We start from the raw sequence: 102041 nt of genomic DNA on the forward strand, positions 1-102041 counted from the left end.
AAAGAAAATGAAAACGAAGGAAAAAAATTGTTCGTTTTTTTTTTTGCATTTGCGAAAATAGTGCAATTTGTATACCCTCATAAATGGGGGATGTGAGCAAAGGGGTCTACGGATTCTATGGATACTCGGCTCTCACTCGATATAAGATTAGCAATAATTATAATAAAATACCTTAGAAATGTGTGTTATATCCAAAAGACTCTTCGTTCTATCATCATTTATACTCCCATTTATCGGTCTATAAATGCATCTTTGTAACCATTTTAAACATCAGGAGATAAAGTGTTCTATTGTGCCCATTTCGTAGAGCATTTCCCAGCTCGGGTTATCCTTCCTTCAGTTTTGCATATTCCTTAAATTTGTTGCTTTTTTTTTTTGCTCTCTATCACACACAGAAATGGACATTTTTTAATTCTTCTTTCTTCATCTGCTTCGGCTTCGGCTTCTGGTCCTTATTCGTCGTCTTCCACGTATCTTTTTTTTGTTGCTAATCAAAAAGCATAACAGGAAGAAGGCAGAAAAGCCACCCGACCCTGCCCCATCCCATTGGGGCGGCCAAAACTATATACATATCTCTGGCCCCATCTCGTGGGGAGGCGACACCCTGCAGCAGCACTCTCCACATCCACATCCTGGTTATGTTTGCAGTCGAATAAACAGCATCAATTCATCACACATGCAACAACAGCAACAAAATGGCGCCACCAGGCCCAGGACGAGGACAGAGCCCAAGCCAGAGCCAGAGCCAGAGCCGTGGATATATAGCGCACACCCAAATCCCTATATCCCACCCCCCCCCCCCCCAAACAAGACAACAAAAAGTGCAACCCAATGCCGATGCTGCTCCTGCTGGATGGGTGGGTGTCCTGCCCCATTTGGTGGCTAGCAGGCAGCCGCCCCGAAGCCCTCGCAGCACTAAATCAACATTTCACTTTGATGAATGATGACCAATGTCCAGGCGCGGGTGTCCACGCCGATAGAGTCCTGTGCGCGGCCCAGTCCTGGTTCGGCCTGAACCCCCACATCCACGTCGAGGCGCCGCAGCGCAGCGCAGCGCAGCATGCAACATCCACAGCACACAACAGCAACAGAAAAGAAAGGACTACAACAACAAACAACAACAACAACAACAACAACAAAAATGAATGGCTAAAGAAAAAGGAATGGAAAATATAGCCGGGGAAAAATTGCAAAACAAGCAGAAAACTGGAAAAACTGTTGGGCGCAGCAACACACACACAAGGATAGTGGGGGAATGGGGGAATGGGGGGATGGGGAAAAAAATTGTGCAGAAGAGGAGGCTGAAAATAGACACAAGCACTAATCGAATTATTGCCACTGCAGAGGAGCTGCAGCCCATCTGCCCCTGCCCCTGCCCCTGACGCAGCCCCAGCCACCCACTAGCCATTACCCCCAACCGTCCACACCCACATGCCACATGCCATATGCCACATGCTACCCTCTTCTAACCCACTTCAGTTGTCCTGCTCTCTCCACACACACACACACACACATGGAGAGCAATAAAGAGAGAGAGAGAGAGAGAGAGAAATAGTGCCTCCTCGTTTCTTGCTTTGTAATTAAAAAGAAAAATACCAAAAAAAAAAAAAAAAAATGGAAGAGTAAAGGAAAAGCAATGGAAAATGAAGGAGGCAGAAGAGTCCAGGAGGTGGAAAGAATGGGGCGTTTACTGCTGGTGGGGGTGGGGGTCCAATGCATATGCATATGGATATGGATATAGATGCGTGGCACTGTGCTTCCCTGTGTGCGAGTCGCCTATCGATGCTGACCAACCAAAATCGAACAGAGTCGAGAGTCGAGCGTGGCGAGCTCTCTGGACATATAACCCCAAAAAAATGTAGCGCCCCAGAAAGGACGAGGAAAGAGCGGCGCAATAGTCTTCCTTATGTGTACCGCAATAAACAAAAAATCCGAACATAAATTAAATGTCCGTGACAGAACCGAAAAACCGAACCGAACCAAAAGCCAAAGCGAACACCACTCCTCCTCTCCTCCTCTCCTCCACACAAACCAGCATATCCCTATGGGAACCAGCCCGCCCACTGGCACCACCCCATAGCCCCACCCCGAGGAGAGTTCTCTTTCTCATCGCCGCTAATCAATGCTGTACAAGTTTTTACCATTTCGAACTCTGTAAGCCTTCCCTGATCCGCCGATTTGTCGTTGCTTGTTTCTTAAGCCCCAAGATCCCCCTCTTAATGGCCATTTTCGTTTCAAATTGCCACACGCCAATCAGTTATTAAATCGTTCCGATTGAAGGGTAAGCTTCCCAAGAATTAAAGGTACAATTTTCCCATTTTTATATTTATGTCAAAAAAAATACACACGTACAAAAATCAATCAAGTAACCTTTTGGAGCCTGCTGTCAACACAGCACCACGGCACCACACAAATCTCAGTTTAGTTCAGAACACTCTCGGCTTCATTATAAACCTCACAAAAAAAAAACAACAAAAAAAAACACAAAATTTCGAAAAAATTACTTTTAGTGCTTCAAAATTAGAGTTTGGTTTTAGTTTAGTTTTGGAAGACATCCATACAGCCACAATGCCTTTCTTTCGTGAATTGAACTACGAGCAACGCCAGACACTAGAGCAATGGTTAAAGAAATATGAGGTGGAGCTGAATTTTCGCACGCGCAACGAATTCAGCGACGCCTTCGCGGTGGCAAAACTCTTCGACAAGGTGCACCCCGGACTCGTGGACTTCAGGTGCTATTTGGCCCGCAGCAGCGTGGCGCTGAAGAAACAAAACTGGCATATATTCAACATAAGGACTTTGAAGCGAATGAATATGGGCCTGAGCCAACGGGACCTCTACAGACTGGCCCGCGGCGGCGGATGGGCCCTCGAGACGCTGCTCTACAAGCTGATGATGACCGATGTGCCGCCGAGGGCCGAGGGCGGGGAGGAGGGGACACTCCAAGAGAGCAGAGATTAACCAAACAGAGAGGTAACACACATTCACATATATATATATTTTTTTAAATTTTAAAATTAATACTTTTGTTGTATTTTTGACTACAGAATGGTACTGGCGTACGGCTAAGGAAGACATTTTCGGAATCTTTTGAATAAATATTTAAATCGATAAACAAAACTGATACAAATGCATTTGTTGCCTAAGATCTCAATTGAAAGTGAGATGGAAAGTACATTTCATTGGCAATTGTATTTTGGCCAGCTCAATTCGAAGCACAGGCAGAACGAAGTTCCTGTCCCCCAGCAAAGACCATCCGAGAGAACTGAGGAGAACATGTGCACATGAATGGATGTTGTTGCTGCAAAATGTCATCAGAGCGCGTGTTGTTGCTGTTGTTGCAGTCAATTGCATTGCAACATTTCATTTTCTGATATGAAAGATTTAAAGTTTGCAACATAAAAATGTCACGTTTTTCATGGTCGCCACAAGACCGACAACCGACAACCGACTCCAAGAGCCATGTTGAACTTTTCTTGCCGGTTGCTATGTTGCTGTTGCTGTTGCTGTTGCTGTTGCTGCTGTTGCTGGTTGTTACTGCGCATGTGCAGCAGCATTTGGAGGAGACCTCCAGGTACCCCCCGCATCCTCGTGGCTCTGCTCCTCCTCCTCCTCCTCCTAGGCTCTCCTCTGCTGCATCCATCTCTTCTCTAACTAACTTTTGTCAGTCTATTTATGTTACAATTTGGTGGCTGCCAAGCGAAAAAATGTTGCCAACTTTGCGTTTGCATTGCTTTTGCTGTTCCCCCCTCGTTTTGTGGATACCCTTTGCAGAGGATATCGGCCTTTATAGAATTTGTACAGCCATGTGGCAACTTGTTCTGTCATCTATCAATCCTCAATCGAATCAGCGTATACACACGTATAGTCGTAGATTCTATAAATCCCAAATAGAATGATGGATTTTTTCGAAGGGTATCAAATGTTTCGGCTGTGGAAGTCTGGCTTCCTTTTTTTTTTGATTTTTTTTCGGGCTTGTTTGACAATGCGCGTCGTGACATCTGCCAAGGCTCAGGCTCTGGCGAATGGGAATGGGGCTGGCGATGCGGTGCGGAGCGGTGCGGTGCGGAGCGGTGGGCGGTGGGGCAGGGGCCTTGTGGGTGCATAGTTGAGAAACGAGTTCCCCATGCCCCATGGCCCATGCATGTGCCCGATTCTTATTAATTTGGCAGAACAGTTGACGCAGTCGTCGTCCGCTGTGTGTACGCACATCTCGAGAGGATCTCCTGTTGCCCCAAAGTGGCAAGCGGTGGCTTGAACCCTGTCCTCTCTCTCTCTCTCTCTCTCTCCCTCTCTCTCTCTCTCCCGACTGGCTTCATAAATTTTTATTGCCTCACTGAGACTGAGGCTTCGACTGAGACTCGGGCTGCACCTCCAGCTTTGCCAGACTGAGACTCAGCTTGAGGCACAGGCCCAGTCTCAGACTCAGACTGAGGTTGAGGCTCAGGCCGAGATTCCACTGATATGAGGCATGGTAGGCAGCAGCAGCAGCAGCAGCAGCAGCCAGATGAGCCATCGGACAGTAGCCCCACAGGCAGACGACGACGACGACGACGACGACAAGGACGAGAGATTTCGTTTCGTTTTGTCACAAATTAAACACGTTTTTCCGCAGAACCTAATGAATAAACAAGCCCACAAGAGCGACCAAATGAATGAGAGCGGGAGAGCGGAAGACTATCGGAACGACTAGGAGATGCTCTATGGGCAAAAACCCAGAGATGTGGATGGAGCTTAAGGTAGTCCCAATGAAGAATATGATAAGTGAATGCATACCCTGCTCCAAACAGATCTTGAACGAAGAGTTCCATTGGGGACTATTTAGGAACAGAGTTCCGCTTCACAACAGATGAAAGGCCGTTTATATGGAGATTGGAGACCAAGACGAACCTGTGGCTAACAACCCCAATTGGAGGCATTCCACTCCACTTCGTTCTACCTTAATTTGAGCAGCCACGCCCACTGCCGAGCCCCACACATAAGGCGCAAAATGAACGCAATTAACAGGCTGTAAATAATACGTAAAAATGCCAACCAATTTCATCCTGAGAGCAGGAGGCGACCGATCTACCTTCCGATGGCGATGACGATGACGATGACATACATAAGTGTTAATTGAACATGCAACTCTGTGTTGTGTTGCCAGGTGTCCAGGTGTCCAGTGAATGTTGCCTTGTTGCAATTACGCACTTCTAATGCAATTTCAATAATTGGGCATCAAATTTATGGGGCGACACTGCAACGATGTTGCTACGAAATTACGAAGTGCGAACATCCCAGTCGGGATCATCATCATCATCATCATCAGGAGGAGGAGAAGGCGGAGGTAGCCACAAAATATTGTACAAGTAATCGCAGGCAATAGCCTTTTGCGATAGATCCTCAGATCCCCAGCTCCAACTGCAATTATTTCTATTAAAAACAATTTATATATACGTAAGAGAAAAAGAGTGCACAAATATGAAAATGTGAAAAGTTTCTTTATAAAAATATTTCCTTTTCTGTGCTGCGCTTTGCCTCTCGTTGTTTTTTCTCTCCTTTATAATTGTTCTCAATTTGCATGCGAGTCGAGTCGGGTCGGAGTCGAGGCGATGCGATGCGCACATGAAATTCTATTAGGCAACAACATTTCGCAATTGCGTGCTGATTGCCGGTTGCAAGTGCCACAAGAAGTTGTAGAAGCAGCACCAGCAGCGGAAAAATACAAACTGGAAGTGGCTAAAACTGAAGCAGAAGAAGCCTAAGAGGCCTAAGGCATCCTAGAGATGCGCGAATCACGCCACTCACGGGTCCCAGTCAGAGGCATTGTCACGATAGTTCACGACACACCCTTTGATGCTAAACAGCGGTAGACATAATAGTCTTGAATATCTTGAAAAACCTGGAAACAAGTCACAAAAGATGCAAACTAGAGCCAGCTAAAAGCTACAGCTAAAACTTAACCGACAGCTCGCGATCCTCACGACTAGATCATAGACCTCTAGATATTTCAGCTCACGGTACCATCCCTGGATACCTGCCTCTTGGCCAATAGCCGAAAGGGATGAACTAGAACCCTAGAGGGTTATGCTTTGCATGCACGGGATTATTAGTTACGGCCGCCTGAACGCATTTTCTGCGCAGCGTTTTGGACCTACGAATGGAATGGCATGGTATGGAAGCCCATCTCAGATACTGGTATTAATAATTTTAATTATCTCTAGAATTATGTTTTTGCGCGTAATTATGCGAAACGCGACAACAAAAGATCCCGCGATCAAAGGCCTAAGGCCCAAAGGCCCCAATGCCGAGGTTCAGGCTCGGGCATGTGTATGCAAAGTGGCTAACAGTCCCATTCCCCACAGTAGCTGCCTCTTCGGTCGGGCCAATTAAGGTGTGCAACTCGCAGACCCTGGGCCACTGGCCAGCCCGCCCACTTTCCTTTTCAAGCTGCCGCCATCCCCAACCAGAATTTGAATCACAATCTGAATCCTGAGTATGAATCGCGGTTCTCTGGTTAGGCAAGCATAACTAATCTAATCGCTCCGCAATCCAAAGAGCCCCAGCACCTCTGCTATAATCACAACCTTGAACTGAGTTAAGGCCTCAATGTTTGACTGAGGTCTAAGGGTTAAGGAATCGAGGGAGTTCTAGAAAACAAAGAACAATAGACAAGAAGCATATCTACTAGACTGCAGCATCTCGATCAGATTGGATCATTGCAAGTTCCAGCAACATTGAGATACCAACAAATCGATCCCACCTTTTTCGGAATAACAATACCCAAAGACAGGCAGAGAGAGAGAGAGAGAGAGACCTTAGTGTTAACTTTTTTGGTCACCTTAAAGAACTTTTGAACCAACTCTTGTTATTCTGATTGAGCCCAGATTTCGGGGGACCTGAATTCATACGTGACTCCAAAATCAGTCGAATACCCACCCACACTTGAACGCCTCCACAGCTGGAATTTTCCAGAATTTTCGTAGGCTTTTTTCAATCTAATGACAACATAATTACTTTGCGAAAACGTTTGCAGCGGAATGAATTGTGGCCCAGGAACCGTTTTAATTGCAGTTCAGAGAGTGAGAGGAAAAGAAATGACAGCACAGCACTGATGGAAAATGTGGGGAGGGAAATGGAAAATAGAATGTTGGCCAACTGTGAGAGATGTTGCCGCCCACGTTGGAGGGTACCCCTTCCGAGCAGAGCATGTTCCAGTTTCAGTTGCAGTTGCAGTTGCAGCAGCCGTCCCCGAAAAGTGCGTACAGACGTTGCAGACGGGCAGGGGGGGCATGTGGCACGGGCCACGGGGCACGAGGAACGAGGCAACAATCCAGTTAACAGTAATTGCTGGCGCGTCGTGTTTTCGGACCACCAATGGATTGATTAACTACGTGTTCGATATTTCAGCTCCCCAGCTCCTCAGCTCTTCCTGCTTCCTTCAGGTTCCTCCTGGGTCCCCCTTCTTGCTTCCCCTCTCCTGCCCACCTCCAGCTGTGTCACTTTGGTATTGATGATGTGGCCCGGGCGGCAGCGGCAGCGGCTGCGGCAGAGCCGGCCAAGTGTTCCATTCCGGCTCCGATCTGCTCTTGAGCAACGCAACGCAAGTCCAAATCAAATTTACTATAATGACCACTCAAATGGACAGCGTAATGGGGCATGCAGCGCAGGAAAGAGATGGCAAGAGCCGAAGCCAGAGAGGAGCAAGAGAGGAGCTGGAGACAGCGTCAGCGACAGCGACAGGGAAAGAGAAAGGCCCCGAAACGGAGTTTGGAGCAGCGGAAAGTGGGCGAAACTTCCAAGAGGCTGAAAGAGAAGCTAATGGCATTTGGCTGGTGTTGCGTGCATTTGACATTGTGGCATGCAGCATGGGGCATAGAGTCGCTGCTGGAGTGCTGAGGAGAGGAATAGGCCTAGAAAATGGAAATACTGACGGAGCCTGTGGGCGATTGTCAAAGAAAGGTGTCTCTCCTGGTCTCTCTCCAATGATTTGCTATGGCCAGATATGGCTGGCTGATAAAATGGAGCAGAAATTATGCTGAAAGATAAGATAAGAAAGATTAGATAGATAGATGGGTAGATAGGTAGATAGAAATACTAAGCAGTAGCTTAAACATGCTACAAATGGGAATGGGAAGGAGAAACAAGAAGTGATTCAAACAGGATTCAAATCAACAATTTATTTCAATGCAAACTATTTAGAAGCAATTAGCATAATGCGGTCGAAGATTGCCATTAAGTCCGGGAGTTTCTATAGAAACATGCCGTGAAACATAGCATTTTTCAAAGAAAAGCACAGGAAAAAAGGAAATGTAAAACCATAAGGAAACATCAATGGCTCTCGGATGCTTAGCTAAAACATCAGATTAGAAACTGAATAAATACTAAGTGCTTCAAAAGAAATGTCTAAACATGAATTGTAAACAAGGAAATTGGTAGAAATAATGATTTAAAAACATTACTAAATATAATTTAATAGAAGGAAATGGAAATGGAAATAAAGAGAAAGGGGATGACAACCAAAAAGATGTAACCAAAATTATTTGGAGAATGAACGAGTGGAATGAATGCAATGAATAGGGTATCAAGTGAGACCCAAATTCGAAGAATTTTAATAGCCCCATGCTCATGATAGATTAAGCCGAATTCAAGAGATTCCAGCAAGACTCCTTGCTCTGTCCCGTTCCCCAGTGCCATATTTAACATATCCATAAACTGCCTGGCCCCGAGGCGATGCTACCACGCGACTACCTCAGTGGCAGGTGCCACAGATGGGATGGGATGGGATGGGATGGAGAGGAATAAGGGGAGCCAGGAACACGAGGGTTCAGGATTGATGGGGACGTGTGTAATGTGGTCCCCGTCGCCGTCCCCACGAGTGCACTCGGGGCCCCGCAAGTGATTGGCATTTTTCGGCTGCCGTGCGCCGAGGATTTCGCACTTCCTCGCGCGGGGTCACATCACGCACATCTCTGTGGCAGGGCAACCACAGGGAAAGCAGCACCGCAGCGCACCGGCAAGCAGGCAAGCTGCACCTGCAACCAGAGGAGCAGGGGACCGGGACCGGGATCGGATCGGTGTAACCTCCTTAGGAGATCTCTTCAACAACTTAATTGAATGTTGGCGTTTTTCGGGCCAAGGGGCAGCTGCTTATCGCAATGCAATTAATTCCAACGATTTGCTTAGCTGTAAAATTTGTAACAAGGGTCCCCCTTAACCCATATCCATGTCCATATCCAGATCAAGGGGCGCCGCAAAAGCACAATTTTGGTAGCTGCATTTTTCGTTCAGTGTAAATCAACTGGATGCGGTGTTTCGGTTCGGTTGATCGGGGGTACGGGGTTCGGGGTTCGGGGTCCGGTTTCGGGTCCCCTGTCAACCGGCAACAACAAAACGTAAATCAAGAAATTTGCTTAGCCCACGCGCGCCATCATCTCAGGGCCCCTTGCAATCCGCTAACCCTATACCGATCCCCGATCTGCGATCTGCGATCCGTGATCCGCGATCCACTCCCCTGAACAGGTGGCGCACAACGCCGCATGCGCTCTTTGCATATCAAAATGCTCCGAGAATGGGATGGAAATGTGGCAGGGGATAGGGGCATGGCTTGGATTCGGGGCGCATGCGCAGTCCGCAGTCTTGTGTCCGCTTTCCGCGATGTCCGCTGTCCACAGAGTTGCCATAAGGCACAATGGGTGGTAAATTGAAGCTTTCAGCTTGTTGCTGTCTGTTGTTGCTCTTGGTGCATGGCCCCTCCCCCTCCCCCTCCCCTCTCGTGATTTCAATTCGTTGGCGGCTGTTTTGACAATGTGCGCCGCTTTAATTGGAGCCGTGTCATTAAGTGCACGCAATGAGAAAATCTGACGAAACCCGGGGTGAGGTGAAACCAGAGACAGCTGGTTTCGAGAGCGGGAAATACGAGTACGAGTAGAGGATGGATTACAATCATTAAATAGATACGAGTATTCGGTCAAAGAAGAAATCTACTTTGTTACTTTGTTAGAGAAGAGCCAACCCCTATCTGGGGATAGAACAAAAGGCATACGAAGTACATCAAGATCAAAGATAGCCCACAAATAATCTATTAAGTGTTACAAAAATAACCTGGACTGGACCCATAACCCTGAACCATTATGAAACGTTTTTCTGGATCTTTATAAAGATCATGGATATAAGGCAGTCGTGGCCGAGCGGTTAAGGCGTCTGACTAGAAATCAGATTCCCTCTGGGAGCGTAGGTTCGAATCCTACCGACTGCGATGGGAGAAGATCTCTATATTTTTGCATACCAGCCGGTTCTAGGAGTAGAAAACTTCTCCACCAACCAGCACCACCTGTACAACTGACTGCGACGAAAGGTATTCGAATGCCGAGTAAAGACTCGTTACTCGCCAAAATTCGCACGTGCCAGCACTTACACTCGGCAGAATTCCAGCGACTCGTCAAACTATTCCAAAGGGAACCCTATTGTTAACTATTGACCCTCGAAGTTAACATGAGAGAATCTAAAGAATTATACATTCGATAATCTAATCATACTTTGAGCTCTTCCGGCTCTCTTCCCTCTTGTCATATCTAAACCGATTTATGTATCTATAAATAGTTTATGGTGGAATGATCGGATGGTAAAATTCATGATTGAAGGTGGATTGACTCCCATCAAGCAGTCGTGGCCGAGCGGTTAAGGCGTCTGACTAGAAATCAGATTCCCTCTGGGAGCGTAGGTTCGAATCCTACCGACTGCGGATCATCCATTGAATACAGTTTTTTTTTCAGTGTATAATATAGTATTTCGCCTTCCTTAAGTGCCACATTTTGTTGACAAATATCTTATGTTGGGCCGTAGCCTGATTGTTAGCGGCAGTGTCTCGCCATCTGTTGCTGTTTTCTAATCATTATTTTTATTTATAGATCATTCCATTCTATCTCCTTCTAATTCATGACGGAAATAAAGAGCTCTAATATGGCTTACCCAAACATATCCACACCACTCTGATTCTGGCTGATATGGCTCGGTGGTATGTAAGGCTTACTCTTGGCTTTCCTTCTGGTATTCCCATTTCGCAGGAGCCAGGAGCCGCTGTAAATAAATAAAATAAAATTTCCTGCCACTTGGCGATAAGCAAAAAAACTTTTCCTGCATCGACACCCCCTCAACCCAAAGGTGGACCACAAAAGTCGATGGAAAAGTTTCGACAGGTCTCAGCATTTCAGGCCGCCGCCGTCGAGGCAACAGTCAACAGTCAACATCCAACAGCCAGTGGGGGTTCGGGTGCGGGTTGCGGGTGCGGGTTGCGGGTGCGGGTGCAGAGTGAAAGTCCGAGGGGGGGGGGAGGGGGGCACAAAGAGAAATTGTCGCCACAAAAGTTCTGGAGGGTCTCCTGCAGCCTTCCACCCTTTGGAGCCTTGCAGTGGCTTTTGGCTTCTGCTCCTGCTTTGTTGTTGCAATGGCCCCCAGCGTAAATTTTAGTCGTGATAATCTATGCAATGGAGGAAAGGTTGATCTGTTTTTCCCAAGTTAAGGCTCTATCTTTGTCGAAGAAGAAACTTTCAGGAGGAATGAGCCAAGGAAAAACCTATCCATTTGGTGGTTGATACGTAATATATGAAGTATTGGGTATCCCCATAGTCGTAATATCATGCCCTATACGATTTCCACTTGTTATTGTTATTGTTACATTTTTTTTTTTGTGAGCTCGAGGCTTCTTCGTTTCGTTTCCTTTTTGGCAGGCGCCGCCGTTATGTCTCGCAAAGTTTCAAGAAACTGGTTCCGTCTCGCTCCGCCTCTCTTCCCGCCCTCTCCCTCTCCCTCTCCCTGACTGTCTCACTTGCTCGCTCGAGGGAAGAACTTTCTATGTCATATTTGCCTGTGTTTGTGTGTGTGTATCTGTGTGCTTCGTTTTGATATAATTTATTGTAAAATTATTTCCGTTTTGCTGTTACTTTGTGGCCGCCTCCCGAAAAGCCAAAAAAAAAAAAAAAAAACCGAAAAACAGAGGGAGCAGGGGCCAAAAGATGGAAAGAGGGAAAACGTGGCCCTTCATCAGAGGGCCATTTAATTGGCGTCTATTTATGTCATCGCAGATAGCACAGCAGATCGCACCGATCGGGAACAGAGATCGTGAGTGACAAACCAAAAGCTGCCACGACACAGACACACGTAGTGGGTCCATGGCGATCCACGGCCAGGGCCAGCCTCAGCCTCAGCCTCAGGCTCAGGCTCAGCCTCAACCTCATCTCGACTCGTCTCGTCTCTACTCGATTTGAAACAATGAAAATTGATATTGAGGGAAATCTTAAAGGCCGCAATCACCGCTATCAAGCGAACTCCTCTCATTACGCATATGGAATACAATTTTTAGCTCCAAGCGCCGACCAGGTCCCAGATCCCCCATCCGCAATCCCCAGTCCCAGCGGTCAGATCAAGCAACGCAGCTCCTCCGAGTCTGGGTACTCGTTGCCTTGCCCACCAAGGTCTGTCCATCATTATGTCAACGCTCTGAATGCGCATGTCAATCAAGATGAAGTGCCGCTGATATGTCCATCTCGGGGCCCCAGACTCCAAGCTCCAAACTCCGACTTCGACTCTTCGGGCTTGCTGATTGTCCTGCCCTGGGAATTGGTCTCTGGTGGGCCTTGCCCTCGGACTAGCACTCGGACTCGGGCCAGCAGCGAAAGTTTCATGAAAGTTATCGAGAAAAATTATGTCTGAAAGTGAGAAAAGAAGAAAAACTAAATAAAACAACTTACAGAATAAATAAGAGAATTTTCTAATACTTCTCCTATGGGGGATATGGAAATGAATAATCTTCGCTTTCGCCTTGCAGCTTGATGCATAATCAGGGCACAAAAAAAGCGAAACAAACAGAAATGTATTCGAATTCTTGAGTAAGGCATGTTGAAAATTAATTTTGGGTAATTATCAGCCAAGACAAAAAAAAGGCAAAACTGTTTTCGGAGGACCGCAATTCATCACGAACTATGTTCCAAAATGAATGTTTGGGTTTTCCTTCAATCAAGTAGACTCAATGTATAAAAAAAGAAAATACTAATCGCCAAAAGCGATTAATTCGTTTTTAATTATTTAATCAATAAAAGATCTATTCAGTTTTTAATGGCGTTGGTTTATAGTTATAAAATATATAGTATTGGAATAAAAAATATATAGAGCCTCGAAAATGAACAGCCAGGAAAACGAACTCATCTCTCGACAGTAACCATCGCAAGGACATCCCAGTTCTACTTGGTCTTGGAGCCGTTGGTTCGGGCCATTGCCTCGCCCTGGTGGCACACAGTGCACACTTCTCAATGGACTTCTCTATGGACATTCTACACTTGGGCACCTCGTGCCCTGTCTTTGTGGGCCCCATTTAACTTCTTCCAGATGCTGGCCGAGGATGTCCTTCAGGCCTTCAGGCAGGATGGGATAACTCCTTCGCCGCTGCAGGTTGCAGATGAATTCTGTCAATCATCCTACAAATGAAGTCGCCACATGCAATGGTGGAGATCAAGTACGTGGTCATCTCTCCCGTGTCGCTCAGTCTCGATGATCTGGAAGCGTACATACTTACGTCTTAGGGAAATCCCGCCGTCATCCCACAGGTTCAGCTGCATTCCTTTGGGACAAGTCCACCGATGAACCATCCAGGAGGACGAACCAGAGACCAGAAACCAAGGAACGAGGGATCCAAAGCCTGCTGTACGAGAAAAAAGATTGAAATTGCAGTTAAAATTTTGAAGCCAAGCTTCGATAGGCAGCACAAAACGACAGTCGAAGGGGCAGAAGCAGCGACTGGGTTATATATAATCATTGGATTATATTAGTATAGTAGAACCAGCATTCGATCTCTCATAAGCCATATCTATCTATCTATCTATCTATCTATCTATTTGATTTTATTCTAATACATTTCATTAGGTGAACGTTTCTGTGGCTTAAAACTTTGATAATCATATACAACGAGTATATGCACATCTTGTGGATTTATAGCCGCTTTGAGCATGAGCTCTGAATTGCTTACATCCTTTGATGGTGTGATGGCTCTCACTCATTTCGATTTATGAGAATCGCACCAAGAACAACATTTCCCTAGCCTCAGGCCCGGCCCTGCCTCAGCCTCTACCCCTGCCCCTTCCCCTGCCAGTCCCTCTAACTATCATCCTATCCTGGTGCTGGCCTTTCTCTTGGCTCCCTCGCTTGTACGAGTTCGAGCACGACGAGTATTTTATTATTTTGTGCAATAATTTTTTATTGTTTTGCTGGGCAAGTTGATCCTGGCGGTTGGCCCTTAACGAACAGTTCCTTCATCCGTTTTTCGTTTCATTTTTCGTCCACTTTCAATTGTTCAGCAGCTCCAGTCCTAGCCTCAGTCCCAGTCCCAGCCCCAGTCCCTGCTTGGCCCTGCATGGAACGTTCCGTTCTGTTCCGTTCTACGCTTGATATTTATTTGTTGTATGTTGGCTATAAACGTGAAATTTACTGCGGAATGTCATTTAAAGTACAAACATTCTGCTCTCTCTCCTTTCTCCTTTCTCCTATCTCCGTCTCAACCTCTCCTCTGCTCGCCGCCGTTTGTTGTCTCTCGTTGTTGTTTTGTTTGTTGTGTGTGTTGTTCTGCGGCTCTTTTTTCGGGATATATTTACTTGTATTTTCCGAGGGCCGGACTAACGGTTTCTATGCACGACAAATGACGCCGCTGTCGATGAAATAAAAGTTTTGATACCCAGTACTCCATAGACTCCCATACACCATAGAATTCTTGTTCAAGAGCAACGAGCTCTAGTTCAATTTCGATAATTTTGTGCCATTCTTTACCAATCTAACAAAAATCATATCAAATTCAACAACAATCAAAAAGGTATCCGCAGGATAAGTTGTTCTCTATCTTTCTTTTGTTTCTTCGTTGATGAAATGGTAAGTTCAATTTCAACCATTTTAAAGCAACATAAGAAATAAATTTGAATGCGTTTTTTTTGGGTTAAAAAATGAAGCAAATGTTTGACCCCTTTTAATCAAATTTTCTTGTACTTGATTTTTATGCCTTACTATACAGTATCATCTCAATCATATTTATGTCGTTATAGGTGATATTTTTGAGGCTTCTTGCAATCTAATACAAAAATTTTCCGTTGCCTTATCCGAGTAGAGGGCATCCTGTAGTCGTAACAATTTGTAATTGTTTTTTTTTTAACTTTTATTTGGTTGGCTCTGTCGTATTTTATAATCCTTTTCTTCGTTTCGGTTCGACGGGGGATGGAGGCATTTTGTCTGTTTCGCCCCCGTATCACACCGCCCGCCGACTCACCCTAACCTTCCCTCCCCTTCCGGATCTCCGGCTCCCGCTCTCGCACTGGGCGTTTGTCATTATGTGGCTGCTTCCGGATTATATTTTCGGCAGGAATTTCTGTTTATTTGCACGTCTTAGCAGCTGTCGCCGTTACACACGACCGCCCTGGGAGCCCGGAGCCCGGAGCCCGGAGCCAGGAGCAAGACCTCTGCACCCTTGAGTCCCTCGCTGGGTCTGGATACACCTTTAATTTCGTCAAGTGGCCTAATGCCGTTCCACTAAGTGCGGCTAATCAGCTACCAACAACAAAAACACAAAAAAAAAGTGGTGGTAGTACAAGTGGAGGGCAGCGCCGGGGGCAGGGTCTGAAGTAGATTCAAATCTGAAACGGATGTCCCTGGTCGTGCCTCTACAAGGCTGGCTCTCCACAGCAAAGGACACGGCGCTGAAGGCGCTCTCCAAAAATTAATTATTAAGGCCCGAAATATATTCGCCCAGATATGAAATAAACTGTCTCTGTCTCGGGGCTGGCTCTCGTTGGATTTTCACGTGGATTTTCATGTTCGGTCCTGGTCCCTGTCCTGGCTATCTATCTGTCTGTCTGTCTGCCCCTTTTGCCAGCCACGCCTGACCCCTCGCCGGGGCCACGTTTGTGTTAGTGGGTGTCTTTGATTTATCCTTTGTTCCGTTGTGGCTGTACCCGTAGCTGTAGTTGGACTTGATTTTGGCCATAGACGAGACGAGAGTACGGCTGGAGTCTAGATTTGGCAGAAAATCTTCATTGGAATTTATTTATGACGCTTTATGTATTGGCGTAAAGTGTTGAAAAAGTTAAAGACTTATAGCCCATATTATTAAAGTAAATGTAAAAAAGAATCGAAGGAAAAAAACAAACTCCAAATTAGAAATTACGCAATCGGTAGGATTCGAACCTACGCTCCCAGAGGGAATCTGATTTCTAGTCAGACGCCTTAACCGCTCGGCCACGACTGCTTGATATGAGTATGGCGCTTTCGAATATGCATATACATATGTATGTAGGTTGATATATTGAATAATTGATTGATTGATTTATTATAGACTATAGATTAGGTAAGGATTTCAACTTGGAATTCTTACATGTCCTGTCTTAAAGGGTATTATAAATAAATCCTGGAGAGCAGCCTTGCAGCAATAACAGATGGTTCGATTATATATGTACATATGCATATGGTACATACATATTGGATGATTATCTCCCCATGTCTTTCTACCTTTCTCTCTCTTTTTCATGCTTTGACATATGATGTTGGAAGATATATATTTATATTTTTACATATTCGTATGTATGTATGTTTTTAATACAAAAATTTAGAACTATTGAAAGTATATATCCTGTGATTGGATATCAGTCAGGATTCAAGCCTGGATTAAGGGAGATATGCAAATATTGGATATGTACGTGCTTATATAAATTGCACTCACATTTCATTTGGTTCCCCCTCGCATAACATTCGTTCCACTCGCTGGCTTTCTTTGCCTCACGATCCACACTTGATCAGTCGAAACGAATGTTTGCACTCCAATTAGTTTGTGGATTCTATATACATACAAATTAAACAACTGCGGTAGCGGATTGTGTTTTTAAAAAGTTTTTATTTTACTTCGAACTTCACTGATATAGATTTAAGTAGAGGGTCACAAAGGAATTCCGGGCCAAGGGATTGCGCGATCTTAATATTTAGCTAGACTTTGCGGTGTCGCTGCTGGATCAAGACTGATTTGAACTTTCTGATCTTTGCATCGTTGATCCCTTTCGGGAATCGTTTTTCTATAAACATTTCAATTGATTTCGCCATCCCGAGTATTAGATTTCGTCATCCAAAGAGAGAACTGTAAAAGGCCTAAAGTGCAGGATCTGCAGAAAGCCGGGAGTGAGATTGTTTATGAGAAGCCGGGTGTGGGCAAACATTGGTTTTCCATTTAGGCGAGTGTCAAAGAATGGGATTGCGGCGGGGGCGCTTGAGATTGTACATCTTAGAAATCAATTAGGCGGAGGCCCAAGATTGAAATTGTTTTCGTTTTGGAAAACCAAAGATTGTTTACAACTCGTATAAGAGCTCAATGGAATTGGGTACGTTAACTCCCCCCATTCTTAAATGTTTCGTCCCGATACATTTTGAAGTTCTGATAGAGCTCTAATTTCTTCTGACAGTATTTGAATGTTGCTTTCCACTATTTCTTCTGACGGTATTCTTATTGATTTAATAAGTACAAATTTGGTTAATTTATAGCAGAAGTAAAATAACATTAACAATATCAAAATGATTAAAAATAATGTTGTTAATGGTAAGGCCGTATTACCTAATGTTATAAGGGGATTTAAAATATTAACATTATCAAAAGAAAATTGCTTATCATTTGATTGTATATAATCAACTAATTCAAAATCGCTATATCTATGATGCGATATATATTTTAGAATTTTACCCTTATCATTTATGTGGCTTATATTATTTATTACAATTGTGTTGTTGAATATAAGGAGATACGATCCTAACAAAGTAGTATTGTCTACGATATTTTTGCCTGAAACTAATATGGCACCATCCTGAATGATGTCTATTTCTTTGTTTTTTTTCCCTTTTTTTAGTGCAGTTGGCTTTAAAGCCATTAAGTAAATTGGTGAAACAGGTACTCTTTAAATTTATTTGTGCGTAATTGTTAAAAGTTTCACTTTTAAAATTATTCATTAAATAGTATTTCTCCTTACATTCACAAACTTTTTCACTTATAACTAACATTCCATCATTTTGTGAGATGGCTCTTGCATGGTAAAACTTGCAAATATCTTTAATTTGAGGATATTTTATGTAAATGATTATTAAATCTGCATTTCGAATTATTTTAACCGTTGCAATGTCCAACAGATCAGACAGTTCAACATTATGTTTTTCATGCTTATAAATGTCCTCTATTTCGTTTTTATTTAAAATTTTTGTATTGAAAATGTTTACTTTTAAGAGGGTTATGGTATCAACTAAATTTAGTAGGTCAAAAGTTATTAATTTTAAACGATGCTTTCTCAGTATCGTTTCTTCATTGAAGATGACATTCTTTAATGAATTTGATAGCAATTCAATTTCTTTGAAAAATTTGGAATTTATTACAAATTGTTTATTATTATTTTCAGTTAATTCATTTACTTTATTTTGTATTTTCAAAAAGTCGTCATGATCAGGGCTGCCTGCTATCCATTTCCAAATGGTACCTAATTCATTTATTCCCCTTTCTTTCCGTTTTGGAACTAATTCTGAAATCATTAATTTTAATAGACTTAAGTCCATTGATATTTCCCACTCATCGTCTGAATTAATTGATTTGTTGACATATTTGGATTCTTTATCAATTATCTCTCTATAAAAACTCAAATTAGTAATATGGAAAAGTTCAGCGTATGTTTCATAAGTGTAAACGTCTCTGTCGTCTTTGAGCAATAGATAGTCACTATGCGTATAGTCAATTACTTCCGCAGTCGTCAATATAACAAAAGTCAGTATTAGTATATTCGCATACATTTTCTGGAAAAAATATTTAATATTTGATGTTATCTTTATGTATAATTCTGTTTCTATTGTTGATTATAATTTTATTCGGTCGATTTTCCTTAACTACCTGCTTTTTGTATCGGGATTGAAGTTTATTTCTTTCCCCGAATTTCTTTTCATAGACTACTTCTCCTATTTTATAATCTTTTTCTCTTCTATCTTTGTTATGTATCTTAAGCATTTTGGTCTGAGCTTCCTTAAGTAATATTGGATTATGTTTGTGTTCTATTTTGTTATACAATATGTCATATGGCATTTGATTGGTCGTTGAATGTATCGTCAGGTTATATTTCAGTGCCGCCCTTATTATTATTTCTGAATAATCTGTTAGATTTAGTTCATCCTTGATGCACCGCGCTATTTCTGTTAGTGTGGAATGTACCCTTTCTACCTGACCATTTGAGGTGCTGTGTCTGGGATCAGCATAATAAATAGTTAAGTTACTTCTTTGTATGAATGATCTAAATTGTGCTGAAGTAAAGCTTGGTTCGTTGTCAGTCATTAATGATGTTGCTAACGGAAAGTGTTGTAAAATTTCCATTACCTTATTTTCAATGTTTAATTTACTTTGAATTTCCTTGACCACCAAGTATTTGGAATAAGAATCTATACAAGTTATGAATGTTAGGTTTTGGGCATAGTATATGTCTAAGTGTAATTGATCTCCTTCTTTTGCTGGAATGGGAGCTTCCCCAATTGGAATTTTTACAGGGTGTCTCCGATATTTGTTTTTGTTACAGATCTCACAATTTTTTATATATTCTTTTAATTTTTTGTGCAGGTTTGGCCAATAATACAGCTTAGCTATTTGTTTGTAATTTTCGTCTAGTCCTCTATGGGCTCTGCAATGTGTTTCTTCTATAATTATAGCTTTATCTTCTGAATTTACTACATCTTGGAGGAACTTTCTTGTGAAGAGAAATTTATTTATGAAGTTTTCCTTTAGCTTATTTTGGATAAGGTATAAATCTTCTAAAGTGCAGTGTATTCCTGTGGTTAAGTGAGGCTGAATAAATTCTTTTAAAATGATTAGCAGATTGTCAACCGTATCAAATTCAATAATATGTCGGGTATTTTCATAAACTCTTACTAACTCATGAACTGTGAATCTCCCTTGCGCTAATAGTAGCTGCTGTTTAAATTGGTTTAGAGGCTTGCTAGTCTCTTGAATGACGTTTTCGAAACTACTCTCTGCTGAATGCTGAGTATTTATGTCTGATTCTGATTCTGTCTGGTCGACATCACTATCTGTCATATGATTTATTTTAATCCGAGATAACGCGTCCGCTACTACGTTAGTTGAGCCTGGCTTATAAATGATTTTTGGTGTGAAACTTTCTATGAAGTAATACCAACGTTTCATTTCAACATTTGGATTTTTTTGCGACATTGCAAAGGACAAAGGTTGGTGATCTGTATGTATTTCCATTCCACTCACTCCGTATAAATAATTTCGCAAATTTTTTAATGCCCATACAATAGCTAATAATTCTTTTTTATTAGTAGCATATAATTGCTCGGTTTTACTTAAAGTTTTAGAAATAAATGTTATGGGATTCCCATCTTGCGACAAAACTGCACCTATTGCTATGTCCGATGCATCTGTGGTTAATGTGAATTTTTTATTGTAATCTGGTTGTACTAATTCAATATGTGCTATTAAACTGTCCTTTAAATTATTAAATGCTCCAATTGCTGGTTCATCCAGCTGTATTAATGCTTTCTTGGATGCCCTTCGTGAAACTTTCCCATTTACTCCGCTCAGATATTTTGTTAAAGGTTTGGCAATTGTGGCATAATTTCGGACAAATTTTCTGTAATACCCTGTTAGTCCTAAGAAGCTACGTAGCTCTCTGATATTTTTAGGAATTGGATAGTTTTGTATTGTGGAGATTTTGTCTGGATCTGTTTTAATGATATTTTGGGAAACAATGTATCCCAGAAATTTGGTTTCCAATTGAAAGAATTTAGACTTTTCAAGTGAAATTTTCATGTTAGCGTTTTGCAATATCTGAATTATATGAATTAGATCTTTATAATGTTGTTCTATAGTTTTTGAAAATATTATTATATCGTCCATATAAACGTGACAAGTTTTCCCAACTTGTTCTCTAAGTATATCGTCCATTGCCCTTTGGAAAATTCTGGGAGCGTTCGTCAATCCCATAGGCATTCTTAGAAATTCATATTTGCCGTTATTTATGGAAAAAGATGTTTTTTCAATATCTGATTCCCTCATTAAAATCTGATAGAAACCTGACTCTAAGTCAATGGCCGAGAAATATTTCGCTTTACCTAAATTGGCAAGGATTACTGAAGGATCTTGCATAGGGTATCTATCCGGTATAGTGTTTTCATTAAGTTTCTTAAAGTCTATTACTAATCTATGCTTAGGAGTTCCGTCCTCATTTACTCCCTTCTTTGGTACTACTATTACCGGTGAATTATATGGGCTTTTACTAGGTCTGATTATACCTTCATCTAACATTTTACTTATTTCGTTATTAACGAAATCGTTAACCGAATAAGCGTATGGATACTGCTTGCCATATACCGGTCTATCGTGTTCAGTGTTAATCTCTCCTTTTATATCCGTTCTGAACGGTAACTGTAAATTTATATTGGCATGGTCTTCTTCGATGATAGATACCATTTTCTCTCTGAGATTTTCTAAATTGTCCTCTTTGTAGGTTATTGTGTTATACAATTTCATTTTTTTCAATTCAGAATTTGCATAATTTTGAATGTCGGATATTTCTACGACGGCGCGTTCAGGATTTTTGCATCCCAAACTTTTAAATTGTTTATTGTCGGATAATTCAACGACGGCGTGTTCAGGATTCTTTAATCCCAAACTATTCGAACTTTTAGTGTCGGATAATTCAACGACGGCGTGCTCAGGATATTTTAATCCCAAACTATTAAAACTTTGGATGTCGGATAATTCAACGACGGCGGGCTCAGGATATTTGAATCCCAAACTATTGACGGATAATTCTTCGTCGGCGTGCTCAGGATTTTTTGATCCCAAGCTATATAAACTTCCTTCTACCTTTACTGAATCGCTTTTCATTTCTTTTTCTTCTTCAAAATATTTTTTTATTATATATTCCTTCAACGGAAGGATGGTTTTTCCTTCTATAAAGGTTAATTTGTTTAAAGAAAGGACCTCGTCATATATTAGTTTCTCCTCATTGTCTTTATAACTTAAAGTCCCCTTTCCTGTATCAATAACCGCTCCGATTTTCTTTAATAGGTTAAATCCTATTAGTAAATCTGCCTCCATTCCATCTATTTCATAAAACACTTGCTTTGTGTTGAAAATTGTTATATTATGGAAATATTTAATTATTGAAAACCCATTCACTGTAGCAACTTTCTTATAGATTGGTAATTCATTTTTATTGTCGTAAATTCCTTTTTTTATATAACAGGAAGTTGCTCCCGTATCTATCAAAACTTTTAATTCTCTGTTTATTTTTTTGTCTACTCTTTTTAGGTAGGGCAGACCTACTTCGGGGGCTGATCTAAAAAATGATCCTCCTCAATGTTATTTATCCTCATTGCTTTATTAGCCGGTTGTTCCGACATTTCGTTTAGTTTTCGTTTCTGCGCTGGATTGTCGTTAGACTGATTATTCGGGACTACGTTTGCCCTAAAATGCTGGGCTTGGCTATAATTGTTATTATTTCTCCTAAAATAACCGTTAGTATTCTCCCGATAATTTCTATTGTTATTATTTCCCCTGAATTGATTGCTGTTCTGTCGGTTCCGGATTTGTATAGATTCGTCTACCTCCATTGGTTCTGGGGCCTGATTTTGTTGTCTATTACCCAAGAAATAGGGTTGTCCCCAAGACATGTTATTCCTCTGCAAATCCCTTTTTTGGTCGAATGGTGAACTGTTAGTCCTAGGTTGTCGTTGGTTGAATCTTAAGGTATTAAAATTATTATTCCCTGAATTTCTGGGACCGCTGAATTGGTAGGCAAATTGGGCCCGAATGTTATTAGATTGCAATTCCTGTACCTTTGCTAAGGCATTCGGTAAATCTGGGGGATTCAATGAAAATAGGATTTCAGCAATGCCGCCGTTTAGGCCAGTGACAAAAATGCGTAAGGCATTGTCTCTAATTTTTTTATTTGATTCCTTGGTGATCTCACTGTCCTTTCCGTGAGTCATTATTGTCTTATTTATTAACAAGGTCATTTTCTTGTTAACCTCGTTATAGAAATCTATAATTGAAAGGTTCCCTTGTCGGAGAACGCTTAATTCCTGTTCTATTATGTAAATAGGTCTCTTGTCACTGTAAACAAAGTCAAGCCGTGAAAGTATGGCATCAAAATTTAGAACTGTCCCGTGGTTGGTCAGTGCGTCATGTGCTGGTCCTGTTATTTTGTTTCTCAAAATTGTTAATGCAATATAATATTGCTTACTTCCTTTCTTATATAACTTCACTGCAGTTTCTGCAGCTTCCCTCCATCCTACATATTGGTTTAATCCACCATTAAAAATTGGTAGGGATTCTATTACCTTCAATGTGGTGTCGTCTCTTATTGTCTCGTCTATTGTTTCTGCCTGATAATCCGATACCTGATCGGATTTAGTTTCTATTTGCTGTTTTAAATTTACAATTTGCTCTTGTACTTGTGAAATTTGAAGTGCTATCAATTGTTTGACCAGATCTGCTGTGAGATCGGTCCTTGCTTGAGAGTTAATCATTTTTAGTTTTTCAAAATCTAAAGTTAGCTGATCCACTTTTAATTTTTCTTATATGTTAGTTTTTATAATCTTATATATCCTAATTGAACTTATATATTTATTAATACAACTCTTGCTCACGAAATATCCGGTAGGGGTCGTCCTTCTTAGTTTGGCAGATCTTCGAACGGGTCTTCCTTCTTAAATTTCTTTGCTCAGCTGGGTCTTCTGGGGGTCTTCCTTCTTTGGCTTCGCTGATCGTTTCACTTTCTTTGTATTTTGGTTTTGTCGGTTTTGTTGGTTTTGTTTTTTTAAAAACTTTGGGTTTCTTTGGTTTTTTTTGTATTTACGAATTGCCTTGATTAGCTTTTTGTTTTATTTGTATTTTGCGTTGTATTTGTATTTGTATTTGTATTTGTATTTGTATTTGTATTTGTATTTGTTTTTGCACACCCTAAGCTCCGGTTTGTTTCCTTTTTATCTCACTTTTTTTTATCTATATCACACAGTCACTCCGCGTTTTTAATTTTGAAGGATTTATTCCATTAATTAATTGTCCTTCGGGTTTCGGCACGACGCAACACTTTTATCATTCGGTGCTTTTTAGACAACGTCGCCCCACGTTGGGCGCCAATTAAACAACTGCGGTAGCGGATTGTGTTTTTAAAAAGTTTTTATTTTACTTCGAACTTCACTGATATAGATTTAAGTAGAGGGTCACAAAGGAATTCCGGGCCAAGGGATTGCGCGATCTTAATATTTAGCTAGACTTTGCGGTGTCGCTGCTGGATCAAGACTGATTTGAACTTTCTGATCTTTGCATCGTTGATCCCTTTCGGGAATCGTTTTTCTATAAACATTTCAATTGATTTCGCCATCCCGAGTATTAGATTTCGTCATCCAAAGAGAGAACTGTAAAAGGCCTAAAGTGCAGGATCTGCAGAAAGCCGGGAGTGAGATTGTTTATGAGAAGCCGGGTGTGGGCAAACATTGGTTTTCCATTTAGGCGAGTGTCAAAGAATGGGATTGCGGCGGGGGCGCTTGAGATTGTACATCTTAGAAATCAATTAGGCGGAGGCCCAAGATTGAAATTGTTTTCGTTTTGGAAAACCAAAGATTGTTTACAACTCGTATAAGAGCTCAATGGAATTGGGTACGTTAACTTACATGTGTAGTTTGACATCCATCATCGATCACATCTACACACAAAACGATACAAATCACTTTTGGAGTATTCTTCTCCTCTCGCTCTTTTTCATGTAGTGACGCACTGTGTGCGAGTGCGACCCATATATGTATGTGACGCATTCCAGCGCGGGGGTTGTTTTTACCGTTGGCATACGAGTAATTACCGATTTAACCTTTCGGGCCCTATTGGGAGGGTTTTCCTAGAGCTTGGCTTTTCCACAGCATATTCCCAACCCAGCCCTGATCCAGGCTAATCCTTCAATTGCCGGCCAAGGCCGCTGCAGTTCAACTGACCGTGTGGCCTAACGGATAAGGCGTCGGACTTCGGATCCGAAGATTGCAGGTTCGAATCCTGTCACGGTCGTTTTTTCCTGCTCAAAAACAAAAAATGGGCGAAGCAATTTACATTTTTTTTGTGGTACTTCCTATTTGTACTGTTTTTGTCAGGAAAAAACGTGACATATTCTTTTTTATTCCTAACGAAATTGAATATAGGAAACGGATGGTATATGAAGGATCTCGCTCTTCCTCCGGCGTGCAATCGGAATAGAAATTCATCAAATCTATTTTCTATATCTTGAATTTTTGTGACAAATATGCAGATTACCTTATCTCCAGGAAGAAAACATAAGGAAGAAAAGCCGCTTCAGTGAATGTTGTTCTCCTTGCCGTAGCAGTCAATATTTATCCCGAAACATCTAGATTTCTAAAGCAGTCGTGGCCGAGTGGTTAAGGCGTCTGACTCGAAATCAGATTCCCTCTGGGAGCGTAGGTTCGAGTCCTACCGGCTGCGTTTTCCTTGAGTACTTTTCCTTGTATTTTTTTTGCATTTTCTCGATTATTTTTTTACAACATCTTATTTAAATGTTTTTCTTACATGCTCCATAAATGGGGTAAGTTAAAAACCAGAAGCTTTTTGAACAGCAACGAGAAAACAGCCCTTATAAACAAAACTCGAGTCAGCTCAATCATGCCCAAGCAATGTAGTTTCTGCACTCTTGCGGCCTAGCAGAGTCGCCACGAATTTTGATCAGGCATTGCCGAACAGACGAAGCCGAGTAGCGCGGTCGCAGACGAAGCTTAGGGGAAAATTTAATTAAAACCCCGCGTAGGCCCTCTGTCGACAGCGCGTCATTAAAAAAACTCGCATAGAACAACTTTTTGGTCCCTAATGCATAATCTTGGTATTGTTTAGTCTTTGGTTAACCACATTCTGCACACAATGAATATTCTTTGAACATTTTGAAATGAAATATTCATTTGTATAATGAATTATCAATAATTTTTTTTGAATGAAACCTTAATTGGCTTACATCGTTTATAGCTCAGGTATCAATGAGAATATTACAATTTAGGAAGGAGGTTCCTACCAGTGAATGTCATGGCACATTTTGCGATTCTATTCTGCCTTACTCTCACACTCTGAGACGTTTATGCGTTTATTCTAGGGACTTATCTTTTCTAATCCTTTAAGCCCTTCCCATAAGTTTTTTTCTATTGGGAAGAAGCTTGACCCTGAGCAGTCGTGGCCGAGTGGTTAAGGCGTCTGACTCGAAATCAGATTCCCTCTGGGAGCGTAGGTTCGAATCCTACCGGCTGCGCTTCGTATGGGAGTCTGCTCTTGGAGCCTTTTTTGTTGTTTTATATTTCACTTAATGAATAAACAACTAGCATCCAATTAAAATGCTTTTATATAAATAAATAAACTACATTTTAATTTCGATATTTTTCCACGTTTTAATTTGAAGAAAAATTTAAGTTCAGTTTCGTAAAAAGACCGAGTCGGCGATTATTTGGCTTATGCATATGTTTCTCTTTTTTTTGTTCGTGCTTCCCCAGCAGTTTCCCAATTAGGAGACAACAAGTTTATTCAGCCATCACATGGAGCTACATATATACACAATCGCGTCCTGCACATACCCACTCATATATAGATGGCTTGGACCTTTACCAACATCATATCCTGTTTAATTACGATTTTCCTGTGGTCGCGTAGCGTTAAACCCAGCCACAGTCCCTGTCCGTGCCACCTGCCTCCCCTCGCCCACTCTCTCAGCCTTTTTCCAATTCAATTATTATGGATTGAAACGGTTGAAAGGGGGATTTTGGGGTGGCGAAGGGGCACTGCCCAGGAGGGAACTAAGTTGGTTTGATAGGAAAAAAAAAAATGAGAAAAGGAAAAGAGACGAGAAGTAGCGCTGTGAGCCGCAGCAGAGGCCGCGGCTCTACTTTATACCCGGTACTCAGTCGGAATATATGCATATGTAATTTATGCAATATATTTTAATTGTTGGTTCAGCCGTTCTACCTCGCCAGAGGGCACACACTGCACGAGGAAGAGGAAGAGTGTGTGAAAGAAAGAGGATTGAGTAAGCGCGTGGAAGGCGATGGCAAAACTTTAAACCCAATTTGATTCAGTGGGATATCACAGGACTTTGGATATACAATTTGGTTGCTCTAGTTCTTAAAGTCCCTGAGAACTAAGAGTCAATCAAGACTGACAGACAGACAGACAGACATGGGTATATCGACTCGGCTATTGATGCTGATCAAGAACATACCCACCTTACGGGGTCTGGGTGTCCATCTTCAGCAAAAACCCCATATACCCCTATACGCTTCGAGTACCGGGAATAAAACTAGGAAGTACATAAATGCCCACGACATTGGTGCATGTGAAGCAGCATATTGGTTGGCTCTCACTCATTCCCATCAACCCCCAACCCCCCACTAGTATTGCGCTGTCCTGTTCTGCTCTGTGCAGTTGTTCTCAAGGATATCGGGGCCGGGTATAAGCGGCACAGTCGATGGATGGCACGGGGCATGGAAGGAACAGATCTCTATTTGGAACTGTAACTTTCGGGGACAATCATTTGATTGCCAGATAATGGTTTATTTATATTTATATTCATTGTGTAGAAAGTACATATGTACATATATCCTGAATAATATCCATAAATTAATTATCTTCCACTAACATTGTTATGGAAATTTTACAAGAACTTTCAGTAGTGCTTCTAATTTGGGGTTTCTTTTTAGTTTGTATGTCGCCTTCACATTGATTTGCGGTCCATGGTCATTATTTGTACATAAATATATTTAATTTAAATGTGAGTTTAATATCCACTTTATTTAATTCGATTCGAATCGATTGACATTCCTCTAACTGTCAGAAATGGTATTCTGTGGTAGAAAAATCCTTGAATTGATTTATGCTCAAGTAAATGTAGTCCACAATGACATGTAATTGCTTCGAATTTCCCAGGGTATTGCTATCTTCGATCATCATCGGCTCTCAAATTTTTTAGCTGCTGCTTTGGGTGCTGCTGCTGCTGCGCTGATTGAGACTTCACTTTTTTGCAATCTATGGCAAATTGATGAACACAACACACACACGCACACACACACACGCACACACACACACACATTGCATGCACACGCACACATGTACATACATATAGAGTGAGAAAGGTAGAGTGAGAGAGAGGTAAATAGAGAGAGCGAGAACAGTGCGGAGTAATTAACGTGCACACGCGGCACATAAGCAACCCCCTGTAGAGCCCCCTCCTGCCTTCAGCCAGATATGGCAACAGCAGCAGCAACAGCCACCCCCTCGCGGTGGCGGGTGGATGGGTGGATGAGTGTGGCAGGATGCGGACGCATGCAAATCGCAGCCAAGGCGCACATGGGCGTCACCGTTTGGTCAGCATGTCCTGCTTCCGCGGCTGCCGCGGCCGCGGCTGTGGGCTGTGGCTGCTGTTGCTGCGTTTTTTTGCAGCACTGCATTCGCCCTGCGATTGGTTGCGGCTTTTGGCCATATCGATGAGCCAACCCAAACGGGGAGGCAAACACCACACCCGCACACCCATGCAGGCCAGTCGACAGGCGGCAGGGGACAGCCGAAAACGACATTCATCAAACGCTGTGGAGGGCCTTTGTTATGCCCAAGTGGCGCCCACAAACTGCAGTCGCACAAAATGGGGTGCACTTTACCCTTAACGTCACACCCCCCCAAAAGGGAGACAGAGGTAAAACAGCCCTCAGCCTCTGATAGGCCCATCAAAAGGGCATCAAATCGAGACTGGAATTTAGAGATTTAGTCAGTCCCCATTTCGAATCACAATTAAAGGTGCTCCCCCTTCTCCTGTTAGACGGCAGACCGGAGGCGGAGGCACAGTCCAGACATCAGACATGCAAAATTCAAAATACAAAACACAAAATCCCCGCATAGGAATGTGCGGGATGTGGGTCCACCGCGTACACGTAGGCACACGTTCATTGCCGGAATTTAATTTTGATAAAGGTACAAAATATTGACGATACATCAGAGACGGATCGCCATCGCCGTGTGGCAGGAGCCTGGAGCCCCGGGCTTGTCTGCGGCCCAAAAAATGCAAAAAAGGAGAGGTAAAAACCCAAATGTGTGGAACTACTCAAGGGGCACGGCCTCCAGACCAGGACCAGTAATCCAGACGAAGTGGGAATACTCTCTTGGAATCGGCGGCATGCTTTGGAGAATGGCTCTGGTATGATTGAGTCCTCTAAGATTGGTACATAAAATGCTCTGAACTTCTGTCCCTGAGTACTCGTAGGTTTTGCTCTACATTTACCTTCACTCGCTCTTCGATAAGTGTCTCTTATCGAACCCCACCACATAGTGGAACCACAGTCTCCATCCAGTCCGTCAGGAGAGATGAAGAGTACCAAAAAGAGCAAGCACACGGCTAGCATATTTTTATGGAATATACCCCCATCCATCCCTTACCCTAGCAGCTTGTCGGAGGAACAAAGAGACTTTTTTACGTTAACAAAATTTTTCCAAAGTTGTTCAGTTTTTTTCCTCTATATTTTTTGCATGGCGTCGACGAGTGGGAGAAGGAGAAGGAGCAAATGAGGAGCCGCATAGTCGTAGAGTAAAAAAAACGTGAAACGCAAATACGGGAATACATAAAACGAGTCGAACGGAGGAAGGGGCTGGGACTTTGGCCAAAAGCAAGCAAACGTCCGCATTCGCGACTGCTCCTGGCCCCATCCTCCTCCCATCGCCCACCTTCCACCTCCCATTCAGATCGGTGGATAGACGGAGCTCCCTATGTGAGTAATCGGGTGTCCATGTACATATATCCGTAAATGTCAGACGACATCACGCTTCAGTGGGCACACTGACGACGACGACGACGACGACGACGACGATGCCAGCGACTGATGGAGGCGCCTCTCCTGACGTTGACCAGACGAGACCAGACCAGACCGGACCTACTCCACCTGCCGCATGCCACATGCCACATGCCACCTGCCCGCAAAATATTGGCGCAAACATTAAAAGGGCGAGCTAGTCTGGACTACAGTTTGAATTATTTGAAACAATATCCTTTAAAAAAATACGATACAATTTCAAACGATGATGACAAAAAATCAGAACAGGCTCAGGCTCCGACCCAGACCCAGACCCAGGCCCAGGCCAGTAGCCGCAGGAGCTAAGGCCAGGAGCCAGGAGAAGAGCCAGCAGCAGGAGCAGGAGCAGGAGCCAAAGCCAGAGCCAGACAGGTGTTTGTCAGGGTCTCTGGTGGGGGCGAGGTCTGGTCGTCTGCTGCTCTTATCACAACAAAAACAACAGCAAAAAACACATCGAAAATAAGACTGGCAGAAGGAAAAGGGGCCCATGGCCCGTGGCCCATGGCCCATCGCCATATGATGGCTCTGTAATAACAAAAGCAATAACCAAACAAAAGCTTTCGGCCAAGTCATTGACCGAAGTTAGCAGCTCGGTAAGCGGCAGGACATGGCCATGAAGGGGGTATGGACTTTGCTTAAAGAGCCATTCAATATAATGTTATTATGGACAGGGGTACGGATGTCCTGCCTCGGCTATGGGCTATTCAGATAAACACCCGAAGAACGGCTGACACTTCACTATCACATTATAATAGACGCGTTAGCGATGAAAGAGCGGAAGTGCAGTGCATAAATTATTCAATATTATTAATAAAATATATGATTCCTTATAGCGATTCACAGATCAGCTGCGATACATTGATCGATAGATGCATTGCCCAGTTGTTAATCGGTCTTTGGGGAATTGTTGTGTTGTCGCTTCAAAGTTCAGCCACAACTCCACTCCCCATCTGGCGACATCTTGCCAAGCCGCAGAACTTGGCCCAGACCCAGACTCCCTCGAGCTTCGTGCTTAGCCATTTCTAATGGCAATTCATTTGTCTTGGCCAGCATCAGCAGCTGTGCAATTTCGCCAGAGAGGAGTGACAAACGAGAGACCTGAAAGAAATGCTAGAGACATGCAAAGTTCCTCCTCGAGGAAAGCGAGGCGAGTGTCTTGGAGTGCAAAGTTTTCGGAGTGCGGCTAACCGGCAACAATGGAAATGGCTCAATCAATTAGGCTGCTGTCATAATGCAATCCCCCCCCCCCAACCCGAAAAAAGCATATGGCCAAGGCTTTGCTCTGCTCTGCTCTGCTCTGCTCTGCATGTTGCTGCAACATCAATAAGAGGCAGGCAGCATCACACATTCACAGAGAGAGCAGCGGCAGGCAAAGAAGATGCGTGCCCCGTTCAGCTCCATCTCGTATCTTATGTGATGAAATTTATGCTTAATTAAAAGCGACACAAGGCGACACAAGCAACGCACAACGCGTTCAGCCAGATAAAGGATCCAAGAAGGCAGGGATCGGAGGCAGCCGGCAGCAGGCAGCACTCCAGAGGCGAGAAGACTCTGAGAATCGTCTTCGAGAGACTGGGTTACGGGGCTCGCGCACAATTAATGCGATTTTGAAACGCACAGAACTGAGCAGAGCCCTGAGCGCAGTCTTCACTGAGAGAAACGGGGAGGAAGGCAGAAGAAACTGTTTCATTCCGAAGGTGAGAGTCCATAATGAACGTGCTAACGATTGTTGCTTAGGGCAATAATATGGTTAGCGGATTGGGAGATCATATTTGCAGAGCTCGTCTTACAAGTAGGTCCTTCATCTCTCATTGAACCCCTCTTGTTTCCTGATCATCATTTGCCTGCTGTTTCCTCTTCATCATCTACCTTTCGATGTCTTTTAAATTTAAGATTTGCTCATCAGACTAAATAGTTTTCCTTCCTTAGTTCCTGTCTTTATTGGAGGGAGAACCAGTACATTTGAGCTCCTTCTCGCTCTCTCACTTAGCCGAATGTTCTTCTTCATCTGATAATTCGCTCAGTGCATGGAGATTGACTCCGTTCTGTGGCCTGTGCTCCTCGGGTTGGCTGACTGGTCCCACTAATTCAATTAAAGACGAGGCCAAGACAACGCACGCATGTTGAATGGCACGATGGATGAACGTACGTCCAAAAAGAACGCTGCCACAAGCTGAGGCAGAAAGAGGCAGAAGTCAGAGGCAGAACAGCCAAATGAGAGGCGTCTGTGGCCGTTGAGAGAAAGGCCTCACGTTGCGATGCGAGGTTTCATTTTTGTTTTCGCTGTGGATCTCCTTGCTGCCTTCTGCCAGGCAGAGTTTGCACTCATTAGTCTCCCACAACGTGAATTAAGATAATCTGTGGTAGGAGCAACAGCAACAGCAACAGCAACAGCAACAGCAACAACAGCAACAAAGGCTTCAACTTGCACTTGGACTTGGTTGTGGTCTTGGTCTTGGTCTTGGAATCGAAGCCTGCTCTTGGAGTTGGAGTCGGAGACTGCGAGTGGCTTCGGCTTGGAGCTGGGCGCTTGTTGTGCAAATGAATTGTTGCTGATTTCGTTTGAACGATTAGCGCCAAGTAGAGGGCCGCCTTCTGTTACTCTCACTCCTCTCCCAATGGATGGCTCCCTCTTCGATCTGTCTTGCGAGAGATTCGGATTTGGGTGGACGGCAGCCAAATGCAAATGGAAATGGCCTCCAGCATGCTTAGCAATTAGACTAATTGCATGGCCCCAGCCCCCAGCCCCCAGCCTCCTGTCCCGTGTCCCCTGCCCCCCCCCCGCACAGAAATCTCTCCCCTAGCACTCCATCTGCTGTTTCCAGTACGTACGTCGTACACCCACTTGTGCTCCAGTTTCCTCCATTTGGTATTCCGTTGTTTTCCTGTTTGCTTTTCTCCATGTGTGGGGGCTTCACCTGAATTGCGGGCATTGCGCATACGCACTGTGCACCCTTGCACCCTGCAGCATGCGCCTATTGCAATATATGCCTGCAGATTGGTCAGTTCAAACTGACATCCGCTGGGCGCCCCCTTCCACCTTACCCTATCTATTCCCATGCTCCCTCGCATGGCCCTTGCCACATGCCACACTCGCTTGATGGCTCTGTGCATGCGTCGTCGTCGTCCTCCTCCTCATCGACGCTGGTCTGAGGTTCGGGGGCAGCTTAGGCCAGGCCACCCAGTGGTGCAACATACCAGCAGCAGCAGCAACAGCAGCAGCAACAGCAACAGCAGTAGTAGCTAGGTGGTAGGGGTAAGGGGGAGCAGCAGCGTCAGTAGCAACGCCTTCGCATCAACCCGGACACCCACAATGGGCACTCGTTTCGGGTGTGAGACCAAAAGGGTAACTATTCGAACTGAAAAGGGTTATGTGATTCACTCGTGCAGGTTGGCTCGGAACTAACAAGGAACTTCTTTGAATATTACAGAACCACATATGTCCTTTGGCATCTTGAATTATTCATTCTTTCCATAAGAATGTTTACTTTTTCCGGGAAGCATCTCTAAGCGGGCAACATCTCTATGCGCTGTTAACAATCGAAGTTAACAGCCTGCTACCGCTCACGGATCAGTGATCACCACGGCTCTCGAGCTGCCCCAGCTTATACAGTGAATTACAACCACTAAATGTATTATAGCCTAGATCTTTAATTTCTATATCCATTTTACATTTGTGGAAGGGTACAATCACTATGTAAGAATCTCCAGCCGAATTTTCATATATGCCATTCAAATATCATGAATCCTGAAAGTGTATACGCAGTTCGCAGTTGATCTTTAGATGTCCTATTGCCTCTGATTGCTGCCCCAAGCCGCTGTACCTTTGCTTATTTTTTTTTCGGGTAGGGGAGGGCAGTCATCAACGGTGGCAACAACAACAGCAACAACTACAGTCCTTCAGCTGCAGCATGCTGCATGCGTCCAAGTGTGGGTGTATGTGTGTCCCGGGTACTTTTTCAGTGTAGTTTTCCTTTTGGTTTTTCCTCTCTGTAGCTCTATAGGTCTGTTGTTATTGTTGTTGTGATGCCTGTCTGCCAGCCAGGATGCCCTTTTTCCCGGTGCCTGCCACTGCCACTCCTTCTGGCCCTGGCCCCTTGTTACCACCCGGCTTTCTCTGCTGCTATTTCTACTGCCTTTTGGCCTGATGATTAATCGAATTAGTTTTTCTTTTTTGTGTGTTTTCCTCTGTCTCTGCCTCTGCCAGTGCCTCTGTTGCTTCTTGTTCTTGTTGCTTTTGCGCTTTCACTTTGCAGCACACGCTCTTTTCATTTACATTTTCTTTTGCATTTTTCCGCATTCCTGTTCCCAGTTCCCGCCTGCCGTTGCATACATTTGTGCGCAGACTTCTGTCCGGGGCGTAGGTGAAGCCTGGCTATGTGTGTGTGTGGCTGGGGCAGGGGCAGGACTGACCAACTGCGTCCGGTTGGAAATTTTTTGGCAATGCTGTAGATGCTTTTTGCCCCACCAGGCACCGTGGCAGGCAAGCAAAGGGCGCCCAGGAAAATAGGAAAGCGAGTGAGACAAAAATGAAATTTTCATCCTGACGAAATGAAAGCCTCGGCCGGTTGCCAGCAAAAAACGGGCGCGGGGGGAGGGGGGAGGGGGGAGGGGTGGGTGGCAATGCCTTTTGGGGCAATAACTGCAAATTGCATGGGCGGCACTCAATTTCTTCGCTTCACCTCTCTCTCTCTCTCTCTCTCTCTCTCTCTCTCTCTCTCTCTCCCCCTCTCGCTCCTGCATCTCGCTCCCTTCCCTTCTCCCTGTACCCTAGCTCTCTCTGTGGATGATTTTTTCGTTGTCTGTGTTTTTTGGTGTTTCATTTGATTTGCGTTCTCCTTGTTGTCTATTTCTGTGTGTGAGTGTGTGTGTGTGTGTGTGGCAAACGCAATAAGAGCATCAAAGTGCAACACTCACACACATCCACTTGCAGCCTCCTCTGGTAGGTTTTCATTTTCATTCCATTTGCACATTTTCGTTGTTTTTTTTTATATTTCCTTTGAGCATTTTTTTCTCGCTCTCTCTCTCTCTCTCTCTCTCTCTGTCTTTTTGTTGCCTGTCATTTCCAGCGAATGACTGTTGCATAAACGTAGTCTTTGTGTTGTCCTTGTTGCACGTGGAGCAGGCTTCAATGTTCATGTGTGTTGTTGCGCCGCCTCCTTGGTGCTGTGCAGTTTGTGCAGCCTCCTCCCACGCCTGTGCCTGCCGTCCATCGATTGCCATTGGCAACATCCCTCCGCCACATGTGGCAAGAGCAATATTCATTCTAGAATGCAGAGGAAGAAAAGTTCAAATTATAATGGAACTAATTGCTTATAGAGAGTGCCTCATTAGAGGGCCTGCCTCCTGAAGAGGCACGTCACTGAGATACATGTCTGGGAAGGGCATTCGTTTCAAGAATTTAAAGTGCAAAACTTCCAAGGTTTCGCCTCCATCACCCCAAAAAAGATAAGACAGGGGCAGGAAAATTCCTGTTCAGCACCTAAGATCCCTCGCCCTTCAGAAGGGGGTGCGGGTGTGGGTGTGGGTGGTGGGTGGTGGGTGGTAAAGTGTGGAAACGTGCTAAGCACATTTCATGCAGCTAAGTAAGGATATTAATATGCGTCCTTGCTTGCCACACGCACCAAAGGACACAGGGGTGCAACTAGGGGCAGGGGAGTACCAGGGGGGACTGGGGCATAACTGCAAAGGGTCCTGGCCACTTTTGCGTTGCGTTTCGTTTCGTTTCGTTTCGTCGTGTGGCAAGCAAATGAAATTGCAATGAAAATGAAAATGAAAATCTAACGACGACAACGACGACGACGACGACGACGACGACGACGACAAGGGGAGACGACGCACCACAAAAAAAAGTGGGGTAAAAAATGAGACGATATCCTTGAAACATAAAACCAAGGCAGCTCAGGATGCCAGGGCGAGGAGGTGCGAGGGCGGCGATGTTGTGGCAGTGGCATCTCAAGGAATGCAGGCCGCTGAGGCACCAACAACAACAGCAACAAGATAAACTAAAGCCCGCAGAAGGACTTGGGGCAAGCAGGAACCGCCATCCTTCGCCGCCCATGGAACATCATTCATTTCGCCCCTCGTGCCAGGGGATTAAGGTTACTTCAAGGATGCCGCTGTTGCCACAAAATTTCCCCCCTTCCCCCCCATTATCGCACCGAAAAGAGAGAGAGGATTGCGGGCAGGGAAAGACCTACAAATGCAGCTGAAGAAAAATTCTCCTTTTGCGCGTAAACATCATCAAAATTCATCAATCTCTGCCAAAAACTTGTGGAAAACTTCCACCCCAACCCCAATCCCCTACCCCCTCCCGGCAAAAAAAAAAAGTAACAGAAAAGCATGGCAGGAAAGGGATTCTTCGAACTAGCTGCTACCCAGTAAAATGGAGAATCGATTCGAGAAGAAGGGGAAGAAGAAAGTAAAAACTTAAAAACTAAAAATCTGCGAAAACTCATGCTGAGCCCCTTGTTGCAGTCAAATTTGTTTAGTCCAGTTTTTATAGTCCAAACAAAATGTCCTAACAAAAAATAACATCCCTGAAATGAGTCCAGGAATCAAAATTAAAAATTGTCTCCAAAGAAAAGCAAATGATACCCTCTCCCAAAACTTGTAAAGCAAAAAACCAAAAAGCTTATTCTTTCTACTAGAAAACCAAATGGAGAGTGAGCGAGAAAAAAAACCGAAATTTCCCGATCCAACACAGCGAAAATGGCGACATCTGCTTCGATCAGTCCGGAATGAGAAAGCTGAGACGAATCCCGAGACCCACCGAATCGATTCGGTTGCCTGTTCAGGCAGGGCTCCCATCCTTCTAGACTTGGATCCAATACAAGCTAAAATACTCACCAGCAAATGGAGTATAAACAGCATATGCTCTCGACATACCCTCCCGTAATGTCATTCGGAATGGTTATAAGATGTGTGCCTGGACGAGAGGGGCCCAAGATAGAAAAACGGCAATCAGGGGGTTAGGTTGGGGCTTACGGTAAAAGGGAGAGGAATACATTTTGGCATTTAAGTGCAACGACGCGTGCAGCACGCAGGACTACGACGACGTAGACGAAGACGAAGACGAAGACCAAGACGAGGACTACGACGACGACGACGACAAGAATCCTGCTGCAGCTGCCTCCGCCTTCCGTCCGTTCTGTCCGTCCGTTCTGTAAGTCCGTGCTGATGAGCCTGATGAAGGACATGCCGACCCACGCGCCTTGGCATTTTTCGTCCTGTATGCCACTTCTCCTCCACTCCCCCAGCAGCAGCTCCTTCGGTGGCCCCCCATCGTTGCCGTTGCCGTTGCCGCTGTCGTTGCTCAGCGATAACCTCAATTTTTGGCACCCTGGCCAACAAACATCCTTACCCCCCCGCCCCCTTCCCAGAATACTCCTTCTGCAGCACACAGTCGATCCTACACAGATTTTATGCTAGCTCCTTGCATTTTTCTTTTCTTTTAGTTTTCCTTTTTCCCCGTTTCTCCGTTTCCCCGATTCCCCGTTTTTCCTTTTTTGTGTGCTTATTTTCCTCTTTGGGTTTTTTCTCTATTTTCTCTGCCTGATAAAACTCTTTTCATTTTGTTGTTTGTTGGTTCGCTCTTCGTCCTTTTCCTTAACGCTTTTAACAGTAATGACGAAAAAGTGTCAGCGTCCTCGACTCGAAGGATAATAACAAGTATGGACAGGCATAGTTGAGCAGAGCAGGGCAGAGCAGAGCGTCGCAGCCGACGCCATTTTCTCCCCATCCCATACCCATTCCCGAGCCTTTTCTTTCCACCCAGCTCCTTCTGCACTTCGTCGTCGTCCTGCTCTTTGTTCTTGTCCTGGGCCGCCGTCTCTTACCCCCCCCTGTCGCCTCCTGCAACGACAACGAGTTGATGTTCTTAATTGATGAAGAAATTTGGGTTGTGATAAAAAACGGCAGACTAGGGAAGAAGAAAGAAATGAAAGAAAAGGTTCCGACCATTCCGACTTCGGGAATACCCCCCGATATTCATAATTAATGGTTGGTCGGCAATCGGGAAAGGGGAATATAACCATAATGAACATACTTAGGCAAGAAGAGGAACTCAGATGATTTGGAGGTTATTTTCATTCCATTCATCTGATATCTGATACAGATTCATCAACACTTTCCGCTACACTACTGAAGCATACCCTTCGGCATTCGGTAAGTACCTGGTACTATAAACAGAAATAAAAGAATGCCAGAACGAAATGAACAAGAAAGTGAGCATCGAGAAAATATGCACTAAAGATTGGCTGGGGCTGGGGATGGGGCTGGGGCTGGGGCTGGGGCTGGGGCTTTGGCTGGAGTGGACTGAGGCAGCCAAATGGCTTCTGATACTCGTAGAGCTTCAGTAGTTAGACGAACGAAAAGTGGCACAACATTTTATATGTATGGCTGAGATATGATGGGACAAAGCTTGGGCTGGGGAAGTGCATTGCCAATAAGTGCAAGACAAGCCCGTTACTTGGAAAGATTTAAAGGGATGTAAATACTATTTCTATACCTTCTTAGGATTACTCATTAATTCGGCTGCCAAGTATATGAAAAAAATATTGAAAATCGACATCGCAGTCGGTAGGATTCGAACCTACGCTCCCAGAGGGAATCTGATTTCTAGTCAGACGCCTTAACCGCTCGGCCACGACTGCTTGATGGGTGTCAAGGTCGATCCCCACTCAATCATGATGTCTAAAAATCATACTACCACCATTACCTATTTATAGATAAATCGATGGAGAAATGACAGGCAAATCTAGTTCTGGAAGAACTGTGAAGCTAGATAAGATTATTCAGTCAGTGGGCTCTTCAGTTTTATGGGGATCTGGGACTAAAGTATGTTGAAAGTGTAGAAGCTAAAGTATCCCATCTTCTATTTACAAAGTAATTATTCAGTAATGCAAATTAATTAAAGTCTTTCTAGTACTTTCATAATGGAAGTATAACATATTATTTTTATACCCGATACTCAAAATGAGTATTGGGGTATATTAGATTTGTGGTAAAAGTGGATGTGTGTAACGTCCAGAAGGAATCGTTTCCGACCCTATAAAGTATATATATTCTTGATCAGCATCAATAGCCGAGTCGATTGAGCCCTGTCTGTCTGTCCGTCCGTCCGTCTGTCCGTCTGTCCGTCCCCTTCAGCGCCTAATGCTCAAAGACTATAAGAGCTAGAGCAACGATGTTTTGGATCCAGACTTCTGTGATATGTCACTGCTCCAAAAATATTTCAAAACTTTGCCCCGCCCACTTCCGCCCCCACAAAGGGCGAAAATCTGTGGCATCCACAATTTCGACGATACGATAAAACTAAAAACGCAGAATCGTAGAAGATGACTATATCTTCTAGAGTGCAAAATCTGAACCAGATCGTATAATTATTACAGCCAGAATCACGAAAACAATTTCACTCTTTCTCGCTCTGTCTCACTCTAACACACAGGTTTCATGGTCGGTTTTGCCAATTGCAAAATATGAGTTCAAGGATCTCAGAACCTATAAAAGCCAGAGCAACCAAATTTGGTATCCACACTCCTGTGATATCGGACCTTGACCGTTTCCTGTCCAAATTTCGCCACACCCCCTTCCGCCCCCGCAAAGGACGAAAATCTGAGGCAACCACAAATCTCAGAGACTATTAAGGCTAGAGTAACCAAATTTGGTGCACACACTCCTTTAAGATGTCACTATAAAACGTATATCTCAGAATTTCGCCCCACCCCCATCCGCCCCCACAAAGGACGAAAATCTGTTGCATCCACAATATTGCAGATTTGAGAAAACTAAAAACGCAGAATCATAGATAATGACCATATCAATTAGATTGCTGAATCTGGATCAGATCAGATCATTTTTACAGCCAAAAGGAACAAATCAATTTGCAGTGGCTACGCAGCGCCCGACGTCACGCTCAGACTGATTTTCTGTCTCTCTCGCACGCACTCTTTGTCGTGTCGTTAAATATTAGCGGCGTCTGCCGGAGGAGAGCCATACTGACTTAGTATCGGGTATAACCGTAGAGTTGCGGTGTCCGCAGCAACTCACAACGTTCCCCCTCGTTTTGTGTGTCGGAATGGGAGGAAATCTAGAAGAAACCATAAAGTTCCTTGTAGCCCGAAATTGGCTCGATTTGAACAGTCTACCATGTCCTTCACCTTCTTAAGTTTTTTTGACCATCTGCTTGGAATTCTCGTGATCGGAAGACAGAGTTTTTGGAACTGATTTTTTGCTTTGTTGTCGATATTTGTAATTTATTCCAGAAATATAATTCATTCGAATATTTCATTATTTTCGATGCACTTTGCGTTGTTTTATCTTTAGTAATAGTTTAGTAGTTTTTCCCTTGCCTTGGAAAAACGCTTCGAGGACCACGTCCTCGCCAGAAGCCAACTCTACGAGTGTCTGTTCCTCTTTTGTCAGGGCCATCCCATCCCTGTACTTTTTTTGTATTACACGTGCGTTGAAAATACGACAGTTATTTGCTTTCAGAGTCATGCTGTTCCGGGATACATATATGCTCAGGAGCACATGGCCGGGATGGACCTTGTTGAAGAGTGTCGCCACTGGCGAAACGTCACCACAACTAGTAGGTCTTCAGGCAATTAATACCATGGCCGCGAAGAAGACATTTATATTTTTAAATTATAAATTTAACATTTTGGAACTGAACAGAATTTAGGGCTGAGTTTTGTTTGTATCTATTGTTTCTTAATAATTATGTCAATGGAATAGTCTTCTTTCATAAGAGGCATGAATTATATCTAATCGATGTATCAAAATCTAAGCAAAGAAATCCTCGGGCCAGTTCTTGATTAATTTAATAGGGTTTATCCTTGAATCGATCGATCTGCAAAGGGTATGCAAAATTCGTCTTGCGATGACGCCGGCCTTTCTCTTGTTGTTGATTTTCTGAGTTGTTTTTGCTCAGTTTCAATTTCACACAAATTCTGCCTAATCTATGTAAATGCGATTAAACGCTTTCCGAAAGGAGCCTGCCCAAAAGAGGACAGGGAGAGGAAGCAGAGGCAGAGGCAGAGGCAGAGGCAGATGGTGATGGGTAGAGCGGGGCTCCAGTGAGGAACCAGTCCTCATTTTCAGGTTTAATGGGCAAAGCGTTAATGAACACGAAGTGGAACGACGATGACGATGACGATGACGACGACGACGGCTCAGTGAGCAGCAGCCAGCAAGGTGGCCCAAACGTGGAGGATGGCTATGGCTGTGGCTGGTGGCTGGTGGCTGATGGCTCTGTGCCTTCGTTTTTCGCGGTAGAAGAAGGACTTGCGTGGCATTGGTCAGATGGGCAATGCGCATGCGCAACGCATGTGTCTTGTTTGATTTGAAGATTTCATGGAAATTCTGGCGGCCCCCAAACTCCGTACAGAGCGAGGACTCGGGACTGAAGTGGGAGCTGAAGCTGTAGCTGTAGCTGGATCTGGAGCTGAAAAGTCGGAGGAGCTGCATTCAATTTATGAACTGGCACACAACTTAATTACACATTCGTCCAATTAAAGTGTGCAAAATGCAATTCATCATCATCGCTGACCAGACCAGACCAGACCAGAACAGACCAGACCAGGCCAGAGAAACAGCAACAGAGCAACAGAAGACAGAAACGGAAGAGAGCCAAGAGCTGTGGCGGCTAAGATACCCCGTTATGACTGTGGCTTTAAGCCAAGTTCTAACTGCAATTAAATGCATTGCAGGTGCAGCTGTAGCTCTGTAGCTGTTGCTGTTGCTGTAGGTCCCCAGCTTCAGCAACTTGTTCGTTTCACATGCAACCAACGCGTTAAATGCCTCTCTACATATGTATGTACACATCGGTGTATGCAAAATGTACGAGTACATACAGCATTTCTTTAACACTCCAGCAGGCAGCAGGCAACAGCAGCAGGCGGGGAGAGAATACCCGCAACATTTAAATATACCGATATAATTTGAGGCGACTCTGCCCGCGACTTGGCGACTCAATCAATCGACTCGACTGCGCCGATTGTCTGCTGACAGCAGCTGCCTGCTGATCGCACTGGATCGTTCTTCTGCTCTCCTGCTGGTTCGTCCTCCTCCTGCTCTCCTGGTTGTCCGCTGCCCAGTGAAAGTGAAATTTGGGAAACCTGTTCCGGGCTTTGATTGCTTCCTGGTTAGAGGACTCATACTCTTCAAAAGTGGATCTCCGATGGCCGCTTGATTTTCAAATCAATCTTGGGGATACTAAAAAATTCTGAATGAATTATTTCCATGTCGATTCGTTCAGATATGTATCATTTTTATACACGGTACTCTAAGAGTTTCAGTTCCGTTATCCTTGTGGCAATTATCTTCAGAAACAATTATGAACCAACCAGAAATCTTGTATCCTGTATTCTTTTTCACACCGAAGATTATTGCATAATTTCTTACCATTCTATTTCACTTCTTTGCATTCATGGGGCAACCCTCCTTTATATCATTTTGTGATGCAATCGCTTGGGGAGAAATCCATTATAAACCCATTCATTCGCCGTTTATCAAGATCAGCCCCCGCCAAATAGAACCACTTAAGAGCCCAATAGTAGTCCCCTCCTTGCCCACCTCAAAGAGTGGGGAGAGCTACCTAACTAATTGCGAAAGCAAACAGCGCACTCCTCCGGAGCACTGTCATTAGTCCTGCCTCAGTTGTGGCAGGCCGTTTATGATTGAACAATCAAACACACCTCCCCAATACGCCCACGGCCCGTGGGCCTTCCGCCCGATCCTCACCAGGGGTCTCCCCCCCCCCACCGCACTACCTGGTACCAGGCCCAGTACGAGGCCGTTAGACGCACTCTGCTAATTACAGGCCAACGCTCCCCACATGGTGGGGCGACGGGTGGGGGGCTAGATACTCGTCGGTGCGTCTGGCAGTCCATTCATTAACTTAATCACGGGTTTGCGCAAGCAGTGCGTCTCAGAAGCGGAGACGCTTCCGCCTTGCCATTGCCATTGCGCATGCGCGGCCGGCTTTAATTGCCGCCTGCCTTGTGGATGGGATGCGTGGGCACAAACGAAACGCAAAGAAAACGATACAGAATTGGACTTAGGAATAGTACTATTCTATACATCACTCTCTCCACATTCTGAGGGATCAATTCATAGAGGAATGGAAACTATGTCTCACAAAAAGAAATTCTTGTAATTATGAAGGTCTGAAGAGGTCTACACGCTACCATCCTTACGGAGTCAATCGTTTCACGCACTTCATCATCATCAGGAGAGTGCGAAAACATTGCTGGAATTTGCGAATTGCGAACGGCAGACATGAGAAGCAAAACCCCCCCCTCCAACCCAAGCCCCTACTCCATCTGAAGCTCCATCTCCATCTGCAACTCTCCACTCCACTCAAGTCAAGTCAAACTCCCCTGAACTGAACTGAACTGAGCTGAATGCCTGTCTTAAGGTTTCCGCTTGGATTGAGTTATTAATTATGTTCCGTACTATGCCACATCTTGCTTGAATCCTCATCCTCCCAGAGCAGAGCCGGCCCCATGCGCCCCTTCGCGTGGCACAGCCACATCCACAGCCACAGCCACAGCGATACGTAGGTACGAGTACTCCACTCCACTACACTCTTCTTCTTGGTCTTGTTCTATTCATTTCTGTTTCGTTTTCCTTTCTTCTCCAGCCATGTCCATGTCCGTGTCCAAAGTTCGGTGCGAGCTCAAATGAATGTGGTAAGCAAAACATTAACTTGGCCGTCATTATTGTTGGCTCGAAGCGAATTACGTTCTTTAAGTGAGAAAAATTGCAATTTAATCGCGATTATGATGCGGCTGATGATGATGGTGCTGTGATGGGAGGGGATGGTATGGGAGGGCACTCTGGAGATGGGTATGAGTATGAGTATGATGGTGATGGTTGCATGCCTTGCAATGGGGCCAGGAAAGCTCCGCAAGTATCTCCTACTAGATGATCTACCCAATCATTTAACAAATGGGGTGCAAAACTGCAGACATAGGACATGGAAAGTTGTCCCAGAAAACTACTGATCAAATCTAAGAGAGAGGCAGAGGCACATGGGAAGTACTATAATAGATTACATGGGAGGACATCGAACATCAAGGATAACTATTAGATAAACTAACTTAATATATTTTTACTTGTATATCTTAAATGGTCCGTTTATTCACGGTCAATTTATACACGATTATAAGCCATTTCCACGACCCTCAATAGCGGCACACCCTAGTTTTAGGACTCTGAATCCCCCCATATACCAAAAAACCCATGTCAGTGCGTGTAATTTAACTTTTTCTATTAAATTGCACCCGGGACCCTGCATTTGTCACGGCGGCAAAGTCAGAGTCAGAGTCGGGGGTGGGTATCCTTGAAGGACACTGACATTCTTGCAGCTTCCTCTCCTGTTAGCCCCTTTTGTATTTCCAGCAAACGCCATTTAAGCGCTGCGTCATTGTGTGACATTTCGCGCGGGCCACATGGGGGATGGAGAGGTTCAGGGAGAAGAGTCGGCAGCCGGGAGCTGGGAGTCATGGAGCCGGAGCTGTTTAAGTTTGCCTTACTTAACTTAACCCCCAGTCAGCCAGCAGCCCCTAAGCTACACACACACACACACACACACACACACACACAAAACTTTTAACCCATTTTGCACAAACAAACAAACAAACAGACAAGCACCGACAAACGACAGTAGGGCTAAAAAATTGGGTCAACATGGCTGCACGCTGGCCAAAATGGAGATGGAGATGGCGACGGCCAAGGGGGAGTCATCATATAACCACTGGAAAGGGAGTGTGGTGTGGTGTGGTGTGGTGTGGTGTGGTGCACGTTGTATGTCTTGAACTTTTATTTATTATATTTGATTCGCATTTCAACTTCTTGACCTTTGAGTGAAATTCCACAATTTTGCCTGAAGAGCGGTTGTTGCCGGAGGGGAGGAGGGGCAATGGCAACCCCCTATGCAAGCGGTGGAAACTGTTCAAGTGGCAAAGTGGCAAAGCGAGCGAAGAGTTTATTTTTTGGTGTGGAGAAGCGTTCAAGCGTCTGACTTGCGCTGTCTCTATAAAGCAGTGCTGAGAATCCACCAGAAAGTAAGCAGTGCAAACAGAGATGATACAACACTTGATAGATTGTACTGCTCATTAGCCAACATGGCAGTTCCCTCAAAAGAAAGGGAGGGGCTTTCGCCTCTGCGAAACGCACATTTTTATCGCGGATAAAAGAACGATCCGACCACAAACCATTTACCGTATGATTGTAAACTATTTATGTGGTTTTGGTCAATGTCATACAGAAGCGTACTCAAATGCGGGACGAAGCAACGAAGCGAAGGTAAATGCTGAATGTAGTTGTTGGCATTGTATGCCACTTTCTCTGCCTGAGCTCACTAGTCTCCGTATCAGTTTTCGTAGTTAGCCTCTTGCGATTAAGTTTTACGCAATTCTGCTTCATGCTCACACGCACATTTTCGTTATCTCACCTACAAGAATTCAAAACTTGGAAAAGCGCAACAATCATCAATAGTGGGTCTTCTTTATTGGAACCCATTAAAAAGTATATATATAAATAAGATACATCAATAAATATTACATAATGATATCCATTAAATGGTACAATAACATTACTTAAGGCTCGCCCTCCTGCTTCTTTGTACACTCACGAACCACTAAGCCACAAACGAAGAAGATGTTGGCCAAAACGCAGTTGACGGCCAGCTAGCTGAAAATTGCTTTCGCCCAAGGGCGTTAACTTCGTAGCTTCCTCCCATGTCATTTGCACACTGACAAGTTATTAATTAAAGTAAGTTGGCCATAAGTCCCCCTCCCCCCACCGCTCTCACCGTTGTTGTGTTGAATCGGCAAAAAATCAATCTATTTCGGTATGAGTTCTTTTCTGGTTCTTAAGGCCCCCGCGGGCCAAGGCGGATCGGATTGAAGATGATCCAAACTGCTTCGCAATATCTTTAGCCCCTCGGCCAGGACAATGAACCGGAACACCCAGCCGAAGAGAACTGAGCTGAACTGATTTGAACCAAACTCTGGATTGACCGCCCGCATGTCTCATGTCTCATGTCGCATGTCGCATCGAAAATAAAATAAAATCTCATTCACCTGTCCCATGTATCTCTGATTCAGCCTCTCTTAGCTCGTGTGTGAGTGTGCGAGTGGGTGCGGATGGGTGTTTTCTTCCTTATCCAGGCATGTCCTGGCCAGAGTTCAAATACGACAACGATGCGGTCTGAGGGCGCTCGCAAAACAAACGAAACTTAATTAACAAAAGGAAAAAAGGATAGGGAATGGTCAGAGCGCCCTCTGACTCCCCAAGACCGAACCAGCAGAAGGACCATGGCCAGGACCCTGGTAACAGTACCGCTACCGCTACCGGTTCGGTTCGGTTCAGTTACGGATTCGGTTTTTCGGGCTTTCGTGTGTTTCGGTTGCCGGTTCGTTTATGTCTATGACTGGCTGGCACTGGCACCAGTCCTTTCTCTCCTTTCTCTCCCTTTCTCTCTGTCTGGTTATCCTCTTCCGAGGAGAACTATATCAATGCGTATCTATTGGTTATGTACTTGGGCTACGGCTACACATGCAAAACGGGTCCTGTTTTTTGGGTCCTTTTGTCGGACGCCAGTCGACTGTCGTTTACGGCTACGGCTACGGCTATGGGATTTTTGGGCCCATAATCGATGGTCCCCTGCCCTCACACTCGATTCGATTTTCGGGTTCGGTTTCGGTTTCGGGCTTGGGGTTTGGGTTTGGGTTTGGGTTCTCTTGTTCTCTGAATTTATTGCATTTTGTGTTTGTTTAGAGCGATTGCCATGTCGCGATGTATTCGCAAATGAATTCGATTCGAGACAACCCACAGGGAAGTACAGTTGTGTTCGGCCAGGTTAGTTCTGGCAATCGGCTGGCCAGGACATAAAGGACGTCCTGCGCTCTTTCGTGTGGCTTGGGAGATATGTATTCATATTCTCAATAGTTGCGTGGAAAGGAAAATGTGGCTCTGTCTGGGTTTTTCTTTTTGATATCAAATTTATTGATTGAAAGTGCTGCCAAAAGGTGGGATTCTATAGGATGGAGTCCTATGAATCCTAATGATAAAGTTTGTCACAAAGTTGTCTATAATAAAAAGAATCCTTGGCATATCATTTAAGGGGTATTATACTTTTTCAGCTTTGGTTGCCTTCCAGTCATTTCTCTCTATCTCCCATGTTAAGACGTGTATAACATACCTCCCCCATCTTATGCTCCATCCTATAATAGATCAAAGTATAATTGCGTAAGTATCCAGTTCTCTACCATGTATGTACATATATCATGGGTAAACCTCTTTGTAGTGTTAAGTCCTTCTTTTTATGAAATTTCTCTTTTAATATATCTCGATTACCTACATTCCTCTCTGTTCTATCCTTTGGTTTTAATGTTCCTTGTGCGATCCACTCTTTTGGTATTTGGTGCTAATCCCATCTATTTAACAGCTCTATAATACATATAACAGCCCCATATTGTACATACATCATGCCCTCTAAAGGTAATCCCCATTTTACAATCCCTTATCTACAGTACTCTGCAAAACTCTGCGTAATTAACCCGAAAAATATGGACAAAAAGGCGAATGCTGTGTCCGTGTCTACACAAAAACTATGAGAAACATATTAACCAGGATCCCCTCCTTCGCCCTCTCTAGGCACCCCCAAACACACACACACACACTCACACACACGATTAGTTTTCCACCAGCCTCATCATAGCTCTAATACCAACCAAAAAAAAAACACATTTTACCAAACGAAGCGCCGGACAGTGCTGGCAGCGGCGTTGCGTCGATGTTCGCGTTGACGTTGGACGTCGACGTCGATGCTGCGTCAGTTGGCTGTTAACAAGCTTAAAGCCTCATTTATGCAGTTATGTTCTACCCTCCCCGCACCGCCCTACACACACACACACACACACACACGCATCCCCTACGCACACACACACTCTCTATTGCTCTCTCTCGCTCTCTTTCAAATGTGCTTAATCAATATACTTTGCTTTTCGCAAAAAAAAAAGAAAAAAAAAAATTAAGAGTAAAAACAAAAACTTTAGAGGGGATGAAGGTGTGCAGTAGATGCACACACAGTCCACCCCCCACCACCCCACATGCCGCCCATCAATAATCCCCAAAAATTTTTACAGGAAAGGTCGACGCTGACGTCGGCAGCAGCAGCAGCAGCGGCTTTTTACGCGGCATGTCCGAAGCTGAGACGAGAAGCAGTAGAGGGGCCAAGAAGTGCGGCGAAGAGAGGAGAAGCAGCAGCAGAAACAGCAACAGCAACAGGAAGGACGAGTATCGAGAGGGAGGTGGTTGGTAGTAGGCGGGAGGGCGTTCGAGGGGGGATGTCGTGTCGTGTCCCTAGCCCTGGCTTCATGCATGTCGTGTCCAGCCGTTTGAACCAATCCTAACTAGCGCCTCTTTTGCGTGGGTGTGTTGCAGGCGTAGGCGTGGCCAGTCGGCCGAACTGCGGCTGCGGCTATCATACAACGCCAGCAACGGTGCGTGCAGAGGCGCAGGCCGAAGGTCTGCGGCAGTGTAGAATGGAGAGGTGTAAGGGCAAGGGAATGGACACACTCACATACACGCCACACACACACGTGGCGAAAGACAGTCAGACAGAGTGCAGGGCCTGCAGAGGCAAAGGCGCCCAAAAGCAGTGCAGTCGAACGTTGTCGAGCCCTCCCCCTCCAGCCGGTCGTACTGTGGCTCTCTCTCGCATTCGGTCTCGGTCTCGGTCTCGGTCTGGCTCTCTTACGGCTAACAGCTGGTCAGCATTGCAAAAGTTTTGCACTCCAGCAACGGCACTTGACTCGACTCTCGACTCCGAACTGCACGCGTTCACGTTCGTTTGCTCTCTCTTTAAGCGGCCGAACGACTCTACGACTGCTTGCTCTGGGGAGCTGTTCTCTTTAGGCTCCTGCTTAGCTTCTCTTTGGGCTTTGCACTTGAATGCTTGGCGACTCTCTTTGGGCTTTGCATTTTGCTGCATCTGCTACTGCCTCTGCTGCTGCTTGCGCTGACGCTGACTGCGCTGCCCTCGGCTTGAGTGAAACTTCAGTTTCAGTTGCGCTCTCTCTTTGGCAGCGCGCTCTCTTGAGCCTTTGCTGCATTTTGCTGCTCTTTGCTGATGCCTGCAACACGAAATGTTGCAAGAGTGCTTCTCATCCTCTCCCTCTCTTTCCCTCTAGCGAGCTTGCTGTCTCCTTCTCCTTTGTTGTGTTTATGCGTTTTTCGAGTTGCTAGAAACAACTTCTCACTCCCTCATGGCACCCCCTACCCCTAGCCTACCCTTTACTCCCATTACTCCCATTACTCTCACTACTCCCTATTCTTAGACAACCCTTGTGGAAGTCAAATTACATGCACGTAACGGCACTTGGAATCAATTTGGCGCCTCATCGATAATGCAGGAGTCCCCGTCCCCCGGCCACCCCCCACACCCCTCCACCACACTTGAACAAAACAAAATGGCGCCCATCACTCAAAAACAACAGTTTAGTCCCCTCTTAAACCCCTCCTCAATCCATCGCTTCCATGCACGAAGCTTTTCTTTAATTCATTTTTTAATGGCACAACAATTTGGGAAATTTCTTATTTACTTTCGAGTGGTTTTTTCCAACTTTTTCTGCTCTGCCAAACTGCTGTCACCCCCACACCAGCCCCTAGCTAGCTAGCCACCCCAACCCCTGCTCCGGCAACTGCCACTCCACCTGCCATGTTGGCTGTCGAATTATTTTGATGTCAGAGCGGCGAAAAAATAAATAAACTATTAATTTGCCTTAATCGACATGAAGAGTCGGCAAATAAACACATTTTGGCTCCTCTGCCATCACCAGTCCCCCTCTCCCCTGGCATGGTGCACGTTGCAAGCAGAGCAGTGTCCAAAGGGGATACAATGGGAGGCGGATCCAACGGCAATGTGGCAGCAGGCGAGAGTGAACAACAGAAGCCCTAACTATTTATAGAGAAATTCTAGATAAATAATTTATAGGAAAAAATTCCAAACAGCGAGTTTTGTTTTCGGCTTTTCGTGGAGTCAAAGAAAATAAAGGGAGGAGATATTATTATGCCTTTCATTCATTCATTTTTGCCAATTATTTCACTCTTCAATTCAATAGAGAGTTCATTCATCAAATGCTTTTCGAATAAGTTTGTATAATAGATGGGTAAAAACATTGTACTCGAATAATAGTAGGAAGAAGGACAACAATCGACATGGAGACATATTGTATGTATATTTGCTTTAAGCTTTTGAATGCTGAATGCAAATGATCGGTATATAATTTAGCGTTGCCTTTGTGGCGATTCTTCGATAATATAGTAAGTAGGTTTTTGCATAAGTCATGAATCAATCATTGAATAATGTGGCTCACCGGATTCCATGTTCTTATAGAGTGTCGTGTGTCATTCCCCAAGGTCCAGAAGTTAAGCTTAATTTTCCATTTAATCAATCTCTGATTAACCCCAGCTCATTCTAACTTTAAAATTATTGTATCTAGTATCATCTTCTCACATCATATCATTGTAGAAAGGTTGATTTCTTCCTATCTGATGTTCAAAAACATGAATTTTGCTTGTAGCTCTTGCAGGAGATAATCAGAGTTTAGATTTTATTTCTAATTAATAATTCCTTTAACATTTATAAGTTCCAAAAGAATATACAGCATACAGCATACAGCATTGAACTACCAGCAATGTCAGACGTTGCACCAGTGGACCAGTGCTGACCTACGGAGCATTGCTGAACCACCGGATACGTCGCGAATTCAGTGCCTGGGGCGAGATTCTTCAATAGGGTCCATCCAGAACGAGTGGACCCAAGCAGATATCTATCCCGGAAAGCAGATTAGATTTCAATTTGTGAAAAAACTGTCCAAGTCTGGCAGCTCGTAAATGATATTCAGTCCCCTCAAGAATGGTTCGTTATCATGAAGCTTGTAGTTTCAGATTTGTTCTCTACCGCTCAATACACTCCATCGGAAAGGACTTGTGCGCAATTTACAAAAGGGACTTCCCGAAGGACGAAGGTACGATAAAGGCCAAGCCATGGCCAACCAGTGGACTGATTAGACGACCGAATGTGTCTTCTTCAGGAACTATTTATCCTTTAATTTAAATATTAACCTAGAAAATTATGTACAAATATTAATAAAATACTTAAATAATCAAATGTCTTTATGCCAACTATTTGTGTGGGTTTATCCGGGTAGATATTGACAGATAAAAAGAAGTAATAGATGGATATTTTCATCGGCGGTCGAGTCAATTAAAGCAAGTCCATCTATAGGTCTGGGAGACCATATGGACGACATATGCTGGTCCTCCGATTGCTGGGGCATCCAAAATTCCAATAAGGAGTATATATATCTGTAAAGGAAGCCATTTCCCTCTCAACTTGGGATTCTTATTTTATTTTGTTCTTCTGCTAAACATTCTCAGTGGTTTTTTCATTCTTGAAGAGGTATTTAACACCTTGAAACAGCCCATCGCAATACTCTTCCGCCGTTTGGGGCTTCTGTCTGTTTCTGGCCGGAATGGCTTTGTCAAACATCTAATTAAATACAATTACACAGTGGTAATGCATTTTTCGTGTATTGACCAACAGCTGGACAAGCATACACTGAAAACCACTCGCTGGAGAGGAGGGAGGACATTCCAGGAATGACAGGACAGGACAGGACACACAGGACACACAGGACATATAGAAAGACAGATAGACAGACAAACAGACAGAAAGACGCTGGTCTGGGGGGTCATGCAAAAGAGCAGCAGTGCATACCTGCGGGGAAAGCCGGAAAATGGGAAGCTGGGAAATGCTGCGCGATGGGGCATCGGGGACTGGGCGAGTCAGGGAGTCAGGGAGTTTTTGGGAGAGAGACGAGAGCAAACTAAACCAAGTCTCCGAAGGCAGCAACTTAACGCTTCAATAAATTTTCGTAGCCATGTCGCTGCAGCCATCAATAAGGTCCTTGTGCACGCAGCTGCCCCCCTACCAGCCGTTCGGCATCGTTGGGTGGTGGGCGGTTTTCGGGGCTCGGGTGGAGGGTGGAGGGCCACCTACTTGGTCTCCTTTGCACGGAAATGCGTTAAGTTTGCGCTGCAGCACGTGACGCTGCTAAGCCAAAGCTGCCACACAACGGCACGCAGGGAACCCTGAAAACGAAAGATTGCAAGCGGAATGAAGTGGGCGAAGCGGGGCGATGGGAATAGAGTGCTCCTCCCAGCAGCACCAGAACCAGCACCAGCCACCGACCACCCACCCACCATCAACGACCCACTGAGCCACCGAGCGATAAGAAGGACAAAAATTAATGGAATTTCTGCCTGTTTTTACAGTACCCTAACATTCACGCAGACCAATCATTGGGTTACCTCGACAAGCCGCAAAAAATGAAAACAACGAAAAGAATTAGCGATGGAAGCGCTTAATGCTCTTGGAAATAGTTGGGCAGTTCATCTCAGATGTTTTCGTATTGGCTGTACATTATGCAGAAGAGAAGTTGTTCAATTGGTCCCTCGGTGCCCAGGACCAGCTGCTCCAGATCCATATCGGATAGGCCTATATTCAAAACATTCAACACGTGAACTCTGAATATTTTCCAGCTATTCTGCATCATCTTCACGCTGGTGCAGGCTTTGTATATGGTGAGGTCCACAAGATTCCTATGCACCTTGTCGACGAGTCTGGCCACGGGCCGTGCATCCCGGAACTGGCGACGGGTGCGGTAGTCCAGTTTGATGTTCCAATTCTTGAGCCAGTTTTTGAGCTTCAATAAAGATTCATTATTTTCCTTTTAGTAAGCTCACATGGTTTTGTGCAAGATCATCTTCATTCTATCCATTCGATTTCTTGGCCGTAATTCTCTCCGATCTTCCGTCTTTTGATCTTTGTCATTTTGAAATTTTTGATATTTTTCTACATATTTTTCATGCTTCCATTCTAATCCATTCTTTTCTTCTCTCTTTAATGATTTCCACCTTATATCTCCATATTTCCATAGTTCCGTTGAACATCTAAAAATTGCATTTCCATAAATCCTTGTCACTTCTTTGCTCTATTTCTAGGGCATACATCTAGTCGCCATTTCTGCCACTTGATTTGCTCGTTTCCTTGGCCTTTTGCTTGAGCTGCTTGGGCCTGCTCCTTCACGACAGTCTTCCGCTCTCTTCTATATACACACACCCACCCCTCCGATCCATTTTCCCCGGAGATGTCGGCTCCACGGTGCTGCTGCAGCTGGAGCCGCTTTTGGGGCGCTTTTCGGTTGCTGCTTCCTTGGGCTGCTTTTCAGTTCAGTTTGTTTTTACGACGAGGTTGGCGCAAAAAACAACACACACACACACACACACATACACAGGAAAAATGGAAAGGGAAAAGGCGGAAAAGGCTGAAAAGGAAGTAAAAACGAAGGGTGGAGCAGGAGGAAGAGGAGGAAGACTTGTCCCTGGGTAGAGTGGGTGGCAAACATCGTTTTTGGCTCCTGACTCCATCAGCGTCAGCGTCTCCGACGCGTCGTTGTACGTGTCCTGGCAGCTGCTGGCTGCAGTTCTCCTTAGCGACCTCTCCTTTCGTTTTACTTTCCTCAGTCTTTGCCATTTTCCGTGCCTGCCTGCCCTCTGCCCCCCACCTCTTCTACTCTTTTTCTCCTATATAAAATGTTTTTTTTGTTCTCTTTTTTTGGCCATCGTTTACGTCGGCAATTTTGCAGTTGATTGCAATTTTTCGGGGGCTGCGCCATTTTTTGTAGAGCCACCCCCCAGAACCCACCCGCCCTGAGCCACTTTCGACTCTTCACCCCCCACCCATGCTCTGTCTGTCTCTCTTTTTTTCTGGGGCGGCGGAGTGGTGCACACCGTTCGCCTACGTGACATTGCGTATACGTCCAGTGCGCCTACAGTTTTTGGCTGCTCGGAAACTTTTTCCCTTCCATTTTGGAGGATGGACAAAACCTGGCCATCGGAGTGGAAGGGGTGGAAGGGTGGGTGGCTTCTGGTGGCGGGGAAGACTAACATTATTTTCAATTAGGGCGCCGCGGCAAACATAGTTTATCATCAAGTTGACGCGACGCTGTCAGTGCTTATAAATAATCGACTCGAGCGGCCATTTTGGCCAAGGCCCGTTCACCCTCCTCGCTCCTCCCTGCTTCCTGCTGCTCCTCCCCCGCACAGCATAAATTTTGGATGCAATCTCCAGCCAGAGAGCGAAAGACAAACTCCGACTAAGGCACATAAAAATAGCAGACAAAAAAATGAAGGGAAAAACTGAAGGGAAAATAAAAAAAAAAAACAACAATGCAGCGTTGCAAATACACACACAGACACACACATGTGCCACGCCTCTTGCCGCCCACTGCGTGTTGTGAGGAAAACTAAAAGTTTTTGCCATGTCACGTCATTCGTTGGGCTTGGCTTTGGCTTTGGGCCGCCTCCGCCTCCTCCGCCTCCTCCTGCTCATCCGCAGATCCTTCAGGAGTCCTACAGCTCCTTTTTTCGGCACATTTACGCCCAAAAAACACACACTACGACTTCGGAAAGAGATAGCCAGAGAGAGAACGAGAGAAACATAGTGAGATATAGAACGATAGAAGTAGCGGAGCAGGAGCAGAAGCAGGGTCCAGGAACGAGAGACATTTGTCGCGTGATGGATTGCAATGGGAGTGACATTTTTATTTCACTGATGGACGACAGCGCACGAAATGAAGCGCAGGATGAGCTGTCCTGTGCAGCAGGGGGGTGGGAAGAAGGACAAGAAGAGGTCAGGGGTCAGGCAGTGGGTCTGGTAAAGAACGGACAAGTCAAGCTTAAAACAAGACGCACCCAAACGGAAGCAAACACACACAAAAACGAAGGAGAATTCGAATAGATTCCCCAGTCCCCAGGATTGCACGAGGCTAATTCTAGGAACTCCCTAGAAATTACCCAATTCCTTCCAGTAATTCCCACTCGTAAATCATTATATCGAATGGACAAAACCCTCAACTCAGAGGCGCTCGTTCTCGCTCTACATTGTTGATCAATTGCATATCGGATAAGCCAATATTCAGAGCATTCAACAGCTATTCTGCATCATCGGCATGCTGGGGCAGTGCATCTGGAGCCATACTTGAAGATATCTTGAAGCATCAGAGGCAGCCGACGATATGAGGGGCCTCTCATAGAAGGGAAATAGTGACACACACATTTCCAACATTTCCAGCCTTTGAAACCTTGGTTTGCTGGCCTACAATTTGGTTGAAGCGATTCGGTATTCAGTCGGGCTCATTAGAAGAGGCAGCCCACAAATGAGACTGTCAACGGAGGGGTGGGGCTTGGAGGAACATTGGTGGCATGTCTGGGGCGGTGGCAGTGGAGGTGGAGCTGAGCAAATGTAGCAGTTGCACTGCAATTGTCATTGTGTCGCATCCCAACTGATGACAGGAGTCCGAGGGGTGCTAGAGGCTGTTTGCCAAAATGAGCAGCCTCGCAGTTGGGTCATTACTTGCCCCGGCTCCCTTCTACCTTCCACTGATTTGCAGTTTGGTTAGAGAATATTTAAATTGTTGTCTGGGTAGTAGCAGCTGAACAAAAAAAAAGAAAAGAAGGAAGGAATCGGTCTGGCCCGAGGGCAGCGTCCCTTTTGTTTTGGGGCTCAATTGGAGTCAGAGCCAGAAGGACAAGCGATGGCGAAAAGGATGTCCATACATACATATATATATACGTATATATAGTCCCTGATGGACAGCATCCAACTTTTGTGCTCAAATAACAAAAACTTCCGTCCATCGATTCTCATTTCGTCCTCGTCCTTGCGATTTTGCTAATCATTTTAAGGGGCACCAAGGCGGAATAGGGGAAAATATATTAAAGCTCTTGAAATGTAAAATCATGCAACAGAGCTTCTCAGGAGCCCAGGGAAACGATTTCAAATAACACCATTGTGGCTAAGCAATAGCAGATGAATTTATAGCCATTAAAGGAATAACAAAAAAAATTTCCTGAGAAATTCCTGAAATTTCCTACAAGAGAGAAATTCACAATGAAACTGATGCAACTATATAAATACTATAAATAGATTCAAAAGTAGCTGCAACAGCAGCTTCAAAAGAAAATTCTAGAGTTCCAGCAACTTCCAACGCTTAAGTATCTGACAAATATTTTCTTAAGCTTAACTCCACAAAGATGCAAAATTTACAGGACTTTTTCCTGTGTAAGCCCAAGCCAGAGTCGATCTAAATGGATTCAACTATGGGCAACCATTCGTGAAAGATTGCATATTTGTTACAGAAATAAATATACTTCAAAGCTGTTATCTTTTGAAGGCAACAAGTTAAGATATAAGCCAAGAAATGGATGCAGAATTTATTCACTTTTCCTTGGTATATGGGTAAAGCTGGGCAAACATATTGTATTTCTAGAGGATACAGATCAGACACAAAATACAAGACTCAAACTAAAGGATTTATCGAAGTAATCAGTCATTGTAAGTAACCTTGGGCTAAGGAAAGTATCTCAAATTCCAGTCAAGCCAAATGTCAGTTCTTAATATGTCTTGGAAAATCTTAAAAGGACTGAAAAGGACATTAGATAATGCAGCCTTACAAAATACAAATATTATACAAAATAGTTAGATACAGTTACAGTCCCAGCACAATTTCTTAGAATCAGAAGATACAGATGCAGAAGATGTCCAATCAAGATAACCTTTGAGCTTTGTTGAAAAATATTGCCTCATAGACTCCTTCCTCTCTTCTAAACTGATTCTTGCTGCTCAAGTATAGTATCTTAGTAGCTTTTATATTTTTGTAAGCCACAAAAAGAATTCAACTTTATTGAATCCCATGAAGATATACTTCCCCTAAGGGACAGCCACAGAAGATTCACATATTCATTTGAGCTACGAAAAGCATCGCCAATTCCAAGCAAATCTGATTATAGTTTTCAGAAGCTTTGATGTAAAACTATTGCTTGATCCTTGAATTTAATGTATCTTTGATACTGATTATCTTCATGTAGATATGAATCACTCAAAAGATACAGATACAGCAATGGAGACACAACTTTGAGCAACGAAAAAGTTGATCAAATTCCAACAGAAATCATACGCAGCTGATCAATACGCAATAGACATATGTATCTATAGGTAACCATAGAATAATTTGCATTCATGCGGCTCATTAGCTGCTCAGAACATATATCTCAATCTGTGCACACGAGTATCTGCGGCTGCATTCTTTCGCAGCTCTTGGCTGAAAGCGAAAGTGTTCCACAGAGCGGGATGCCAGTGGCGGAAGAGGAAACGAGCAGCGAAACCGCAGACAAGTGGAATACATATATATTTTATTATTCCCTCACACACACACACACACTCACACTCACACTTACAGATACATTAAAATGCACACAGATACGTGCGTATGTATGTCTGTATATGTACGGGGTGTCGCCGAGCTCCGAGTTTTAGCTGCATCCGCTTGCAGCTTCTACCTACATTTTATTTGATTTCATTATGTTAAAAAGTTGTTCAAGAGTGAATCATGCTTCAGAAGGGGTGGGGAGTGGGCTGGGGGGTGTGGCATGGCAAGGTTGCAGGCAAAGTCGTTGTTCTTCTTTCAGTTGTTGTTGCAGCGGCAGCAGCAGCAGCAGCAGCAGCAGCAGACAGCGAGCAGACAGAACCCAAGGACGTCAGACGGGAGGAAAACGAGATGGGGTATAGGTACCTAAGTCTGGGTTCTGAGCGAACAAATGAGACACACACATACACAGAGAAAGAGAGAGCAAGAGAGAGCATCCCAGGATACTGAGGTAGAGAGAGAAAGAGTCAGGAGAGGGTGGCAAAAGTGCAGTCGACAGCATTTTATTATCCTTATTTAAGTTTGAAACTTATTGCAAAGTGGGAAACTGGAAAACTCTAAATGTCTGTCTCTCTCTCTCTGCACCGCTTGCTGCCACCATCCCACCCACCCGCTCTCTCCCTCTCCCACTCCCATCCTCCTTCCTCTGCTGGCACTAAAAATATGGAAAACTTTGCAGACAACGCCAGACAACGCCACCAACAAAAGCAACAACAACAGCAGGGGGTCTATGTAGAAAGAAAGGGGTAAGGGGTGCGGAAATGGTAGTGGGAATGGGAGGGAATGTGGGTTGAGCTGGTGGCTGGAGAAAGGCTTAAGTGCGAGCAGGAGAATGGCCAAGGACGTTGCTCAAGTTGCTCGCGAAAACAGCTGCGACGTCGTTGTCGCACAGTGGTTCAAAGTCCATTGAGCACCAAAACAGAAAGTACTCGAGGCCTGGGATTTTGCGATTCAATTAAATAATCGATTTTTAGATAAAAACATAGTGAAATAAAATGGAGTTCACTTTGATTTATATATAAATAAATATATAATTCTTTTGCAATTTCTTTTTAACGCGACGCATATTTCTTCTATATATTTAATTTAAATGGTCAAATATAAGTGAAGACCCTTTCTTTTCACAGTTTCAACTCTCGGATACATTTTTGGATATGGTATACATTTTTAGATCTAAGTGAAATCTATTCAATTTTCAGGGCTTGTTTTTCTGGTTTTAAATTTCCATTAAAAAGTGCTATGAAAATAGTTTAAATTGAAATGTTTAACAATATTTTTTTAAATTTATAAGAGCTTAAAATATATATAGGTTTAGGTTTTATTTACACAAATTTGTATCAATATCCAAACGCACTTTCCACTGGCATTATTTGTACTGAAAAGTATTCACAGATCTTTAACCAGATCTTTCCCGATAGATCGCTAAGAATCAAATCAATATACATTTTCATTGCTTTACAAAGTGCTTCTGCACCACAGTGCGATGTCTGGCAATGCGCTGGCATTCAAATAAAAAAGAGTTATATACACACTGAGACTCTAGACTGGAGACGCGCCACGCAGAGCATGCTTTACGGGTACATGGTAACCCCGGACTGTACGCCATATATACTATATAAATATATATATATATATATATATGTATGAATGTATATCCAGATACACATAGATATAGAGAGTAGAGAAGCTTGGAATGCATTGTGGCCACCGCATTTGGGGCAAATAGTTTTTGCTCCAGTTTGAACTTTAAGACAAAGTTTTCCCAAGCACACACACCCACACACACTCAGCCACACACACACACACACACAGAGAGAAACACACACAAAAGTGAGCAAAAGTGAGATAGAGATGGGATGAGAGAGATGTTGGTTGGAAAGGTTTTCGACAACTTTAACCGAAGGTCGTTGTGCTAGTAAAAGTTTTTCGGGACAAGTTCAATTATTATGCCGGAGACGGAGCTTCCTCTTCCCTCTCACACACACTCTATATACTCGTATCTCTCTTTGTACATAAGAATATTTGCAACATTTTCAAGGTTATGCAACTGTTAAAGTCATTCCTCAAGTGAGCTTCAAGCTGGCCAACATATTTAACCAGGCACTCCGAGGCACTTGTCAATCTATCGACTGCCTTCCCATACTCCCCCAGAGAGAAAGAGCGAGGAACTCCCATCAATTGGAGTTTGACCACAAAAGTCGTTTCCTCTTCGACTCATAACTTTGCGACAATTTAACAAGCCCCCAAAAGCCGCAAAGGCCAAAGCCAAAGCCGGAGCCGGAGCCAAACGAAGAAGACTGCGAATCCTCTTCAAATGGTAAATGGCTTAAGCCACGTTTACACTGTCCCACAAAGGGAGTCCCCCTGGGGGACATTTAGACCTCACTTCCAGCAGAGGGCATTCAGTTAGTTCCTGAGTTTAGCTTTCCCATTACCAAATACTAAAGAAGTTGGCCTTCTTCAAAGTGCTTTATAAGATTTAAAATTAAATTTTAAAAAGACTTAAGTCCTTAGCCAACTCTTGTTCGGATCGTCGCTGGCCACTCTCTGGTTCTGTCAGTGTAAACGTAGGCTTGGAATCGTGTCTTAGTAGAATAGTGACATTTTGCGGCAGGTTAGCAATTCTCCAGCCCCAACGCCACCATATTCTCTCCATCTTCGGGGGCAATACAAACCGATGTGATGTCCATGTACAAACCGCACAGCAATTGCCGCAGCAGCAGCAGATGCAGCAAATAACAGAAGCAGCAGCAACAACGACAACAACAGCAGCAGCAGCAAAAATAGGAATATTCGATATTCGAAGTAGAGGATACCCTGACCTTCTAATTAAATCTAAATTTAGTCTTTTCCAACGTAAGTATATTACGTCTACAGGCCATGAAGTCAGTCAGGGCAATGAAGGCTGATGATTTAATAAAATTAATCGTAAGCATCCGATTGGGGTTCTTTATCGAAATTAAACAGCTCCTTCTGTGATTCCTGGAATGCCATATATCCTTGTTCTCTCCGCGATTAAAGGGTACTTGCAACTGCAACAACAGTTGAGTGAAATGCCTTGACATTGCGTGTGGATCTTGCCTCTGCTGCTGCTGCTGTTGCTGCTGCTGAGGGTAATTGGCGTGCGGTGGCCACAGGGGAAGCAGAGGAAGAAGATGATGTCTGACAAGCAAAGAGATGCAAAGAGAGTGAGGCAGGTGGGGCAGGTGAGGCAGGGACTCAGGCAGACGCAACAAACGCGTTAGCAATGCAATTTATGTGCGTTTAGACGCATATTTTGCCAATTAAATATTGCGATAAAGCATGCAGCCTATACGGCCTTTACAGAGCAGGCACACGCATGCACATTCGAGTAAGTGAGGCACAGGTGAGGCACAGAATGGGGCACACAGAGAGTGGGGCAAGCAGCAGCCAGCCCACTGATAAATGCCGCTGATAGCGTCGCTGACGTTCGCAATTTGGTTGAAATTTATTTGGAGTCCGCCGAACGTCGCGTCGCCTCGTTTATTGTTGTTGTTGTTGTCGTTGGAGATCGTTGGTGATCGTGGTTTTTTTTTTTTGTTTAGGTTTCTAATGTTATTGTTGGTGTCGGTAAATAAATACAATATAAATAAAATATACTGTAGTATATGGGCATTTCCATGGAAAGGTCCACCGAGACCAAATTATTGAAAGCTAATAATAACACATTTGTGTTTTGTCGCGATATTATTTTCTAAATAATAACTATTTTAAACAATTTAGAATTGATTGTTGCTAAAATTGTAATAAAACTATTGCTGTTGTTGAAAAAATGTAATCAATTGTGGTTGAACTTTTCAAAATCGTATTCTGTTACTTCCTTTGCTGTTGTTGTACTACTCCTTGTTGTTGTTGATATTTTTGCTATTACAACAATTGTTTCCTTGCTGCTATTCTCTGTTGTTGTTGTTGCGATTGTGCAACGCACTTTGTGCGTTTGCAAATTGACATTTATTCAATTAAACCCAACTCAGCACAGCATACGATACGTACTCGCTGAGAGAGGAGTTGGAGTATTTTGGAGTCTTGGTCAGGAGGCACGCACAGCGTTGTCCACATCGCCAATGTCCGCTGTCTGTTGCCGTGTGCTGCTGTTTTTGTCATCGTCTCTCCATTGTCCGAATTCTCCAGTTTTTTGTCTGCCTGTCAAATGTTGCAATTGGCAATAGTCGTACATACCCTATCCTATGCGCGCTGGAAATGATCGTGGGGATGTCCGAACCACAATGCCCTCAAACAAATGTTTCAACAACTTTTCACCAACAAGCTGCTGTAAGCTAAGGAGGGTCTTTGTTTATACGAAATTCTCCATTAGTTTGACCAGCTTTTGATGCTAGAGTATCCAGACTTCCTTGTGCCTTGTGGTTGAGTGCTAGCGACTGACAAAACATTTGACAAGCGATCGCCGCGCGGCAGGCAAACGTTCGGCAACATGTTGCGGCAACATTCAAGTTGCCCCATTCGCGGGGCAAGCAAAAGGCAAACGCAAACACAAACCAAAAAATCATTTCATTCTCTATGACACAAATGCTGCTGCGATATTCAAATCCTTGGCAGCCCCAACTGACACACTGCCCGAACAACCACGATGCAGCTGAATGTTGAAGCTGAATCGGAATCTGAATCTGAGGCTCAAACTGTGGCTCAAACCGAAGTTGAAGACGTTGAAATGTTGCGCATTTTGATGGTTGATATGCGCATTTGGGCAACAACACGTCAACCTGACCAAAAAAATAAAGTATATGTATATATAGAAATTGGTTGGCTGTTGTTCATATAGAAATCGTTGAGTTCATAAATGGCCACAACAATTTCTTGGCCATATGCAAACAAGCACAAGACTGACTACTCTTGTGGAAGGTTTTTCCAAGCAAAAAATGTGGCGACAAAGAATTACACAATTAGCAGGAGATACTATAGGCATTGCTTTTATATAAATATACGTATATGTTTATATTCAAATATCAAAGACGAACTCGAACTATATTCGTAGAAAAGATACCAAAGGTTATTGGGAAGAACATTTAACAAAATAATTGTCTTTAGATACCGGATTCTTCTATCAAGAGATATAAATTTGCGTTCAATGAATAGCTAAACAGTAAGATCATCTTTTACACATTAATTAATTAATTTATAGTTTGTAAATATAATAGTTTCAAAATGGTAAATATTGATAGTTGGCAAATCACTTAGTCGACATCATCGAAATGATTAAAAGATTTATCCGAATCGAAACGCATCATCAGGCTGTAGTCGGCGACCATTAGATCATATAGAAGCGATTCAATGGCACCCTCTGTGCCCAAGGCCAGCCTCTCCATATCCGTTTGTGAGATACAAATATTGAGTTTGGTCAGGACCCGTATATTGAATATCTTCCAGTTCTCAATCATCATGGCCACACTGGTGCGGGGTATGTAGCTGTGCAAATCAACGACTTCTGGATGGATCTTCTCGAAGACTCTGGCAATGGCCAGGGCATCGCGAAACTGATTTCGTGTGTGATAATCGAGTTTGATGTCGTGCGTATCCAGCCAGTGGTTCAGCATCAAATGTTCCATATCGTTTAATTTGGTGAGGCGTGACATTATCCTTTCCTCTATTTTAGAAGACAACAAAATTTAACTCAATTTTTAAAAGCCTAAAAGTTAATGTTTTTGGGGGTTAAATGGGAGCCGAGAATGTGAGGATCTGGGAGAATTTTTGTGACATTTGAGAAAACGAACACTTGGAGTTCCAATCCGAATTCTTTGAAAGATCTTCGATGTTCATCCAAGGATTAAGTTCTTCAGGCAGGAATTGTTGTTGTCCTCAAAAGGAAATCTAGGGAAAAATAAGAGTTTCCATTAGATTGAAAGATCTTTTCTTCAGTTATTCGTTTCTGTAAGTTGGCCTGAAGAATGCCCTGAGTGTATGGCTTCTACCTAATTTGCGGCTGATCAGAAGAATTTACCATCCGTCTGAGCATTCTTCTTGTTCATTCCGCCTTGTATCATTTGGCTATTAAGAATTTTTCATAATTAGAATGTAATCGCAGTCGGTTAAAAGACTCTCCAACTCAAACTCGGACCAGACTCCAATTAAATGCATGAAAACGAAAAACGACGTTGGTAAAGGGAAGAAAATATGAAAATTAGCTGTGGCCCAACAATCACGATTTGCGTATAATCCGCGCTCCGGAGAGGTTGCTTCTAATATTATGCAAAGAGAGAGATAGAGAGTGAGAGCCTCAGTCTCCCCAGAAGAGCAACTTCTATTTATCATAATTGAGGTGGCAATTAAAATGGAATGTAGGATAGTGTAGGGGATCTGTACAGGGTACAGGGCCCCCACTTAATCCAAATCGAAAGCCTCCATCCGTCCATCCGTCCGCCTATATTGAAAGTAATTTTAATGGTTTCGTTGTCGAGCCCTGAACATCGTTTTAATGCTCACCCCGCTCTCTCTCTCTCTCTCTAGAGTAAATAATTAAATTTATTTTTCTTTCCTTCTGCCTCCACTGTTTTCTGTTCTTGGTTCTCGGTTCTCGGTTTTCAGTGTTCAAAATGAAATTAAATTAAAAATGCATTTTGGGCGAGCAAATGAATTAAGCCATCATTCGTCCCAGTCGCAGTCGTCACGCAGCAACCTGCAGCTAAAGGCAGCCAAAGAAATGGCCAAAAACGTGTTGAAAGCCATGTGTGGCATGATGGCCTGGACCCTCAGAGGGGTTCCAGTATCAGTCTCTGTCTCTGACTCAGTTCAAGTCCCGCTTTGCAGTCTACCCAGAGATCCCTCCTGCCACACACACCTTGGCGTGTCAGTTTCACGTGCAGTGGCAAAAGGTAATTCATCTTGTTCCCATTCACCTGCCCCCTGCCCCCGGCCCCATGCCACTACCACTGCCTGAGACCGTGGCCATTGAGGATGAGGATGTTCAATGTTGCTCGTCGCTGGCCTGCGGCTAATTAAATGGCCAGCGCAGAGGCATTTTATTTTAATGCTTTTAATATTTCATAAGAATATGTATTACAAACAAAAATACGCAGTCGGTAGGACTCGATCCTACGCTCCTCCCAGAGGGAATCTGATTTCTACCCTCCCCCAACCAATCGCTGGGCAAACCAAACGACTTCTCTCATACGATCCGTCTACAAATAGATCATCATAATTTGAACCAAAAGTTCCCAATAGATATATTGCACAATCTTCCATTTAAAGATAAGTTCTAGTGGAGGAGAAATTATTATTATTGATAACCGAAAGAGTGCTCTATACGGAATCGAGATTTAAGATGCGTTCTTGAAGCCACAAAAACCATCAAATCTTTCCATACTTTGACAATAATTATAATCCCATTTAGATCATAGAAACTCTTATATGTAAATATGAAAATTTCTAAGCAAATAAGCAAACCCCTGTCACCGCGTGCCCAGTTCCCAGTCACCAGGTCACCATCCAAGGGAATGATTACAGATTGCTCACAGATTATATCCTAAAGACACTCCGAAGAATGGGATCAATTCCTCCAACGATACAAGACTTTTACCCACAGTGGTCACTGGACGCCATACAAAAATGACCCCCGAACACCTGCTAACTTTTCCTGGAGTGTCAAGGATAAACATAGACTATAGAATAGGATAAGAACAGAATAAAGAACCCTCAAATCCCTTGAGCGTGCCAAGTCAGCAAACATTAGTTAATTTACCAATATCTACTCACAGCAGAGCTGAAAACCCTAGTACCAGCCTTAAATTAATAAATAAATAAAATATAAATAGACCCTGACCATAACATACATCGATACCAATGCCAATAGTAGGCCCTCTGTGGAGGGGCTATTGTTTCTATTAAAAAAGCCAAGCTGTTGCCCTGAATGAAATCCTAGACAAGCTATTAAACGAAATGAAAACCCAAACACAGTACTAAAACGAATTCGGAATGAGTGTGTGTGAAAACAGAAATGATCGTGTTCTCCATCTGCCGTGTAGGATCGATAAGGGCAAACAAACAGCAAGAAAACAGCTGGCCAAGTCATTTCTAAACAAAACGAATACAAATGCAATATACATCCGCCAAACAAATCAATTTAATTTAAGGATTACTGATAGTTAAAATACCTCTATACGTTAGCCGAAGGTGATAGTAACCAGTGCTATCATGAAATAAGCTAGGTTAATAGTTTTAACTCTAACCTCTATACGTATATGAAATGATCGGATATTTCGGACTAAGGCAGATCACCCCATACTTAAATAAATCGGTGTACGGTACTTACAAGTCGAAGCGAAGTTATCGTTTATCCCAAAGATCTTTGACTCACATACAGACTATGTAAGCCTTAAGCATGGGTTTCAGATGATATTTTAATAGGTTATTACTAGGCTAGGAGGTCCAACGTGTTGCACGTCCAAATATGTCAGCAGCACTGAAACAATTCGCTCTAATGGCTAACAAATATTGGAAAAGCTCAAGTACCTATGTGTATATGTGCATATGGGTGTATATGTACACATTTCACATGTGTCCATAAAGTGCGTATTTATTTGAACGAAGGCGGCACCTTCTGATCGATCGCAGGGCCCACTGGCTCTCGGACAGATGAGGCCTCGACCAGGAAGAGGGGACCTCCTTGAGTTTATTTTTCCATAAAAAAACATAATCTATGGGGCGCTGATCATGCGATTGAATTCTAAGAACTGATTGAGAACGTATTTTTGTGTATCTTTGAATACTCAACTGCCACAATAGGCTTTTGATCGCGATATCGATAATTCATAGAATTGCATCGACTTTCTTTACACAGTAGAGCTTTCGCACAGCTTTAATGTACGCTTAAAAGCTACCAGAGTAGGGTGGTAACCCTGTCAGAACCATCCCCCTTCCTGTATTTTTTTTTGTTTGTTTTAAGTAATTGGAGGATTTGTTTAATACTACATAAAAACAACACAAAAAACAATAAACGATAACATTATACACTGTTACTGTTAATAGCTACTTCTGTGTGTCTTTCTATGAATCTCTATGCCTACAAATGTGTCTCAATATCTATCGAAATGTATATCTACTATGTGCGTCCATCTATTTATCTAAATAGATATGTTTTCCATCTTATCCCCAATCAACACCAACCAGTCATTAAGCCTGAAACAATTCCACTGATCCGAACTCCATTCATCATCTCAACCATTTTATAGATTCAATGATTAATCTCCGGGAGATCTGATGCGAACAACAGCAGCCTCCCAGCTACACAGCTCTCCCTCCCTCACCCTCTGTAGATGGCCATTCCCCCACCATATCCATTATCCCATTCCGACCCCCATTCACATTCAAGCGAACAACGATCTCCGATCAGCGCCGATCAGGTAATCAATTACATGACCACGCACATTGACTTTGATCATTTGGTTATCCAAAAATAAATATAAACAAACGAAAACACTTTCAACCAGAGCCGCCTTTGGTGACAATGCGTTTCAGATCCACCTAAGCCCCTGCCCCTGCCCTTGCCCCACCTCCTGACTTCTGGCCGATCAATGCAATCGCGATATCGATAGCTGGCCCCCGGATCTGCCCCAATCTGCTGCTGCAACGGCAGAAAAAACAGTTTTTAATGTGCACCTTTTGTTCTGTGGCAATTGCAACTGAAAATGCAACTCGAATTGCAAGGAGGTGGGTCCAGAGAGGGGGCATATACGGCGGCTGGGAGAGGGGGTATACAGGTACAACGACTACTGGCTGCCGAAATGTCAAATGCCAGGCCATATTTCTTAAACGCCAAATACTTTTTGACATAATAGTCCAATTACCTTATCGCGCCCGATCTGAGATGCGGTCGCCGTTGCAGTTTCTCGTTGTTCATGTGTTTGTTGTTGTTGTTGTTGTTGTTGTTGTTGTTGTTGTTGTTGCAGTTGTTGTCGCCGCCGACACCGCCACCATTGATGCAGCAGCACTCGCTGGGTCGCTGTTGCTGTTGCTGTAGCTGGAGCCCAGAGCTGCAAATGGAGCCACAGCCACAGCGAGAGCTGAAGACGGAGACGGAGATGGAGATGGAGATGGAGCTGGGGCAGGAACAGCAGCAGCAACTGTGCGATTATTTATGGCGATCAATGTTCGTGGGCCCAGTAGCAGAAATTCCATTTAAATTGCGTACAACAACAACAAAAACAGCAACAACTACAAGTAAAAACTACACCAACAACCACATCAAGTACAGAGCCCAGCGCAACAACAATTGTTTTTGTGGTAGGCAGCAGCGTTGGCGGCGGTGCCTCTGAAGCGGCAGCAAGCACAAAAACAAAACAAAAAACCAAAAACAACAAAAAAAGGAACCCAAAAGAAACAGAGGCCCAAGCAAGTCGGAGCCCAGCCCGAACTCAAGAAAAGCTCTGAAAGAAAGTGTGGATTATCTGGCGGGTTTCGCGCACCACGAAGAAAAACATCACTATAAAGACAATCAAATAGCTAATTTTGTTCAGAATCAATGACACTAAAGAACAAACGTCTAAAGTCTGGACCACACTATAAAAAAATAAAAATCTGTACAAATTGCAAAGTTGAAGCAACATTCAAAGAGGAAGAAAACTTTAACTTTGTGTCGCCATATCTTCAGTTACATATATTCCAATCGACTCGACCTGTGAAAGGTCGTACAGTCCAGGTTTTGTCTCGTGAAAGTTACAAGATGACTGTCGGACTATTTGCTATCGATAGAAACAAAATCGAAAGTCTTGATGGTCTTGGCTTATATTTACAGATGTCTACAGTGGCGATGAAATTTATTAATTTTTGTTCTTCCTTTTAGTAGTGAACCTTAACTTCGATCTACGATTATTATTTCTGTATAGATCCATAGATTTCAAAACACTGATTCCCCGATTTCCTGCTAGTTGCCAACTTCTCTCGTTTTTAGCCTTTTTTGTTGGCCTTTTTGCAGCCAACTTCTTTGGTCGTGTGGAGGTGCCTCATCATTGGCAATTGGGAGGAAGGAACACCTTCAAAAGATCACATGCTCAACATCTGTTAAGGGCAGGACAATCGATTTGGCGCAAAGTGTTGGACACACACACACATGCACACCGCGACCAGATAGATGTGCAGATACTTAGATACACAGATACTCCTGTGGCTCGCTGGCTAACTCAGAGATACTTTCATTCGGTCAGTTGTAAATGAGTCTCGAGGGTCGTCGTCGTCGTGGTCGTCTGGCTGGATCGGAGCTCTGCCCGCGCCCGTAATATGTCTTGTTGCTTGTTTGACAGTTGTTGTTGGTTGGCTTGGGCTCAGATGTGTGGCTCCTGTTGCTGTGGTGGCAGTCGCAGTTGCAGTTGCCTTGTGGCATGAACAATCGTAGTTATATTTTTAAACGCAACTACGCCCTGCTCTGCGCACAGCAGCGATATTGATCTTATTTCAATATGCCAGCCTCCTCTTAGCTTCTGGCTTCTGGCTTCTGTCTCTGTGCCTCTCAGCTTCTCTGCCGCTCCGATTTTAATTTGCTGCTGCGCTTTAGCCGCTTTGGCTCGTCTGCCAGTTGCACGTTGGTACATGGTGCATGGTGCCAATACTAGTTGCAATTTCCTTGTGGCAGCTCACTTGAGTGCAGTTGACGTTGCCACTACTTTGGGGGATCGCACCTAGGCCTCATCGTCAGAGTCTCTACCTCAACTGCATTCTGTGTCGGCTTTTCCTTCATTGATCTTGCCCCTTCTCCAACTTCTTTTTAGTTTATTTTCAATTGTCAACTTGATCTGAGGGTGTTTTTTTTTCGGGCTGGTTCTGGGGCCCTTGGAGGAAGGAAAAGGTCCTCCTCACTTTGATTTAGTAAACTGTAATTACAGTCGAGAGCAACCCAACATCAGAAGGGACGGGACGACGGTGCTCTGAAGTGAATATGGAATGGGAGTGTAAACAGGAGAGCAGGGAAGAGTCCTTAGAATATTTCTATAGAAACATATGAGTTTTACTGTAGTTTAGAGAGAATAATCAGCTGATGATTGTATAATCCTTTCATTTGCAGGTCTTCTGATTGGAGGCCCTCAAGGGCTCTTCAGGGCCTTAGAGCTTGTTATTTATTTATTTTTATTTATGTTTATTGTGCGAATTATGTGAATGCCCGTCACACATCAATTCCACACTCCACTGTCGTATGCAGGAAATTCCCATATCAAAACGCTCTATAAATTCATCCGACACTTTGGCCCTGGCAGTACCTTAAGCTTATGGGTACAGTACTATAAAGACACTCCGAATCTGAGCTCCAACTCCATTTCCATTTCCGACTCCGTCGACGGACAAACTAGTTACAACCCATAACTATAACAATTACAAATTAGCATCGCATGCTCTCCGGCGATTAATTTGGCTGTACACCGCTTGGCTTTCGGCTTTCGGCTTTCGGCTCTCAGCTTTTCCTTACGAGCATTGTTTGTAGCTCATTAAGAAAATTCTGCGCGCTTCGACGACGACAAACGCCATGCCGACAAAGGCGAGGGGAGTGCCGCTGCCGCGGTGCGGACCGAGCGGTGGCATGGCCCGGCCATAGGCATAATTTGAGGCCAAAATCGCACAGTTTATGCAAATCGCAAATCGCAGAGCGAAAATTGCGAATCGGAAAAAGGCATTTTGGCATGCGAGTGTAATTTTCAATTGGCAACAAGTGGCAAGAGGCTCCCTGGCGCCCACCTTTTACCTCCTGTGCCCCCCTTACCGCAACACCAATTCAATCCAGTGACGTCATTGCCCTGAAATTCAAAAGTTTCTTGTTTTTGCCATTTTGTTTGATATTTTGTTGTATATTTTATTCATTGTTTGATTTTTCCGTTCAACTGAAACGTTGCACATTTCATTGGAAAAAAAAGTCAGAGTCTTCAGAGTCTCAGAGTTTCACATTCAAATATTCGGATTCTGTTCTGGTTTTCACAGTCTTGCCTCTTCGGTTCGGTTTTTTTGAGTTCTCAGCAAATCTTTTGTGTAATTGGAAACGGAATCTTGGCTGGGCACAAAACGGTTTGAACCGTCGCCCACTTGGCAGTTGGCGTGGGAAATGCGACCGCCGCAGACGAGGCACAGTGGGATGGATGATCGATTGAAAGAGTATGTTTTTGAACCATTCTCACCTTCTGATGATTAAAATTTTACCTACTATTTCCTACACTATCAATTATTATAAATTATGTAGACATTTATCTGGCATTTTGTACGCACCACATACATATCCACTAATTGATTTGGGTAAAATATTGTTTCAAAATTTACTAAAAATGAAAGTCAAACTTTAAGAAAAATGTTCAAAAAATCATTAATTGAAAATCAAACTAATCAGCATGAAAGAAATATTTAAAAGTGTGACCCAAATATATTTATTTTTTATTTACAAGATTTTTAAATAATATTTGAGTCTTAATGTTCCTGTATAATACATTGAATTTTAATATTCATATTTTCTTATATATTTATATCGACTTTGATTTCTTTTATTATAAATTGTAATAGGGGAGGTCGGTTGTGGAACCCTCCAGTTGCATTTTTATAATTTTAAGCCGGAAAAATAATTCAATGAATGTGAAATCGTGTCATCTGATTTCATTTGCACTTTATTTGTGGTTATTTCCTTTCATATTTCTTCAGTCTTAGCGTATTATTCAAGAGCGCACATTACAGAGAGCAAAATAATTTTTTTTTTCAAAAAAATTATCACTTAGTAATTTCTTGATACCATTTTTTATAAATTGTGCAAGGAATGAATCTACTCTTATTGCTCATGCCTGTTTCTTATTTCTTATTTGTGCGTTTGGTGCCACAGTGCGCACCGTGCCAAGCATGTTGAATGAATTGAAATAAATTTTTAGCCGAATTGCCACTTTTAGCACTCTTCCACTCCCGCTGTACCTCTCCCTCTCACACAGCACCCGCGCATCTTGAGGTTGCTACGGCTTCTGGCACAGAGCATGTGGCAGCTGCGCATTTGCATCAGCTCCACACTCGACTCCAGGGTCCCCCCCGTCAGCCAATGGGTTAATCTCTCTCTCTCTCTCCCCAGGATTAAGGCTAGCAGCCGCAGCCGCAGCCGGCCCAGCTGCGTTTAACGTCTCCGCTTCTTTGGTCTGTGCTGGTGCTGGTGCTGGTGCTGTGCCTCATGCAACGTGAGCTGGCTGCCACACTCAATAATTTGCCCGCTTTTCTGGTTGTTGTTGTTTTGCGAATGTGACTCTCGATGCTCGATCCCCCTCCCCTGGCCTGTTGTGACTCCCATTCGCATTTCATTCGCGCTTATCTCTCGCGTCTCGTCGCGCTCTACTCTGCGGCTCGTTTTCATGTCTTTATTTATAATTTTATTGATAAAATTGACATTAATCGTGCGTTTAAGATGATTTTTATCGCCTCGCGTGCAAATTGCTTACAATTTTTTTAACCTCCACAACTTTTGGTGTACTTTTTTCAGGTCTTGTTTTTTACTGTCTCTGTTTTATAGCCTTTGGTGTTGAGGTGCGAGCAATTATTGGATTTGACAGACACCCAAAAAAAAACACAACAGAACTGGAACCTGTCAAAAGACCGAGACCAGGCGGCAAACTGGAAGAGGCATCGAGAAAGGGGAGCATCAGCGCTTTTGGAGGTAGGGACAAAGAATATTCCTCGAACCAATAAAAGTATTTCCAGAGAAAAGAGATCGATATGTGTATCTTTAAGAGGTATCCGGCCCACTTGTCTCTGAATATGAGGCGGAATCGGAGGCGTGCTTCGAGGCTTCAATGAAGAGAGTCTGAAGGAAATTCCGGAATTCCCTTTCAAAGCACATAATTTTATTTGTTTATTTATTTAACAATAATTAACAAAACATAAAGGAGAGGACAAAATTAGTTTTCCAGTTTTAAAAATTTGATAATTCCAAATGATGGGTGGTGTGTTATCCTATAATTTAAAGGATATTTCAGGATCATATCTGGAAAAGGAAAAAATATAGCTCATCATTATTTGTCACTGTTTTCAGTGGCAAATGATATTATTCCGATCCCTTCTTAGTAATCAGTTGTGTTTCTCATATTCTGCCTTAACAATTTCCCATAACTAATTATCCTTCGATCTTTCCTGTACGGCACCATAACCATTTCCCCTATTGATATTCTGAGTACCAAACTGGATATTAAGCCATCCATAAATATTCGGCACACAAAAAATTTATGATTTTATTGTTATTCCGCGAATCCGCAATCTTTCAATGAAGGAAATTCTACAGTGGAAAATCAATGCCAGATATATATTCCGCATTTTTGCAGAGTCCCCCGAAATGTGCTGTCCCTCCGTGGTGCTGGCAGGACCTGCCCGCCCCCCCTTGAGCAATGCCATCTTTCGGTTTGATATATGAAATGCGTTTGTTGCCTCGTCCTCGCTTCACTTTGGGGCAAAGCATTTTCCCACATTAATTTTCCTAATTTCGAAAGCCAACCCACACACGCTCAGGGGAAGAGGGGGTGGAGGAAGGTTCCACAGAGCTGACTGCATCCCCGCAGGACAGCGCAGAACTATTTATCAATGCTGAAACATTTCAAATACATTCTGCGTTTTTAGAGCAGGAAGACCAGAAAAGGCATGAGCAAGGGCAGGACAGGGAGGATACGGAGGCTGCAGCTCCACGCAGCCAGGACACACAGTACACAGAGGCAATGCGACAAGGCAAGATTATGATGGAGATCCCCTTGCCTGCCGCCAGTGCCTGCCACTTTCACCACTGCACGACTGCACCACTCCCCCATCGCATTCCCAGCCCTGTCAAATGAAGCGGCAAAAAAGTAGCTGGAGAATGAAATATGCCAGCGACGTCTCCATTTCGGCCCCCAATGTGCGTCGTCCTGTTCCCCCCATCGCTGCTGCTGGCTGCTAAGACAACTGGCGGCGCATTAAATGACGCCCCAGCGACATCTTACGCAATGGTCGAATAGCCGATAGTTCCAGCAGATAACGCCATTGGGGATGGGACAATAGAAAGAACCACTTTTTCCAAAAGATCTCAGAGGCTCTACTATGACTCAAATGCTGTTGGTATGTGGGTATCTCTTCAGAGAAAGTCACTTCGATAGTTGCGCTCGTGTCACGCTGCCATCACGGCACCAGAGTTGCCCTTTTCAGATTTTCCTGCTGTCCCGGCATCTATCTCTGTGTGTGTGCGCCCACACACAACGCATAGAAAATTGCATTTCGCCTGCTGCAAAATATTTCACTTTAGAGGACAAACAGGTCACAGGCTGACTTTTGCAGTCATGCACACACGCACATGCAAACCCTGGTTGCAGGCAGCAGTCAGGCAGCAGGGGGGTTGCCCCAACCATTTAGTATGCAACTGACGTTCGGCTAAGGAGCTGGGGGCTGAGCTGGGGGGGGCGGGAAAAGTTTTTGGCGCGTCTCGGCCAACAAACGCATGCATTTATCCGCCCAAAAGAGAGGGAAAAACTCCCCGAAGCACGTAAATAAATCTTAAAATTGTAAAACCCGCAAAAGCGAGAGGGAGCAGCAGGCAAGAGGGTGGGTGCCACAGTGGGAGTGGGGCGAGGGATGACTCCTTTTGGATCTGTCGCCATTTTGCGATGTGTTTTGCCGCCATTGCCGCAGCAAATTACGCAAGGCGTCGTCGTCGTCGTCGTTGTCGTCGTCTTCATGCTGGTCCTAGTGCTGGCTCCTAGTGCTGCTCCTCGTCCTCGTCGACTCAGTTCAACTAACGTTTGTCCTTGGCATGTCCTTTGGCGCGCTTTTGTGCATTTAAACCGACAACGTCCGGGAGGTGGGTGGTATCCACACGGGGCTAGAGCTGAGACGACGGCAAAATGCAGTCATTACTGAAAATTGGTTTTGGGGCTAACGCACTTGCACATTTCATGGCTATGATGAGCAGAGGGGTTGTTTTTGCCAACCCCACCCCAAAGACTGCAGTGAAGGCACGGCGCCCAAGGGATGGATGGCCAGAGAGGGGGCGTGAGCGGGCCAAAAGGGAAGTAGTGGAAAAAAATGCGTCGTTTCAAAAGTTTACTTCTCGCATATTTTTCTTCAAATTGCATGCGATTTTTACTTGTTTGCCCGCCTTGTGACGGGGGATTTTTTTCTTTCCTTTCAGGGGATACACATACACATACACGTGTATATGGGTGCCCACATACACGTTCAGTGTCAACAGTGTGCATGGCTTAAGAATGCCATTGATGAGGCACTGGTATGCTCTACAGATTTGTTTGGACTGCTAAATAAATAAATCAGCTACTAGATAAAACATTGCTGGACCTTTCTTTGTGGAAAGAATATATAGAAGAGGGAGATGTACGACTGAGTCTTTGAAAGGGGAATTTTCGACTTAGATTCATCTAAGATCTACGAATACATTTCAAAGGATCTGTGTTGATGGCATGTACCACTATAAGGCAGGGACTACTGTATTTTTTGGGGCATGGCATGCATTACCTTGGCGCTTGTTGCTTGCCACCCGCCTTGGAGCTTCCCCTCTTGCGGAACGACGCACACGCATCGCATATTTTCAACGATTTGTTAGACTCCCAGGACCCCCCACCAACCCCCCCTTGCCGTCGTCCTCTGCCACCACCTTCTGTAATCGCATGTGGTTTGTCAGGCTTCCCCACTTTTTGGGGAGGGGGGGCTGTTTCCTCTCTCTCTCTCTCTCTCTCTCCGTATACTCTTTGGGTCGTGAAGGTAATTTTGCTAAGACCGAAAAAGAGAGAATGAGATGGCAACAAGCGTATAGAAATAGAGACAGAGAAAGAGAAAGAGAAAGAGGGACAGAGAAAAGTGGGGAGACGACTAATGTGGGGATTACAAGGATTTACTAATGCAATTGCATATTGCACTGCTTTCACCCAGCAAAGGCACACACCCTGTGCGTCCCGCGAGCGGCTAATGCCTGTCCCAGCCATAAATATCTATTAATTTTATGCACTTACGGGATGGGAAGGGGAAGCGGAAGGTCATGCCACAAACGGCCACCTTATTGTCTCCTGCCTCCATCAATCGAGGTGACATTTGAGCCAGTATCTGCTTTATTTATATTTATTTATTTATATTTATCCATTCGAAATGATTAATTCTGCTTCATCATTGAGTAGCGACTAAGCCTGAAGGTTTGGTTCAAGCAGTGCGCTGCTGAAGCCTAAAGGTTTGGCCCCTTCTCGTTTAAAATTATTCTGCAAGCAGTTCATCAACGAAACCTGAAGCCTTGGTTCACAAGCACGGGACCAAGAAGCGCGCTGCTGAAACCTGAAGGTTTTGTTCAAGCAGTGCGCTGCTGAAACCTGCAGGCTTAGTTCAAGCAGTGCCCTACTGAAACCTGAAGGTTTGGTCCCTTTACGCTTGAAATTATTCTGCAAGCAGTTCATCAACAAAACCTGAAGCCTTGGTTAATTTTCCCTTGACACATTTTCTTCCACAGGACCATAATAAATATGTCAAGCTATTGTTGTCCTTATGCTCCGAGAGATCTCTTCACACACTAGGATAAGACAAAACAAATAATTTGAATAGAGCAATTCGATTATTTCATTACTTCACTAATTTTGTTGTACATGAAATAAATGTTTGTTCTTGCAAAATTCTTATGTTGAATCCATGTAATCATCCAAATCTTCCAGCAAGTTCTAGCAAAATCCCATTCTATAATAAAAATATATTTGTATATTAGCACAATATTCTTTTTAAAGGGTTAGAGGGTTCAAAGTTACCTGTCGATTATTGAAAACACTTTTCGACTGGTTCGATGCTCAGGCTCGGTCCTCTACCAAATGTTCGTCCGTGGGGATCGGTCCTTTGACATTGAGCACAAGTCCGAGCACAAGTACAACCATTGAAAAGTATTCAAAATCTCGTGAATATTATTAAAGGTTTCCAAGCGTAGTCATCTTGTGACACCGTTGAAACCATTTACATAAGGGTTTCTTGGTTTTTCTTCTTGGTTTTAGGAGCACTGTTCTTATACGAGAAATCTTGCCCAACATCGGCTATCTCCTCAACAGTCATCATCAGCCTGTAGAGAAGCGCATCCTGGACCCAATCCACGGCGCTGGCCAACTTATCCTCATCCTTTGGCGTGAGGCCCATATTCATTTTCTTCAGGACTCGTGCATTGAAAATACGCCAGTTACTTGCTTTCATGGCCACACTGTTCCGGGATACATATCTGTTTAGGTCCACTCGTCCTGGATGGACCTTGTTGAAGAGTCTAGCCACTGGCAAAACGTCGCTGAATTCGTGACGTGTCCGGTGGTTCAGCATTACTCCGTAGGTCAGCAGCCACTGGTCCAGCGTCTGGCATTGCTGGTAGTTCAATTGCCGAAAAGAAGACATTGCACCACGGTGTATATTTTTTTGGAACTTATAAATTTTGATAGAATTCTAAAGTAGAAATTTAGTTGGGGCTTAGATGCCGAAAATGTAATGAAATGCGATTACTTGACAGCAGGTTAGAAAGGGATTGTTGATGAAAATGTTTTGTTATACCCAGGGCTCACAGAACACAGGCCAGAAGGAATCTTTCCACTCTAAAGAGTGCACATATTACTGATCAGCATATGTGTCTGTCCATCTGTCTGTTATCTGTAATCTTTCATCATTCTAGAGGGAATATCGAGAGAGTTCTTTAGCTTTGGAACAACCTCTTTGAAAGTCTGAATTGTGTTCTACGGGTGGTCCTAGAAGTTGGAAGATACTGACGAATGTACCTAATGAAGAACAGAGCCATTGAAAAAGAAAATAACTGTTTGGAGAAAGGTAGAGTAAATCCTTCCAAGTGGAAGTATCCCACCGAATTGTCTTCCATAGTGCCTATTCCATTCCCCTATCATATTGGTCATCGCATTCGGCAGCTAATGAGCAATTATCGATTGGCAGCCCAGAAAACACAAGTACGTATCGTATCGTATCGGGCACATACTAATTAAATCAGTTCAAGTTGGCAGCCCAACAGTGCGGTGGTGCTGCCAAGTCATTACGAGTATGAGTACGAGTATGAGTATGAGGCGGGGAGCAACAACAATTATTGACAGACCTCGGGTTTGAGTTTTTCCTCTTAATTTTCTTTACCACTTTTCGAGCTATTCCTGGCCACGTTTCGAGAGTCTGGCTACGGTTTTGGTAGCTGCCTGCCTGCTTAAATTTCACACTTAAGAGGCCAAAGGGTAACTCGAAAGGAAAAGAAAAACGAGTAAATGCCCAAACTGCTGAAGGAAGGTTCTGTTCGGCTCTGTTCTGTCTGCTATTAAAAAGCGATTTTAGAGGGAACCCAAACCGGCACCTCTCGTTCCCACTTGTGTCTCCCCCCCCCCCCTCCCACTGGCTAATTTTGCAACCTACCAGATTGATTTCGCGCGTAAATTTATGCGCACTTTATTGCATTTTTGCGAGTACGTTCACCAGAGCCGCAGAGCCCCAAAGCATAGAGAACAGAGCCCAGAGACACAGGCAAAAGACCCAAGGTGGAAAGCCAGTGCCCAGTTCATTTTCCCAGCCGCAGCCCCAAGATTTTCCTGGCACGTCAGCAGCTGGCAAAGAAGATAAGCATCTTGGACTTGCACTTGGACTTGGACTAGTGCTGGGGCTGGGGCTGTGGCTGTGGCTTGTTGCAACGTATTTTATTTGGAGCAGTTGGCCTGATGAAAGACTGAGCGCAAGAGAGAGAGGTAGGGGGTGGAGCATTAATAGAGTGAGGAAGAGCTGCGGAGAGGCACGACTGCCGAAATGCGAAAGGTCAATTGATGCTGCCAGCCGATAGGCAGCTTTAATGCCCGCTACTCCATAGAACATCCAGGGTATACCAGGCCTTTAATCGACTTCTCTATATTTTTCCATAATAGTTTCCAAATTGTTCAGGTCCATGGAAACCAAATTGAAAACACTGTCTATAGGGTACAATATTGTTTAAACTGCGGTATCCCTTAGTCGAAACATTATATGTTTGTGTTCTTCTTATGTTGTTCTTCCTCCCCCCAAAATGTGTAAACTACAGGGCATTAACAGAAGGGGCAGCTGGAACCTTTTTTTAGGCAATAAAGTTCCCATTGAAGTGTCGAAATTTTCGCATTGCTTTTTTCCCAAAGGCCAACCACGCGCCTTCAATTAAGATCATCTTTAAATTGCCAGCCAGTTGGAACGTAATTAACTTTTGTTTTAGACTTTGTTAATAGCGTCCTTTAAGGCAGAAGTACTCTATTAGGCAGAGTGGAAGAGGGGTACAGGAATGGAGGAAATTTCATCAGAGAATGAGGTGTCCCCCAAAATTGAGCAAAAATCTATATATTAATCGATAAACAACCTGGACAAAGCCAAGAAAATACACTTTTGGGGCACTGTTTGGGCATCACGAAACGGTTTTCCCCCACATAAATGTTCCGAGATATATGTAAATAAATAAAGAGACACAAACACGCTCGCATACATTCATTCGTGCGCCCACATATGCATTCAAACACTCACATATTTTATTCATACACTCAAACACACACACACATACACACCTACACCTGAGACAGACACCCATCTGCTTGTCATTTATTTGAATACCCTGCCAGAGAGGTTAAGAATTCCGGAAAAGAAAGCCGCTCAATTTTCAAAAGTAAAGCCGCTATATCTTTTCAAACTACTAAGCGATTTTGATAAGATAATTTTTTGTTTTTATATTGATTTATTGCTCATTAAACAAAAATGTTTGAGGTCTCCAGGATACGTACATATGGGTCAGCTATTTTTTATTCAAACACAATTAGAGACATATTTTTTATTTAAGCTAAAATATGAATAGGTTTAAGGGCAATGATTTCGAATAGATCTTTTGCCTATTTATCTTCTGTAGGAAGAATATAATGAATCACAAGATCTTCGGAGAAATATATAATGATAAAAAATCAAGATCAGATTCTTCTGTTATAAAAAGCAACACCATGGACATCCAATGATCCTGCAAAGTGCATCAAAGACTTCGCCCAAGCGCTCTCCATTCCTTCTTGCTATTTCCTGCATATTTTCGCACCTGCAATAACCAACGTACCGCTGTGCCCCCCAACCTTAAACACCCAAACCCATATCCCATATCCATGCTCCTCCTTCATCGAGACAACATGGATAAAATAAATATTAAACGGCCTTCCTGTGCTCAGTTCTCGTTGTGTTCTGTTCTGTTCTGTTCTCGGCTTTCAGTTCTGTTTGACTTGGCCTCCACACACATACACACATCCCCGTGTATCCTGCATATCCTGTGTATCCAAATTGCAACCACACCAACAACAAACAAACAGAACTACCCATCTCACAATACACCTGCCCCATCCTCCCCTATTTTATTCTATTCCATCCACAGTCCCGTGGCAGAAGATAGGGGATACGAATGTGGGAGGGTGGGCGGGTGGTGCCTTAAAAGTCAAAAGTAAAAACAAGTCAATTTACGTCAAGCACTTTTGCTATAAAGGATATTAGAGCAGAAATACAACAACGACATGCCAACATTTCCGACATGTAGGCGTCGACTGCCGGCGCCGTTAGAGGCACGTGGTGTGACTGCCACGGGGGTGGGGGGCTGTGGGCGGGCGCTGGGCTCGGGGCTCTGGGTTCTGGAAAACAGCATGATTCCGAATGCAACTGCCATTTGCGAGTCGGGGCGACCATTTTGGGTCTGCAAAGCAGAGTCGCCTGGGAGGCAATGTGGCAGCGTGGCATCGTGGCAATGGGGGAATGAGCATTGCATGCATGTCATTTGTACCCTGCCAGGCCGAGAGGCAGGGCCAGGCATTGGGATTTTGGGTGGCACTGGCTGAGGGAGTTTTTTTTTTTTTTTTGTGCCCCGTTGCGCCTGCATCTTGCAACTTGTGAGGGCTGGCTGCAGTGTGGCAGCAAACAAAATGGCAGTCGCTGCTGCACTGTAAGAAAAGAGTGAAGGTTCGAACCCCGAAACTTCCACTTTATATCGAAGGGGGTTGCAGGGTAGATTGTCTATAATTATGCTGCCATCTTCTATCGCAATACGTTCACGAATTTTCTCACAGTGCATTCTGTGTTTGCGTTTTCGTAGGCGCAGAAGAGTTTTTAAACAGTTTTCGGGCGGAAATTGCGTTGCCATTAGGCGAAACGAACGAAACGGCAATGGCAGGCCAGGCCAGGCGCTCCCTTCACGACCTACCCCAAAGACGAACGAAAAAGCAGCCAAAAGAAAATGGGAAATAAAGGAAAATAAAAGCAGCAAAAAACGAGAAGTAATACTACCCCCAGGACCATGAGACGGGGCTCCAAGACAAGACTCCCAGTCCCAGTCCAAGTCCCAGTCGCAGTCACAGACCCTGTTCCAGAACCGAACCAAACCCTAACCTACCGCAACGCATTTTAGCCTGGCTAAGGGTAGTTTTCCCCTTTGCTTTTTTCTTTCTTTCCCTCTCTTGGTTTTCCTGCACCCCCCCCCCCCCCCCCCCACTCCTTTGCCTTCTTCGTTTTTCCTTATATTTATACTTTGGTTTCAGCCAAAACAATTTAATACATTACATTTTACTGGCATTTCCTTTTACTTTGCTCTGGTCTTTTCCCCGTCTTCCTGTCTTCCTGTGGCTCTCGCACGCACCACAACACGCAACTGGAGGTGGTGGTTGGGGCGGTAGGGTGCGGTTGTGGGTGGTTTGTGTGTGGTGACTGCGCACTTTTCTCCCATAAATAACGTCATAATGTCCTCGTTTTCGTCTTTATTCCAATCCTCTCCATGCGAAAACCAAAGACGCTGCCGTCTGCTTCGTGGTGCTGGGGTGCTGGGGTGCTGGGGCGCTGGCGTGTGCCTCCTTCCCAGTGGGGGTTGCAGCATGATTATGGGACAGATCATTGAGGTGAAGAGCATATAAAGCGCTTTTGCCGAGAGCTTTAAATGAATTAATACAACTTTAACTTTCCCAAGGTCACATTGAAGCCGGTCGGTCGGTAAGGAAGCGGGGAAAGCCATGAAACATAAGCTGAACGGAAAAGGAAAGGGAAAAGGAAACAGTGTGTGTGTGTGTGTGTGTGTGGGGGGGCTACAAGAGGGTGTCTCAAGGAAATAGAGATACAAGTATTTAAGAGGAGAACTATCCCAGGGAAAGTGAGATTGTGTCTCACTTTAAAATTTAAAAGCAATTAAAGCGAAGATTTAAAATCAAAGCCAGTCGTACAATTTTGCTCTAAAATAATTGGTCGAGTAACAACACTTTACGTTTTCGTGCCAACAGCTGTGGCAGACCCAATTTGATTATCAATATATCGCAATAAGATCTCTGTTAATATTTTGAGCGTTTAACAGAACATGGGAAAATGTGACAAAAATTTGTAAAATCGGAAGCAGCTAAAAACGCAAAAGGAACGCTTTAATAATTCTACTCTCGGTTAAAATATATATTATAAAATATTTCAATCTAAGTGTATCTATTCGGGGCTCAGGGGTTTTTTTCTCTGGGTGTTGTTCTACGATGATGAGTACTCTGAATCCGTTTCGTTTTGTGACAGAATCTTCAAAACAATCACTGGGTCCCATGATGGCTCCTTCATATTCACATCCCATACTATCGTACACTCTCCAGGGAGCAAAATAAAAACAAATCTACATCCCGACCTTTTCTGGCAAATTGTTCCACGAGTGTGACATGAAAAATCAAACCATATATCAGCAGAAATCATCATTCTTTACCCGTATACATTTTCTATACCCAAAGTTTTGCACTGATGAAAACTAATAATTAATTTAAACCAATGGAAACAATTTAGAAATAAAAAAATAAATATAAAAACCATTTTGACAAGCAAACAAAAAATATACCATGTTTTCCGTGGCATAGAGGGATGGAAAACTTTCGAAGAGGGGCATAGGGATGGTGGGGGGTAGTGCTGATGGTAGTCGACTTTTCAAAATGAATGCCGTGTGCAGATGTCCTGCCAATCAATGGATACGCTTCAATAAACACATACATCGCAGTTTCAGTTGCAGCAACATTCCATCCAGTGGGTGGTTCCTACTGTGGGGCTGTGCGGAATGGAGCATTGTACAGAGGATTGGCCTGTGGCACCACTACTGCACACACACACACACACACACACACACATATGCAAAGAGGCAGCACATAGAGGGGATTCTGGGCTTGGGTTGGGGATCGGTTGGGGTGGGAGAGGGCCCCTGCAAAAATTTGCAGCACGAACAAATCGTAAAAATTATTGAAAAAAAAGAAGAAGAAAAATAAAAACGAGGCAAGAAGGAAGCAGCCAAAAACTATCCGAAATAGAGGGAGAAAGGGCGAACGAGTGAGATGGAGAGCATGTGTAGAAAGAGAATGGCAGAAGGGGGGCGGCAGTGAGCGAAAGAGGGAGAAAAACAAATTAAAAAATTGTTGAAAGAGGCAGCCCAATAAAAAAAAAAATGCGAAAAAGCAGAAAGAGGTGGGCAAAAGAGAGGGAAAACACAAGGGGGGGCATATGAAGTGATAGAAAGAGAAAGCATGGCAGAAGGAGCTAGAGCGAGAGGGAGAGCGAGAGAGGGACTAGAGAGCACTTGGCTGCTTCATTTATTGATGTGTAGCGAGTATCCCTATGATTGCCTTTACAGAAACCATAAACCTCCCACTGCACCCCACTATCCTCCCCCCCTCCCTGATATCCCTGTACACTGATTGCTTCATTTTTTATACTTCATCCTGTTCCATTCCCATCCCAAAAATCGACTACCCACTCAACATTTTGTTTCGCTTATTTACTCATACACACACACACACACAGGAAGGAAGATGGAGAAAAATATTGAGGGAAATCTAGAGAGAGAGAAGCAGGACTATAGTTACCTCCTCCCTTCCATACATATTCGTACATATTTTCACCATTTCCATCAGTTATTCCTACGAGTATATGCTTTTCTTTCCTTCACTTTGTGAATATTTTTTCCCCATTCTTAATTAAAAATCTGCACACATGAGTTGCCTTTCCAATGCCTGCCAAATGTTCAGGGGATACAAAAAAAACAAACTTTCATAGCATGCAAATTACATGTGGGCATTCCACGACAAGATGTACAAAATTATAATGAAAAAAGGTCTGGTTTTTTTAAATTAATTAAATAGCTATTTTTTCAGCAAAAAAACTTCAAAAATCGAACGTACGGTGTTAAAGATATAAGCCAAAATATGACTGGTTACAAAAAACAGATGTGGTTTTCGGAGGCTGGGTTACAAGAGTGTATCAGTACAAACTTTTTGTTTACTAATATATCAAATTTTGAGTGTTAATCCAAATAAATAAACCATCTGCGAAACCATCTGACATACGTTACGAAAATCTGGGTTAATAAAACTTAAAAAATATAGAAATACCGAAAAATTTAGTTTTACTGATTTGAGCAGGTTTTCACATTAAACTTTATGAAATTAAATGGCAATTGGTTAAAATAGTTAGCTTTAAAGGACCTGGCTGATTGATTCCCTGGGCCATCACCATACTTGTTACTTTTACATACTGATTGGCCACACTTTTCAACATTGAATGGCAAAAATATCTTAAATAATAAACATGGAAAGTTCATGATTTTAAGAGCTTTCAACAAGACAAAAACAAAGTATGTTTGTGGCTTTTTCTAACAGACTTCAGCAGACATCAAAGAAAAATACTAGAAGCTGCCACAACAGGCTCTTCAATAAGTATGCACATGTATGGTATCTGGTATCTCTGGTAGGGGTCCTTTCCCATCAAAATCACTCATCCGGTTGGTATTTCATAGTAAAAAATCAAACAAATATATATGCATATGTTCATGGTGTACGAATGTACGTACATACATATGTATATCCTGAAAGATGGCCGGGTATAGATTGTATAGACAAAAGAGAGCAAACTATCGACGCACCAAAAAGTCATTTGAAAGTCGCACAAACTCTGAAAGGGACAGTGCACCAAGAGGGAAAAATGCCAAGGGGGGGAAAGCAGGTAGGGAAAGAAAATCCATTCAAAGGAAACGCACTTGTCAAAAGGGAAAGACCGGGAATAAGATGGAGTTGTCTGTTGCACTGCAAAAACTGAACTCAATTCTGAAGAAGAACATCAATAGAGGGTATTACTGTGCGAGTAATTTTTCTGCAAATTATTGGATTATATTCCTATGTTTGTACCTTTTTTCGAGCAAAAAGTCTTTAGGGGATACATCTATATACATATGTACATATATGTATATGAAGATGAAGATCTTTTGCGGATTAATCAAGAATATTACTGAGAATAAAACCCAAATATCTTTTACCAAATATTCCTCAATATTATGATCCACTATTGCCAGTATTATTATCAGATCGAAAACGTCCCATGAATCACCCAATACAACTTATGTTCTCATCGAACTCTTGAACAAAGATTCCTACAACATTACTCCTTATAATTTCAGCAGATGGAAATGGAAATCGGAAATGCCCATGCTTTTGCTTCCAGCTAATCATCCGCACAGAATTTCGGGTCACCGCACCACAAAGTATGCAATAGGGAAAGTTTTTTGATTTTCCCCCAATTTTCCACCGACAGCCCAGCACCAACGCTCTGCCAATAATGAGACCAGGCCGAGAGGGTGACATTAGGGGACACATATACTCGAGAAAAGCAGGAAAAGCGCATCGAAAATGGCAACAAAGGACACACACAGCCCAAACAGAGTGTAAGGAGAATACACAAAAACGGGCGTGAAAAATAAAATGTCAAAAGTGTTTACGTTGCCTTCTCCCCAGTCTTACGTACATACATACATATGCATCCAAGTTCTGCCACTCTTTGGTTGCATGTATCTGTGATATCTATGGAATAAAAAATTGTTATAGGGGGCGGTAGGACGATGCCCAGGCCCAGGCCCAGGCTCAGGCGCAGGGATGCCGGGCCAGCATTCATTATATGCAACAACATCAAAATGTTGGCGACGTGGCAAAAGACGCAACGCGATGGGATGCGACGCAGGACGCCAAACGCGACAGCAATAACACTAAAAACTAACAGCAACAAAAACCACACCAACAACTACGAGTATATGGAATAACCCCAGTCAGCCTCGCAGGACTCTTTGCCAGCAAAAACTTACACACAATGAGAACGACGATGACGACGACGACGACGACGACGACGACGACGACGAGGACGAGGACAAACGACGTTGGAGACGGCGACAAAGCTACAAACAACACACCAATACCAACACCAAGAACAACTCACCAACGAATACACCAACAATATCAGAAAAATACACCAACAACAATGACAACAAAAATCGACAAAATTTTTTGGCAAGCAAACAAAAATATTTTGCACTGAGCAGCCGTAAAAAAAAACAGAGGAAAAGAGGAGGAAAATAAACCGAACATAAAACTAAATAAGTAACATAGTAGATGGGGGAAAAGGAGCTCAAAAATGATGGCAAGAGAACGGCAGAGAGAAAAGGAAGCAGCCAGGCAAATGCAAGAAGATAACCGAACCAAGCACAGCATTACAGGGAAACACACAGAACGACGATCGAGATACTCTCAGGTGGAGCCAGGACCTAGAACAGTTTTTGATTGGTGTGCCCCTCTAGCGAGAGATTAGCTTGTAATTTATGTTAGCATCTTCGGTAAGGTATCGTCTTGTATTCATATCAGGTGATATCAATATCAGGGAGAGTGTCTATCATTAGTTTGAGAAAAATTCACCAGAATAGGCATATTCCTTACACGCCAAAAACTGTGCTTAATGTTCTTGGATTCTGGGACCGACTCAGGCAATGACTAGAAGACAATGGAAGTGCCACACAAAGCATCGAACGATAAATTGAAATGGATTTTGTTCCTGATGCAATATCTTGGTATTTTATTACAATTTATTTAACATTTTCGGATGTAATGAAGTATTGAAGTATTTGTAGAAGTATTCCCATTGAAGATGGAGTTATATGTGTAGCACATTCTTATACTATTATTTGCAAAGATACCATTAGATACCACCAACCTATGGATTCCAACCAGAATTCCGTACCGTAGATCGGAACAATTACAAAATTAACACACATGGCCCGAACCCCCAAAGGTATAAAAGAGCTGCAAAAGAAAGGTAAAATGAGAGTCCAGTTGAGTAACCCCTTTGCACGAGTACCCGTACCCTTCTCTTTTGGCCAACTGCCATGACTAACCCAACTATTCCCCCTTCTTGCCCCTTTCTTTATTTCGTTCGATGAAGGCTAGTACTTGAGTGCGGGGGAGGGGAACGGGGAAGGGCAAGGGCAAACAACAGTTACAACAACAGTGACATCGCAGCCTACGTCTGCGTCAGCAGAGCTGGCTGGCGTCACCATCGTCGTCGTCGGATAGCAGAAAAATGGCAGTTATCGGCGCCAATGCATGCCACAAGCTGTGACTGTGACTGTGACTTTAACTGTGCAACTGGGAGAGTGTGGCGAGTAACGGTGACTGTGCCGAGAGTAACGGTGACTGGGGCACGTGACCAAAAGCGAAGCGCGTTGCAAAGTTTCGGCAAAAGGGACGAGGAACGCAACGACGCAGCCGAAGAACGCAGCAAAACGAACAAAAACAAAAACGAAACGAAACGTCAGCTTCGCTGCTGCTGCTGCCCAATGGGTCTCTCACCCTCACTCTCTGAAGCTCTCTCATTCACACACGCACATACACACACACACACACACTCGTGCGCTCAAAGCTCGCTGCTGCTGCTGCTGCTGCTGTTGCTGATTCTGCTGCTGCACTGTGTGCAATGCTTTTGCTGTCGCTGTCGCTGCCTCTGCCGTTTGCTGTCGAAAGGGGCGATTTTTGCTGTCTCTCCCTCCCCACCCCCCCGTTCCTCCACAGTCCATCCGTCGCTCCTGCTGTTTGTTTCGTTTTTGCTTTGAACGCAGCACAAAACAAAAGCAACAACAAAAGCAGTAACAAAGCAAAAGGAAAATTTTTTGTTGTATGTTTTTGTATTTTTTTGCAGCTGCTGCCAATTGTTTTTGGCCAATCACAACGTAGTGCAGCGTCGCTTGTGGGCGGGGCCTAAAAATGCAACCCCCGCCAACCGTCGGCCCGGTGCCATCGGGACCACCCGGTGCTGCAGGTGGACGGCAGCGCTGCCTCGGCCTCTGCTGGTTGTCCAAAAAATTGTTTGACCTAAGCCCAAAATACAAAAAAGAAAAAGCAAAATTACCAAAGGCACACATAAAAAGAAAAATAGAGGGAGCGAGAGCGAGAGAAGTGCATGAGGAGCATGACCAGGGGGTGTTCCTTTAATCGAAGACAGTAATGGGTGCACGGGGGTGTGCTGAGAGGGAGGAGAGGGCATGGGCCCAAACAGCTGAAGGTACAGGTAGGAATTCTCGTCCATTTAATAATCGTAGGACATTTCCATACTTAAGGAACAACAAAGAAAGCATTATTTCAAAGTTAAACAATTTTTATAACTAATTGAATATAAACTATATTTATTGAATTTTGTTATATTTATTCATTTGAATACTTGAAATTTATTTAAAACTTTCGGAGACATTCTACCGCCCTTAAAATAAACTTCAAACATTTTTTTTTAAATTTGCGAAAAAGATCTTCAAAGAAATCTCTAAGAATGCAACATCTAAGCAAATATTTTGGTAAGAAATATCTATTAAAATGCCTACCAAAATTTACATATTCCTATGGTTATTTATTTGGATTTTTCAAAATTGTATATCCCTTAAATTTTGAATAAAAATGGAGTTGAGAGGTTATCCCAGAAAAGTTTAAACCAAAGTTTTCCTTAAGTATTTATTGCATTTATTTTTGTTGTTGTGTGGGGTTTAAATTTTCACTCGCGACTTTTCCGCTGGCGTAAAGTTTTCACTTTCCTTTCGAGGGGGGGGCTGTGGAGCGAGAAGCACAATAAATACTTGACGCCATCTTGCATGAGTATGAGTGTGTGTGTGTGTGTGTGTGTGTGTGTGTGTGTGTGTGTGAGTGTTTGAGCTGCAAGTTGAAAGTCACAGAAAAGTCCCAGCAACAACACAAAAAACTGCAGCGGTAAGAATCTGTGAAAGCCGCAAAGAAAAGCGTCTGGGAGGGGGGAAACACTTGAAGTTTTCCGCCAACAATGAAGGCGATAACGTCAATTGAAGAATCATGATTATGAATAACGAATGAGGCTGTGAATGAGCGGATTTAATTGTTGGTACTGTATGGGCTGCGGGAAGAGATATTGGGCACAAAATATCGAATATCGAATATCGACTTCTATTTAAGAATCACTTGTATCTTTCAACCCCAGAACATATATCTCTAGATGTATGCATATTAGCATTCTTTAATGCCACATAGCAGTGTGTGGCATGGCACTTTTGAGCCACGGCAAGAAGATGGGAAGCAGAGCACATTCGGGCAGCAACCCAAAAAGTTGCAAGTACAATTTTATTTGCAGCTATTTTGCGCACAATTTAATGCCATTTTTATGCGCTTAATGTTTGCCCAGATATCCACTTTATATATATATATATATATGTATATATATGCATATAAGACAGCTCAAGTTTCAGTCGTGGAGGGAGAGAGAGAGTGAAAGTTGCTCCTTTTTCTTGCATTTTGCTCTATTTGTTGTGTGTGGCACTCAGACACTTGCAAACATTATATTATATATGTATGTACATATGTATATATAGACATAGATATGTGTGTGGCTGCCTCCATATATCGGTGGAAAAGTTTTCAATTTCGCTTTCAGCATAAATATGCTGGAGAGGAGTCGGCTGCCTCTTGCCTCTTGCTTCTTGACTCTCGCTTCTGGCCCGTTGTTCGTGGAACGTTGAACGTTGAACGTTGAACGGTTGCTCTTGGCCCGCGCTGGATGTTTGTCTGCATTATGACCCACTTAAGTGGCTTTATTACGGAAGGTTACGCAAACTTTGGCCAGGCTTCACTTCTGCTTCTGCCTCTGCCTTTGCCTCTGCCTCTGCTGATATGGAGATGCAGTTTGATATCAAGCGACAAAAGTTTTTAACTTGATTTAATGAGTTTTAATTGCCGACGCTTGTGCCAAACTTCTCAAGTGTGTTAATTAATTTTGCCTCTTTCCATGTCTGCCTTTCCTGCCACACAGCGCCCCGGCAAATGGTGGCACATGTATCTGGCAGATACATCAACTATCTTTGCATGCCATGTCATCACCAGCACCAGAAGCCTGTCCATCATACCTCCACAAATTGTTATTTTGTTCCATACAGTCTCTCGTACTCGTACTCCCAACAGAAGTATATCTAAATATTCGTATCGTATTTATGCAGTTTATACTCTCGCACATACATATTCTTAATAAAACTGTCAATCAAGCCAGGCGCCAGGCGCCAGGAGACAGGAGGCAGGAGGCACGGGCAGGGCCCAACGCAAACTGGAACGACATTTAGAATAGAGCCAACAAGACTGTCAAAGCTGGCACCGAACCCCAAAAACGAATAACTGCCAAAAACTTGTACAAAAGTTGAGTCAATAAATAATACAATAGGCCTATAAGCAATACTATGGGAAAAAGAATATATTATTCTATAAGCGATATATGTACTTATAGTTGGGATATATATATCGATCTCATTTGGACATTCATAAGACTGAAACACCAAATTTAAACTGCACACTGTACAGTCCCAAGTGTCTCCTAATTGGCTCTAAAACGGATTGGCTGTTGTGTACTAGCTCCATTTTTTAGGAACAAGTTCATCACATTCAAATCTGTGAAAAAGTCTATAAAATACTTTTGATACTTTTGTCTGAAAAACTAACTAAACTAAATCAAATATCGTTTACTTGTTGAGAAGTACGTACGAGTGTGTCCCAAAATTTAAAGTAATTTTTGAGTTATAAATTAACACCTTCCCTGCAAACCTCCCTAAAGAGGAAGTGCATCGTTTTTAAACTAAAAAGAAAAAAAGAAACAACATACAGAAGGTCTTTTGTTGGCATTATTTTTTGGTTCGTCTGGAGCTTGACGAGTTTGAATTGTTCTATTATTCGTGGGTATTGATGAGGCCTACCAGAACCCGGATTTATTGCGTATAGATCGCGTGACATTATTGCATTTTTTTCTCAAGGGTGTCTTCTGTGGTGGCAGGCAGCCTCGAGATGCTAGTCTCTTTCTAAGTTTAAGAGATTCAAAGCTTCGAAATGACTTACGTTTATTTTTGGCATATCGAACATCTGGGGAAAATCATAACATTCCCCGGTATCAGGTATCCAAAGAGTATCCAAATGCCTTTGCCAATCAATCGCTTGACTATAAAGCAGCTGGCACTGTCCTGGGTCTCGCTGGGACTCATTGCTTGTGTCATTTGGCAAATTGATTTCGTTTGAGGACACCTGACAGGCAGTTTTCCGCCGCACCCCATCCCGGGGAGGCCCTGTCGTCGATATTTGTTTAGCGTCAAGTGAAAGTTTTCCAACATGTACGATTCTTTCTAAGTGATTTTTTGTATTTTCTTTTGTTTTATTATTGGGAGTGGGACTGGGACTGGAAGTGGGAGTAGGAGAGGGAGTGGGAGTGGGAGTGGTGGAGGTCTGTGTCTTCGTCTGTGTCTTCGTCTGTGGCAAGTCTTTCACTCGCTTTGTGGGCTCTTTCAGTTGTCGGCAGCATGTTGCTAGGAGCCATGTTGACGCTAATTAGACACTCAATAAGTGTGGGTCTGCCTCTTGGTCTTTTGGCTTATTAATGGAGTGGAAGGCGGATGGGGCATGTAGGCAGCCAGCCAGACAGCCAGCCAGCCAGCCAGCCAGAGCCAGTTGTGGTTGGATGTCGGCAAATAACAAAAGGCAACATTTTTACCTGCACTGGCAACATGTTGCAGGTAGCTTGTTGCTGCTGTTGCTGCTGCTGCTGCTGCCGCTGTTGTGGCTCCTTTTTGTCGTCTTCATCTTCATCTGGTTTTGGTTGCCCTGCGGCATCGGCGGCATGTGGAACAACAGAATGTGTCATGTTGTTCTTGTCCCGTTGTTGTTTTTGTTGTTCGCGCAATCGATTTGTTGTTGGTGTTCAATTAATTGTACTCAATGGCAATGTTGCAAGTTGCTACTGTTCGTTCGGTTGTTGCAACACCCTCTTTATGCGATGGGTATTACAAATTTTGAACATATGTACATGCAATGCAGCAGCAATTTTGAATTTTGTTAGTAATTTTTTAAAAATACCTTTAGTTTGTTCAGCGTTTTTGGTATTTTTTTGGTCTTTTTAGTGTTTAAATATAGAAATAATATATATAATATAATATAGAAAAGTTTATTTAAATGGAATTTGGTAGGAGCCTTAAAGTTCATCCTTAAAGGACATGCGATGATTTTTATTGATTTTTATTTTCCTTGAACGGAGTATACAAGCGGTTATCATTTATCTATCAATCACTTATCATATTAATGATAAATGGAAAGACAAAACTCTTTTTGAGCACTCAAACACCAATTCACGTTTCATTTTTGTTCCTTAAATGCTTTACGATCTGCAGTGTATTAAATGTTTCGACTTCCACGGTGTTGGAATATTCCTCTGGTTCTGCCTGGCGCCAATCGACGATCGTTCATCGAATTGAAAGCGACGGCGGCATTGAAGATAGACCACAACCGCCCCACCACCCGCTCTCCAGAGATTACAATCAGCAACAACAAATTACAATTTATATAGAAAAATAAATTTGTACTATTTGCCTGCCCCCCTCCCAGCCTCTCTCTCGTACTTCATTGTCCCGCCTCTCGGGTGGTCCTCAAAAAAATGTTTTGTTAATGCTACGCCGTGTCCAGTCATTGTTCGTTTTTGGATGGTTGGATGGATGGATAAAAGATATATTTCAGTGGATAAGACATGGAACAAGAATAGAAGATATTCAGGGAATGTTGGAACGAATAAAGTCTACCATCTGGATCCGTTCATAAAGCAATCGTGTGTCCGGACAGGGTCATAAGCGGAATGTTGATTTCCATTGATCTTTGGTTTCAGAACTCGCCCTTAGCTTTGCCTGATTCAGGCAGACTCCCAGACTCCCAGGGAGCCGCTACTCGTGTCTACCCCCCAAAGGGAAGATGCTTTTTAATTAGCCAGCAACAAGCAGCAGACAAAGAAAATCGCAAGAGAGAGGATGCCCGAAATCAAACAGCAACAACAAGAGGCATATAAGTAAGCGGCAGAGGGGAGAGGGTGCTGCCCAAGATGAAGGTGCTGCCCCAAAATGCTGCAAGCGAAATGAGGCGACGAAACACGAAACCCATCCCCATCCCCATCCCCATCCCTACTGCCGCCACTTGCCACTTTCTGCTTTCAACCAAAAGACAACTTCATTTTTGTTGTTCTCACTGTCTGCCGCAGGGCGGGTGGCGGGGGGGTCATGCAAAAGTGTTAATGGCGGCTAATAAGGCGAGGCAAAGGACGAACCCAAAGGGGCAGAGACACAGACGGGGACACAGACGGTGACGATGACGGAGACAGAGGCAGAGACAGAGACAGAGACGGTGGCAAAGACGGAGTCAGGGAGGCGGAACGTCGCCGAATGACATTAACAAGCGTGATAACAAAAAAATACAAAAAATAAAATAAAAAAAATAAAGATGAAGATGAAGACGTTGCAAAAGGGCGTGAAAAAAAAAATAAGAAAGAAAACTACGAAAGCAAGAGGATTTAGCAAAAAGAAAATTTTTGAGGGGGAGGAAAAGGCAGAGCTGAAAATGTGTGGGGAAAGTTCTACAAGAAGTGAAAGAATAGTTACAAATGGAAGAAAAGGTGATGGAAAATGGAAAAAACAAGAGGTGCAAATGGTACATATATTTCATTGAAAGGAAGCAAACAGACAGAAGAATATGGAAAAAAGGAAATCCAGGAGAGGATCACAGATCAATGCTCCCCGCGAATAACGCAGTCGGTAGGATTCGAACCTACGCTCCCAGAGGGAATCTGATTTCTAGTCAGACGCCTTAACCGCTCGGCCACGACTGCTCGTATTCGGATGCCGTCCAACGAGCTTCAAGCCTAACGAACTAATATTAACTGCTGCGTGGAGATTTATATTTATAGAAACGCCGAAAGCTGCCTCAACAAAAACTAACAAACAAAAAAAAAATAGTTTGCACATTTAATTAAAACAAATATGGAATAAAGTGGTTATAAAGTGGGTTAAAATGAATGTTCAGTTTGTAGCGTTTTGTTCACTACTTAATCAGATAATTTCCTATCAGAGCAGACTTTCGCAATACGCAAACCGTATGGAAAGCGAGAAGAAGACTTTTGGGTTGGGTCACCCGTCATTGTGATCCCCAATTGATATGGCAATTTCGAGTAATCCCAAACATAAATGTCGAAATGTTGTTGTCCAAAAGCAGATCAAAACTATTTATCACTGAAGGAGGTATCGGTATCGGTATGGGAAACATTAGATCTGCAAATGAGATCTGCCAAAAGAGGATACAAAAAAAAACACACACACACACACACAAATTAAGTTTTTGCAAAAATATTTGACCTTTTTTGGTTCATTGACTTGCGAGACCTCTGCTCTGCTCTGAATCCCCTCCCCCTAGGGAGCATCTCTATGCTTGTCTCTCCATAAACCTATCTATCCATCTAACTATCTATCAAATTTGCTTAAATTTTAATTTTTGGCTAACAAGATTTTCGGTTTCTTTTCGCGACTGCTGCTGCCGCTGCCGCTGCTGGCACATAAAAATTAATTAAAAATCATAAAAGAAAGCGCCGTTAGCGGAGAGTGGCCCACTAGGCTGGCAGAGTATCTAGTGGTGGTATCTGGTGGGGGGTTGAGTTCAGTGTATCTGCTAGGTACACGCACTTGCTGCCCCCCGCGCCAAAAGTTGAATCAACTTTTGTTTCAAGTTCAACGCTCTACGCACTCTTACGTCCGCCAAGAGAATACTCTTTCCATCATCAAGTACATCGAATCGTAGAAAGATAAGGAGTACTTAAATTTATTCGTTCAGAAAATTTAATACAAAATTTTAAGAGAGAGCCTGGAGCCAGGCTAAAAAAGAAGCCAGGCCAAAGAAATGTATAGACGTTACTCATCTTACTATTTATATAGTCTTTGATAGCACTCTGGCTCTGATCTCCTGTTTTCAAATGAGTATTTTTCCAGCAAATAATACCCTCTAAATCTAAAGCTTGTAATGCATCTGTTATTTTCACATTCAAACCTTTTTTTGGCGATATAGTGTGTGCATACTTTGCCAAGGCTCAAATTCAAGCTGCTTCCCATAAATGTATTTTGTATATTCGTATCTGTCAGATACACACACGCACAAATGCGTGCTGAGGGCGTCACTCTGCGCTTAGCCTTGACAATGAAAATACACCCAAAAATACAATATACATATAAACAAAAAAAAAAAAAAGGGCAGCCGGTTTCAGGTCTACGGCCTCGGTTTTTTGGCTCCTCGGGTCGCCGCATCGGTCGCCGCATCGAGTGCGTCGCTCTCGTTCAGAGTTCAAAGTACTTCGATATATACCAATCCTTATATATTTGTGTGCATATATATGCCCGTATAGTGGTGAAAATAATCAATAAATGAACTGTAAGACGCCAGCACACAGCCAGGCGCACAGACCCACCGCCCAGGCACCAGAAATTTAGCTGGCATCTAATTAGAAATTTAAGCCAAGACGGATTCTGCTGCTGCTGCCTTCGCTGTCTATTATTTTAGCATTGCTCAAAATAATCATTTATCTTCTTAATCGCTGCTTGTCAAGCCGCTGCCAGTCGAGGGTCTCCTTCGGCCGGGATGGAGGACGAGTCGCGAGACGCCCGACCGGCTCTGAGGACGTCTTGGCAGCTGCCAAATGTTTTGTCTGCCGTCGTCTCCTCCATCGTCTGCGTTTACTCTGCCGTAAAATTAGAGCCAACTAAAACTATGCAGCGGGATCTGTCTAAAGCTGCCACACTTCACTCACATTCCCCCTCCCCCTCCTGCCTGACACACCGTCGCATCGGTTCTTGCGCCTATTACTCACTAACCCTTTGCCCTTTGCCCTTTGCCTGGCCATTGGCAGGATTTTGCTGTTTTTTGGAACAGTTTTTGAACTGTCTTTTTTTCTTTCTTTATAAAATTGTGATTTAACGAGAGGACATCATATTTATGGGCATGGTTCAGTTTTTTGATGGACGGGAATCAGTTTTTCTGTGGTCTTCCGGCGCTCTTTTGGTGAAAGAAAAAGAAAATGAAGCCCATTGTCAAGATACAGCCATACTCAAGAACTCGATCCCATAACTTATAATCAATATTTTTCATTTTCGCCCGAAACCCATGATATTTTCTATCAGTTGACGTTTCGTTTTTAAAATAGTTTCGGGGCGGAAATCGCATTGCCATTAGGCAATGGCAGGCGCTTCCTCCCTCATGACCTACGACAACAAAAAGAAAATGGAGTAAAAATAAAAATAGAAGGGAAAGGAATGTTCTTGCAAAACCAATGTTTCCATATATTTTATCACAATTTTATGTGCCACCAATCGCATATAAAGTCTAAATAAAGGGAAACAAATGGTTTATGTTGCTCTTTGGAAGTGGAGGTTGGATAATATCATTACCTTCACTTATTGCAGATACTATTGAATCCGAGAAGCTGGTATTGGTACATCTCTACAACCTATAATATTCCTTCTGCCACTTGACCTTATCTGTAGTCGGTATATTATGCACACAGAAAGATTGGAAATAGTAATTAGTATGATAAGTTAAGCCGAAAAACCGTTCATATTATAGTAATCTTTTTATAGATAATAGTACTTAAGTTTCTATATATATATCTGGCTCAACAATTAAAACCAAAAAACGAACTTGGTTGTCTTATTGTTTTAAAAAATAAACTCGTGGAAGACGCATAACCATTCCAAAACATTTTAACCTGTTTTCGGAGTACTTTTGCCACCTAATGGGATTCTGGCCATACCGTCTATTGCCAAATATTTATACATATATCCATGAAACGTCATCTGTGTAGATGTTTTCTGTGTACAGCTTTTAAAGCACCACGATTGTATTTTTGGATCGTGTGGAAACACGAGCCACTTTTAGGGCGATTTTTAGATTGAGTGGCGGCCAACGTGAGGTGTGAGGTGAGCATGGAAAATCTTATCAATCTCAGGGTATGTGACATGACAGTTTATCGCAGAGAATACCCAACTTTTTAATGCAAATGACAATTGGGCCCTAACAAGGCAAAAAGTGGCTTAGGCCACAACTATAAATAGCAGCCCTGAGATAATCGTATAGAAGACCCTCGTGGATTGCCGTTTCACGGCGATTGGGCGGGCAGGTGTCACCGAAGCAGTCGTGGCCGAGCGGTTAAGGCGTCTGACTAGAAATCAGATTCCCTCTGGGAGCGTAGGTTCGAATCCTACCGACTGCGTAGAATGACCGCATATTTTGTATCTTTCTATGTCTTTAAATATTTTTTTTCCTATTATTTCTCACTGACTTTAGAGACCCAAGAAAAAAAATCATAGACGAGGGAAACAAACTCGAATAGTAATTAACCCCATATTGATTGAATTTTAAAGGCTTTTAAAGCCCGTGCCACCCGCTGGGCTTTGAACCGCAGCAGCAAGTCCGCACAGTCCGCCAGAGAGGGACCCAGAAATGGACTCAGCATTGGATCATTGACCCCGGGACTCTTAAGATGGCAGACGAAGAAGTGTTCCAGAGATGCCAAGCGCGTGATAGACAGGCGACGAGCGAGAGACGACGACAACTTGCGCAAATCAACGACAGAAATCAGAGCAACGCATGAAGCCGACGAAAAAAATTCGCGAAAAAAATAAGAGAAGACAAGAAATGGGCAAATGTTAGATACGCGTATCTTTCGGTTTGATTTCGGGGCTTTCTGGCGGTTGTTTCTGCCGAGAGATAAACGACCGCACAAACGAAAGACTTTGACCCAAATTCGGCTCAAAGCCTGCGTTGATTAATCGACTTTTGCGCTGCTGCTCATCTCACAGATACGAAAAAAACAACAACAACAACAAAAAAATAGAATTTGCACAGCTGCTCCGCAGGCCCAAGCCCAAAGCCAGAGCCCAGAGCCCAGACCCAAGTCCGAACTAATTGAGGAAATCGAATGTAAAATTATGTGAGCAGCAAGCAAAAAAAAATATTCGCAAACAGCCGTGACGCATGTATCTGATAGATACGCGGATACACTCCATTCGGACTTCACACGAAACCCAAAAGAGTTTTTGACCTTCTTCCTCCATCGCTTTGTTCGCCAAATTTTCACTTTTGCCCCCCACTAAAAACAGTTAATATTATGTGTCGAAATCACTTCTTCTGTTCGACACTCCCATTATTTTCTGTCCGATTTCATATTTGCAATCCAACGCCAAAGACTGCTCCAGTCTGCTGGCACCGATTCCATCTTTCGGATACCTGGAAATTGTCTCAATTCGAGCGGAGTTTGCTGTTATTATTTCAGCAATACTCGAACTCGTATCTATGTGGGCCAAAACTGCAGACACCCCTCCGGAGATCAACCTGAGAAGTAACCCTAACATAGATACAAGTGTTCAGAAGTACGACATTCGATGAGCAATTTGGCAAGCTTATTTCCGACAAGAAATTCACGATACATATGTATATATCTTTGTGTTGGGTTTATCTAGGGATAAGATACGAGTTTTTATGGGATCGCTCGCAATTTTGTCATGAGGGCTGGGAAAAACATAGAGATAAAGAGATGTCCCACGACCGCAAGCTATGTTCTAATTGTGTTCCATTTAATGACCTATTTTATTTGAATTTTTAGAGAACAACACCTCATCTGGATCTGAAGCTCTGCCATCGGAATGAAGGGGACTGAAAGCATTCAATGAGTGTAACCCTTTAAAGTACGATACTGAATCCATTATGAAACAGTTTCTGGCTATTTATGGAATACAACTTTTCCTAATCCGTGATGCTTAAGCCGTTTAACAGTAGAGTGTCCCAAACTTGGCCATAAAATAAAATGTATTTACATTTAATAAGCAAAATCAACTAACCAAGTTCCTCATGCGGTTAAAGTTTTGTTGCCCTATTTCTGTACTACCACACACTCTATAAGTCACAAGTTAAACGTTTGCCCTGGCCACGCCCCCGAATGGGGGGGGGGCAGACTACAAAACTGTCAGATGGGCGGAGGCAGAATGGAGTCCCACAAGGATGGGTAGGGGCATTCGGGATGGATGGATGGATGGATGGATGGATAGATGGCGGTGGCTGACTCAACTTGGAAGGGAAGTGCAAAATGTTGAGAAATCATTTGCATAAAATAATTTTGCGTGTTTTGAGTAAATAAATTACAGAACAAGTGTAGGGCAGGCCGCAGCAAGAGAGAAGTAGTAACCGATACGGCTACGGAATACCGGCCACAGATACAAATACAGATACAGATACAGATACAGCTGCACATAGACATACAGATACATAAGCCCACACACACTTGTGTGGAGAGGCAATGGCAAAAGTTTTTCTTCAGTCTGTCTGAACGGAGTTGTGCAGACAAAAGATACAAATATATATACACATTCCTCGCCCCGGAATCCTCTGTCCCCTCCACCCCCTCCCAATCCTTGGTAACATGTCGTTGAGCAATTAATAACGGATTATGAGGCGACGACGACAACGACGACGACGACTCCCACTAGCATTGACAATGCGGAAAAAAATGGCATAAATATGGGCTACAACGGACGAGAGGAAAGGACGAAAGGTGGGATAAGCTCTCTGACGGTATCTTTGAGATTCACATTTTTGTGGACAAAGAATAAAAACACCCAGTAAGTACAAACAGTACTTCAGCCCGGCATTCGGACTCTGAGATACCCCTGTTATCAGCTAGGGACCGAAAGAATCTTCTCGAATACACTTCTCGAATTATTAAAAGGCAGTTTAGGCTTGTCTATAGGTCCCTCTATCTGTGAAATCAACAAGCTGTTGCCTTCTCTTACATTTCTGCTGTCCCCTACAATCGCAGAACCAATACCTGCCATAGTTTCAAAAATCATTTTAATCGCTAGTCTATTAGATACCAAAACTATGCCTATGTCATCCATCTTCTACTTTTCTTGAGGCGACAACAAATAATGGAAAATCATGATAGATTCCTTTGATCAAAAACCACGAATGCATTTACTCAAAATTCCTTGAATATTTCTGTTTTAGATCGTATTCGAATACAACATACCCTTGAAGCCTGTACGGATTGCGGGGAACGCATATCTATGCGCTACAAATGTATCTTTCATCATTGGCTCTACTCCGCCCCCCCTACCCCCATCGCACACAGCTTTTCTTTCTCGGCTCTGCCGCTGTACCCTTGGCGCTGGTGCCAGGCTTTTAAGCTGATGAAAAGGAAAATTCCCGACCATTCAAAGTCCAAAGTTTTCTTTCTTTTGAAACGTGGTTCCTCCTCCATTCCCTCACTCGATTTCCATCTTTATATATATTTTTTTTTTTTTGGTTGAGGGCCGGATTTCTTGTGAAAAGCGTAAAAATTGCTGTAGATTAGCCTCGACGACGGCGACATTGTTGGGGCTCTGTTTGCGTTGAGGGACATCTCATATGAGTGTTGGGCATTAAACCTCCAAAGTTCGTCCTGAAACTGGTATCCAAAGGGAGTAGAGGGAGTGAAAGAAGTAAGAACAGAAAGAATGTTTAAGCAATAGGAGTGTACGATGTGGAATTGGCATTAAATGTAAAGAAAGAAACAACAAAAATATCAAAGGAATTTAAGGCGCGAAATTGGGATTGATATAATGTATAACCATACTTTTGGAAGTACTTGAAGGAGTGAAGAAAGTGTTGACTATCTTGGCCCTGAATAGTTTTCTTTTTCTTCGATTGGAACTTATGGATCTTCCAACCTTCTAATACCTCTTAAGAACGACTGAACTACAGATCCATTCGACATCCTATATAAGCCCTGACAGTTCTTCGGATTTCCCACCTTTGGATCTGCTGCTGTTTATTTTTATTATAAAACAAAAACAAGCTACAAAATATATATATATGGAAATTCCACAGCTGGGGTCCCCAAGCGCCTCACTGCCCCTCCTCGCCCCCTCGCCTCAGACCACCCTGTCAAGTAAATTCTATTACACTTTTCGTATTTTTTTGTTGTCTTTTTTTTTTGGCTTTTTCGTTTTATTTTATGTGCGTCTTGTGATTTTTTTCGTTGTTATTTTGGTTGATTTTTGTGGAGCTCTCTCAAGTGCAATATGCAGGCCTCCCTGTGTCCTGGGCCCCGCTTTCCCTGCCTCTACCCTGCGAGGTCTGTCTCATTCTTTTTAGTATCCTTTTGGATTTGGCTCTCCGGCTCCTTCATGTATTTTTTATCTAAATGCCCCAAAGGCATTCTTTTGCAGCATAGACAAAGTCCTGGCTGGTGCCTTCTTCTACTCATCCGAAAAAAAAGCGAAGAAAATAACGCAGTTTCTCTGTTGCTGCTTTTGTTGTTGCTGTTGTGGCACGGGTATTTTTTTTTTTTTTGTGACTTGCAACAGAAGTTGGGGAAAAAGTTGCAAAGACGGCAAAAGTCATGCGCCAGAGAGCTCCTGAAGGACGCATCAAGGAGACACACTGTGGCAGCAGTTGTTCTCCCCTCCCCCATCCCCCCAACCCCCCACCACCACACCACAGCACACCTCTTTGCCCTCCCCGCTAGCCTTCTGTTTCTCTATCGGTGTCCCCGTCTCACTCTGGCCGCTTCATCATCATTAGCGCCCTCCCAAAAAAAGTGCAAAAAGAAAAAATGCAACACACAAAAAGAAATGCCGAAAATATGCTTAGGGTTAAGTGTTCCCGTTAGAGGGTAAGGCAGCTGGAGGCACACCGGCACCCTGCCTCATGCCACTCTCCCTCGTCCACCTCCACCTCCCCCTGTTCTCCTGTCAGGGCCATCGCCCTCACCATCATCGGTGCTGCCATCATCGCCCTCGCAATTGTCAAGGCCCTAATCCAAAGGTTTCTTGTGTTCCAGGGGGTTTCCAGGGATAACGGTGCATACGGATACACACACTGTCCATTGTTTGACCACGACAATTGTTACACACACAAAAACCTATGCGAATAACGGCTACCCCGAACAAGGGATACTCTTTCGACCAGGAGTCATTGAGAGACGGGATGCTACCATTTTCCATATGGAGATGTTACTGTTCCCCAAAAAAGGAATGATCCATCGATTGTGCCGATCCCCGCTCGAAGGCTATGGCAAGGGTATACAAAGCAGCCGAATATTTAAACAATTTCAGGCTCAAATCCCCCCTCCCCACCATCAAGAGGCGGCCCTGCAGTTCAATGCACCTCATATCTAAAACCCAAAAAAAAAAAAACCAGAAAGAACGTATATAAAATTCTGAAGAAGAAAACAAAAATAAGCAGGGAAGGCCTCACACGCACACATGCATCTGCGAGTGTTCTTGGGTATGTGTGTGTGTGTTTGTGTGTGTTATTTATTGCGACACAAAGGACTCTTGCAGGGAGAGACAGACGTTCAATGTCCTGCAGCCTGAAAACGGGCTAATAAAATGTGACGAGCGTAACGCAAAACGCAACGCGAATTGAAAACTTTTGCTGTGGCAGGACACATGGCTAGCCCACACACACACACACACACACACACAGACAGCACGCAGGACATTGACACCCGAAAATAAAATAAAATAAAAAAAAAAAGAAACGCCAGCGAGCCGAAAAGTCCGAAGCCCTACGAAGACGCCGCCGAAACTGCCGACGAAAGCGAAGCCCAAAAAGCCAATCCCTCTCACAGGACATG

At 43.6% G+C, this 102041-nt stretch overlaps 2 protein-coding genes, 1 long non-coding RNA gene and 9 other non-coding genes across 12 annotated transcripts; 7 read left to right on the forward strand and 5 right to left on the reverse strand.

Moving 5' to 3' along the window:
* Positions 1-2510: 2510 nt before the first annotated feature.
* On the forward strand, positions 2511-3106 carry LOC6599145. The gene is made up of 2 exons (XM_002024343.2): positions 2511-2973; positions 3048-3106. Exon 1 carries the CDS (start codon positions 2569-2571, stop codon positions 2959-2961), a length of 393 nt encoding a protein of 130 aa, XP_002024379.2. The 5' UTR covers positions 2511-2568; the 3' UTR covers positions 2962-2973; positions 3048-3106.
* Positions 3107-10155: 7049 nt separating this feature from the next.
* Trnas-aga lies at positions 10156-10237 on the forward strand. The gene has a single exon. It is a non-coding gene; the product is annotated as a tRNA-Ser (tRNA).
* Positions 10238-10641: 404 nt separating this feature from the next.
* Positions 10642-10723, forward strand: Trnas-aga. The gene has a single exon. It is a non-coding gene; the product is annotated as a tRNA-Ser (tRNA).
* Positions 10724-16176: 5453 nt separating this feature from the next.
* Positions 16177-16258, reverse strand: Trnas-aga. The gene has a single exon. It is a non-coding gene; the product is annotated as a tRNA-Ser (tRNA).
* An 8771-nt stretch (positions 16259-25029) lies between these two features.
* On the forward strand, positions 25030-25102 carry Trnar-ucg. Its single transcript has one exon. It is a non-coding gene; the product is annotated as a tRNA-Arg (tRNA).
* Positions 25103-25449: 347 nt separating this feature from the next.
* Positions 25450-25531, forward strand: Trnas-cga. The gene has a single exon. It is a non-coding gene; the product is annotated as a tRNA-Ser (tRNA).
* Positions 25532-26257: 726 nt separating this feature from the next.
* Trnas-cga lies at positions 26258-26339 on the forward strand. Its single transcript has one exon. It is a non-coding gene; the product is annotated as a tRNA-Ser (tRNA).
* Positions 26340-38485: 12146 nt separating this feature from the next.
* Trnas-aga lies at positions 38486-38567 on the reverse strand. The gene has a single exon. It is a non-coding gene; the product is annotated as a tRNA-Ser (tRNA).
* Positions 38568-62473: 23906 nt separating this feature from the next.
* On the reverse strand, positions 62474-62872 carry LOC6599156 (sperm flagellar protein 1). The gene has a single exon (XM_002024347.1). The coding sequence runs from the start codon at positions 62870-62872 to the stop codon at positions 62474-62476; it is 399 nt and encodes a 132-aa protein (XP_002024383.1).
* A 12443-nt stretch (positions 62873-75315) lies between these two features.
* Positions 75316-76629, reverse strand: LOC6599157. The gene is made up of 3 exons (XR_003409117.1): positions 75986-76629; positions 75811-75917; positions 75316-75756 (listed from the first exon to the last, which is right to left on the reverse strand). It is a non-coding gene; the product is annotated as an uncharacterized LOC6599157 (long non-coding RNA).
* Positions 76630-93136: 16507 nt separating this feature from the next.
* Trnas-aga lies at positions 93137-93218 on the reverse strand. The gene has a single exon. It is a non-coding gene; the product is annotated as a tRNA-Ser (tRNA).
* A 3338-nt stretch (positions 93219-96556) lies between these two features.
* On the forward strand, positions 96557-96638 carry Trnas-aga. Its single transcript has one exon. It is a non-coding gene; the product is annotated as a tRNA-Ser (tRNA).
* The last annotated feature ends 5403 nt before the right edge of the window (positions 96639-102041 follow it).

Source organism: Drosophila persimilis, unplaced genomic scaffold, assembly GCF_003286085.1.
Source record: "Drosophila persimilis strain 14011-0111.01,24,50 unplaced genomic scaffold, DperRS2 tig00000735-arrow-arrow-pilon, whole genome shotgun sequence".
Classification (NCBI taxonomy): domain Eukaryota; kingdom Metazoa; phylum Arthropoda; class Insecta; order Diptera; family Drosophilidae; genus Drosophila; species Drosophila persimilis.

Excerpts from the sequence above, each read along its gene's own strand:
- LOC6599156 (XM_002024347.1), bottom strand. The coding sequence starts at position 62,872 with ATGTCACGCCTCACCAAATTAAACGATATGGAACATTTGATGCTGAAC.
- LOC6599145 (XM_002024343.2), top strand. The coding sequence starts at position 2,569 with ATGCCTTTCTTTCGTGAATTGAACTACGAGCAACGCCAGACACTAGAG.